The 138728-nt window shown below is 53.4% G+C and overlaps 4 protein-coding genes, 1 long non-coding RNA gene and 2 other non-coding genes across 11 annotated transcripts; 2 read left to right on the forward strand and 5 right to left on the reverse strand.

Annotated features, from left to right (window-relative positions):
- Positions 1-3433: 3433 nt before the first annotated feature.
- PPP1R15B (protein phosphatase 1 regulatory subunit 15B) lies at positions 3434-11115 on the reverse strand. The gene is made up of 2 exons (XM_027816454.2): positions 9371-11115; positions 3434-6451 (listed from the first exon to the last, which is right to left on the reverse strand). Exons 1-2 carry the CDS (start codon positions 10910-10912, stop codon positions 6239-6241), a joined length of 1755 nt encoding a protein of 584 aa, XP_027672255.2. The 5' UTR covers positions 10913-11115; the 3' UTR covers positions 3434-6238.
- A 525-nt stretch (positions 11116-11640) lies between these two features.
- Positions 11641-35889, reverse strand: PIK3C2B (phosphatidylinositol-4-phosphate 3-kinase catalytic subunit type 2 beta). Of its 3 annotated transcripts, none has more exons than XM_055728238.1 (33): positions 35773-35889; positions 26893-27876; positions 25067-25167; positions 24787-24941; positions 24526-24646; positions 22209-22320; positions 22023-22102; positions 21880-21943; positions 21296-21442; positions 20932-20965; positions 20403-20598; positions 19359-19481; positions 18306-18473; positions 18012-18123; positions 17791-17933; positions 16818-17006; positions 16545-16638; positions 16346-16440; positions 16087-16267; positions 15894-16001; positions 15714-15806; positions 15468-15597; positions 15040-15176; positions 14742-14911; positions 14442-14598; positions 14239-14348; positions 13913-14114; positions 13665-13789; positions 13471-13588; positions 13149-13230; positions 12941-13047; positions 12727-12855; positions 11641-12619 (listed from the first exon to the last, which is right to left on the reverse strand). In XM_055728238.1, exons 2-33 carry the CDS (start codon positions 27802-27804, stop codon positions 12431-12433), a joined length of 4884 nt encoding a protein of 1627 aa, XP_055584213.1. In that variant the 5' UTR covers positions 27805-27876; positions 35773-35889; the 3' UTR covers positions 11641-12430. The 3 variants fall into 3 exon arrangements, with proteins under 3 accessions (XP_055584213.1, XP_055584212.1, XP_055584214.1); XM_055728237.1 differs by lacking the exon at positions 35773-35889 and adding an exon at positions 34648-35387; XM_055728239.1 differs by lacking the exon at positions 35773-35889 and adding an exon at positions 33066-33086.
- A 1395-nt stretch (positions 35890-37284) lies between these two features.
- Positions 37285-37357, forward strand: TRNAK-UUU (transfer RNA lysine (anticodon UUU)). The gene has a single exon. It is a non-coding gene; the product is annotated as a tRNA-Lys (tRNA).
- Positions 37358-37543: 186 nt separating this feature from the next.
- TRNAK-UUU (transfer RNA lysine (anticodon UUU)) lies at positions 37544-37616 on the reverse strand. Its single transcript has one exon. It is a non-coding gene; the product is annotated as a tRNA-Lys (tRNA).
- A 306-nt stretch (positions 37617-37922) lies between these two features.
- MDM4 (MDM4 regulator of p53) lies at positions 37923-61679 on the forward strand. Of its 3 annotated transcripts, XM_055727877.1 has the most exons (12): positions 37923-38095; positions 42211-42584; positions 44520-44626; positions 47275-47349; positions 48772-48905; positions 49447-49496; positions 52381-52442; positions 53207-53303; positions 54690-54850; positions 55423-55557; positions 56272-56352; positions 58090-61679. In XM_055727877.1, the coding sequence occupies exons 3-12, from the start codon at positions 44552-44554 to the stop codon at positions 58642-58644; spliced, it is 1425 nt and encodes a 474-aa protein (XP_055583852.1). In that variant the 5' UTR covers positions 37923-38095; positions 42211-42584; positions 44520-44551; the 3' UTR covers positions 58645-61679. The 3 variants fall into 3 exon arrangements, with proteins under 3 accessions (XP_055583852.1, XP_055583851.1, XP_014142083.1); XM_055727876.1 differs by lacking the exon at positions 42211-42584; XM_014286608.3 differs by lacking the exon at positions 37923-38095 and having other exon boundaries at positions 38251-42584.
- Positions 59211-71594, reverse strand: LOC129737455 (uncharacterized). The gene is made up of 2 exons (XR_008735333.1): positions 66795-71594; positions 59211-64981 (listed from the first exon to the last, which is right to left on the reverse strand). It is a non-coding gene; the product is annotated as an uncharacterized LOC129737455 (long non-coding RNA).
- A 9-nt stretch (positions 71595-71603) lies between these two features.
- LRRN2 (leucine rich repeat neuronal 2) lies at positions 71604-106648 on the reverse strand. The gene is made up of 2 exons (XM_027816491.2): positions 106338-106648; positions 71604-76943 (listed from the first exon to the last, which is right to left on the reverse strand). Exon 2 carries the CDS (start codon positions 76643-76645, stop codon positions 74555-74557), a length of 2091 nt encoding a protein of 696 aa, XP_027672292.1. The 5' UTR covers positions 76646-76943; positions 106338-106648; the 3' UTR covers positions 71604-74554.
- Positions 106649-138728: the final 32080 nt, after the last annotated feature.

Below are 138728 nucleotides of genomic sequence, written 5' to 3' on the forward strand. Positions count from 1 at the left end.
GGGAGTGCTGGTGGGTGCTGCTCTGTGGATCCTACGGGATGGGTATGCTGGAGCCCAGACACCCAGATTGCAAGCAGATGTTTAACAGCCTTTTATCACATTTACCACCAGGCACAGCAACCCACCGCTCCCACATCCACCCCCGAGATCTCCAACCCCTTGTACAGCTTGTTACCATAGCTCCCAACAGCCGGCATGGGAGCAGGCAGGGAAAGGTGCCAGGAAAACATCCCTCCAGCTCTAGAAGTAAAATCTTTTTAACTTGCTCCTGCTTCCCCCTTTGCCAGAAGCCTCGCTTAACCTCAGATCTGGCCTGAATTATCTCAGCAACCTGAAACAGCAAGCCGAAAACAAGAAGCAGGGTGCGTGAGAAGGGAAGGGGGAAAGGTGCTGAGTCCAAACGTCCCTGCTGGGTCTTTCTTCTCTGCACAAAGTCCCTGCAAGAGACCTGGGACTGTATCCCAACCGCTCGCAGCCAAAGGTTGCTCTTTGCATGCAAAGGGCTGCACTCGGTAGGTATTTTCCATTTCTGACGAGGTGCCCCGTCTCCTGGCGTTTCCCACGGGGCGAGGAGCAGCTCCCGCTGGGCTGGCAGGCAGCGCTGGGGCAGGAACGGCGGCTCCGGAGCGATGCTGAACACGCTGCTTCCATTACCCAAACCTTCAGCAGCGAGGCCCCATTTTCCAAGCAGGACCTTTCCCTGCTCTGTACATAGCTAGCTTCCCCCAAGACAGGCGTTTAGATGCAGCCTGAGACGGTACCACCCAGCGCTGCCCAGGCTGCACCTGCGACGAACATAGCAGGAATTTATCTTCAGCGGCTTTGTTGCACGAGCTGCTGGGCTAGTGCAAACCAGGCTTGTCCCTGGAACGGGGGGGAACTGTGCTGAGAAAGACCTTTCCCCACAGCCGCTTCAAAGCTTTGAGTCCAGCCCACCGGAGCTGGATAACCCAAACTGTGCGGTTCTACAGGCAGGGGTTTTATTGGATTATTATTTTTTATTGCAGGAAGCAACGCAGGTAGTGATTGCAAGAGGAATAACGGACAAGACAGCTCATGCGGCTAGCAAAATGCCGCATACCATCCTGAAAACACGACAGGCAAGCAATGAATAGCCAATGTGCTCATACAGCTGGGGCGGCTGCAAAGCAGCCTGTATTTTTATTGCTAACAGTCTTATCGTGAGCATTAGCAGGAGGGGCAGATGGATGCCTGCTACTAATGGCCTCTAATACTTTATACCCTCAAGACTAATGGACAGCTTTTACAAGACTTCATTTCCCCCCTCCCACCGAAACGGACCTTGGATTATATCCGAGCTACAGCCCGTGGGGCCAAGGCCACGCAGCTGGAAAGCAGCGGAGTCTCCCCGGAATTGCAATCACCTCGTGATTCAGCGTTGCCGCCTTCTCCTGCCTGCCAGTTTCAGAAGAAACTTGCTTTTGTGGGACCAAACCAGCTCCGCGGCACTATTAATTTGCAAACGGCATTTTAGTGGGCACCGTGAGCAGTGACTACAAAAATAGCAGCTTATTTACTCCCCTTGTGCTTTGCTGACAAACAAGTTCTTAAGTCCCGTGGAGAAGATGCAGCTACCAGAGCAAGAACAATTCTACTCTAACACAGATAAATTGTCAACTGAATTCCAACTGCAGACCTCGGTGCTGATAGAATAAAGAAATCCCAGCAGGATTTCTACATTCCAGATGGCATCTGGATACACTGCCAAACACACAGAAGCTTTCATTTAGCACACTAACTATATTTCTTTAAGCTAGCTCACTGAATCAAGAGGAAATTACAATGTTCATTTTTAAGGCAGATTTTAGAGCCAGCAGAACAGGTAAATATGACTTAAAAAACAAAAACACTTTAAAAAGCCACCATAATTATAATGTTCACTATGTTCATCTTTGTTCAGTGTTCTCAACAGGGTACTGCAGGAAGTTCAGACAATGTTTTTCCTTGTCTCATCCAGCAGTTTTCTACCCATGCTACTCTTAGAGAAACAAACACTGCACAATGGTGTTGTAGAGATGCCCAGACAAGGCGCAAGCACAGGATGAAATGCAGCTTGTGCTGCAAGACAGGAGCAAACAGTACACAGTGCCATTCCAGCCCCGAGCTCCAAGCAACACTCTTCCTTAAGGCATCAACTAAACAATGAGTAACTTGAAAGTTCTCCCCCTAGAACGTTGCTGTAGAAGAGTGACCAACCCGTGGCCCTTGAACTCATTCCAGAGATTCCTGAGCCATGACCATGTCACACAGGGAGCAGAGCTACTGGTAATGCTTGCTCATCACCAGTATCGCTGCTCCGGAGGAAACTGGTCAGCAGGGTTTTGGTGGAGACCGAAATCGTGACTCACACCCACCCAGGCCAGCCTCCTTCCCCACAGTGTGCCCCTCGGAAAACCCTGGAAAAGCTGATTTGTGCCTGCAAACCACTGCGGGCACCTGTATCCTGTCACTCCGATACGTAAAGCTGACTTCTCGTTGCTGCCAGCAGCAGCACAACACTTCCAGCCTCCTCCTCCTCCTCCTCAGCCAAGAGCCACCACCCGAAGCAGCCCCAGGCAGGGGCACAACATCCGCAAAACACCCAGTTCCTGCGAGGATTTCTAGCTTCACGCTTCTGGAAGTCCGTGCCATAATTCTCTAGCCAAAAAAAAAACCCCACCCCATGGACTGACAGACGCAGCTTTACACAACACAACAAAAAAATAACCTTCATTAAAAATAATTACGCTGGATAACATTGCGCAGGATGAAGTGTTAACTGGGCAATGCCACCTCTTGCTGTATCCTGAGCTCCTTACCAAACATTTTACTCCAGTTCATTAAAATGTAAACAAGGGAACAAATACTACACCGCCTTGTAGGCCAACGCCACGTGGCAAAACACAGGGAAGTGTTCTGGCTCTTTTCCAGCTGAAGGAAGATCAGATGTTTGGCACCCTCGAGCCACTTCTACTCACAGGTGACACCTCAAATTTGTTTCAGAGCAAAACCTGAAAATACTCCAAAAAACCCCATAAAAAAAACCCTTCAAACCCATGCAGTATTCATATTTAAAGTTATGCTAACCAACGAGCAAACTAAAACCAGAGCTCAATACTGGCACCAAAACCTTAACATGCCTGCTCGCACCAAAACCTCGTTAGAATACAACTAATTGCATTTGCACACTTTGTATTTTAGCTTAAAAGCTTCACCAGTACAAGGAACCCTTACCATCACACATTTACTGGTTTGGAAGGAAATTCACAGGGGAGAGTGCCTGCTTCTAAATTGCTATAACCTCCTCCAAAACACTAAAGGTGATAAAAAAATATTTAATATTCTTGTAAAGCCACACGTACGTACACAAATCGTGCTCTTGCAGTTACCCAACGTCCCTTCTAAGTTCCTTCAGAGAAAAACAATTTGGCACTATCTTGCAAATATCTTTATTACAATTTACAGATTAGTTCTGAATAGTTTTATTATGTACAGAAATAGAACTTTAGATATAAAACCCCAACAAACTTGACACAAATCAATTAAAATCTGTATAAAGCCAATGTCGCAGGTTTTCTAACTTCCTCTAAATTATACAAAAATAAAATCTGATAGGTACAGTTTTGATTTAAAGTTCAACAAGTATTATTTTTTACTGTCTCACTCAAAGCACTCAACACATGTACACATCCTGCATGACCATTTTAAGATATGTTACAGGGAAAATGGTGACAACCAAGCTTAGCTTGCTTTTAAGATGAAGTTTATGGTGATGAATTTAGTGTTACCTATCCCCTTACACTGGATGCTTTGAAAACGTGAGGTTTGAAGAGTGGAAAAAGCTTACCCAAGCAGGTACGTCTCGGTGAGAATCAGCAGTGTTAAGAGCTGAGCGCTTGCTACACTGCAGGCTGGAAAAGAATAATTTCTCAAATATTAAAGCACTTTGTGAGTAGCCGGTTTTAATCTAGTTTATATCCAATTTGTCCATTCTGTTCATTTCCAGCTATAGCCTTTTCCAAGCCTCTGCACACAGTGGAGCAGTATTTGCAGGTGTTAACTGACACCACTCTGAAGCACCGATCGCTACCACTTACAAGCACCAGTAAATCAAGTGAGTTGTCCAGAGGAACTGAAGCACCACGTTCTCCAAGATCAAAGAAACCAGGAGAATCACAGAAAAATTACTATAGTATATTTTACTAAGAGCAATGAACAGCAGTTTTTAATTACCAGTCACACCTGGACCACAAATCAGCAGATTTTCTATTTTTGTTCTACATTTATCATCCCACATGCTTTTTCCTGAACTAAAAAGCAGAACACCTGTTGTCAAATATGACACAGGAAAACAAACTCTTAAAAATTCAGAGTTATTTCACAGGATCTGAGGGCACGATTAGAATTACAATTTCGCAACTAAAATTCTCTTTTGTAGGAAAGGAAAATCCCCCCCCCCCCTTTGTTTTTTCTAATGCCATGGGGATGAAAAATAATATTGCTGCATTGCTTTCAAGTAGCCAGTCTGCAAGGCTGCTTGACTTTCAGCTGTATTTTAAGTTTACAGGACAACTCACCTGTAGTCCAGTTAACCCTCTGAATTTCGTAATTGTAACACTTCTAACTTGGGAGCAGAGAAAGGCAATTTTTAAATTCAAAGAACATACTTCAGGCAATAAGAATAAACTATAAACCCAAACCCTCTGAAATTTGAGGCAGAATTAACAGATGGCCAAAAAAAATGGCACAATAAAGCAGAAAATGCAGCAAAGCGCTGTGGAGCATTCCTCTTCATGTATAATTTTCTTTCAAATTAAAAACTGTAATCATTAATGAGATGGCAAATCTGAAGTGGTTTTAGGTTTCTCCCTTACAAAAGGGAAACAATTCTAGTCAGCTGAACGAACCTAGTAGCAAATCATTTATTGACACAACTTTGTGCAAACAAATATGAATTCTTTGACGGTTGCTATTTATTCCATTGCATGAAATCTCATGCCTGCTTGCGTAACAGCCACACAACAGCCTTCAGGTCCGAACACATATCCCAGCGGTGCTGCTTTTTTATTTTGACTGAAACAGAACATTTTAAGTTAGGAACATAAATAAGGAGTGTTTTCCTCCCACTGAGGACCTCAACTTTCAGACCCCAAATGTGAAATGTTGTTTTGGTACCAGAGGAACAAAAGCGCAGACGCAGAGCGATATTAATACTGGCTTTTGGTAAAGAACACAGCGATTTGTAGCCTTAGATTTCCATCAGCCAAAGATAATTCCCCTTACCAGTATCAGAACGAGCATATTAGATACAAGAAAGATGAAGAAGCCTCCACTTCAATTCATCTTCACAAAGCAGAATCAATTCTGGCAAAGTTACCCCAAGGTTAACTGAAGAACTACGGGGTAGTTCCCTGTGCACGGCTACCTAAATTCAAACTATCAGCCATAGCCTCAACACATACCTTGAAGCTTTAATTATTTATCAGGATGAGGCCTTTTTCACTGCTCTGAAAGCAAAGAGGTTTGGTGCACATGCAGCCAACACCCTTTGGACCAGTACTGGGTAAAGGTACTATTTAAATAAAGACAAACCAAAGGGTCTGTAGTGTACCAGAGTTCCTCTGAATCCCCCAGTGTGCTAGACTGAAATATTAAGACATCAAAGCATTACATAAACACTCAAACACTAGATTACATGCAAAACTGGGATCTTAAACCAATAAATTATCTGCTTTGCACAGCAGAGTTACTAGCTAACAAAATTTGAGACTTTTGTACAAGTTAGAGAAAATGGATAACCACAAGAAAACAGCACATCCCCCTAGAAACTTTAAATCAAAACTGCAGTAACTAGGTTCTGAGCCTCATAAATATTTCCTTCAAAATAGGTTTTGTTTTTTCAAAGTGCAAAAATCCAACTTAATAGTCACCACTTCTCAACATATGGCAGACAAGGCATTTTTGGAATGGATTTAACCTAAAGCAGTCTGTTTCTCAAGTGTTACTTAAAAGGAATGCAATTATACTACCCTTACTCTTGATGATACTCAAAAGATTTTGTCAGGATATCAAAATGGGGGACACAGGTATATTTGATGGCTGAATATTGAACTGGGGAAAAAAGTGCTAAAATCCCACTTCTCCCCCCATTTCAAAATAGCGCGTGCAGCTGCCACCTCATGTTTTGAACATTTTCATGAGTGCTTAGGGTCAAACAACTACCAGATCTTTTAAGGTGCTAGAAGAGATCAACCCTCTTGTAGTAGGTTTCTTGGAGTCTATTAAATACTCTTTGTCTATGTTCTGTGGTGAAGCAGTATCCTATGGCTTCTTCTGTTTCTTGAATACGTTTCTGGAACCTGCATCCATCTCGTGCAATCTCTTCCCAGGGTCCTTTACGATCCTCTTCGCTGCTTACGTAATACTCCGTAACTTTCTCAAGGAAGGTTACCTGGAAAAGACAAGACATTTACTAAAGCATTAGCCAAGCACTCAAGCGAAAGGAGCTTAGTATTTATTTGCACGTACTATTATTTATTTTTCATCACAACTTATTAAATGCCTAATAGCAAGAAGTCTCAGATATGCTATCAGTCCACGCTACGTCTCTGCACCACCTAGGCCAGAGTACATTTCAACTCCCAGCTTTAAAAACAACCAGGTGTTGACCTCCCCCTCTACCAAGAGCAGAGCTCAAACTACTAGTTTCTAAACTGCAGCCCAAGAGGCCTCTTTAGGCTGAGGGCAGATCACACAACGTTCCCTGTGAAATAACACCAGCCCCTCCCTGACCTCAGTACTGGGTTATGAACTTAATAGAGAGATACAGTTCAAGCAGGTTCCTCAGTAGGACATGTCAGAACACTCAAGGCTAGAAATATGCTGTCGGCCCAAATCTGATTACTGAAGCTTACATAATAAAAAAAAGGCAGAGTTGTTGTCCTGTAGAGTAAGCAACCACGTGAGCCAGCTCCTCCTTCAGCACCAGGCAAAGAAATCACTATGCTACATGTAAGGAAGTGACACTCATCATGACGTGACTGGAACAAACCCGTGTACTTAGAGCTGGTATCAAATTCCAGTGTGTTTAAGTTCATGCAAGGAAATGAAGTCCTGACGCTCTAGAATACACACAAAAACTTTCACTCTTTGCTATTTTCAAGACCCATTAAGCTACTTTAACAAAGAAACCTTATAGGCTCAGGATCTAAACTTGACAGTATTTAGACTATTACTATAGTAACTGTTTAAGTTCTTCTGTTATCAAGTGACAGGCACAAGCCAGACTATTTCAGGCTTCTACTGAACTACGTATTGCTTCTCATTTAGCTCTACAAGAGGCACAAAACTGAAGAACAAACTAACTAGCTGTCAGCATCCATCAACTCTCACCCCAGGACTAATTCTCGAAGACAAGGCAAACTATTGTTACAGATTACTCCACTGAGTCGCTGCAGGACAACTGCTTCTGGAAGGTCAGGAAAAAAGGTGGGGACATTCCTACATTTTATTAATACAGAGTCCTACTTTCATGCCCAGTTCACGCTAACACCATGAGGAGTGTAGAGTGAGACTGTTTTTTGTGGTAGAGTCATCTTCTAACCTTCTCAAAAACCACAGTTACAAAAGAGAGGACCTACAGGAATAATCAGCAGCTGAGGATACAGAGCCACAAGAGACTGTAAGCAACTTCCAGAAGTCATCGAATTCTAGTGCAGTGATCCCAAATTACTGCTGAGTTACCTGCGAAAGCAAGGACACCAGACCCCACGTGTCCTCGCACAGTGTCAACACACTGCCAACTCCTAAGTGAAACAAAACACTCCCAGGTTTTATGACTTTTCAAATATGAATATAGCTGCTATTTGATTGCAGGATGCCCGATAGGAAATAGCCTTAACTTTTAGATTTTCTGGGGACACCTCAGTCACTGCTCAGCAATCTCTGCTGTTTGCACACAGGCATAATTAAGTATCTGTTTCCCAGCACACAGAGCTGTTACATCAGCCTATCCCTCTGCGATTTCCTACCTTGCATCCTTTTTACATCAGTCTACGGTACCCTCGGGCACAATTACTGGAATCTGTAACGTCATGCTAAATATTGCACCTAGATCATCGTTCTTTCACCATGTCAAGAGATTACACAGAATCAAACAACACATTAGTCAAAAAATTACTACCATTAACTCTACACCCCTGATCCTCAACAAGATTTTAGTTGCAGCAGTGTTACCTCGCAGCATTTCAGACAGGTGGTGTCAGTTACAAAGGACCTCTTGGAGGAACAGTCTGAGCATTTTCCACTTAGATTAAAACGCAACAGTTTGTCCTGTGTGAACCGTTAACTTTTGTAAACGCCACCTGCCCTAACACAGGTATGAATTTACCTCCAAGCCAGGCTCTCAGTTAAAGGCGCAAACACATCTCCTCCCTGTAAGAACACTAAAGCAAGCAGTTATACAAGCTTTCTATTTTGATAACTTGTTACACTAGTGTATCACCCTGGGACTTTGTATCACAAGCTATTTATTGCTCCTACAAAGGTCGGCAGTGTCAGGCAAGTCTCAGACATCACGCCTGAAAAGCCATCTCGTAGCATCACAACACTTACGAAGACAAATTTATTATTACTATTTACCTGAATCCTAGCACATACCAGAAATTTTTTAATGCACAAACTCCTCGTAAACACATTACACTTCCAGTTTGTGCTCAAAAGCCCAGTTCCAGATTACATCCTTTTTATAAACGACTGCTGAATTACAGTAGTCTCTTAAATGGAAGTGGGATTATTACTGCACTTCGTATTGAAACTTCAGTGGCTTACTGCAGCATGTCTTAACCCACAACAGAAGAGCTCTTTCTACAAGAGAAGACATTTATAACCCAAGCAGGCTTGTCCCAAGTCCTAACGTTCACAATGCTTGAGGTCTCGATCACACTACATGCATGACAAGTCCCTAAAATACATCATCAACATTATTCATAACAGAAACCCGTACTTTCCAAAGGAAAAACTTACACCACAGTTCTCATGTTTCTCCCATGACGAAAACTGCCTTACAACACAAATACAGAATGAAAACTACATCTTAAACGGAAAATTTAACTTCAAGTCTAGAAAAGAAATTTAAAGACATTATCTGCCCATTATCTGAATCACAAACTCTACCATCACGTGTAAAGGATGAGGCACACATAAATAATTAGACCAGAAGCTCACGCGGGCATGATCTGGCCGGAATCCTGGCACAAGTGACCTCATCCACTCACATACTACCTAGCACAATGTGGGTTTGTTGGTTGTTGGGTTTTGTTGGTTTTTTTTAGCATCCCCAAAACACAAAACCATAAACAAAAGTATATACCTTTTTCCGCTTGGTATTTCTACATTTCCCACCAGAAAGAATGCCATGCTGCACAGTGACCCCACAATTACGTTTTTCCAACTGCACCCGACAAACAGTTAAGTGACTACGTTCAGAAGTGACCAAAGTCGGCCTCTCTGCTCCTTTTAAACCAGGTGTCCCTTTCTTCTCCGCTGTTTGAAAGGCTGCCTTGAAATTTAAAGGATTATACGGATCATCTGAGGTACAGAACGAATTCCAAAGTTTCAAGTTTTCTGCCTCATCCACACTGCTACAGTCCCATTCGTCCTCCTCTTCAGAACTAGGGTGAGGAGACCCTGAGGACTCCTCTGCCCATGAAGAATCTTCCTCCTCCTCCTCCTCCTCCACCTCTTCCACATCTGACATATCTTTTCCTGGCTCACTGGAAGATGTCTGAATGGTGGCTGTGAAGTTCTGAGGGTTGTACGGATCCAAACTGTAAAAGGAATTCCAGAGATGGAGCCTTTCCCCGTCCTGGCTACCGGCCTCCGAATCTGAGGGGAGCCCTTCACTGTCAAACCCATCGTCATCATCATCATCCCAGTCTTCCTCGTCATCTGCGCTGTCCTCCCCACTGGAAACTCCCCCCATGATATAGTCTATTAATTTATTCGCACAGGCAGGTCTGGCTGAAACCGGCAGGTTTGGCTCTATTTCGGAGTCCTCCTCATCCTCCTCAGCTGAGGCTTCCCCCACAGGTGCCGCTTCCTCAGCTGAACCCCTCAACCCCTCCTGCTCCAAGCGACCACCTCCGGGCTGTCTCCCCGCGTCGCTCGGCTCCTCGGGCCGCTTCAGCTCCCCGGCATGGCACCGCTGCTCCCGCTGCCCCCCTACCTCTTCCTGACAAGCGCCCTTGTGCTGCTGCTCCTCCTCCAGGCTGTGGTAGCCGTGGTCCGGGTCCGGCACGGCCAAGTGCCACCGCTGGAGAAAGGCCAAGCGCTTGCTGCGGAGGAACTCGGCCTCCGGCAGGGCGGCCCGGGCGGGGCAGCCTCGCCAGGCGGCGGCGGGGACCTCGGCCCGCAGGGGCTGGGGCAGGTGGCTCTTGCCGGAGCAGCCGGCCTGGCCCTGCTCCGGGCCCAGCACGTACAAGTCCACACGCGGGCCGGGGAAGGACACCAGGCTGCTCCGCACCAGCCCGGCTCCCCAGAGGCCCGGTGGGGCCTCCTTCTCCCGCTCTCGCCCCTTCTCCAGGGGCTCCTCCGCCCACGGCAGCGTCTCCTCGGGCCAGTCCAGCGAGGCGGCCGGCTCGGGCAGCAGCAGCAGCGGGCCCTTGGGCGGCTGCCCGCTGGCGGGGCAGAGGGCACTGCTCAGCGTGGGGCCGGGCAGCAGCCGCTGCAGCAACGCGGGCAGCGGGGAGAGGAGCTGCGACATCAGCCGCAGCCAGGAGAAGGGCGGGCTCGCCTGGGGCGAGCCGCCGGCAGGGGCCGCGCTGGGCCCGGCCAGCTTAGGCCAGGCCGCGGCCAAGCCTAGCCAGGCCCGCCCCAGGCCGGGGCCGGCGCGATCTCGGCCGCTCGGCTCCATGAGCGCCGGCGAGGGGCAGAGGAGACTCTTCAGCGCTCCCAGCGGTGCGGTCGGGCCTGCGGAGCGGCGCTCCGTCCAGGGGCTGCGGGGCGGCGGACGGCGGGCGGCTGCTCTCGGGTACTCGGCTCCATCCTGCTGCGGGCGGCGGCACAAAATGGCGGCGCGGGGCCCAGCGCAGCGCCTCAACCCGCCCGCGGCCGGCGCCGGCCCAACGCGCAGGCGCCCGCCCGCCCCCGCCCCGTCACCGCGCGTCGCCGGCCCCCATTGGCCAGCGGCGCGGCGTCAGGGAAGCCACGCCCCCCGGGCGGCCGCCGGCGGGGCGGAGGCACCGCCCCTCCTTCCGCGTGGGGATTGCATCAGCCGGAGGGCGCCGCGCGGCAGCGCCCCCTCTGGCGGCGAGGGGAAACAGCGGGGGGGCAGCCACGTCCGGGGGGACGCCCGGGTCCGGGGGCAGGCAGAGGTGCAGGCAGATGTGCAAGTAAAGATGCGGGCAGATGTGCAGGCCGAGATGCAAGAAGATGTGTGGGCACAGGCGCAGGTAGATGTGCAGGCAGAGATGCAAGAAGATGTGCAGGTAGAGGTGGGGACAGATGTGCAGGCTGAGATGTAAGAAGATGTGCAGGTAGAGGTGGGGGCAGATGTGCAGGCTGAGATGTAAGAAGATGTGTGGGCACAGGCGCAGGCAGATGTGCGGGCAGATGTGCAGGCAGGGCCCACACAGCACCCCGTGCGTTTCATCTCCTTTATTTTCACGCCACCGTGTTACAGGCAGGAGGGTCCCGACGCAGGGGGGTGCCAGCTCCAGCAGCCCCAGCCGCTGGTGGGGCCAGGCTGCTCCCCCCTCCCCCTTCAACTCCCGCTAGATACAATATTTAAAACTTTTAATATAAAGGTTAAGTTCATTATTCTCGATCCTGAGAAACATTTCATCCGTTTACGGAGCTCTTGCTGTAAACAAAGCACCACAGGCACCAAGCCCGCACCCCAGCGCAGGCATCCCCGGCTCTGGCGCTGGACGGCAGATGAGGAGATGTCCCCACAACCATGGGGACAAGAAGGGTGGCCGGCTGTCCCCTTCCCATGGCATCAAGGGGGTCACCGGCACCACGCATGGCCCCGCCACACCGCTCTCCTTTGGGAGCGAATTCCCCGGGATGAGAATTGCCCGGCTCCAGGCAGGCAGCTCCTGGCTGGAGAAGCACCTGGAGCTCTGTGGGTCCACACGCCCCCAGCCCACTCACCTCCCTTCTCCTCTCTGTCCCGGTGCCCAGCCGCACGCTACTCGTTATTAAAAAAAATTAAAATACAAATATCCCAAAGGAAGAAATACCCTCCCCAAAGTGCCCCACCGGTCCTCCCTGCCCCTCCCTCCCCGTGTTGCTCCCTTGACACAAGGTAAACTTAAAAAAGAAGACGCCTGTGGCAGCGCCCATCGGTACCCGGTCCCTATGGGCACATCCCAGAGGGGGCAGAGCCACAGCAGCGGTGCCGTGGGTTCCCAGCCCTGGCGGGGGGACCTCAGAGGGTGCCATGGCCGCGGGATCCCAGGGCGAACCAGCCCATATTCTCCTGCGCCAGGTCGAGGTCCCGCAGGCGGATGCCGACCTCTCCGAGGAGGATGTTCTCCCAGAAGCCTTCCTCGCTCAGCACGCTCAGACGCAGCTCCCGCTGCTGTAGGTCCCCCCTGGGGATCCCGTCGTAGACCAGCTGCGGGGGCAGAACGGGGCAGACCCTCAGCTACAGCCTGCCCCTCCCCACCCCCCCAACCCCCCCCCCCCGCAAGACCCCCTGACCCCCATCCCCATCCCACGTACCATCTCATTGTAAGTGGGGTTGCAGGTTTTCCGGGCCACTTTGGTTTTCCTCTTGGTTGTTTTTTGGGGGTCAGGCAGCAGGTAGGTCTTGACGTAGGGGTCAGGGTCATTGCCATCCTGCAACGGTGGCTGTGGGGCAGAGCAGGGGGTGCCCTGTGAGTGCAGCGGTGGGGCAGACCCCCATCCCTGCTGCCACCAGGCACCGTGCACCTACCAGCCCCCTGATGTGCATCACCATGATGAAGAGCTTGTTGTTCTTGTAGGAGATGGAGAGCTTCACCTCCCCACCGACCTTCCCTAGGGGCCGGGCCCATGTGGCGTCTGGAAGAGAGGAGAGGAGGGGGCACAGGTGGGACAGGAGCCCCCCGCCATCACCCCTCACGGTGCCGAATGGCTGCCAGCGCTGCCACCAGCCCTGCTACCTGCTGGCTTTGGGGTCGGGTTTGTGCCAGCCGCCTTCTCGTCCCGTGGCAGGGGGTGGAAGAAGGTGTAGATGAGGTCACACTGCGGGGCGAGGAGGTGACGTTAGTGGTGATGGAGGTGACCACGTCCTCCACCTTTCGGGACCGGTGCACAGTGCACGTGGCAATGGCTTACGCACACGGTGCATGCGCCGATGCTTCACGTGGTGCATTGGCCACCAAGCACCTTCCCACCTCACCGGCAACCCTGGCATTGTCCCCATCTCTCAAGAGGCAGCAGCCCCCATCCCACCCTGCTGGGACGCCCCCCCCAGCTCCACACCTCTGCCACCTCGGGCGCAGCATGGATAAGGTGCCAGATGTAGCCGTTCAACTCCTCCTTGCGCCGTTCAGCCACCGCTTCGCCCCGTGACCGTCCGATGACAAACCTGCTGGGGAAGCTGTGGGGACGGATGCTCAGCAAAGCCCAGGGGGCGGTGGGGAGCCCCAGGGGTCTGTGAGGGTCTGCAGGGGTACCTGGGCAGCAGTGAGGAGGGGAAGAGGAGGCGCAGCTTGTTGTGCAGCTCCTGGAACTCCTCGAAGGTGCGCTGCACGAAGGTCACCTCTCCTGGGCTCTCCCGCTGCACCTTCACCACGTAGGTCTGCAGAGAGATGGGCTGTGGCATGGGGATGGGGACCCTGGGGTGCCCCGAGCACAGACGGGGCTGGGAACTTGAGAAATGCTTGAGCTGTCACTTTGCCTGTCCCCAACTGTCCCCACTCACGTAGCCCTTGCTGGGGTTGAAGACCCTCTCGTGGCGGCAGAGGAAGATGTCGCGGATCCGGCCGGACGTCTTGATGGTGTGCGTGCGGGGAGCGAAGGAGAGGGTCGGCCGCGTGTCGGAACCTGTGAACTTCATCTGCGCCAGGTTGTGGATGAAGAAGTTGAGCTTGGTGGCCACACTGCCCAGGCTGGACTCGATCAACCTGCAATGAGGCCACCACGTGCTCAGCACAGAGAAGCTCGTCAGTGTGCTGAGCTGGAGCTGGTGCCTCCATCCGGGGGCTCCCTCCATCCTCTCCTGCCCCACCAGACACCCGTGTCCTCTACCTGGTGAAGTAGGTGGTGGCATCAGCATCAGAGTCCTGTGGCCTCAGGGCATCGTAGACATACTTGAGGTCCTCCAGGTCAGAGAGCTCAGGGATGCCACAGGACAGCATCTGGGAGGCAAGGCAGGGGGTGAGGGCAGGTGGTGGCAGGAGGACCCCTCTGCCATGCCTGGGGGGGTGGGCGTGTGGCCCCCCGGCTCTCACCAGCCCTAGCAGGTTGAGGAAGAGGTGGGTGTGCTTGCGGATCAGGTTGTAGGCCTGGCAGCACAGGTCAACGAAGTCGTGGAAGCGGCTGGAGGGCTTGTCCCCCCCGTTGATGACGTACGCCATGTCCGAAGTGAAGACGAACGGTGCCCGGTCCCTGCATCGGGGAGGGAGGGACAGAAAGTGAGCGCAGCCAGGGGTCACCCACCCCTGGGATGAGAAGAGGGGCTTCACCCACAAAATCACCCCACAGGGATGAGCCCGAGCAAGGGGGAAGGAGATGCCGAGGGTATTTCTCACCTCTTGATGTTGCCAAACATCTGTGCGTGGCCCAGGAACCTGCCAAAGTCAATGTGGAACATGTGGCCGGTGGTCTTGAGCATGATGTTGTCATTGTGCCGGTCGCAGATCCCCAGCACGTAGGTGGCCACACAGCAGCCGGCGCACGAGTAGATGAAGTTTTCCACGGCCTGGGAGGAGGGAGGGAGGGAGGGAAGGAGCAACTGGGTGTGGAGAAAGGCTGGACACACTGCGAAGCGAAGGGTCTCATCCTTCGGGGGTGCATGAGGAGCGGGGACCCTGCCAGGCTCCTCCTCACCTTCTCATACTCATCCTCCTCGGGGTTGTGTTTCTGCAGCCAGTCTGCCAGCGGCCGGTCTTTGAAGGAGCCCGTCACACCATGTTCCACCTGGATTTTGCGTAGGGTCTCGGCGTTGGGGATCATCTCCACCATGCCTGGCAGCCGAGACAGCAGGGTGAGACCCATCCATCCCACCTGGGGGGCACCGAGACCCCAGCCCCCCCTTGCCACCAACCCAGCCGCTCCCCAGCCATCACCGTTGAGTGACAGCCTGCAAAGCCACGTTCCTACAGACGGGCTGGTGGGACCAGACCCGAAGGTGGATCACAGCTACCCACAGCAGCTCTTCTCTAGCAGAGCCTCAGGACCTCCCATGCCGTCACCAGCCTGAGAGCATCGTGACCTGGGCCTCGATGCCACCGGGGGACGGCCCGATACTGGGTTACCTCGTCCGCGGCCGGTGGAGAAGCAGCGGAAGATGACCATGCGCATGTCCAGCCCCTCCTGCACCCAGATCTTGTTCATGATCCGGATCATCTGCAGCGTCAGCATGTCCTGCCGCAGGTCGTCACCACACTGCGAGAAGGAAGAGCCATCAGAGCCGGGGGGCAGCGGGGGCAAAGCTGAGCCAGCCCCACAGGGGTCGGGGCAGCCGTGCTGGGGTTTAGACACTGCTGGGAGGACGAGCTCACCTTGAAGATGACTCGGATGTTTTCCCCAAGAGGATCAACATTCTGGAAGGAGAGCTTCAAGGGGACGGCGTTGGAGTTGAAATAGGAGCAGTCCTGCCATGGGGAGGAAGGGGCAGCCCATCAGGGTGAGCTGGCTGCGGGCAGAGGAGACCCCCCGACACCCCCAGCTCCGGCACTCACCCGGGGCACGATCCCCTTCACCAGCAGGCTGGGGCTTAGTGGCAGCCGGCATGACCCGTTTGCTTTGAAGAACTGCTTCACATCCTCCAGCCCCTCACGGAGGATGCCCTGTGGGGTGGGGAGGGGATGGGATGGGGGGCTCAGACACAGCCTGGCACCCCCTTGCACCCCCTCCCACCACTCCAGCACCCACCTGGCGTGCGGATGGGGCAGCATCCCGCACTTGCTGGGCCAGCCTGGCCAGCGTGTTGACGAGCAGGCACTGCCGGTCAAACTCCTCCCGCAGCCCCTTCCCGCAGCAGCAGAGCAAAGCTGCCAGCAGGTACTGGTAGCGGATGCTGAACTGGGAGTCCTTGAGGCCATCCTTCAGCAGCCTGCTTGGAGCAGGGACACACGGGGTCAGGCGAGCCCCAGGGTCCCCCCTGCCGCTCCCAGCCCCCCCTCAAACCCACCAGAAGAAGTAGTGGGTGATCTTCAGGTCGCAGATCGCTCGCTTCAAGAGGAAGCGCACCAGTGGGCTGTCCAGGTAGCACTCATACTTCAGGGCCTGGAGAGGGGACAGGTTTGGGGCACAGTAGGATGGGGATGCACCCCCTGCCACGTCCCGGTCCTGGTACGCACCCCATGCCACATCCCAGTCCCACCACACACCTGAACCAGCTGGGGCAGGTAGTCCAGCAGCTCGGTGTCGGAGATGGAGTCGATCCACTGCACGGCTGTCCTCCTCACCTCCTGGTCCGGGAACCTGCAGCCGGGACAGGCATCAGGGGGCCAGCATCCTCAGCATCCCCCCTGCCATTGCCACTGCTGCCTTCTCCCTGCCTGCGCGGGGAGGGCAGCAGTGCCAGAGCACACATTCCTGCGGCACCCGCAGCCCTGCGGCACCCGCTGCCCGCTGGCACCCGCAGCCCACCAGTGGCTTACGTGGCATGCAGGAGCCCCAGGGCATCCTGGTGACTCATGCAGGTCCACTGGCTGAGCAGGGCGTAGATGTCCGGCAGGCAGGCCCACTCCCAGCTGGGCGCACTGGCCAGCAGCATGGGCAGGGAGCCGGGTGCTGCATGGCAGTAGTAGCGCTTCTCCCACAGCTGCTTGCGGTCGGCATCCATCAGCCTACGGCACCAGGGGGACAGGGAGCACGGCTCAGGGGCAAGGGAGGGGATGGCATGGATGGGATGGGGCTGGCAGGCTGGGGACCGCGCATCCCTCCGCCCCTACCGCGCACGGTGCGTAGGACACTGATAAACCCCTCGAGTCCCCCCTGCTGCCCCACCACAGACCTGCCCATCGAAAAGAATGGATGGAGAGCAGGATCCTGCCTGCATCCCTGCCAGCAGACAGGTCTGCGTGGTGCTGCAGGATGCTGGGGGCTCCCTGCCATCCCCACACTGTACCCTGTCCCCCAGGGGACAGCCAGGACCCCAGCACCCATGCACAGGGGTGACTGAGCTGCTGCAGGGATGGCCCCCTGTCTGGGGACCCCCAAGCCAGCCAGGCTGGCTGTGCACCCCGGGCATTTTTTGCAAGGAGCGTCAGCACCGCCCTGCGCAGCAGATCCCGGCACAGCTGCCGACACTTGATCCTCCCGTTTATAGCCAGCGCTGGAGGACCACGGGTGCCAGGCTGGATGAGGGGCTGGGCAGTTTTCCCCGCTGAGGGGGACATGGCTGGAGAGACCCTCCCCAGAGAGGGGTCGCTGGGGAGGGCAGAGCGCAGGACTGGCGACAGGCAGCTGCAGCAGGCAGCTCTGTCAAATGCCAGGCTCCAGCCTCGTGCCCAGCCTCCAAGGCAGGGTTAGACCCTCAGATACCCGCTGTGCATGCCGGGGGCAGTGCTGGGGGTCTACCAGCAGACCCCCCCTGGCAGAGTGATGCCATTCCTGCCCCAGGTCGCTTACCAGTAGAGCGATTTCTTTTGCATCGCCTCCCGCAGCTTGCGCTGGTCCTCCTCCCCCAGGCTGCCGAACTCGTACCTGGGGCTGAACTCGGCTGCCGGTGGGCTGGTGAACTTCACCTCGAAGGTGGAGGTGGGGAAGTCGATCTGGGGCAGAGGCAGAGGGTGAGCAGGGGGGCTCGGTGCGAGTGTGTCCCCCTGGACCCCCCCACGGCCAGAACGTACCTGCAGGATGACACTGTCGGGCTGGTTGAAGTTAGGGGCACTTGACCTGGCTCTGGAGTTGTCCTGGGTCGCCGGCCACAAGCCCAGGAGCTTTCGCCCGCAGGTCAGGACCCTGGAGGAGAAGGAGGGGTGACAGCCTGACACCGGGTGCCACTCTGCTGGGGCAGGAGGGTGGCACCACTGCAGTGATGCTGTCCCCACGCTGAGCTGAGGTTGTGGGGACCCTCCTGCCCTACCCCGGGGGTGCCAGCACAGCCCCTCGCCATGCCTGTCGCCATGGGATGCCCCACGTACTGCCTGAAGTTGAAGAGAGGGGTGGTCACCCAGCCCAGGGCCTCAGGAACCCGCCGCTGCTTGTTGGCGTCGGAGGAGCTCCCTGGGGGTGGGATGGGCACGGCAAAGAGCGTGACACTGAGCAGCGTCTCCCGTGGCAGACGGTTCACCTGGACAGGGAAGCAGATCCTGCAAGAGAGCAGCCGGTGGCTCAGCCGTGTGGGGGACGGGCGCTGGCAGCACCCCGTGGCACCAGCCAGCCCTCTGCCTTGGGATACCAAGCGTGCCCCAGGAGAGCCCAGCCCAACAGACGCCTTTGCTGCTGGCACTGGGGGTGCCATGCGCCCCCCCGGCATGGGCTGGAGGTCCCATGGCACGGGCAGACACCCCGGAGGGGACAGCAGAGTTTGGGGAGAACCAGCTCGCATACCTCGGTCGTCTCCCGGCACCGGGGAGCCCCGCTGCTCTCTGTCCCAGGAAGGTGACCGCGGGGCAGGAGGGCCACCATGGAGGGCCCCCACCACACGCTGACCTCGTCCCACGGCCAGGGGAGGCTGCGTGGGACCCTGGGACTGAGGCTCCTCTCCGATACTCCCAGGGAGCCCAGGGTGGCAGCTACATCCCGCCCGTGGGTGGGCACGGGAAGGGGATTGCCCCACGGAGGGGACCGGCACCACTCTGCTCCCCGCTGTCCCGCTGGCTGCTCGGTGCCTGTCCTTGGGGGGCACCGGCACCTTCTAAAATTATCCTGTCCCTCCCCACCTCCCTGGGCTGCTGTGAATGCCAGGCGTGGTGAGGGCTCAGCACAGCCTCCCTGCCTGCTCCCAGGGCTATTTCTGGAGCAGATCCCCTTTCCCGGGTGTAAACACGCAGCTCCAGGGAGGGCAGAGCTGGCGCCGGTGCCGGTGCTATTCCCAGGGATGACACAAGAGCTTCCGACACCCCAAAACTGGGGAGAGGCGCCGAGAGGAGCTGCTGGAGCAGGGAAGGAGGAGGAGGAGGAGGAGGAAGGCACTGTGGCTGGGTACGGCACTGGGACCCCCCCCCTACCCCACGGCCAGGGTGCTGCCTTACTGCTGGTCCCATATGATGAGGTGGAAGAGGTATTTGTAGACGTGGGCCTTCCTGGTGAGCTGGGGGCTGCACAGCTCCTTGCCGCCATGGCTGAGGGAGCAGGAGAGGTAGAAATCTTCGTAGCTGCAAGGGGAACAGAGGGAGCTGCGAGTTGGGGGCAGGGGGCCGCTTTGCCTGGGGCAGGGGAGCCGGCACCCAGGGGTTCACCCCACCGTGGGGCAAATCCTGCACCAGCGGGGTGGGGAGGATGGAGGTGCTGACCCTCCCTCCGCGTTTTCCCCAGGCTGGGCTTGGGAAGGGGGCCCGGGAACCCCCATCCCCATATGCCACCGTGCATACCATCACACAGGGGGCTGCTGGGGGGGGCCCTGCCATGTGGCAGGTGCCGAGCGAGAATCCGGGGAGGGCTGCAGGGCGCTGGAGGTCAGGGGATGCCGGCATTTCCCAGGCTACCCGCTTTGTTCGGAGCCAGTCACCAAGGGGAATACATTAAGGACAGGACAAAGGCGAGGGGTCCCCGGCGGGGCGGCTGCTGCTGGCGCCACTGCCTCACACGCCCTCCCCGCGGTGGGCTCCTGCTGCCCGCCCGGACCCCCGCCATCCCCCCGCGTGGGGCTGAAAGCGGGTACGGGCACCAAGGCACCTAACAAAGGAGCACGCTGCTGATGTGGGGCGAGGGCAGCCCAGCCCTGCTGCACCGGGGCCATCTGTCACATCCCCCGGGTGGCGGCGAGCCCGTGAGTGATGCTGCAGCCCTGGGGATCCGTGGGGTTGGGATGGGAGCGCGTGGCAGAGCCCGTCCCACCCAGAAGCTCCAGCATCAGCTGGCTGCGAGCATCCCTCACCACCCCATGAGCGCCAGCAGCCCCATATCCCTGCCCTTGAGGTGGGTTTGCTTTTATTCCCTCCACACCTGCTGAATATTTGGGACAATGGGACACTCCTCAGCTGCCCAGGGAGGGACACCCCTGCTAACGGGGTGTTTAAGGCAAGTGTGAGCCCCAGGACAGGCACGCAGAGCCAGGTCCAGGCGGCTGCCCTTACCTGGCAGCCCAGGTGATGGGGATGCGGTGGGTGGCATAGACGGTGAAGGAGAGCGGGCAGGAGAGCAGGCGAGCCTCCTGCGCCACGCCGTGCTCCCGGCTCCCGTGCACGGCTGTCTGGAAGTCGGCGTTGAAGGTGCTGCAGTAGAGCTCAACCAGGTTGAGGATGGCAGCTGTCAGGCCCTCCACGATCCTCTCTGAAGGGGAGGTGGGAGAGAGGTGAGACGGGGCGGCTGCTGGCCCCGCTGCCCCCGCCATGGCATCCCTCTGGGCTGGGGTCGTGATGCTGGAGGGACCCTGGGGCCAGACCGTGGGCAGGTCCCCCCTGGGACAAAGAGGGTCAGAGGGAGAGTTTCAGGCTTCCCATTTTGCTGAGCTCGTGGGGAGGAACAACAGCCTCCAGAAACCCTCTTTTCTTAAGCAGAATAGTTTCAAACACATTTTTGGCCTTAATAATTAAGGGGGAAGGGTTTGAAGATTAAAAGCACCAAGAACTGGAGCCCAGAAGGGGAGGAGGAGAACAGAAATACCTCGATTTTCCCTCTTGGCCAGAACATTTGGATCCTGTTGAGGAAAAAAAAAAAAACAACAAAAAAACAGTAAAAAAAAGAAACCACCAGAGCAACATCAGAATCAGCCCCGCGGTGTCGGCGGGCAGCAGCTCGCCAAGCCAGCCGCTTTACGTAACCGGCCCGGGATGCTTGGCTGCCGGAGCAGGCAGCACGGCCAGGCAGCTGCCTGCTTCCCGCTATTGAGGAATTTTCCACGTGGTACGGTGGGAGGAAGGAGGGAAAGAAGTCAGATAGGAAAACCCGCTTCCCCTCTGCATCTCCCGGTCGAGCCGCCCAGCCCCAGCACCCCGCAGGGACCAGCCCCCCAGCGCCCATCGCTCACCTTCTGGATTTTGGGCTGCATGCGGGAAGGACAGGGCGGCATCTGGTTGAGGGCTGCCGTGATCTCCTGGGACTCGACAGCAGCCAGGGCGTTGCAGATGGCCATGACTGACTGGATCACCCGTTCTGCCTTCAGTGGGAAGTCTCCCTGGAAGGAAGAGGGGGGCTGATGCAGGACCCCCAGCCAACCGAGGAGGCAGGGGCTGCTCCCTGCAGCCCGCACGCCATGCACTGGGAGGTGCACCAGCCTGTGCCTCAGTTTCCCCTATTTTCATGGCCTTCTCCCTCCTCTGATGCACCCTTAGAGCCCCATAACGAAAGGGGGAAAGACCCTGCAGCAAATCATAGAATCATTTAGGTTGGAAAAGACCTTTGATATCATCAAGTCCAATTGTTAACCCAGGACTGCCAAGCTCACCACTAAACCACATCCCTAAGCACGACATCTACAAGTTTTTTGAACACTCATAGGGATGGTGATTCCACCACGCCCCTGGGCAGCCTGTTCCAATGCTTGACAACCCTTTCAGTGAAGAAATTTTTCCTAAAATGAGGCAAATGCCCCCTTCCATCCCTGGTGCTCACCTCGGCTGCTAGGAAAGCATCCACCTCGTTGTGGAAGGTGTCGAAGAGAAGACTCAGGGCCTGCCTAAGGGACAGACAGCAGAGCTCAGCCCTGGCCAGGAGGGCACCTGGCGCGGGGAGCAGTCCTGCCACGTCCCCCCTACCTGCTGATGGTCTGCTTGATGGGTCTTTCCTGCAGATGGATGTAGTGGTTGAGCGTAGAGGGGCTCTGGTCATCGTTTGCCTGGAGATGGAGAGATGTTGTGCCACAGCTTGGCCACACGCGGGTGATCCCACCACAGGGAGATGGCACGGACACCCCCGTGCTGTCCCCACACCCAGGCACCCACCGTCCGGGCCAGGTCGCTGCGCACCCCCTTCCTCTTCATCAGCTGCAGGCGGATATCGATGTCGAATTTCCTGCAGTGCTGGATGTACTCGTGGCTGCCCAGCGCGTGCTTGCTGCAGGGACAGAGACCACACGCTGAGCCCGCAGCCCCTCTCGATCACATATGACACCCCAAAATTCAACCCAGGATGCCCCATGCCAACGCCCTGCGGCCAGGCGGTGTCGGCTGGGGCTCTGCCATGGCTGCCTCGCCTGCAAATGGACCTTTGTGGCACCCGGGTGCTTGCACTGAAGAATAGGTTATTGTTTTCCCTCCCTCCCCTGTGCCCTCCAAAAAGCCGTGCCCGGCCCAGCCAGCGCCGACGGAGCCAGGAGCGGGTGTGGAGGAGCCCATTGTGCCAGGACCTGCCCAGCGGTGCGTGGGAAGCAGAGCTGGACCAGAGGAGCCAGAGGATGCTCCAGCTGGCAGCAGGACCGGGGCAAGCCCTGGAGCAGGGAGGGACTGCCTGGTCCCAGCACCCCCACCGGCACGGGACCCCCCCCAGAACGGGACCCGCTCAGCTTGCCATCCGCTTTCTTTGCCGGCTACGGGGGAGAATGAGCCAATTCAGCCCTTGCCAGCGCGGCAGAGCCACGGGCACAGTGCCCAGGGGGTGCGGGAGGCTGCAGGCAGGATGGAGCTGCAATGGCAGGATCCTGGGGGGGGGGGGGATGGGAGAGGCACCCCCGAGGGCTCACAGGGCTGCAGGGGACAAGGACATCGCCAGTGCCAGGTCCTGGCCAGGGAGGAGGCACATGGGGAAAGCATCACGGGAAGCCTTGCCCACAGCCAGTTGCACAGGCAGCAACGTGCCCTCGGGGCCAGCATCCTGCACCCCTGCCTGGTCCTGCCTCCCTCTGCGCCTTGCAAAAGCAAAGGGGCAGCAAGTGACAGCAGCTCAGGCTGGTTTGCCGAGCTCAAGGACCCAACCAGCTCTGCAGGGAGGGTTTTGGCACTTCCGGCATCTCCTCTGCCACAGGAAGATGTGGAAAGAAAAGATCAGCAACAAAAGGGCTTTATGTCCCAGGGCTTTCTCAAAGGTCCTTTGAGGGCCCTGGGAGATACAGCACCACCGGCCCACACCAGCTCCGGGAAATGCTTGTCAGGGACTGTCCCGCTCTGTGCCCAGGACACCATTCCCTACCAAAAAAGCTGGAGGTTCATCCCTTTGGGAAATGCCCTCCAAGCTGGCTGGATCCATCCTACAGCTGGGTGCTCCCTGGCAGCCCCCAGCCACCCACAGCAGAGGTTTGCCGCATGGAAATGCTGCGGTACCCACAGCTAGTTAACCAGCTCGCACCCCTGCTGTGTGCAAACACACATGTGCACACGTGTACACATGCACACACATGCACATACATGCACTGGGCTGCTTGGCAGCACAAGGGCTCAGCACCAATGGGAATAACCTCTTTGGGCAGCCACGCTGGGCAGCCAGGAGCGGAGGCTGGGCTCCACTCGCCCTCTGCTCGGGTGCTGCACAGGCTCTCCCAGGCTGAGCAATTCCCAGCTGCCCCTTTAGGGCCTAAACCAGCAGCTCCCGGAGGCTATGGCAAATTTCCCACCGATTTCCCATGGCAGGGCCAGGCCCAGGGCAGCTTTCCAGCAGCGGGAGCTGGCTTGCTGCGCCACGCCACTGGGAAGGACGGCGTGTGCCTGTGCGTGCATGGCTGCTGCATCTCCCTCTGCAGAGGGCTCTCCCCAGCCATCAGACCCCCAAACCCGTACGGAAATACAGCCTTCCTCCAGGGAAGGCGGCAAGGCAGGGAGAGCAGGAGGGATCTGTGCAGGTCTCAGTCCCCATCACCCATCCATGGCTCTGCAGCGAGGGAACCCACCGCAGCCCTGATGCTCCTGTGCCCCCAACATCCGCAGTCCCTCAACACATCCCTTTTCCACCTTCTCCTGGGATTTAAACAGCAGGCTGGGAGAAGCCGAGCTCTGCTGCTCTGCTCAGTGACATGGCTGTTATTAAGACTCCTCCAAAGAGCTTTTTTTGGCATCTCCCTGGTTTTCAGGCCTTTCTCCAGGCACACAGAGGTCAGCATGACGGATACTCTGCCACCAGGGAAGATGCTCCCAACATGCTGCTTTTGGCAAGAACATCGCCGCGGCTTGAGAGGCAGGAAACGGAGCGGGGAGGCTCCCGCTGTGCACATGGAGATCAGCCCTGGCCATCCATCACACCCGGCTGAGGCCATGCACGGGGCGAGCACAGCCAAAAGCGTGAACCCTGGCATGCCTGGGGTGTGTTGCGTGTCCCCCCCTTGACACTCACTTCTGCAGGAACTCCTCCAAGCCACAGATCTTGAGCACAAAGTCCTCGACGTCGACAGCATGCAGCTCATCGTGCGTGTAGCACAGTGCCTGGTAAATGAGCAAGTCCACAGTGGAGGAGCCTGCGGGAAGAAGGAACAGCACCATGAGCTCTGGGGATGGTGGGACCCCCCCTGAGCCTTCACCTCGGGGTTGCTGGGGTCCCCCCAACAACTGCTGCAAGGGGGGACGGGCAAGCGGCTGCACAGTGTGGGACACTTACAGTCGCAGGTGAAGGTGAGGGGCTCCCGCAGGCTGTCACACACCACCGTCACCTTCAGGCTGATGCCATGACCCAGCTGCTCGGGGCTGAGGTTGACGGCGCTCCACACCAAGCCAGTGAGGGAATAGTCCGTGGTGCTGTAGCCGGAACGCAGCCTGCAGAGGTAGGGACAGGTCAGAGATGCTGCTCTGCTTTGGGTTTTGGCCCACCCACCCCGCAAAAAATGCCTTGTTTTGGGGCATTTTGCAGTGGGATGCTCCTGCCCCGGCCAGGTACTCACACGTCCAGCATATGGCAGAAAGCAGCCACCTCCTCATCCCGCTCCTCGGAGACTTCGAAAAGCTCGTAGCCATTGGCAAAGGAGTGCGGCCGGGGGGCAACCTACAGGGTACAGCATGAGCCCATCAGCTGGCTGCGGTGTTCTGGGGGGCTCCAGCCCATCGCCCACCCAGGACAGGTTTGCCAGATCCCCCCTATAGAGCACCGGGCACCGAGAGCCTTTGCTCGCCCTGGTGTTGCTGTGGCCGGGGGAAAAGCAGCTCTGCAGCAGCACGGGGGGGCACGTGGTCCAGCACAGGAGGGGTTTGGGCCAGGTGGGCACCAGCCGCAGGATGCATCATCTACATCTGCACCAGCACCTTCCCCATAGCCGGGAGAAGGGAGACCCGAGATCTTGCTGCCCCCAGAGCCCCCTGCCCACAGAACTGGCCACTTCCAGCCTGTTCCCAAAAGCCCCATTGGGTGGATTCTCCAGTGGGTGGATTCTCCAGTGAGACAGGGAATGGGCAGAGACGGACCCAAGGATGCTGTGGGACAGGCAGGGACTGTCCCCAGGCCACCCAGGGGCCACAGCAGAGCCCTGCCCATGCCCGGCCCTGCATGCTGCTCTCCCACCGTGGTGCCGGGGCAGGCGGCACGGCCGTGCCAGGCTCCCCCGACACGTGGGGGTCCCTTGCCTCCATCGCTCTTTTGCAGCGAACAATGGCTCCACTGTCAGAGCAATTAACCCAGGCAACAGCTAAAGGGAGGCAGAGAAAGGCAGAGAACACAGCAGCCGCTAAAGACAATTTTAATGCTCTTTTATAATTAGTTTCTGGCACTAAGGAAGCTGAGAGTGACTTACGTAGCCCCTGCCAGCGGTCCCCAGCTGCATCCCTTGCTCCCCGGGGAGGGGGCATCCCGTGAGGAAGGCAGCTTCTCCCTTATTTATCTCCTCCTCTTGCGGGAGGCGGGATGAGCTGCGCCACAGCCAGGGCTCTGCCCCTGTGACGGGCACCCTGGTGGGGACAAGGGACCTGGCAGCCCCGGGGGAGAGATGGCAGCAGCACCAGCAGCCCCCAGCGCCTCGGTGCGTGGAGGGGAGATAGCCCACTCACTGCCCAACGGAGGGAAGAAGGGAGCTGGGATGGGAAAGGACGTTGCAAGCTGAACAGAAAAGCGATTGCCTAGCTCTCGGGAAGAATCTCCTGGCTCTTTCCAGAGGATCTTGTGACATTTTGCAAGCCAGCGGAACACGCGCCTGCTGCAAGTCACCTGCAGCGCAGGCTCCGGAGACAGCGGCGCTTGCATCCCTTGCACAGCAGCTCCTGGATGCCCGTGTGTTGCGGTGCTGGGCACTGCTCGCACCCTCCAGTGGGCACCGGGCTCTGCCTGCGGGGTCTGGCCAGTATCTGGGGTCCAGCAGAGTCTGGGCGTGAGGGTGAGGCGGGGAGGCAGTGCTCGGATGGCAGCACACGGAGCATCCCACCTGCTCGGTGGCAGCCGGGTGATGACCGGGTGGGACCTGCCCTTCTGCTTGGCTTCCTGGCCCTGCTTCACCCACCCCAGAGGGTTTTGGCCACGGTTGCACAATCCCGCACCCCTCGGGGAGCTGTGCAATCTGGAAAGGTCTTATTAACCCCCAGGGACAGCGTCTCAGCGTGCAGATGTCTCTGACCGTGATGCAAGCAAGTCTCTGAGGAGCCCCAGTGATGGGACAAATACCCGGAGCGAAGGAAACGCAGCAAAGCTGCAGATGCCCATGGCCCCATTTGCAACGTGGATGCTGGGTTTCCAGCTTTCCCCAGCACCGTGGCTCCATCCCAGCCCCACTTCCAAGGCTCTTACCGGATCGACGGAGATCCTGCGGTTCTTGTTCGGTGCCAGATTCTTCCGGTTGCCAAAGCGGGAGACGTATGTCCGCGGGGGGACCTGGGGGGGCATGGTCTTGCTCCGTGCCACCGGTTTGCCACTTGATTCCTTTTCGAAGATGCTCCTGCCCTCCTTCCAGCCACGGGAAGCTTCCCGCAGCACCTCTGACTCGTAGGTGGACTTCAGGTTGAGGCAGGTGATGGCGTCGTTGATGCCGCTGTAGTCGGCAATGCCGTAGGGGTCCTCCTCGGAGATGCGGCGGCCAAGCAGCTTGCCGTGAGCCCGCTCGTGGGCCGCCGAGAACATGTTGATGTCCCTGGGCTGGGGTCCTTTGGAGGATGGGGGGGACCCCTTCCCCGAGTGCTGGCTCCCCTCAGGGGAGCTCCAGAGAGGGTGCCGGGGGGGCAGCGGGGGTGGTGAGAGCTTCTTTGGGGAGCCACCCCCGCCGTCATGGGGTGAGGTGCCGTTGAGGGGCTCCCCAAGGAAGTCTCCCCCCGACCCCTCGAAGATGTACAGGTAGTCACCAGCCAGGGGTCCCTTCAGCCAGGGCTGGGGGTCCAGCCGGAGGGGGTTGGGGCCAGGGGGGCCACCGGGTGCAAGGGGACCCTCGGGTGCCACTGGGATGTTGTAGCTGAGCGTGGGGTCGGAGCCGGAGAGGCCACGTGCCGCTTTGATGCTGGCACAGCCGTTCCTCTCGGCGGGGTCATCCCAGGAGATGAGGGGCTGGTCCCCCCGCTGCTTGGCCCGGCTCTCCTCCTTGTCCTGCCGCAGGCGGGAGAGCGCGTCGTACTCCATCTGCAACGCCTCCGCCAGCGCCAGCTCCTTCCGACTGATGCCCACTGACTCCAGGGACTTCCAGTGCTCCCCATTGCCGCGCGTGGCGGACATCTCTCCGGGGACCAGGACCTCTTCCTCCTGGGCTCAGGGGTCAGGAGAAAGGCATGCTGCACCGCCGGCCACCTGGGCGAAGGGGAAAGGCAAGGGTTAATGGCTACGATTAAGGAAGGCTGGCTAATGAGGGTCAGGCTGGCAGCACTGGTGGTACAGCCCTTCCTCTCTGCGATGGAAAAAAGGAAACGTTTAGGGGCTAAATAAAGATTTTGCTGCTCACCCAGGAGCCTGTGGCCACCAGTCAGGCAGCGCAGGCAGGGCTGCTGGCCCCGCAGCAGCTGCTGGGGCTATTGCTGGAGCCCGATGTTATTTCCCCAAGGATAAAATAAGCTGCAGAGAGGGGAGGGCGGTGGGGTCACTGCCTGCAGCTGGGGCTGACTCAACCTGTAACCGGGCTGTGGGGTTTGCAGTGGTGCTGATGCCCTGGTGGCATGCCCAAGACACGGCTCTGAGCCCCCTCGCTGGCCTCGGGACCATCACAACTTTGAGAAAAAGACACTCCCCTCTAGCAAAACTAGGGCTTTTTGAAGCAGAAAGGAAAAGATGAGAGAGAAGGGTAAGGAAGGGACAAGGCTGGGTGCTGCGCGGCAGCACGCTGCTCTTTCCCCATCTGAGGACCACAGCATCCCATTCCCAAACCTGTGCATGGCCTGGGGGACCACCCGCTGCTCACCAGATCCCACCACTACTCCCAGCACCAAGCAGCGGGGCAGAGCGATGGGCACCACAGCATCAGGCTCAGCTCGAAGAAGCCACCAGCAGCCACTGCCCCCCAGAACGGACCCACGGGTCCCCCTGAGCCCCTCCACGGCGCCCGGCGCTGCGCAGCCTCCAAACCCAGCTCCTCTCCAGCATCCAGCTGCGCTCCCTGGCCCCCGACCAAAACCCGCAGAGGGCGGTGACCGCAGGGGGGGCTCCGCTCTGCCCAGCCAGCACCGCGCTCCCCAGGGAAGGATGTTTCACCTCCTCTTCCCTTCCTAGCAAAATAAATAACAAAGTCGATGTTAAACAGAAGAGTGGAGCGAGCCCGAAACCCCTGGAGATGGCCAGTACTTGAAACCTCTAGAGCTGAGAGGCGGCTGAGTGTTTTTGGGCTCCGGCCAGGGATGGCTCACGAGCCTCAGCACACGGGACCCACACTGGCACCCAGGGCTCTGCTCTGCCCCACACCACTCGCTCCGCACCATGCAGGGCTCTGGCTGATGCTCTGGTTTAGCGCAAAAGGGTGCAGCCATCCCAGTGATTGCAAGCGCTTTTTGTTGGAAAGCACAGCTGGGGGCTGCGAGCGTCGCTGAACCCAAGGACCTTCCTTCAGTGCCCGTGGCAGCGGGAGCCTGTGCTTGCAGAGCCCACCTGGCACGACATGTGCCCTCCACATCCCACCCCAGGGCATGGGGCAACCACCTCCAGCCCAGGCTAGTGACCACCCTCCTCCAGCACACAGCACCTGGTGCAGCATCCTCCTCCTCACCAGGCTGGTCCCCACCATCCTCACCCAGCCCCGCTGCTGATTATCTCCCAGGGCAGCCCCCCCAAACACATCACCCCCTCCCCACCCACAAACAGGCCCTCTTGACCCCGGGGCCGTGCAGGACCAGATGGCTGCTAATTAGCCTGGCCCAGGCTTTGCCTGCTGCAAACATCTCCTGCAAGTGAGGCAAGTTTGAACCCCCCACCAGCATGGGTCCCTCTTGGCCCCCCAACACCAGGCTGGCCCGGCACCTCACTCAACCAGCTTTTTTTGGTGGTTTCTAACTGGAAAAACGGCTTCAAGGGGGACAACAGGCTGGAAATGTTCCCTTCCTTGGCATTTTGGTCCCTGCCGGTAGCTGTGGGCTTTTCCTGGAAAAATAGAAATCCCAAAAGCTGGCAGTCCTGGGCTTCTGGGAAGCTGAACAAAGAAAATCTGCTTTTAACCCAAAAGCAATAAAATCAAACCGATTTTTGTGGCTGACAAAGCCACAAACCCATTCTCATTTCCAAGAGAAGCATCTGCATCTTGCTGACGTTTTGAGCAGAGAAACGCTCCCGTCTGGTCGTGCCGAGGCTCCCGTGTGTGCTGGCGGGATGCAGCTGGACCCGCATCGGGGCAGCCACAGCAAACCTGGTCTGGTCGGAGCATGGGACACAGGGATGGGGAGGGAGGCTCAGCCCACACCAGGCACAGCAACCCTATGGCGCCAGCACCATCTGGAGAAAAGCCACATCGGAGGGAGCTGTGTGCAACCCGGGGGACGTCACCTCGGCTGGGGACACCTCGAGCATCCCTGAGCAGGCGGCTCAGCCCCCACCCTCCCGAGCCGGTGCAGCAGCTGGACCGAGGTGGTGCAAACCCATGTGGAAAAGCCCCAGACTCTCCCGGTTGCCATCCAAGTCCTCAGCCGAGGCAGGCCCGATGCTCAGTCAGCACCTCCCACTGCAGGCTCCTGCTGCTGGGGGTTTGGTGAGCAGCCACTGGCATCGCCACCGAATGCCTCTTTCCCCGCAGCAGCCTGTTACAAAAATTACTCAGGACTGCAAGCCGTGAGTTAGGTCTCAAGCCCGGGAGCTCCCGAGGCGGGAGCTGAATTCCAGAGAAACAGAGAGAAGCAGGTTTTTTTTCCTCTTTAAAATACTACTACTAATAACGTAGGGATAATTTTCTGACTTTAAATTTCCTGGCATTTGTCACGGTCACGTCAGCCTCAGGAGACCCATCCAGCTTGGGATGCCACCTTTCAGAGAAAAGCTTTGCCATGCTGAGTTACCCGCTCGACAGGAGGCACACAGGAGGGAAAACCACTTGTCCACTGGAAACCCTTTGCCCTAAGCCTCAAATTATGGTTCAACAAAATTTTCTTTACAATTTGTACCAGCATGGGCCCGTAAGGGAGACTGCAGGCTTGCAGGAGCCACGCACAGCACCACAGCCTCCCGTGCTCTGCATGGCCACACCAGCAGAGCCGAGGGACGTTTCTCTATCCAGGTGCACAAAACCAACCTCCTTTCCAGAACAGCCCTTGAGAACATCAGTGCTGAGACCAAAGGGCTGCAAAACCAGCTCCAAATCCTCTCTCGGGAACCTCTTGCATTTTTAAATGCTATTCCAGAGCATCTGCTGGTGGCAGCCCCTTGTCCAGCTCCCAGAGTTGGCACCTGCTGCAGCTGTGGCTGGAGAAACCAAAGCCCTTGTCCCTGCAGGCTCCAAGCTCACCTGCCCTTCCAGGATATATTTGCTTCACCCTGGTCGCTGCCTGCACCCTGCCCACCCCCGGGCTCCGCACGCCCTGGGGCACCCTCCCAGGTTGGGAAGGAAAGGGAAGCTTGGGGTGAGGCTTTCACACCCCGATGCTGGCACATCCCACAGAGTTTATTTTTCAAATACCAGAGCAGTGGGATCCACCCAGGAGCAGCCCAGCCCGACAGCAGCCGGCAAGTCCTCCCCGCCAAGGGCTCAGGGGCTCGGTCAGCCCCCTCACTCCTCAAAACCCCTCCACACCAGCCGGTCCTGCTTTGTGGTGGCCCTTGGTGACAGCCTTTCTGCAGGGCTTTGGGGCAGAGGGCGCACGGGCACCCTGTAGGGCTCTGCCTGTCCCCACATCCAGCATCGGTGGGGCAGGGAGGGATGACCCCCTTGTGCAAAGAGCTGAGCATCTGGTTGGGGCAGGACCTGGGGGGCTCAGCACCACCTGCAGCCACCCCTGCTCCCGGCAGCTGGGCGGCACCTGCTCGGCGTGGGGAGGGATGAGGAAAGCCGAGCAGAAAATAGTCCTACGGGATCCCACGGCGGAGCAAACCCCACAGCCAGCCCTGCCTCCCCACGGCTGGCGATGGGAGCCTGGGGCAAGCTTGCTGTATACCCCTGGCTCTCCCCATCCCTCCCTCTCTCCCTTCCCCCGCTCAGGCAGCTGCGTTGGGAGCAGATAGAAAAGTCCGGAGCATCTGGGAAGACATCAAACATCTGAGGGCGAGGAAGCAAAGCGAGCCCCGGAGGGGCACCTCCCCGGGGTGTGGGAGCCGGGGATGGATGTTATGCCTATCAGAGGAGACAATTCACACCCATTTATAATCCGGTGGAGGGAGGAGCGGCCGTGAGAAGGATAAAGCACCAGCCTTCACCTCTGGGGCTGCGGGTCCATCCATCCATCCTGCCGCTCCCGCTGAACAGGGTGAGCTGCTGCGTTCCCAGCCGCCGGAGCAGCCCCTGCCCGGCCAGGAGGATGGCACGGGGGCTTCCCTGCCTGGGGGACATGGAGCCTGCTGCTGGCTGCATCCCCAGCTACATCCCATCGCTCCTGCTGCATGTCACAGCACGTGGCAGGGTGACAAAGCTCCCTGGATGCACTGGACTCTGCAACCATCCTCTGGCAGCGGGGATGCTCCTAGATCTGTGAGGCAGAGCCAGCTCCTCATCCCACGCAGCTCATGGCATGGCAGGGACAGGTTCCCAGGGCACCCCACCAGCTCCAGCACCCCCAGAGCAGGCAGGACCCAGCTCCCCCTGCTCCAGAAGACACTCTCTGGTTTCAATTCTCCTCTTCTCCAAAACGGGGCCTTTTGGGACCTCCCGGGCAACATCATGGCCGAGGAAAACTCTGGGTGGGTCTCCAGGTGGTGTTTCGGCACAGGTAAAACACAGGATTTTCATCCCAGTTTGGAATTGGAGGTCCCAAAAAGGAACCTGGTCTCAAAGATCATTGAAAAATGAAACCAAAATTCAGAGCATTTCATTCCTGGAGCCACACTCAGCCCTGCCAAAACACCACCTGCCACCCCAAAACCCAGCAAAACCAACACTCCAGAAGAGCTCACACTAAACCCCACACGATTCCCCCCAAAACTGATCGCAGCAGACATTGTATTGCCCAGTTTGCAGACAAAAAGCCAAAAAAAGCTGAGGTGCTGCACTCCCAGGAGCTTCTGGAGGGGGTCTGGAGCTGTCACCAGCATTTCTCGGCGGGGCGGTAGGGAGGGTCTGGTGCTCATCCCTGTACCCCAGGATCCAGCCCTGCAGCTGCAGCCCCTGTGCCAAGCTCCGGCCCCATGTCACTGCCCAGAAGCCACCCTCACCGTGGACTAGGCACAAAGGTCATGGCTCCTTCCACAGTCCCTAAAGCCTCCCATGGCCAGGGCAGAGCCACAGCACTCGCCACTGCAGCGCAGGGACCTGCAGGATCCGGCCAGTTTACGTACAGCAAAATAAAACCAGGCAGCTGCCGTCCCGCACACACCAAACTGAGCAAATGCCTTGGAAACAGCCAGCGCCGCTCGATTCCAACCTGTTGTCTTACAGCAGGAGGAGTTTCTTCCTCTTCAAGACGATATGACTCCTATTAATAGCAGAGCAAAGTCCAGTCCGGTCCAAGCTCTCCAGAGGAGGCAGGATGTGAAGCTGGCTGATGCCAAAGGTTCCTCCAACATTTTCCTACGTATTTCCACCCTTGGGAGGAAATCCTGCCCTGGGATGACGGGTCGGGTTTGGGACGGGAAAGCCCCCAGCTCAGGGCAGCTGAAGGAGGGAGCTCTGCAGAGGCACCCCCCAGAGCCCCACACAGCAGGAGTCGGGTCCGTGATGGGGACAATGGAGGGGACAAGGGGGTGTCCCAGCCAGGCGTGGGGCAGAAGGCAGCCTGGGGGTTGGGGGGGGATGTCAGAGCTCCCCATTGCAGCGAGGTATGACAGCCACGTGCTTGGCTCCACAGGAGATGCTGAACCTCACCCAGCACCTGCGAAGCAAGGGGGGCATGGGGAAAAGCGAGGGTGGGACCCTTCTGCAAAGCCACCCACTGCCGCACCCTCCCGGTGTCCCCACATGCCCCACAGTGGCTCCGAGGATGGGACCAAGACACCCTGGTGCTTCCTCCTGCTCCCTGGCCCCAGGGCACACCCACGGTCAGACTTTCCAAATTACTCAACCCTTGCTGCTCCAGCACCCAGCACCCGTGCCCAGGGCCAGGTTTTCTCAGTGCTCAGCCTCCCTGGGGGATACGCGTGGTCAGGCTCTCCCCGGCAAGCCAGCTCTGGCGCCCGGTTCCTATGCAAATGTTGGCTTCCTCCGCAGCCAGCACCCATCGTGGCGTGGCTGGGTGTACGTGCACCCAGCTGTACAGCAGCCTGCCGGCAGCGCTCCTGCATGCACGGCGTGCACGGGGGCTCAGCTAGGCAATAGGGGCTAGAGCCCTATACATGCCCAGGGCAGCAGTAATGTAAAGCATGGCACCTCCCCGGCCTCGGCGCTCCTCGCTGCAGCAGCATGCTGCCCGCATGGGCTGGGCTGCCCTCTGCCCTGCAGCCCGGCAGTCTGGGTGAGCCCCAGGGGACTGATCCTGCTGCTGTGATAGCAGCTGTATCCATGTCACACACTCCGCGGGGCTCTTCCCTGCTGCCACAGAGCTCTCCCTGACCCAGATGCTCCCGCAGCCGAACTGGCAGGGTGCACGGAGGATGGGCGGCAGCTGGGGCGCACCCCACTGCCCACAGCACCCTGTTGGGGTGCAGGGAGCCTGACCGGCCCCATGCTGCATGCCAGAGCCAGCCCAGTCTGCAGTGGGAACCGACTCCTCAGGCTTCTCAGCCCTGCTCTGCCTGCAGGATTTACACCCCACGGGAGAGAGCACAGCCCAAGGACACACCACAGACACAGGCCAGACACATGCAGCTCCTCCAGAGCACCCGCCATGCAGGGAAACCCCTCACTTGGGATGGGGCTGCGGATGCTGCTGCTGCTGCTGCTACAACCCCAGTGGTCCCTCCCCATAGCTCAGGACCACTCAGGACCACGGCAGCCCCAGCACTGCTGTGCACACACCCGCAGTGTGCTTCCAGGCAATGCTTGCACACACCCCCTGAGCGCCTACTTACACTGCAGCGTGCAAGGAGGGCTGGTGCCTGCCTGCATGGCTTCTGGGCTGGAGAGGCAGCTGCTTCGGCTCCCGGCCGCCGTGTGGATCCTCTCCCCAAGCTCGCTTCACGTGGTGCTCTCACGGCGAGGTGGGGCAAGCACCTCGCCGGGGCGGTTAGCCCAGGAGAGCTGGGTGCCCCATTAGCCAGGCAGGTTTCCCTTGCCCCACAGCTCCCTGCTACCCCATCCCTCCCGCTTAAAAAATGTATTTTTCTTGATCGCACTGGTGCTAGTTCACCCCGGCCCAGATCCTGTGAACAATTACATTTGTGCATGGCCTTACACACGTGAATAGCTACGGTTAAAGCAATATATCTCTTTTGCTTAGGGGTAATAGCTCACATATCTCTGGAGTTTACTGTTAAATACACTCCTGAGCATTTTGGCAAGTTGGGGACCCAGAGCCCTGTACCGCAGGAGCAGAGGGAGCATCGCAGCTCGCCCAGCATCCTCAGAAGTGCCTTCTGCCCCCACTCACCCTACCCAGAGCCCACCCCACGGCTTTGGTGGGACCAGCTTGATCCTTCCCGGCTGCCCAGGAGCGCTGGCTTGTCCCTGCCCCCATCCCTGTCCCGGAGGGGGGACCCTGACATGACGGGAGAGGACAGAACCCCCAGTCCTGCCTCTCTACTTTGCTGACGGGCAACTTTGCGATGTGCCGGGGACTGTCTCATTGTTCTGCTATAAAACCCACGAACTTTCCGCACCCCCCTCCCCAAGCCCGACGGTGCAGTTCCAGAGCGCAGACCCCGCAGCCTGCCTTGGGGGTGCAGCCCCCCAGGAACCCCCCACCGCCCCGGGGCTGCTGGCGTTTTCCATCCTGGAAAAACACAAGGCTGGGCTGGAGCTTTCGGGCAGCGCAGGGGGAACGACTCGCAGCAGCGCCGTGCGCGACCCCATGGAGCTCCCCCATCCCCTCCCAGAGGGTGAAATTATTTATATATACACATATATAGATATACATATAGGTATTGATTTTTTTTTTTTAAGGGGGGGGGAAGCCGGAACGAGCCGCTCATTGGAGGAGCCGGCCTGCCGCCCCCCCCCCCGCCGCTCCCCTCCCCCCCTCCCCGGGGCAGCCCTACCTGCTCCGAGCGGGCTGCGGCGGCGGCCGGGGCGGGCTGGGGCCGGGCGGCGGCGGGGCCGCGCCGCGGCGGCGGCGGGAGGAGGAGGAGGAGGAGGAGGAGGAGGAGGAGGAGGGGGAGGGGGAGGAGGGGAGAAGTGGGAGTAGGAGGAGGGAGCGCGGCGGCGGCGGACAATGGAGGGGCGCAGCGCGGCGCGGGGCCATCTCCCGGCGGCCCGCCGCATTGCACGGCGCCGGGGGCCGGGGGCGAGGCGGGGCTGGCCCCGGTGCCTCCCGGCTTATCCCGACGTAGCCGCGGGATGCTCCCAGCTCGCCCCCCCCTCCGCAATGTCCCGCGTCATGGCTGGGCGATGAGCCGCTATTGTAGCTTTGCCCTGGGCGCAGCGCTGGCCCCCTCCACCCCCCCCCAAAAACGCTGCAGCTTCATCCCTGGGGTCCCGCCAGCGCCCACCTCCCCCTGCTTCCCACTGGGCTGGTACCCCAGGGGTGTGGGTGCCTCTCTGTACCCCTCCAGGGAGCTTCAGGAGGGGGTTGAAGCACACCACAGCACCCCACTGGAGCCAGGGTGCTGATGCTGGTCCTCGGAGCCCCCCACGTTGGTGGGGACACGCTCCCACCCGCAGCAGCCAGCTCCCGGGCTTGGGGGGAAGAGCAGGGGCAGCAGCGGCTGCACAAGCACATTGCGGGCAACAGATGTGCTGGAGCCACGGCAGCAGCGGCTGTAATTTGTTTTTGCAGGCAGCTGGCCCTGCCAGGCTCTGGCAGACGGGGGTAATATCCACTCCGAAACCCCAACGCCATGCTGGAGAGCCACAAGCCGCTCTGGGAGGGCTGCAGGTCACAGCCTGTGATTTGGGTTTAGCGGTAACAGAGTATTATCCCAGGCTCCGGGCGTTCCTGAACATCCTCAGGAGATGGGAGGATGGATGGAGGTTGTTGCGGGATTCACCCTGCTGTGCAGGGGTAAGGTGGGATGTGGGGGTCTCCTGGCACAGCTGGGCACCCCCAGGCCCCATCTCCCACCAGGTCCTGGTGGAAAAATGGCCCCAGGTAGCATCATATCTGCCTGGCCCTAATGGAAACTGTCACCCCTGGGGCGGGGACAAGCCACAAGCGGGGATGTGGGTCAGCTGGAGAAATCCCACTAACCAAACATGCCCCAGGATGTCTTGGGACGGGTAACCCCCCATCCTCTTTGCACTTTCCCTAACCCCCTTTGAACCGCCCCCCCCCCAGGTTTCTCCAGCGCTGCCCTCCCAGCTGCATCCCGCTTTGCTGTGGGGGGGGAGAGGTGGTGGACCCCCGGGCCTGCGGTGGGGACCCCCCTCTGCCCCACAGCCTGCGCTGCACCTGTGGCAAGATTCAGGTGCCGGATCATCCTGCGCTGGTGCAGCTGCACCCTGAGCTGGGCCGTGTCTGCGGCACGTGTCCGTGGGGCCATGGGCTACAGTGAGGAGCAGGGGGGCAGGCCGCTGCAGCGTGATCTTCAGGCAGAGCAGAACAGAGTGCGAGAGCCCGGATAGCTCAGTCGGTAGAGCATCAGACTTTTAATCTGAGGGTCCAGGGTTCAAGTCCCTGTTCGGGCGGAAGCTCTTCCTTTTTGTCATTCCAATGCTCAGTTGCGGATATATTTTTTATTTTTCTGTCAGCGTCACCCCGGGAGAGCAGCCGGGCCCCCGCGGCAGAAAAATCCGCTCCTGCTGCGGGTGTAAAAGGCTTTTAAGGGGGAAAAAAATAGCCTAACAGGCCGGAAAAAACCCTCAAAACGTCAACGCCCGAACAGGGACTTGAACCCTGGACCCTCAGATTAAAAGTCTGATGCTCTACCGACTGAGCTATCCGGGCTCTGCCTGCAGTGTTCCCGGCCGCCACTATCACCGTACGGGTGCATGGCGGAGGGGTGGGGGGCCTTGCGCTGGGCCGGTGTGTGTGTGTGCGCGCACCGGGCCGGGGGACGTGTGTGCCCACCGGGCCGGGGGGGGTTGCACCGGGCCGGGTGTGCGTGTGTGCGGTCGCACCGGGCCGGGGGCACACGTGCTCCGTCCTACAGCTGGGTCCTCCACCGCGGGGGGCGGGCGCGCTGCCGCGCGGGGCTCCTAGGGTCCTCTCTAGGGGCAGCTTCCGGGGCGCTCTATGGCGCGGCCCCGCCGGGCCGGGCGCCCCGCGGAAACGGCCGCGCAGCCATGTTGCCTGCGAGGGGAAGTGGCGGCCCGGAGCCCCGCTAAGATGGTGGAGAGGAGCCCTCGGGGGGCGTAGGGGTCCCGTCCCCCCACCCCCCCGACCCCGACCCCGGGGCGGCCTGGGGCCCATGGAGCAGCGATAGGGTGAGCCCGCCGCGCGAGGCCGGGGCTCGGGGGCGCAGCGCCCCGGTGCCGAGCAGGCCCGGGGGAGGGCGGCGGGGCCGGGCCGGGCTGCAGGCGGCCGGGGAGCCAAGAGCCAGGCGCGGGGGCCAATCCAAGGGGGTCGGGGGGCGGTTGGAGGGCGGCAGAAAGCGGCTCCCCCCGCGGCTGGGCCCGGCGGGGAGGGCCTGGGGGAGCGGGAGCCTCGCACCTGGCGTCTGGCGCCGCCGGGCCTGGGCGTTTGCACCGGGCGAGCAGGTGCTGCGCTTGAAATCATTTCTGGTTGAAAATCACTTTCATGAGAAAAAACAAAAAAGTGTCAAGCCCAAGATCCAGACCTTCCCGTTGGAAGAAATCCGTGTTGCAGTAGCATCATCCCGCTGACCAGAGCAGTGCCGTGTTCGCGTAGCTGTGCTGGAAGCACTGCAAGGGCCCTGTCTTCGTGAAGTTCCACTCTGAGAGTGGTGCTACTGCCATTCAAAGCCACGCTTCCCACCTTTTTTAAGTATTATTCTAATTATATTTCCCGCTGGACGCTTTTAAGGACATCTTACTGTTGTTTGACAGCTTTTGCTTTCCAGTTAGCCGATGCTTATACCATCTGTTCCAGTAATAAAAGGAGATGCAACAAGTGTTTCTGCATTATTGCATCTTTTCCAGAGCGTGCTTTTTGCTTTCTGCTCTTTTCCACACCGAATGGTTATCTGCAGCATGGATAACTTTGGCAGCATTTAGAGTACAAGGTTCAGGGAAGTGTGGTATGACCTGACTGCAGCGGAGAAGTGGGACTCTTTGTCACCATGTGTCATCTTTCACACCTTGATTTTAACCTTAAATGCTGCCACAGGCTGTGCAGTTCAGTGGTTGGAAGTAGCTCTGCTGAGCGCCTGGTTAACAACAAGGAAGTTTTTTCAGGGAGGGAGGAATAACTCAAAAGATAAGATGTGTAATGTTTCACGGTTATTAAACAGATGGACTTTAAAAAGGTAATCCCTGCTTTCTAGGCTGATTGGTTCTGACACATCCTGTCTGCGCTAGTGCAGGATTTGGGGCTGTGTTGCTGACTGGGTTAAAAAGAGCTGAAATAAATATGCAGCTATCTAAGATTTAGATTTCACAGAAGCAGTGTTCAGTAGGGGAAAACTACAAACTCGTGGAGAAGATAATAACAAGTGAGATTGAAAGGACCACTGAAATGTGAATGCAGTACTGTTAGAAGAACTTGGGCTTGTTTCTGCTCTGGTATCTGTTCATTTAAGGCTCTCCAGCAGCTCCAAGTTATTGTGTTGCCAGCGTAGCTGGCGCTGCTCCAAGCAGGGCAGTGTCGACTCTTTCTGCCAGGTAGGTCAGGTGCCAGGCACCGCCTTGCATTGCATCTATTGCTAGGAGGTGACACGGGAAACCTGCTGATCAAAAAGGGTTAAAATTCATATCCCAAGTGCCTGCTTCTGCAGAAGTGTGCTGTGGGCTTGACGGCGGCAAACGTGTAATGTGATGTTTGAGTGAATGCCTGTGTATTTAGCAACTTTCTTAGGAGTAGAGCAAAAGCACCTAGATGTTCAGCAATACCCAGGCTCGTAAGTGCAACATCATGCAGCCAGTCTTGCTGAAGATGTGATTGAAATAAGGGCTTTTGTTGTTTTTCACTGCTGCAGAAAATAGGTGATTAGTAGCTTCAGTTTGACTCATGAGTTCTAAAGAGCTTGGCTCAACACTGAAGAGAAAGATGTTCCTGCGAGAGGAACAGTCAGCACAGTCACTTCAGGGTATTACATAGCTCTTGCCTGGTAAAGAAGCTTGTTTTCCTGACCTAACTACTTCTTGCTGCATGGTTGAATGCATTAAAATAGTTACATTGATTTGACATTCCCTTAAGGAAGTTATCTGCTATGGGGAAGAGTGACCCCGGTAAAAGCCCAATTTCATCTGTTAAAATAGAGGTAAATGCAGACAAGGGTGTGCGTGGTGGCGTGGAAGTGCTGTCCTGTTCCAGACATTACCAGCAACAAATAACTGTCAACAGCAGCTGATTTAGGGAGATTTGCGGAGCAATTTGCCAGCCTGCCTTTTTTAATTGAAAAGATCAGGTTTGTTTTTTTCCTCCTACTAAACATAATACAAATGTTATGCAACACTTTATTATTTGTTAACTGCTAATGTTTATCACAGGTTGGCTAATTTTGGCGTGTTGTTGGCTGACCTTTGGGAAGCAACACACAATTTGTGGCAGATGCATCATGTCAACAGCAAAACTCAGGTGAAGCTCAGAATGGTTTTTTTTGTGTGTTAGAAGATTTGGATTTTACTCAAGAGCAGTTGCCTGAGAGGAGCTTTTCAGCTAAATATTAAAAATAGTAGCCCTGGCTTTTGTTGCCATAAGTAATGCATTAAAGGACTTTTCTGTAGTGAAATTGGGCTTTTTCACTGGGTACTCTTCCTAGCAGAGGATATTTTTCCTGATGGAATGCCAACTCGATGTCAAAGCAACATATTAGAGCACTTAACTGAGCACAGAACAACAAAAATGGAAGTCAAGCAGTCTATAAAGTGTGAAATCTGTTAAATCATGTAATTCACAGCTCAGTTTTCTCTCCTGCTGCCACTTCCCGGCTGGAAGCCCCTAAGTAACCAGCCAAGATTTACAAGGTCTCATGGAGTAAAAATGGTGACAAGGTGGCAGTGAAAGGGCAGCTTTGATGTTGCCTTGGCTGGCATTGTGCAGCTCTCAAAGGACGCGTACAAACTTGTTGGCAACAGAGGGATGTGATCGGCTGAAATGCGTGGCCCAGAGAAAGATGGCACAGGAGGAGCTAAGGGCTTAGTAAGGTGTGGTTTACAGGGAGGAGTAGTGGTGGGTCTGTCACAAGCATGGTGAGATTGGTGGGCAGAAAGACTTGTCACACTGATGGGGGCAAACCTGATTAGCTCTGACTCAATTGTGAGATTAGTGCTTGTTTAAATCCTCCCCGCCAGGGCTGCTGTCTACGTGATACCATACGTGAGACTGCAACTTCGCTTTCAGTAGAAATTTTGCTTTATTTGAAAGCATGAGAAAGAATGATAGTAACTGAAGACAAGACTTAAATGTCAGAACTTAACCCGCTGTTGAAGCGAGCCATTAGAGCCTGCAGATCCACCGAATAGTAATGTCTAGTCCGTACTCCCTGCTGTGTTTTTACTTTGCACGGAAGTTAGAAATTGTGTTCTTTCCTTAAAAGAAGGAGACTTTAAAACAAAACCTGAACTTGAATTAGAAATTCAGCCTCCACTTTTCAGACAGTGCTGTCAAGAAGAGTCCGTGCACCCTGTGCTTGCACTCTTCTGGGCCTGGTAAGATCTTGTCTCAAGCCTTTCCTTCTGCAGGCATCAAAAGCTGTGGTCTAGTGGGGTTTTGATTTCTTCAGAGGAGGAACTTTTACTCACAGAACAGGCAGACAGCTTGTTCCTGTAGTGTGCATGACCATATAAAGTGTTCAAGTGGAAAAAATGGTTGGTTCGTGACTCCTTTGTGATTCATGGTTTCCTCTGCATGATTACTCTGGTCCGGTGGCATTTGCTTATATGCATTGCTCCAGAGCTATAGGGGGAACAGGGTACGTTCACTGGTGCTTTTTGCTCAGTTGGCTGCAAGTTGGTTTAGACGCTTTAAGGGTTGTGAGGTAAAATATTTGGCATAAAAAATATTTGGCATAAAGTAGGTGGGGAAATTAAAAGAGTTGCAGGGGGAAGTTAAACAGGGCTCGCTGAGCAAGAAGCTTCACAGTTCTCTAGGAATTTCCACCGTTTGTGTTTCTGGCCAGCCTGTGTACAGAGGGTGGTAACACAAGTGAGATTTTCTGTCTTGGCAGGACAGTGACTGGTGGCAGCCTCCATAAATCTTGCAGGTATCATGTTTTGGAGCTTGCATGCTTGGGAAGATAGCATTCAGTAATTCCAAGATTCATTTCTAATTAAAGTTAGTATTACTAATGGTCAGACTTACTAAAAATACAATTTATCAGTAAAGACTGGAGGCAAAGCACTGACTTGCTCACCTTTCTCTAATAAAACAAGTATTGAAATAGCTAAAGTGATCTCTAGTGTTGACTCTCCTAACCCAGGCGTAGCAGAGTGCCTTTCCAGGAATTCAGGGCGGGGAGGAAATCCACTGTTTTCTCCCATTTTGGCCGTTTTTCACACCGACTCAAGCTCTTATCAGAAGCTGATGTATTTAGTGACTCCCTCTCCTGACTAAATGAGCTGGAGGCAGGAGCGGTTTTTGAAAGAGCGACTCAGAGCCCAGAGCACCCGCAGGACTGGGAGCCCAGCCAGGCACGGCAGAGCTGCTGGGGAGGCATTGCTGAGCACCCTCCGGGGCCGCTGGAGTTGCTCTCCTGCACGGGGACCCGCAGGCTCTTGGCAGGAGCAAAGGGACTGCCTGGGAAACGGAGGCCCATCCTAGTGATACTCCTGATAGCAGAGAAGTTCAAGGCTGGTAAGTTTCTGCAGCTAGTACAAAGTACAGCTTAGCTTGTAAAGCGTGAGGGGTCCTGTGGGCAGTGTGTGCTGCAACGTGCTTGGCATTTTCAAGTAGAAACCTTAGTTAAAATTTAAGAGACTGATAACATGGACATGGTTTTAGCTTCCTAAATAGCTTCAAATACCAATTTATTTCAGTTAGTACCTAGGTCTGGTCACTATCAATGTTTTTTACCAAACTTGAACATTTGATGTATCAAGCTTTCCTAAATAGTGAGATATGTTTGATCTTTCAGAATGATTTTATTCCTGGTAGTGCCTTTGTTCTTAGAGTATTACATTTCTCTGAAGTATCAGAACTCTCTAACTCGTTATAAGTCTTTTTAAGTTATAAGCCATTATAAGTCATTTTAATAGATGGGGCAGGGGAGGGGTAGGGGTTGTGGTCAGCAACTTGAATTGGTGCTAAAGCTCAGATTTTTGTCTTTACTGAGGTTTCTGCACTGTGTGCTAAAATAGATGTTCAACCTGTTTTGTCTACGTCTAAAATGTTTGGTTACATTCCTCAGGCATAAGGCTGGTTATTTTGGTAGTGTTTGCTTTTTAATGTAGCTAATCATACTGTTTTGCATTCTTTATAACTGCTGTAGTAATAACAAATTCAGTTACTGAATCTGGAAAATTCTGTGAAAGGCCATTTAGATACTGCTTTAAAGTTTTTTAGCTTCACATTTTTCAAGTTTAAATTAAACTACTGCATAGATTAAAAGTTGATGCTTCTTCCAGATTCCACACAGTTAAAACTTTACCCAGAGTTGCATCTAAGTAGGCAAATTCAAGAGCCAGTATTTTTAGGTCATCTCATGCTCTAGCCTTAAGTTTTCCAAAAATTGCAGTTGCAGGGATTGTCTAGGTATTGCCTGCAGAAGTGCAGCCAGATTCACGTTGAGATGGAGATTTTATTGTAACTAGGTCCAGGGACACAAAACAGTTTTACAGATAACATTTTTTCTGATCTTTAGTGCTGTGTGATCAAGCCTTTAAGTTTCTCCAGCAGGTTAAAGTTACTTTATTTCCCACCCACCCCCCCCACCCCCCCCCGTGGCTCATTAATTTACACCATCCTTTCTCTTTAAATATAAAGAAGTTTTCAAACCTGTTCTGTGAGGTAGATTAAACTGGATTGTGCTGTGAACATGAGTCATTACAGATTGTTTTGCATATGAAGCTGTCCTCTTTGGGTAGATACTGAAACTGATAGTTCTCAACAAATTCAAATAGCTGCAGGACTTCCCCTTTTGTTCTTTTCCAGGAAGGATCGATTCACCTGCTAGCCCAGTAATGCTGTTAAAATTTAATTTATAGCCTGCATCTAGGTATTTGGGATGAAGGCTGCAGCAGCTTTAGCAGGTTTTCAGCTCTTGGAAAAAGCAGGTGGGGAACGTGTTAATCGTTGCCATCAGCGCCAGCTACTCTTTTTGGGCAGTCAGGGGGAGGTTGCTGCCTTGTGTAGATTTCCATTGTGGTTGATTGTGACTCAGCTTCTATTTCCCCAGCTCTGACTCGAGGATTTCACCCTGTTAAGAGTTTGCCAGTGACCTGATGGAGACTGGCAGTTCCCTTGAGCTGGCAGGTCCCCAAGTTCCTCACCATGCTGTACCACTCCGAGAGACTGGCAGAGTCAAAGCATCCTTCGGTGCCACAGCAGATCTGTCCCAGTTGGTCTCAAGTGGCTGTTTGTCAGGCAGCTGGGTGCAGCTTGGGTAGGACAGCAGATCAGTTTAGGCAGAGCAGGTGAGGAGCACAGTAACATCAGCGTGATACAGCAGTCATTTAAAATAGGCATGCAGGGCTAATTTTAAACCCCGATTTCCTGAGACTTCTAAGAAGTGAAAGTGGTTAAAGACCAGGTTTCTCAGCTTAACTGGTACATGAACCTTTTCATTTATAGGTTTGTGCTATAAACAGCTAATCACTGCCACAATGACATCTTCAAGCTCTCCCCAGCATCCAGCAGCTGAGAATGCCTGCAGAATCACACTTGGACAAGTTAACCAGGTAATTACCTCTCCTGCTTATCTTCACTGCTTTCTTCTCACTAAAGCAGTGATTTCTTGCATCAAATCAAAGCTCTCCAAGTACATTTAAGTAAGAAGAGTTTAGGCTAATGGAGTAGGGCTTTTATCCCAGAGTTATGTTAGCTTTCATTATTAGATCAATGATTTATGAACACTTTAAAGGGGGAGGAGGGGGAAAAGCAGTTAAAACTGGCCATGCAAGTAACTGTATAATGCATATTTTTGTGCTGGGCCTGTACTTGAAGTATTCCACATACAACATTCCTCCTAGTGCTGGACTCTGTGTCTTGGAGCTTTGTAACCCTGTATGCTGAACTTGGTTGAGTCAGTAATTAATCCCTATGCCTTTTTGTGGAGTCGGCTTAGGTAACATGCAGTACATCCGTTATCGACTATTCCTGGAGCATCCCTGGAAAAAAAGGTAGTTGTAGCTGCAAGCCAAGGCCAACATGTGTGTGTTTGAATATGGCTCGGTACCATGTTGACAGCCAGAGAGAGAAATTTGCAAACAACAGCAGTAGAAATACAGTATAAAAATCAGAAAAGCTTCTCCAAGACAGGCATCCAACCTTTCAGAGCCAATTCATTGTAAAAAGCATCTCCACAATATGAGAGGATGTGGCAGGAGTGGAAATAAGCTGATGGGAAGTTGAGAGCGCCTCCCATTCGAGGCTTAAATTAGAAGCTTTGAAATGTAGCCAAGTCCTGTGCAGAATTGATGTATGTGCTTATTTATTCAATTCACTTGGCATGAAAAAAAAAGTAAATAGGCTCTGATATTAGTAGCAAAATATTGATTGTCAACACTCAGTGTCCTAGGCAGTGTGGAATAAACACTTCCATTTTGGCTGCACTGTAGTAGCTAAGGGCCCATTTGAAAATGATCAAGCTAACTAGGTTTCTTCTTTAATCAGAAAGAGATGTATAAGTTGTTACTTCAAAAGCCATTTGAGAGTGGTCATTAGAGAAATGAATGAATGCAAACACATAGTTTCATCTTACTAAAAATCATGTGCTGATACAAGCACTTATTTGAGTTGTGCTGAGCTTTTCTTAGTGAAAAAGATGTTCTTGAGAAAGAGACTTGGGGCTGGACACAAGCTGTTCTGTTTGAGCTTGGAAATGCATTTAAGAAACAATAATGAGAAAATAGGCAGACCAGACACATTCACAGAGGAGACAAATTTTTTACAATTTTAGAAAACAGCAGAACAAATACCTTGCCAAGATAGTGCCTGATAGCTGAGTGACGAATTGCATTCATGATAAGCAACCAAAATCTGCTCTCCTTACTTTGGGCAGGAAAATGGTGCTGCAGCTCGGGCTGTCTCTTGAGGAGATGTTGCAGGGCTGCAAGCAGGCTCTGCACCGTGGGAAGGGAAGCAGGGATTGCAGTTGCATTTGTATAGGCAGAAAGGAGGGGTGAGTGTGAGACAGAGGTGAGTCCACCTAACATTGTGAAGGGCTTTACTAGCTAGCAGGAGTTACATGCCTCGAGAGGATAAGCCTTGTTAAAGTGTAGAGGAAACAGCAATGAACTTGGTGTGCTGAGGGCTGGACTTTCTGTCCTGTGACAGATTGAAGTTGCTGTATTAGCATCTGATAGACAAGGAGGACAGAGGGAGAGATTCAGTGTGGGAAGCATGCTTCGTGTGCAATATTGTACACAACTGTAGCATTCAGAGAACAGAGAGGGCTTTCAGACATGTGGTGGCACTCTCCTAGGAATTGTTAAAATTCTTGTGGAATAGATGAAATAGTAACGTAGGGGGGAAGTAGCTATTTAAAGCTCGCTGCTGTTTTATGTAGCGTTATCTGTCCTGCTACTCAAAGCTGCTTGGGTGTGTGGGTGAAACCTAAAGGTGGTGTGGAGTAGTTGCATTGTTCCCAGGGTACTTTATATTTTGTATACTAAATATTTGGTTGATGACTGAGATCCACAGAAAACACAGGTTCTGATCCTTGGTGTCAATTAACCACACCTTGTGTTTAATACAGTCTTATTATTACGTGCCTGTTCATGGATCCTAATAAATACTTAGGTCTGTACAGAGCAGGCTGGATTTATCCAGTGTGCTAATTAAGAACGTTCTGGCATGCTGCTTTTGGAGGGGCAGTCTGAATGCACCATCATCGCTGCTGAAGATGTGACTCAGTACATTTGGTTAGTCACTGCCTAGGGCTCCATACCGAGGGTCTGAGTTTCCAGTCTTCCCTCACAGGGTGAATGACATCAAAGTTAATGGGACAGTGTAAGTGATTAAAGTCTTTAGAGCTGGCTGCCCAAATTCCTCGGCTTTTTTTGTCTTGCGCTTGAGTCAGAATGATTGTGCTGATTTTCAGTCCTTCTAACTTCTTTTTAAGCATTTGTCCAGGCAGATTACTTGTAAAAAAAGAATACCAGCCTTCAGCAGGTTAGCCTGAGGCCAGCAGTGTTTCCCCACTACCTCCAACTCATCCCGTGGTTGTCAGCTCTCTGCTTGGCGTGTGAGTCTTATACACAGGTTGACTTGGGCAACTTGGGTTTGCTCTCTGTGATATGCAGGCTCACGTGCCAGGGTGACCGGCTTTCTCTCAGCAGGGCACTGCTTCGTGTCGTTCAGACAAACTCTGTGCTTTGTATTTTAGGTGCGACCCAAACTGCCACTTCTGAAGATTCTGCAGGCTGCAGGCGCCCAAGGTGAAACCTTCACATTGAAGGAGGTGGGCTCAGCTCCTAGGCACCGAAACCGTGCCTGTCCTGATGGCTCTTTGTGGGGAAGGGACGGGACTGGCTATTAATTTTTCCATACTTTTAAGCCCTGCCTGCAAAATAAGGATACCTGATCCATAGGGCTATTGTGATTTGATCGATCGTAACTGGTTTTGAGAGCCCCCGGAGGAAATGGAATAGGAGCGTGAAATTTTAAAGAATATTATTTATCCTGGAAAATCAGAAGCCTCCGTAAGAGAAAGGAGAGACAGGATAGCCACGTTCCTGAGAGAGTGTAGGAGATTCTGTTCAATTGTCTTGCTCTCTGCTCAGTGCCTGAAAGCCTTAAAAATTGGATTCCAGTTGGTATTTTTCGTTTAACTTTTCTTTGAAATGGCTTGTCAGCTAAACCTAAGAGACCCTGTGAATTCATTTATTTTAAGATTAAAATGCAATATGTGTACGAGATTAAAAAAATGACACTGTGATTTACAAGAGTGTCCTGTCTGCAAAGAATTAAATGCAGTGGTTTTTCATTATGAACGTGTCAAATATTCCTGCAGAGCCCCGTGACTTATTTTAAACACTTATGCATTTAAATAACTTATTTAGCTTCTAAAAATTTTTGCAAAAAACAAATTGAATGGTTTAAATGGGGAGAGCTGAGTATTAAATGCAGGTTACATGTATAGATTAACATTTTAACTCAGTTAAGTCAGTTTTTTCTGCAGAGAACGGAGTACTGTTGGCAACTTTTTGGTGACTCTTGTCATTCAGGAGGGTCACTTTAGTGGGTAATGGGGGTTGGGACCTGCCTGTATTGTGCTTAATGTGCTTTGCTTTCTCCCCTTGTGTTCTGGATTCCTCACTGGAGCTGGCAGTGTTCCCTAGCTCTCAAAAGATGTTTCCTCTCCATCCTTTGTGATACTAATGCAGTTGCCATTGCATCTTGCAGTCTGTGTCCCGAGGGACAGCACTGTAAACGTGGTCATCCTTTAGCCAAAGCCATTTCCTTCTCTTCTTTAACCTGAGTTGAACAGCTGCCAGTCTCCCATCTCCTCCTCTCGCTGAGCAACACTGCCCACGTGAAAGTGTTATCACCCATGTCACGTTTCATATTAACGTGTGGTAGCAGAGGGACTGCTATTTGTCCATCTTCGACTCGATTTTCCTTGTCTGGGATTAATACTTCCAAACCTTACAGCAATACGGTAAAGCACAGCTCTCACTTGGTTGGGAGACACCAAAAAATAGCAGATGTGCATAAAAAAGCAGGGTTTTTATGTTGAAAAAAAAAAAAAAAAGTAAAAAAATAGATTTGACTCACGCTGTAAAGAGTAGCAGGAGGCAAGTATCATAAACTAAATTTCCAAAGTCTTTGGTGGTTTGGTTTTGCCTGCATAACTGGCTGATGGTATGTTATGTATCTGCAGGTTATGCATTACCTAGGACAGTATATAATGGTGAGGCAGCTCTACGACAAAAGACAGCAACACATGGTCTATTGTGGAGGAGATCAGCTGGGAGAACTGCTGGGACTGGAGAGCTTCTCTGTAAAAGATCCAAGGTATGAAAAATTCACCTTTAACGTACGTTGTATTATAGGGGTTGCCAGGACAGGCAGCTCTTGGTGTCACTGTGTCTAGTCACTGTCACGTAAACCTCCATGAATACCAACCAAGTGGCTCAGTGGCTTATTGGTAATGTGTTCAACAAGTTTAAGTTGAGCTCCTTTGTTCTGAAGAGCCAGTTCTGAATGGTTAAATAAAACATAGCCACCCCACAAAAATCGGAGCGAACAATCGCTAACAAACTAGGCGGAGTGCTAGTGCTGGCAGGCAGTGAGCTGCTTGAGGTGACATCTTTTCCCCATTTCATTTCTGCATCTTCACAGGCCCTTGGTCTCACACCTAAGTGAAAATCTACATCCTTCAGTAAAGTTTTAACCTAGACTTCTCTGTAGCAAGCATTTAGGAGTGGCAAAAAAACCTCTCTGCAGTTTCCAGTGTCTTTCTGGATAATAAAACAGAATTTCTGTCCCTGGTTTATAAAAGGCAATGCGGCTTGGCTTTGTGAGGGTGACTCAACTATCATTTTCTTTCCCACAGCCCAGTCTATGACATGTTGAAACGGAACCTGACTTCTGCTGCAATGACAGGTAGGTTTGTCACAGTATGGGCAAGTATATTGAATATAGTGTTGATGTAACTTGGGTAAGTAATGATATTCGGAAAAGAGGAATGTTTCTGAAGCTGGAACAAACTGCTAATGAAGGCTTTGACTAGACAATCTCTTTGAGTATGTGTCTTTTCTGTGTGTCCACCATCAGTAGCTGTGGTATGAAATCAGTTAGCTGTTTGAGTAACGTGGCTGCCTCTAACCAGTGGCCAAACCTTGGAGCAGCAGGCACACTCTCTCTGGAAGCATGATGACAGAGCTAAATACTGTGGATGTACAACTGAACATGGCTGAAGTGTCCCATCCAAGTCATTATTGGTGTCTCGGTCTTTTCTCAGTTTCATAGCATGCTGCGACTTCTGGCTCTCACCTTGTTTTATACTTTCATAATCTTGAGACTGAATGTAAGGGTGCTGGGGGAGCCCAGCCTAGTTCTGCAAACCAAAGAGGTCTGGACTTTAATTGAACGCTTGAACCTTTAAAGGTCACTGTTGCTTTCCTGGCTTATAAGGGAAATCAGATCTTAGCTACATCAAAAGTCCTTCAGTCATAAATTAAAATTTATTCTCTAAATTAATCTCAGATGATGGCTTCCTTGCAGCCAGTTCCCATTGTACGGCTGGTAATCTTAATATGAAGAAAAGCTTTTAATGAAACTACAAGTATACAAATCATGAGGGAGCTGCACCGGGAGAGTTTTGGAGTCTTGTGCCGTACTTCTTGGGGTCTCTAAGCAGAGAATATGGACTTTGTTCTTCGTAAGGGCTTAGTCTATTTTTGCACAGGTACGTAAAAGCCTGTGCAAATTTAGAAACTGAGAAAACGTGGCCCTAAACTGCTTAGTCCTCTGCTTTGAGCCGTGTATTGGTGCCTCTGAGGTCCCCCTCCTTTCTGTATTGGTATAGAAGAATCTTCCTAAGTGGACTCTCGTCTAAACACGTTACCTACAGAATAACTGTGTGAGTGCCGTTCCCCTCGCTGGTGATGCCCTGGCCTCTTCCCTGTAGGCGATGTATGTGGAGAGCAAAGGATCCCAGTGAAACAGCTCTCTCCTCTGCTGCCCTGTCCCCTTTCTGCTTGGTGTGTGCGCGTGGCTGGGTGTGCGTGTACGGTCCAGTCATGGTGTAACTATTTTTAAACCTGCCAAAGGAAATACTGTTCCTTTAGGGAGATGATCACTGAGTTATACCACCGTGCCTGCTTGTGTATGTGTGTGACTAAAACGAAACAAGCTTGGCAGACCAGACCTTTGACAAATGCACAGGAAGGGTGACTCGAGGTATTGTTTTTCCTTCATGGCAACGTAGGAATAACTGGAAGTGCCGCAGGGCTTAGAGAGGTCTTCATGTTTCGAGTTTTGTAATAGCTGCTTGTATTCGTTAGCCAAATCAGTGCTTATCAACACATCTTTTTGCAGATTGTCTCGGCCACTTCTTTTAAGTACACTTGTGGAAAGGTGACTGCAGTGCATGTTGATAATAAAGGTTAAGCTCGTACATAATGCTCTTCGTGAGGTGGTGTCCTTGGCTAGCTTTCGCTCTTAAGTGCGACTCAAATGAGGTGCATTTAGGAATACCTGACTTTAAGGGCATTTTGTATATTATACGTTGGCTTCAAAAAAGGAAGCCTTCCAAGAAGTGGAGTGTCTTTTGACACAGTGTTTAAGGCTAGTTTGCATTATTTATAAAGTGTTAGAAGCGTAAGGCTTCACTTTTTCTAATGTGCCTGCACAGCCAAAGCAATTAGGGATGAGCCAATTGACTTTGTTTTCCTTCAGGATGAGATAACCAGTGACTGCAGAAGCTGTAGGGTGATGGAAGGGGAAGAAAGGAAAGCTGAAATAATGCATGGAGGGCAAAGAATACGGGACAGAGCCATGTTATTTTGTGGTCCCTTGTTTTGGTCCATTTTATGGACCACTTTGTGGTCCACCTTTCTGCCTATAGCAGCAGTTTTCAGCGTCTTCATCCATGATTCATGGTGTGAATCAGACTGTTCGTGTCTGCCTGGCACCAAGCAGGGAATTTCTCTGCTAAATTGAAAGGGGAGCAAGCAGGAGCCATCCTTGCATCTTTTTTTCTCTAGCAAGTAATTCTGTGTGAAGGGTAGACTTCCTAAGTGCAGCTCCCCTATTATGTAGAAAGATATCTGTTAATATGATTGTTCTTGCTATTTAGGTTGGCCTTTTAATTAACTCTGGGGGCCAGTGTAATCGTCTGGATTAAATTGTGTTACGGATCTGCACAGTTACCCAGGAAGGAGCTTGCTGTGCATGGAATTTTCCCTTCTTTAGTCTAGTCAATGTTCTTCATGCCCGCAACCTTTAAGAAAGGCATTTTTCCTGTCTCAGCCTAGGCTGAAAGGGATGGTGTCCACAGGTATTTATAAAAATCTTACTCGTCTCCGTTCACCTTCTTCAGCACGGATCTGATCCAGCCTTCAGGTGAGAGTCCCCACACTCTGCTATTGCTCTGGGTTTCTGTCTCCGTGCAGACCTCTTGTGTAAAGGACCTAGAGCTTGCGATGGCAGGACAGCCTGTAGGAAAAAAGAATAGTTTTTCGCATTAGGAAGATGGTTCTTACATGCTGTGGGGTTTTATCAAGCTTCATCTCCAAGGAGACATAGACTCTGTATTCCATAGGCTCATGCCTCCATACGTACCTAGCAAAGTCTAGGGAATACTGGAGTAATGCCTCTCTAGGAAATGGCTAGTTCTCGAAGGAAGAAAGGGCACCGTTTCTGTTGAAGGGCTACTTAGAGGTCTGCCAAGCCTGGCTCGTTGGTTGCTTGCTGAAGTCCCTCTGTGTTGTGAGAATGGTTATTACCAGGGAAGGTTTTTTCTTTTGTTTTACCTGCCATCTAGATGCTGCACAGAATCTCGCAAAGGAACAGAGCGTCGATAAGCCAAGCCAAGACCAGCTGAAGGTAAACCCACTGCCTGGTGGTTTCTTTTGTTGTACAGAGTGCCCCTTCTCTGTACCTGTGCATGGTGGACTGCCAGAACTTTGTGCTGCTTGGCTGCCAGGTCCTCACCTTCCTGAAAAGTTCTTGGAGTCCACAGGGCAGGGACAGAGTGACCCTTCTCTGTTCTCTTCATAACAGAGTACCAGTCTCTGAGCGCGTTTCTCTGGGGTGTAGCACTTCTAGTCCTCAGTTCCTCCAGCGTGCTCTGTACTTTCCTGTCTTTCCTCCCTCTTTCCCATCCCCTCTCTGAGTAGGAATTGCCAAATAATTAAGCTTTCTAAAACGTGTGAACAAGTTTTGTGTTTAGTAGGATTGTTTTCAGAAGCTTTCAGGCAGAATCTGAAACCTAGGAAAAATCTTTGCACATTCAAACTTGTTTCCAGGTGTATTTTGGGGTTAAGGTAGTCTGATCTGGGAGGTGTCTGTTCACGCTGGGGGCCAGAGAGTCACAAAGCTCACAGTATTACTGCATTAAAGATGGCAACTTTTGGACTTTTGCCAATCTTAAGATTTTTCCTAGGTGGCAAGTATATTGTTTGTGCGGATTACAGATGCGTTAGCCTTCTGAAAGGGTTAATAGCGTGTAGGTTTTGTTCAGAAACTTATTTCTCTTCCGAACTTCTTGGTCTTGTACTGCAGCTGGTGACTCGGAATGGAAGTGCTACATCCCCTTGTCCCTATAAGCTCTGGTGGACTAACATGTGTTTTTTCCTTCCTTCATGCAGTTTAGCCGGCAAGAAGGTTCTGACACTGGCGTCATGGAGGGTGAAAGCAATGCTTCTGCTTTGTCTACCTCGGAGCAAAAATGTGAGAATTGTGAAGGTGAGTGCCAGCTCTTCTGCAGTAACTCGATGTGTACAAGCTCTTCTGCTCCTTCTCCAGTGTGACATGTTGAGCTCTGCATCAACAAAGTGTTGGAGAAGGTTGTTGGGAGACTAATAAAAACCTGTTGTGGAATATAATCTTTAGAAATCATGAGGTTATGCTAAAGATTGAGAGACCTGCAAATGTTCACCAAAGGTGTTTTATGATAGACGTGTTTTCTAGCTTGGATATTTGGTCTCATAAATAAACCAACACTTTGAATAAAATGGCAGGTTAAGCCCCAAAAGCACATCTATCACTAAACAATGCCATGAAAAATCTTACAGACCTTGCTGAAGGGTATTTTAAATGCTGAAATTATACTTGTATCTATTTATCTTCCCAAGGGACTCTCTCCTCTGATTACACAGAACACAGCCTGAGCCGTCTGCAGTCATTACCTGCAAACCAATTAGGGAACTGAATAACAATGGATTTTTTTTTCTATCCAGCTTAAGTGTAATACAGCTCCTTCATATTTAGACATTTCCTTTGTTTTAATGTCTGGGGATTTCTTGCTTGTTCACTCATGGATTTCTGATGTTACGGAAACAATTTTCCTGTTTTTCTACTTTCTATTCTCATGTTATTTTCATATCAAGGAACCTGTTTGTAAAATCAAATCTCCTTTGCAAGTGTGGGTATTTCCAGATCAAATGAGATTGGTAGATGTTGTCCTGGCTGCATGTACAAAAAGAGGTAGGAACAGTCCTTGTCTGTGCCTTTGAAACTCGTGGCACTGGAGAGAGAGATATTCAAGGTTATCTTCAAATTCAGACTGCTGAGTTGAGGACCATAGACTAAACTGCATGGGCTAAAAAAGAGGCTGAAGCATGGGGTGATGGAGGATGGATTCTTACCTTCCTGCTTCCTACTTTGAGCCTGGTTTGGGTATTCAGGAGCTCCATTCCCTGGAAATTTGAACTAAACTCAAACCAGTTCTTTCTGCATCTTAAGTCACTCAAGAAATCCGCTCTGCATTGACTTGGTTAGAGCTCTGAAAGAAGTGTTTGCATTTCTGTATTGAGTCTTAAAAGTAAGGTAAAGCTAAAGAGAACCAGGACTGTTACATGGACGCTGGGAACACTGGCATGCTTCTCTGACCTCTGGTGATGGCTGTGCAGTGACTGTTTTGCCAGGTTCACTTGGGTAGATCCACAGGTACAGATGTGCGGCGGATCTGACGTCCCAGTACACTCATACAAACCCCAAAGCTCTTAGCAGTAACTGGCTGTAAGAAGGAGCAAGAAAGAATTCTAAAATCGGACGGGGCCAATTTTTTCTCTGCTAGTCTCTGAAATAATATAGGTGTGGCATGACTTAGATTCTACTTGGCTCTTACAGACAAAGACTTAATAGAAAACCTCTCTAAAAGCAAGAAGCCTAAGCTGGACCTAGTGTTTGAGGAATGGGATGTAGCTGGTCTTCCATGGTGGTTTTTAGGCAACCTCAGAAGCAATTACAAGTCCAGAAGTAATGGATCAACAGATATTCAGACTAACCAGGTGTGTAGACATTTTAAATAGGTGCACTGTATTCTCTTCCTCTCCTCTTTTGGGTTCCAAGTAAATAAAATATTCTTGTTCTTTCTTTCCCCTTCCCACTCCAGGATTTTCAGCCTCTCCCTTGTGTGTTGCTGTCCCACCCTTTCACATCAGGTGGTTGGTTACCTGTCGTGTTCTTAAATAAACTAGGCGCTCTCTGAAGGCTGTGCTCAGCTGCTCAGCCGTTGGAGGTCCTTTTGCACTCCAGAGCATTCGTTGTATTTCAGGAGTTGCCCCTCTTCTGGGTTGAAAGTTGCAATGCGGTGTGGATGGCTGCAGCGTGGCGGCCAGCTGCTGTACGGCCGGCTAGCAAGGGGAGTGAGCGTAGCGCTGCTTGAAAAAGGGGTGTCTTTGTGAGAGTGGTCAGCTGCCCCTTTCTCTCCCAGGGGTGACTGGAGGAGCTGCCCAGGGCTGAGAAGGCTGTTAGTGAGGCAAAGGGGAGAGGCATTCGCTGTGGTGATGGCTGAGGTGCTGGTACTCCTGCTGCTGCTAACCTGAGCTCTAAGTAGTCTCTCCTGGTTCTTTTCCAACAGGACATAGACACTGCCGTTGTTTCAGATACTACTGATGACTTGTGGTTTCTCAACGAGTGCCCGTCGGAGCCCAGCAGTGCTGCAGTCAAGGTGGAAACAGTTGACTGCGAGGAAGTGAAAGAAGGTGACAAAAAGGTACCTCTTCAAACAGCCACAGTGCACGTGTCCCGCAGGTTGGCCTTGCTTAATTGATCTCGTGATGCTGTGCTGATTTTGGAGGAGCTAGATGTGTAACCATTCAGAGTTTAAACTGTGTTTAGGAAAGGCTGTCGCTGTTCTGTACGATAGCTTTCCTGTGTAGTTGGTCTGCTTGGTTTTGGCTTAAAAGCGTGTGTTTTCAAGGCACAAAATTAATTTAACATTAATTAAATCTCTAGCAGCAACTTTACTGTGCTTCTAGCTAATATCTACAAGGCTAAGAAATGAAAAGACTTGAAGAGGAAGATCTCAGTTTACATGATACGCTTGCCTGAGTCTGCTGGCTGAGGTGGCAGTGAGATTGGTTACGGGTAATTGATCAAATGTGTGTTAAAGGGATTGAGTTCATGATTTCTTCCATGGAAATTAGTAGGACCACTCAGGTGTGTATGTGTTTGTATTTGTATGATTCTTGTGTGGATCAGAGAGAGGTATGCGTTGACCACAGGCAAATACAACTGTAAACAAGCCCAGCAACAGTTATCAATATTCTGGAATAGAATAGTACATGAAGTGGCTTTTCATTCACTGATGGGAATGACTTAAATTATCATGGTGACTATATAGTCATTTTAGTTTTGGTGTACAATGCCAGACACATCGTAAACAGAGATTATTGCGCCTCTCTAACGACATTTCCATTCTTTCCAGGTGACTGAGGATGCATGTTTGCATGACTTGGAAGATTCTCAGTGCTTAAGCGATGACACAGATACAGAAGCTGCTTCTGAGGTAGGCGTCCTTTAGGTCAGCGTTCCTTGCTTGGAGTGTGCTTCATCCTAGATGTAGTTGGAAGAACTTGTCCAACCACTACTACTGGTTGTGGTAGGAGAAGCTAATTCTTGTATGGGTTTCAAAGGCCAAAAGAAGCAAAAAATTAGGCCTTTGAAAAGCTTTTTTGTAACCTATGTGAAGGAGCGTAGAGAAAGTGGCTTGACCTGCACTGGTTTGTTTTGGATAGGGCTCTGTTAAATTCTAAACTGGATGGACACGAGACCTGGCACCCAGTCCAAAACCACCAAGTGTCTCTCTCAGCCACAGAGCAACCCTGGAACTTACGTGATTTGGCCACTTTTTGTGGCGGTGTGAGAGAATTTATACACGGTCTAGCTAGGTGGTTTTGTTTTGCCTAAGAGATTAGGCTCCTCGTTTCTACATTGTTGGTCCCTTTTGTGCCAGGGTAATGTAGTGTCAGCATGGGCAGCCACTGGCTTTTTGCTCATGATTTCACTTGTCCCTTCACACACCCAGGAAGTGAATGAAGATTAAACCCTCAGTTTCCAGCATGGTCAGTCTAATGCTGTATGGGGTTAGTATTAACGGTATCCATGGGTGTTTTAATAAGGTCAGTTCTGTATTGTCCTCTGAAAGGGAATCTGGGATATAGTCCTTGGCACAGATTTGGAAATCTGAAGCAGGCCCTTTGTAATCACTGAAACGAGGTATTCATACTTCTAAAAAACCCTTTCTAGTGGAAATTTCTGTGTTGGGATCAGGGTTCCACGGGGTCCTGGGTGCCCAGGCTAGTTCTGATGCTGTCACTTGTTTTGTGGCAGTCTCTGGGATGAGAAGAGAATCCACTTCTCGCCTCACCCCATTTTTCTAAGATACTTACGTGGCCTTTTGTCAGTAGGAGAGCCTGCATACCTGCCGGTGTAATGTCTTTGCCCTTGCAGTGCCTTTCTAAGGACAGAACACAGCTTTTTTCCCTGTTTAAATGAAAAAAACAAGGTGGAAAGAGAGAATAATCCGTAATTACTGGGTTGTCACCCCTCCCCACTACCTCATTCCTCTTCTGAATTCCCTCATGATGGATATTGAGGGACATCAAATTTGTGTTCTTTGATCTGTCGTTTTTTACTCCCAGTCCTGCAGGCTGCCTTTTGAGGTTTTGTTGTAAGTCAGCAAAAGTGTATCGTGATACTCTTTGCATAATTTTCTAGACTGTGCTTGCTTGACAAATTAGGACATCCCTGGCATTGGACAGCCGAATCATAGCTCTGAACTTGGGCAGCTCTTGCCCTTGCTATGTGGGGTAATTAAGTAAGCCGCTCTTAGTTGTGCAGATTCAACAGATGCTAAGTGATTAGCGAGTGGGGGAAATATATTCCTGACTGATTCCAGGAGCTCTACCCTTGAATTTAGAGTGAGATACTGAAAATGCAATAAACTGCACAGCTTGAGAACGTTGTATTCTTCCAGAGTGCTGAAGACTGGGAAGAGGGGAGAACAGATTTTAATGCTTAAGAGATCTGCATCTGTAGATGCACAGGGGTAGTCAAATTCTCTTTAGGCTTTCTGTGGTGCTGGTAATCAAACCAGCAATCGTGCGTTTGCAGGCTTAAACTTTGTAATAAATGTCCTTTTTTGATGAAGCTTCTTTGCTGCTTTTCCTATGTAGAGGAAATGAGCCGTATGCAAGAATACGCTAACTTGCTGCTGTTTTTGTCTGCCTCGATCATTCCTCAGGACTGCTGGCAATGCACCAAATGCAAGAAATTTAACTCTCCGGGCAAACGGTACTGTTACCGCTGCTGGGCCTTACGGAAAGACTGGTACTCAGATTGTCCCAAACCAACTTACTCTCTTTCTCTGTCCAACATTGATGCTATGCAAAACAAAAATGATGATGAAGGGATAGATGTCCCGGACTGCCGAAGGACTATTTCTGCTCCAGTTGGCCAACCCAAAGACTTGTACATGGTAGAAAACAAATCACGTGTAGATCCCTGCAGCTCTATTGAGTCTTTGGATTTGGCACGAAAATGTGAAAGCAAGGAGTCTCTGTTGCACTGCACTGAGCATAAAAAAGAGGAAGAAATACAGTCTTTAGAGAGTATTAAAAAAATACTGAATCCTTGCTTCTTATGCCATCACAGACCACGAGATGGGAATATTGTCCATGGAAGGACTGCTCACCTTGTGGCCTGTTTCAAGTGTGCAAAGATGCTGAAGAAAAAGAGATCGCCTTGCCCAGTGTGCGGGAAAGAGATCGAGATGGTGATCAGGATCTTTATGGGGTAGTTGTGCCAGTTCAGGCCTTCACCATAAGATAGCACACAGGTTTTCTTGCACTCACACAAACCCTACCGTCAGAGCTCTGCCAGTGAATACCAAAGAGAATTAAGATTCAAATCTGACCAAGAACACTGAGGAATCCTCTGCATTAAATGAAGCAGCACCCACTTTTTGATGTCCGTTTAAATTAAAGCCCGTAGGGAGCAGGGAGTGACCGACGTGGTGTCAATGCCTCAGCTTTGAAATTGGCTAAATCTTTGAATTTCAGCTCAGTCGTGTCACTAGGATTCTCTGTTCTAACAACTGGTCCTTGAAGAAAACAAGTTTTGGAAAGGATTATAACTTTGGCTGTTGGAGTGTTGTTCTCCTGTAAGTCAAACCCTGTGCAATGCCTTCTAAGGATGGAAAGTGCGGGGGAGTCTGCATCTGGGATACATATATATATATATATTTAGGGGTAGGAAAGAGGGTGGGGGGGAAGGGTAGACCAAGGTGTTTGCGATTTAGATAAGCCATTTCTCCAAGGATCAGTTCTCCTGAGGGCAGTGAGAAATAAATAACTTGGTTTCTGATTTTTTTTTTTGTTGTTGTTCGTTTAATGTGCGTTTGTTAGACAAGGTGAAGGTCCTTTTGTTCCCAGACTTGAAATAAGTCCTCTGAAACTTTTAATCTGTAGCTATCTCAGGTCACATATCAGACAGCAAAGGAATAGGGTGTTTTAGTTTGTTTTGTTATTGGATCTTCTAATTTCTGTTGATTCTTTTTTTCATTTTAAGTACAGTTCTGTGTCATCTTGCGTAGCTTTGTTGAAGCCTGTCCAGTGTTAGCTCAGAATCTGCTCTGCCCGCTGGATTAAATCGTAATGGCTCTGCATATGTGGGGATATCCTCACAGCTCTGTGCTTACAGCACCATTTCAACTTCTGCCTGCCTCATCTCATCAGGCCAGCCTAGACAGAAGGTGCTGACTCTAGGGTGCAAAGTGGCTTTAAAGACAGGATTGAGGGGGAAAAAAAATAGTTTCTGTAAAGCACCAATTGCAGCTGGTTAGTCTATGGGCTGTGCTTGGTGTGATTTTTTTAAAAATTTTCTCCACCGATTTTCTTTCCCTGCGATTTTAACGCTTCAGAGCTGTTTGGAGCATTTATGCTGTCCTTCAGAGCTCTGCACGGCTGCTCTACTGGCTCTTAAAACCCAGCTGGAACTTAATAGTTTAAAAACATCTTAACACTTTTCTGAGGTCATATCCTAGAGTGTGCTCAGGTCTTCCGCAGCCTTCCCGTTCTCCAGGGCTGTGGAAGCCCCGCAGCATGCAGAGTAGCAATAGTGCCTTCACCAGCTCTACGGGCATTTGAATTCAGCGCAGCGTGTAGAATAAACCCTGTTCTGTCATCCTCTCTTACCATTCCCTCTCTAATCTAGGAAGTATACCTGAAGACAGAAAAAGAGAAGGTCGTGCTCGTACCTTGGTGCTTCTCTAAGCTGTTGTCCCCTTCTTGTCCACACTCCTTGTCCTGGTCCAGCCCTAGCAGGCCAGGCATGCAGTGGAAGGCGCTAGAACCTGCCCAGCAAACTGCGATATCAAAATTGTTTCTCTGCAAAGATGTCGGAGTAGGTGTTACATGCCATTGCTGCCTGTCGTCGCCAAAGGCCAGATCCAATGTGCGTTTTGTATAGTATTGTGATTATTTCTACCTTGGCTATAATTTAGACTATTGTTGTTGGCTGTTATTTACAGTTGTGTTTTAAAAAGCGGAGGGTAACCGTGTGGCGTTTTGGTGCACTGTAAGTCCATGGGAATCGGTCCACATGGAAAAGCTGACTTACTGCTCCCTTAATTAAAGGGCTGTTAAGTTGCTGGTGATGCACTTTAATAATGCTAAGATCAGCGGTGTTACCTCCTGGAATCGTCGAGGGGAGTTCCTGCCAGGTGGTTTTTTTCCCTTTTCAGGTAGTTTCTCTCCTTTTAAGGGTTTTGGGCTCAGCAGGGTGTGTTGTGGCACTTTGTGGCACTTCTGAATACTGTGAATTCCCCCTTGCCCCGATTGCTCCTAAGAATTAAATGTTTTGCTAAAAGCAGTTTTATTGAATTGTTCAGATCTGGCCGCACTGAAAAAAAAAGCATGTAATTTGTGTTGGGGGTGAAAAATCGAGAAGTCAGGAGAGTTTTAAGTTGCAGTAATGCGGTTGAATATCCCTACCAAAATCCTACTGAGATCTGTGTGCAGCTTCCATTACTAAATGAAACTTGTTGTCAGTGCAGCAGTTTGTGATAACAAGCAGATCTGCAGGATAACTTTCAGTGTAATGATCTTTGCATCTGTGACTTCTTGCTCAGTGTAACCACGGTGTTTACAACGTGCAGTTATCAAGTTCTTAATTCTTTTTAACTGAAATAGTTAGTGGACGTAAGATACTACAATGTTACACTTGATTTTCCTTCCTATAGAAGAATAAGCTATTGCAGTGCGAGCTCGTTGTGTGCAGCTTTAACTGCCCAGGTTGTGGTTGGGGCTTGGAGGGGGGTGGGTGGGGGTGGGAGTTTTAGTACAGGAGAAGGGGAGAAGGATGTTTTATTGCTTTAAGTCTAAATAAGTAGCATTTTACCAAGAACTGCTCTTCTGAGGCTTCTTGGGAAGAGTGGACTTGAGGTATGGGTTGAAGAACTAGCTCAAAGCACTCGGCTATGATACTTTGCAGCGCGGATGAGATCCTGGCCAGGCAGGGGTATTCCTTTCCTTTTCTACAGACATGGCAGTTAATGTGGAGTCCTAGTTCAGAAACTCGTTTTTTTAGAGGAGCTGAGCATTTACCCGACGTAGGTGTGAACTCAGGTCCTCTGAATCCATCATTGGTGTGTCGTGGTGGGTGACAGTGGGCGACAGTTCTCTCTTACAGTGGTTTTACTATGAAGTGCAATATGAGAGAAGAGTTCCTTCGTGATCTTTAGCAGTCATTGCTGCATGTCTGTTAGAAGTGTTGAGTGCAAGTGTCTCTTGATGCCCAGACTGAAAAGGTTTATGTTTCACTGCTTTTGTTTTTTTTTAAAATGACATTTTTTTAACGACGTTGGTTGCTGTTCCTCGGGAACCTGCTGAAGTCTTACTGGCACAAGTGTATCTATAGGTCAGGTTTCATTTACTAGATCCCTCTGCTTTTCAGCCAGAGGAGTTATGCCCAGAAACAGCAGATTTCTTAGTCTGGTGGGTATTTAAATACAGTATGGGAGCCGTGGGGCTCGCAGCTGTATAGTGCTGTTCAGCACATTATAGTGCTCTGCAGCGTGAAACCACGTGAACTCTCCGTATTGGCAGCCAGAGGTACACGCGTTGCATTTACTCCAGAAAGTCTTTCCAGTTCAAGTGCCTCTTCTCCGTTACTCTCAGTGACTTGTTTACTGACATGCCCAGCACATCAGCCTTTTCTTCAGCGCTCTCCAAAAACCTCTCAGCGTCCCTCGTCAGCTGAGACGTGTTATCGAGCCAGTTTAGCCTGAACAAAGCCGCTACGTGAATTACAAAGATCCTTTGCAGCAAGCCCCCAGAGTGCTTATTTCTTCTGAACGGGGGGTGTTTCCACCAAGACACCTATGACCTTTCTGCCTTGTTATGTATTTATTATGGGGTGTGACTGTGATGGAAACCATAATGTAGCTTGCGAGGGTCTGCTCCATCCTGCGTCCAGCACAGATTGTATCTGCTGCTGAGAAGCTGTCCTTGCAGAGAAAAAGCAGCTGTTGGACAAATGGAAGTGGAAATGGAGCGGAAACTTCTCAAAAGCCATCAGGATCGCTTGCTTTTGCCTGCTCACACTCTACCTGTTCTGAGTTTAATCTTCCAGTCCTGGAAGAAAAACCAAAATGCTCTCACTTAGAGGCCTTCAGTGAAGGCTGACTGTTTTGGAAGATGCCATGATTAAGTGATTGAAGAAAGAGCCAGGGCACTGGTCTCCGTTCTGTCTTTGTCCATAAGCCGAGCGAAGTACATGTGCGTGCTCTTTGGCCACCTGGACACCAGCAAGCAGCATCAGGAACCTTGAAAAGGCGATACTGCAAGGCTGTGCTATCAAGAGCGAGACCCACAAATCATATGGGGATGATAAACTGCGTTTGGAACAGCTCCAGAAGCACAGATGACCTTCTGACGCCAGCTTTTCTGCTCTGGAAGTCCTTTGGTTGTCTGTCCACAAGGACTGGATTTTTCCTTGCTCCTTTGGAAACGGGGGAGACCTTGCTGCTTGTGACTACATGGTAGTGTCTGGCCGGCAGAAGAGCTGGCTGCCACAAGCTGGGTTACACATCCCATCGACTTGTTCTCTGCACCTTATTATCCAGGCAGCCGTTGTGATTGCAGTCTTTTTCTGTGCTGTTTTGCCCTGGTGACGTGCACTTGCTGCCCACAGCTGTGGGGACGAAGCCATGCCTGCCACGCTGAGCGGGCGCTTCAAGTAGCTGCAACCCCCTGAACACTGCAGGGTCTTACCTTCAGAGTCTCTGCCTGCCAAAAGCCATAACCACAGCTGAGGATCAGTCTGAGAAGATGGATGAAGAAGGCAGGAACATGTTGTACCTCTGGCAAAGATAAAGACTTGCTGTTCCGGAAAGAGTGATCTACTGCTGGATCTCCCCAGCACCGTTCCCTGCATCCCGTTTGTTCCCCAGATACGTTTTTCTTGTTTAGAAAGACTCCGTGGTTTGATGTATACCCGCACAGTCACTGCGGTAGCAAGCAGGGGCGCTTGCTAAACAACATCTGTGTGTTTGCACTATTTAAAAAAAGGCATGTATCACGACATTGATGATAAGTTTTTGTGTCCTGAGTGTAATAAATTGTAATTAAATTCAGCGCATTCTATGATAACATAGGTTTATTTTTTCATTTGTACGGCATTTTGGGGAAAACCTTTCAAGTAAAGGCCTGTTAACTGTTAAGCAGCCTGTCACCTTCTGTGTGTCCGTTTTCCGGGTGGGAGAGACCTCCCGTCCCTCCCGGGATATGTCTGCCTTGTAGCTGGGAGGGGAGGCTGGAGCCACGTACGTGTTTGCAAACAGCAGGGGAAGTGCTTAGGCTTCATCTTCTGAGCCAGCTTAAAAAAAGCACTTGCAGGGTTTGGTTTTAAGCTGGTTCCCCAGTCCCACCGCCACCAACAGCTGTAGCCACTCCAGGTTCCCAGGAGGGGCAACCGCTGCATCATTTACTTGCGGTAGCGCCAGGAGGTTAATTCGCCCTTCTCCAACTGGTTTTAAGGCTGTTTGCTTTGCCTGCAGGATGGAAGCGGCCCTGGCGAAGGCAGCAGGCAGCCGCTGCACCCCGGCATTCAGAGCTCCCCGGGCAGACACCTCACTAGAGGGCACCCAGCGGCCGTGCATGGCGTGGAGCGGGGTGCTGGCGTTCCTTTGCAGCTCTCCCCTTGCCTCCAAGCTGTACAGACCCAGCCGGTGCTGGTGGCACAAATAGGTTGTGCTGAGGGACACGGGGGTTTGGCTTTCACTGATTTGCCTCCTGGTTTACAGCGCTGGTGTAGACCGGCAGGCTGCACATGAGCAGGAGGAAGACAGATGAGCACAGTCTCCTCTTTTGTGTTGTAAACTAGCCCCACGTATGCCCAGCGGTGATTTGTCACTAGTTGCTTGCCAAGGAGGAGATGCTGCTTCATAACGAGGAGCATCTCAGTCGTTTTGTAGGAAAACAGTAAAACTCCACCTGCGGCGTTGGAACGGAACTGGAGCTGGTTCCCCCATCCCCGACACGACGATACCTGCTGCCAGAGGGCAGAGTTGGTTGTATTTATGGTCCTGCCCCAGCTTGTCCCCTGCCTGTGTTTCTGTGAGCAGCTTTAGGTAGGGCTGATGGCCAGGATCACCTGTTGGCAGGCAGCTGGGTTGCACCCAGCAGCCGTTTCCATTCTGTCCTGCAGCAGCTGTAAGAGCAGCAATTAGACTTGTTGGTAACCTCTGCCAATCTTAAGCCTGCAGGGAAGTTTCTGGGTCTGCCCCGACAGTCCTTTGTCTGTCTAACCTTTCCTTGCACCCTGCCCACAAAACCAGCCTGGCTCAAACTGCTCCAAAGCACAGCATGAAGTAGAACATCTGCGTCCGTCCTGTTTGCCAGGGGCTGTGTTGTGCTGGTGAGATCTGCCACCCTCCCTCTGCCCACCCTGGGCCAGCAGCAGGCAAAAATCAATCCTCCCCAGCTGTAACAGCAGCAAAGTGGAGTTGTTCACCTCTGGGTTTGACTTCTTAGCAGGAGAGGCTGGCCAGATGCATGCTGAAAGGAGATGGTTCTTCATCTCTATGGGAAGCGACAGCATTTCATCTTCCTCAGAGGTGCAACCACGTTGTATTTCTGGGAGGAAAGAAATACGGTTCCGTATCTTTTTTTGCTGTAGCCTGTCGAGTAGTCAGAGCTTGGTATTCCAACCCTGTTCAGCTTCTGCCCTCTGAAGTCTCTCTACCTCACCATGCCTCTTTTTCCTCATCTTTTGTAGGAAAGTGACTATTTTGGGGCAGGGTTTGCAGCACTCCCAGACTCCCTTAAGCAGTTGCAGGTCTGTGCAGGAGCAGCCTCTCAAACCTGTGCTCTTCAGTCTGTTGCCTGGGAGCCGGCAGCGCTTCTTCCTCCTCTGCCTTGGGGTAACAGGCTGAAAATAAACAGCCTCGCTTCATCCAGACACCTTCCCCAGAACTGTCAGTGATGCAGACATCAACATCAGGAAAAACAAGAGCTCTCTGAAACTCAGTCTGGTGTGAGCCACGCTGCTGCTGTCCCAGCCACCAGCACAGGCTGGGAGACCCCCCCTCAGGGGTCTGTCTGGGGTCTCCAGCTGGAGCTTGCTGGGGTGAGGAGGCAGGTGGTGCAAAACCTCGCCAGCAAAGCAGGCTCAGCACCGCAGGCGTGAGCTGCCAGTGCACAAAACCCAGGCTGGTTTTAAGAAAAAATGCAGCTTTTTCTTCTAGCAGCTAAAGGCTCGTTAATTTGAGGATTGAAATGTCTGCACAAGTGGCAACTGGCATCGCTGTCCCAGCGGCTGGTCCGAACGGGGATTAAAAGGAACCAGCGAGAGACCCCGGGGTCTGGGGAAGCAGAGGGAAGCGCTGCAGGGGCTGAGCCATCTCCTGCACAAGGGATGGGGCTCTTGGATCTGCACGTACCTTTTCTTTCTGGAAAGCCGGACCAGCCTCTCTGCGCTTTGCCTTTACAGCCAGTTAATGAGATAGTGGTGCTGTGCCTCCGAGAGGAGCAGAGCCCCGGTGCCCACCGAGGACTTGCACTTTCCCTACACAGCACCGGAGACACCCCTGTACTGCAGCATCCTCTAGTTTAACCGGTGGCAAATCAGGCTTATTTACTGGTGTGATTTAGTGGGTTGCTTTAAATGGCATGTAAATGTTTGCATACCGCTTTGAGCGTGGGAGCAGCTTTACAAGTGCTAGCTATTGTTATTTTGCTTTAGAAACCATGTTCTTAAAATCAATACCAGAAAGAAGAATGCCTGAGCGAGCTAGTTGACTTGCTACGATACTCTTATTATTGCCATTAGCAAAAAAGATCGTAACCCACGCTGACACAGCCCTTCCAGCGCTGGGTGTTGCTCCCCTTCAGTATAAAGCAACGCTTGCTTCGTCATGGGAGAGCACCCTTAACTCTGACCCTTGCTTGAAAAACTCTTTTCTGCTTATACTCGGAAAATACAACATGTTGCAGTCAGGCCTTTAGACTGTAAAATAAGAGGGGAAAAAAAAAAAAAACCAAAACAACGGAATGCACAGAGAATACATTGCTTCTGAATGCAGAAGTCTGTGAATATTTTGGCGCCGATCAGCCGTGCTACGAGCGCGGGCTGTGCGTCGTGTGGGCAGAGCAGGCTCTCCGTCACCCCTGTGCAATTCGAATTCTCTGGGCTTGATAGTGGAAACGTGTAGGTATCCTCCCTGGACCCGATTCTGTCCTGCTGGCTCTCCAGATGCTTTGGGGTTTATCCCGAAGCGGGGCCGGCACTGGGTACCCGCTGTCCTTGGAGGGATGGGCACAGCCTTGCTCACCCGCTCCTGCCTCCAGCCCACCGAGCTCCACCAGCCGCTGCAAGGGGTGTTTCTCCCGCACGGTGCTGAGCTGAGGGCAGACTCTCATTTTTGGGTTTCCCTTTCTTTTTTCTTACCACCTGCCCTTGCTGGAGTCCAGGTGCAGCCCTCGGCGGTCCACGGGTGCCAGGGTGGAAAGCTGGTGCCTGCCCCGGCTGCTCGCAGTGCTCCCCGCAAGCCGTGCTCAGCCGCCTGGAGGAACCGGTATTCCTGCCTTTGCTGGAAGGGGATCTTTTATTTATCTCCTTGGTGACTTTATGTGGATTTAATGTTCTATAGGTGCCACCTTCATCTGTCTTCTCCCCCCTTTTCTTTAACCTTGTTTGTGTAATTACTGTGCCCAAATTAAATATTTACTGTTTTCTCTGTACTGGTGAGCCTCCCAGTTCCCTTCCACTTTCAATTAAACATTTACTAGGTGGGCATCAGCGCTTCTGCAAGGCCAACAAACCAGCCCCCCTCGTTAGGTTTTTTAAGTGCTTGTTATTATCGTTCAGCAGAGCACACCGTAAGTTAAACCTAAACCCCGGCGGCACACGCACGCTCACCCCGCAGCGCCGGGCTGCGGCTGGATGGGCGAACACGTGTGTTTGGGGGGCTCTGGCTGCCCCCAGGGTGCTGGATGGGGTGGGCTGGGGACAGTCCTGCGACAGGGACACGGTGATGCTGGGCTGGGCATCGCTCCCACCGCAGCTGGGAGAGATGGAGGGCAGCAGCCTGCCCAGGCAGACCCGGTGTCCATCCTCAGGCCGTGCTGGCACAGGGCGCCTTCCTGCAAAACAGGCAGAAATGGGAATTTCTCATCACTCTGCTGTAATATTTATAATTAACTAACTTTTTAGATCAATATTTTATCGGGAAGGTTGCTGGGGTAATTCACGCTTCGAGCATCTTCCAAGTGAGGGAAGGCAAGGCTGTTCGGAATAATGAACTTTTTGCTAGTTACCTTTCATGAACCAATAAATCTTTAATGCTAGCTGGAAATTTAATAATGGAAATTTAGTCTGTGACCTCAAAACTTACAGAAAAAGGTGAGGGAAGCGGAGGGGGCTGAGCAGGAGGAGCAGCAGAGTGGCAGGCAGGAGCTCGGTGGCACAGCTGGCGAGGGAAGCCCAGCCCAGGTGGCTGTGGCAGTAGCGATGCTGGGGAAGGAGCTGGAGGACCTACAGCCCCACGCACGCACCGTGCTCAGCACCACCACGGTCACGCAGCTGCTGGGCAAGAGAGCCAGAGAACAGCGGGGTTTCCAGGCAAGCTGTTGAGCCCAGGGGTCGAGAGACACCATCAGCTCCTGGCCCTTCCTCAGCGGCAGGGCACTCTGCACTGCACGCTGCATTTTATTTCCGAGCAGGAGAGAAAATGCTTGTACCCCCACAAGACTTTTACCCCCCACCACCCTGGGCTTTTGGGGAAGAGCATCGCCAGCCTCCTCCACCCCAAAGCAGCCGGTTTTTTCCCCCCTGTTTGTCAGCAGCCGAGCGCGGCTGTCGGGGACCTGCATTATTTATCTGCTCAGTAACATTTACTGGGATCTAGTGTTTAATAACTGTCACTCCAATATATCTTTTCTTAATCCCCTCAGATCTGTTGCTGTGGCAATTTTAAATATTTATCAACGCCGTTTGTGTGTTCACTGTTAAGGTTGCAATTTTCTTGTAATTAAAGATTTACAAGACACTGCTCAAGATTTAGAAAGGATTGGCAAAGATCAAAGCTGTTTGGTATTCACACCAGACACCACCAGCTTGCAGGAGGTTTTCCCAGGACCCCAGTACACAGGTGATGCTGCAGACCTCCCCTTTCCATTTTGTTAGTTCTGCTGTTGCTTTTAGCAGTTTTTGCTGACTCTCCTTGCGGAGGTGGGAGCTTTTGCCCCCCCTCCACGTCTCCCCATATCTTGCTGACACAGCTGAGTCCCTGCCACAAAACCTGTATTCCTCAGGGCCTCATCCAGCCCTGGGGAGAGCCCCCCACCATCAGCTGCTTCAACTGGTTCCTGCACTTGCTGCCTGCTGCTGCCACCGCCGAGCTGGGCTCTGGCTCGTTATTCCCTATTAATATTCATTCCCCGTCACCGCGAGCCCTGCCTGCCTTTCCCCGCTCCCTTCCCATTTAGCCACATGCAAATCCCAAATCCATTCCCCTTCCCCCACCTAATCAAGATTTAACACGGTTCCAGGAGTGCTCGGGAGCAGCGAGGGTAGCGGGGTGCCCCACGCATCCCACTGGGAGCAGACCCTGCGATGGGAGCAGGGTGAGCTGCTGCTTGCCCTGGGGTGGCCACAGCCTCCCACGCTGTCACTCGCTGTGGGGTCAGCCCCCCCCAGACACCCTAAAGTCCCACCCAGGTGTGCATCGCTTTCTTAATGAATTAGTTAAGCCTGTCTGGCACCAGCAGCACAAGCAGAGGCTGTGGCCAGCAGCAAGCACCCGTCTCACCAGCACACGAAGCATCTGTGGCCCATCGGCACTGCTGGTGTCTCCTGCGATGCTGCTGCGCATCCTCGAGTCCTTGCTCCTCCAGACCCCCTGCACCACGGAACAAATTCAAGCCACAGCAGCATCCCCTGCAGACGGCTCAGCCATCAGAAGAGCCAGTGCTGGGAAGGGAGCTGGGCTTCCCAAAATCCTGCCTGATGGAGAGGGAAGGCGAGAGGCTGCGAACAGCCAGGCTGTGCAAGCCGGCAGAGGAGCTAACTGCAAACCACCCCCCAGAGAGGCCAGCGCTCCTCTGGCTTCAGACAGCTCTAAACTAACCTCATGCCACCTCTCCTGCCCCGCTACTTTCCCATCAGCCTGATTTTAGCCTCAATTTCCCACTTGAACACAGCTGAATCCATTTACTGGGGCTGGCTGGGCTGCTCTAGCAGGGGGCAGGAGCTGCTTCAGCTCGGAAAGGCCGGAAAAGGCAACGGGAAGTAAATGAGCTGCAATCATTTCTCCTCTGTGACTCCTGCCTTTGCCTTTTCTTCCTTTTTTCAGTGACTCCTGGTTGTAAAGGCCAACGAAGTGCTTGTCTCCTGACCGCAGTGCGTGCTTGGAAGGGGAAAAGGGGCTGAAGTCCTTAAGTCACTGGGTGGCTCTGTGCCTCAGTTTCCCCACCTGTAGATCAATGATAAAGGCGGGAGGGGGAGAAGTGGCGAAGCATTTGGAAGGAGAGCTGCTTGCCAGGGAGATTGACAGGTAGATTTTCCTAAAGGTTTTGAAAGCTGCACCTGCTTCATCATAATGGCATCATGCATATGGATAACACCGCTGACATTTCCCAAGGAGGCTGGGTGTTTTAATTTAAATCATTCTTGAGGAAGTGCTGGGGAGAGGAGGAGAGGTCTGCTTTGATTCTGTAACGAACTAATAAATACATGCCTGTCATGCTCCTCCCGGAGCCAGAAAGCCTTTGGTGCAGGCAGGCAGGCCGCCAGCCCAGCGAGAGGTGCCGAGGACGGGGCATCTCCACCGTGGGGCCCTCGGCAGGTGCAAGGGCTCTGCGAAAGAAGGACACGATGATGGAGCCGCTCCAAAAATCAGTTTTATTAGGTGCTTAAAATAGAGCTTGGCACGCAATGTTCTCGGTTGGTTTTGTCGAGAGAAGCTCAGTTGCATATGAGATCCACGATGCTGTTCGGACCGAGGAAGAGGAGGAGGGGTAGAGGGCAGAAGGAGCAGAAATGAGGACTTTTACTGCTATCCTCAAAGTGAAGGTAATAAATTTAAAAAAAAAAAACCAACAAAAAAACCCCAACAAACCCCAAATGAGAAATTAAACCTGACGAACAGCTAAAGGAGAGTGGTTTATGAGAGAGAAACCAGTGCCTGGGGGTGAGACCTGCTGGGACAGGCTGGAGGAGAAGCATTTCCCAAATGATCCTTTGACATCCCAGATGGATGGAGGGGGAGGACCAGGAGGTGATGGAGGCACCCCTGCTCGCCTCCCCCACCCGTTGGGACCCCCAGGGCTCAGCTGGCAGCAGCCAGGAGGGTTGGTGGGTGTTGGTGACGGTCTCTTGGGCTTGAGAAATTTGGAAGCCTCTTCACTAGAGCATCTCCTTGAGAGCTGCATCCCTGCCTGGCACTCGGAAATGGAGATTGCTATCCCCTGGTACCAGCAGAGAATCGTTTCGGTTGAAAAAGACCTTTGAGATCATCAGGTCCAACCGTTAACCCAGCACTGCCAAGTCCATCACTAAAACATGTTGCTCAGCACCACATCTACGTGTTTTTTAAACACCTCCAGGGATGGTGATTCCACCACCTCCCTGGGCAGCCTGTTCCAACGCTTGACTACCCTTTCAGTGATGAAATTTTTCCTAATATCCAACCTAAACCTCCCCTGGTGCAACTGGAGGTTATTTCTTCCTGTCCTGAAAGCTGCTTCAGTGGTTAATTCCTTCTGCTGCTTAAAAAAACCCTCCACATCTTGTTTTTGAGTTGCCCTGACTCTCGCCATGATTAAAGATTAAAGAGCTCTCTGGTCGAGAGCGTCCTGGGTCAGATGCTTTCCCCCTTTCTGAAGCATCTCTACCTCCTGCCACATCCTTGCTTTCTGAGTAGGGAGGCGAGACCCTGCAGGATGAGCCTGCTTTGGCACCTGGGGAGCTGCTGCCCGTTGAAGGGAACTTTAAGATGCAAGTAGATTTCGCCGCGCCTAAAAAGCCCCATTCCCGCTGCCTGGCACCCCAAAATAACCCTGGTGCGCGCTAGCAAATCCTCCCCAGGTGCCGAATTCAGCTGCCAGGCAGAGGACAAGCTGCAAGTCCCAATCACCAGCCCTGTAAAACCTTGTAGCTGCTGTAATTCACCCAGTGAGGTTCATTTTTGGCTGGATCCCTGCTGATGAGGAGCGTGAGCATCGCTTCCCTGTGCGGGGGGCTCGGTGCTGCGGGAGCTGCAGGGCACCCAGGGTGGAAGGGTGCTGTGGGGGGGATGTGAGGTGCTTGGCTCTGTCCTGCCTCCTCCAGCGAGGGCTGGCGTTAATTCAGGGTCTCTGAGCAGATGGGACCTTGTCCCCCCGGGTGACAGGGGACGGTGCTGGTGAGGCTCTGCCCGCAGCTGCTCCAGCTCCACCTGCCCCATCCAGGCTTGGGCACAGGGGGACAGGGAACAGTTTACGGAGCATTTCTGCCCATGAAAAGCTGGTTGGTGCTTTAATAATAAATAACAACAACAATAAATAGTGTATGAGGCATCTATGGTGCTCTCAGCTGATGTCCTCGGAGGAAGGGAGGGAATAGTTCACAGCAAAGCTCCTGTTTTGGGGCACTGGGGGGGTGATTCAGCCACCCCCGTTCCCGTGGGGACCCTGGGCTGGAGCACCCACCCGGGGACACTCCATGCTGGGGACCCACTGGAACACAAGTCCTGCAGCGGTGGGTGCCTCCCTCTGAACGCACTGCAGAGAGCTCCTCGGGTCGCTCCTGGTTTCAAAGGAGATCGAATTAATTGGATGTATCTTGCATTTTAATCCCTGGTTTGCCGGCATTGCTTTTAGATGAGAGCCGGCAATTCAGGCAGCGGCTGAACCTTCACCTCCCGTCCCAGCGTGGCGGCAGCAGCCGCGATAACCGTGATCAAAGAGGCTTTTTCTCTACACCTAGAAAATTACAGCCTTAAGGGGCTCGGTCCTTGCTTTCTTCGGGAACCGAGGATGGTTTTCGCAGGGAGCGGGATGGGAGAGGGGATGGGAGAAGCAGGTGCTGCCCAGGGCTCAGCCCGCACGTTGCAGGGACGAGCAGGATTAAATCAGGGATGCATTTACACCTGGGAAATTTCTCAGCAACTATTTCCATATGTTCCAGCACCAATTTAGCTGAACCACAGGGAATATATTTTGCATTTACGTTTCCCTGCTGTACAAAAGGCAGAGGAGAAAGGCTGTCTCTGGCCCTGAGTCTGCAAACACTGACGGCTGCACACCTGAGCACAGCTCTGCAGCCAAATATTTAAAGCAGATCATGCCTCTAATTCAGCAAAGTATTTAAGCCTGCACTTAACTTTCAGCTTGTGCTTAGGGCCTCTGGAGAGCTCGCCGGGTCCTGAACACATGCTGAAGCGCTTTGGTGAGTGGTGGTGGTGTGCTGAGCGGGGACCGGGGAGAGCCATTACCCTCCGAAATAATTACCCGGTGAAGGCGCAGAAGCCGTTTCGCGTGCCTGGCTGAGCACGGAGCTTATCCAGCGGGGAACCATCTCGCTTTGGCTGGAAGATGAATGAGAAGTTCAAACAGCTTTTTACTGTGTCAAGGTTTTCTGGTCCCTTCAAAGCCCCATGCATGCAGCAATTGCGCTGGCACAAGCGGCTTTGCCCAGGCGGGTACCACATCGGCACGGAGATGCTACCTCCTGGGGTACCAGCACCCCATCACTCCCAGCAACCCACCAGGTCTGGCTGGGATGGGTTTTTTTCTTGGTTTTTCCCATGGAAGGACCCCCAAGCGAGGGGCCAGCCAGGCTCTGCGTGCACCCGTGCCCACAGCACCGGCTGCGCTGGGCTCTCTCAGGGCCACGTGTGGGTTGGTAAAGGCACGTTTCATTTAGGGTTGCAGTTAAACCGACCCCAAAGTCCTTACCTTTGATAAGCAGGGATTAGGTTTAGGCCCAAGCAAAGGGATGGCTTGTTCACGTTTACCAGGGAGGGGAACATCACCGGCAGCATCGGTGCCCATGGAATGGGAGGGGAAGGGCTCCTTCAGGCTCACTGACTTGGGGTCGCTCGGTCTGGCACAGCTCAGGCGGCACTGGGGCTGCCCACTGGTCCCTTTCATTTGCAATTTTAATTGCTTATCAGGAAAGGAAGCAGCAACAGCCCAGGAGAGCAGGTTTTGCATCCCCCCCTTTGCATAGACAGCAATGCACAGGGTGTGGGCAGGGCCCCCCCAGTCCCTCCTGCATCTGGAGCAAGGGGATCCTACCACGAAGCCCTCCAGCTGCACACCAGTATACAAGGATGTCTTTTTTTTTTTCCTCTTTTTTTTTTCCTTTTTTTGTACAAAACCAGAAAAGCAAGAACTTCTTCCCCCCCCCCCTTTTCTTCCCATTTTTTCCTCTATTTTTTCCCCCTTTTTTAACATTATCCACAAAAGTTTACAAAATAGCCTTGAGATTACACCTGCGGGATACAGGATCCAATCAACTCTGGCAGAAGCTGGCCAGCCCTGCAGGGATGCCAATTAGGGGATGCATCACCATCGTCATTTCTGTTTCTTTTGCCCAAAGTCCCCTCCTTTCCCCTCTGCTTCCCTCTGTCTGATGGCAGCGAGCAAACGACAGGGCAGCGGGAAGGTGCTGGGGCTGGATTTGTGGCTCATTATCTGAATGCTCAAAAAAAAAAAACCAAACCCAACAAAAACCCAAACAACAAAAAAGAACATGTATCCCAAAGGAAAAGGCTTTTTTTTTGTATTTCCCAAACAGGGACTGTCCAGCAAAGGAGCTGACACTGTTGGGGTGTCTCGTGGTGCCAGGGGGATGCGGGGAAGAGGTGATCATCTGTATGGCTCTTCAACCGTTCTGGGCATCGTCCCCCTCGGGCTCGGGCTCCTCTGAGCCCTCCCGGCTGCCCAGCGGGTGCTTTCGGGAGCCATGCACAGATCCGGACCCTATCCATGGATCCAGACCCTGCCAGGACCACGACGGCGCTCTGCAAGCCCCGTGGCCACATCTGCTCCTCTCCATCTGCCACGCTGCTTCGACTCTCGGTCAAGTCCATGAAATTCTTTTTCTTCTTTGTTTGTTTTTTGTTCAGTTTTGTAGTTTAGTTATTTTTTTGGTAAAAAATAGTTTCTCCCTCCCCACCCCCAAACCACTGCACCCCACAGTCAGCCCTACCACTGCATCAGCCTTCAGCAGTCCAGGGGGGCTGCTTGCACCTCCACAGCCAGGAGCTGCCCCCCACGTTGTCCCCGAGCCCAGGGCTGGGCGAGGGGGGGATAGACCACACGCACGGCCGTGGCACCCCGGAGCAGCTCCCCGGCCCTCCTGGGCTCTGCCCCAGCACCGTAGCGAGCTACGAGGCTGGCAGCAAGGAGCAGGAGGCAGAGGACCAGCATGGTCAGGAGGCTCTGCCTGCCCTCCAGGAGCCAGTAGCGGTGAGCAGCCTCTTTAGTCCTGGTGTTCACACAAGCCACCTTGGCCTGCAAGTCTACAAAGGCCACGTGGAGGCAAGCCCAGTAGTCCGTGTCCTGGTGGAGCCGGGTGATGTTGTACGTGTGGGTCCCCATGGGGATCCGGGCCATGTTGGTCATGTCCAGGTTGGAGCTGAGCAAGAAGCTGGACCAGGTGAGGTTGGAGGAGATGGTGTTGAGATGTGGCTTCCAGGCAACCAGGATGTGGTAAGCCTGGACATCCACCACCACCAGCTCCAGGCTGTCCTCGCTGAGTGGGAAGGAGTGGTTGACCGTCACGCTGACACTCTTGGTGTCTGCCCCGAGGAGGTTGTGAGCCACGCAGGTGTACAGCCCGGCCTCCTGAGCCGAGATCCCATGAATCTCCAGCGTCCCTTCAGGGTGCACCTTGTACCACCCATCTTCCGCGTAGGGGATCAGCTTCACCCCCGCAGGGGTCACCCAGTAGATCTCCGGGTCTGGCTCCGCCAGAGCTCGGCAATGCAAGGAGACATTGTCACCATCTGCCACCTCTAAGTGGGAGGGGAAGCTCTTGGTGGAGATGAGGGGCAGGCACTGGTCCGTCATCTCCCGGAAGGGGACATCCCGAATGTGCCTCCTCTTGAGGTCAGGGGGCTCGGCGCACAGCGTGGACTGGGGTTCGATGAAGCGAATGTGGTTTTCCGTGCTGTTGACCCAGCGGATGACGCAGTCGCAGCGGATGGGGTTGCTGTGGATGCTGATCTCCTGCAGGTTGGGCAGGGACTCGACCGTCTGCTTATGCAAGGCACTTAGGGCGTTGTTGTTGAGCATGAGGGTTTCCAGTTGGGGAAGGTGGTGGAATGCGTTGGGGTGGATGAAGGACAGCTTGGGGTTGTTGGTCACGTCTAGCTTGGTCAGCTCAGGGAGGTTGATCAAGGCAAACTGGTCTATGGACACCAGCTCCTCCATGTTGTTGAGCCCCAGCTCTTTGAGGTGCAGCATGTTCGTGAAGTCGCTTTGCTTGACCCTCTGCAATGGGTTTTTGTTCAGATCCAGGAATTTGAGGCCAGGAACTTGCTGCAGTGCCCGCTTGGGGACATTCACAAGCTTGTTGTCATAGAAAGAGAGACTCTCCAGGCTCCGCAGCCCTTCCAGTGCATAGTCCGAGATCTCCCTCAGGTTCATCCCAGCCAAAACCAAACTCCGCAGGTTCGACAGGGGCCTGAAATTCATATCCAGGATCGCATCCACTCTGTTGCCTCCAATCATGAGGATCTCCAGGCTGGGGAGCATCTGGAACCAGCGGCTGTCGACCGTCCTCAGCAGGTTGGAGTTGAGGTGGAGGCGCAGCAGGCTGCTGAGGCCGGAGAAGGCGTGGGGAGCGATGCGGCGGAGCTGGTTGTGGTTCAGGTAGAGCTCCTGCAGGTTGCCCAGCCCAGGGAAGCTGCCATCGGGCAGCTCCGAAAGCTGGTTCTCCTCCAGGTGCAGGCTGAGCAGCTGGGGCATGCTCCTCAGGCCAAAGTCCCAGACATCGGAGAAGCTGTTCTGTGACAGGTCCAGCTCCGAGAGGTTTCTGAGATAGTCCAGCTCGCTCTGCTCAAGCCGGGCGATATTGTTGCTTTGCAAGAGCAGAGTCTGAGTCCCCTCCGGCAGGTCTTCGGGCACGGTGGAGATGAACAAGTCATTGCAGTCCACGGTGGCAGCCTCCCGGTACACGGAGCGGGGGGTGTACCACGGCCGGATCTGGCAGACACACTGCGGTGGGCATTTGACCTTCCAGGGCACGATGGGGATGGCGGTGGCGGCCACCACGCAGAGCAGAAGTGAGCTGGTTTGGAAGCGTCTCATTTTTGGCTGGTGGGACCAGCTTCTTGCCAGGCAGGAAAGGTTCACAGGGTGAATCCGGAGCAGGGCATGGGGTGACAGCCAGGTGGGGACAGCATCTGTGGGAGAAGATGCTCCATGCGAGCCCCTGGCACCGATCAGCCCCTGCTGCCGGCTGCCCTGCCTGGTCCCCCCTGCCGAGAGCACATAACACCCGTGACCAGGGCTGGCACCTTCAGTCAGAGCTTCGCCTTTTCTTCCTCCCCAAGTGGTTCATTTTTGTACTTGGCCGAGTCTTTCAGGTTCCTCCTCAAGGTCATTCCTGAAAGAGGCCAGACAACAGGTTGTGTCAGAGGAGACCTCATGCACGTGGTGAACAAGCATCGGTGAGAATAAGCAGGCTGGAGAGGGAAAGCCCCATGCTGAGGACCTCCAGCACCCTGCCCAGCCTCATGACAGACGAACACGTCCATTTAACCTGGTTTTACATCGATAGCATTAACTGTGCCCTCCCACCCCAAAGGTTTTGAGTGTAATTAGCTCACAGATGCTCTGCCCAGGATAACGAGCAAGCCCACGGACCAAAGGCTTTCCCCTGAGTGGAGCTCAACAGATGCTGGGAAGAAAAAGTCTCCATGGGGGCAACGTTCCCCCAGACTCTCAGGACTCTGCCTGCTGCCCATCACCCTCCCAGCACAAGCACCCCTCACCCCGGAGCTCCCAGCCCTATTTGCAGACCCCTAATGTGGTTTTCCTTGGTGGGCTTCTGGAAGAAACACGTCCCCAAGCCCAAACCTCTTCCCTAGCACCTCTAGCAGAAGCCCTGGAGGAGCGTGCGTGGGGACCGCAGGCTCCAAGCTCAGTTTGCTTCACACTGGGATGGAGTCTCAGACCCATCTTCCCCCTTTCATTTCTCTGCCAGGAAAGCAGTAAGGACACCCACCTCTGCACAAAACTTGGACCTTGAGGCCTGAAGTAGCCAAAAGGGGAGGGGCTGGTGGCCCAGAGGGCTGATGCTGGGCAGAAAGCCAAGCTTTTAGGGCAAGAGCAGTACACAAGCAAGCAGACACCCCCCCCCCCCCCCAAACTTCTCCTCCAGCATAAAGCCCCCTCCCCCCCCCCAGCTGCTTTTAAAGCACTGGCCCAAGGTGGGGGCAATTTCCTGGGGGCAGGAAACCCTGACTGGGCTCATTAGAAGCTCCTGGGGGGGTGCAGAAGCCCCTTAAGCCCCTCCATGCCGCATCTGACCCTGGCTTTGCCCCTTTGCCTTGCAGCTTTTCCAGGGAAGGGGGGTTGGGGGTCCTCAGCGGGGTGTTCAGCGAGGGGCTGAGTGAGCCCCCCAGCACCTCCCTGCCCCTCTCTCGATCTGGCCACGGGGTTTGGAGGAACCAGAGCTGGCTACCGCCCCACCCTTGATTTTTTTTAATTTGCTACAGCTCTCCTGACCCACACTGACACAAACCAAACCGAGCCCCAAAGCTTCTCCCCATTTTAAAAGCCTCTCACACAGCAGGAAAACCATTTAAAAACAGCCAGAGTGGGAAAAGAAAGCTTTTCTCCAAGCAGCTTTTACTTTATCACCCTCTTGTCCTCCCTGTAAAGGGCTTCCAAGCAAAGTTTATTCAGCACCGACTCATCCAAGCCTTGCGCCAGAATTGATCCCGCATGCTTCCCTTCTTGCCTGCTGTGAGGGCACTGGCTTTTAAACCATCTCCCGGAGAAACAGCATTAAAGAAGGGGCAGGCTGTATTGATTTCTGCATCCTTCTGATGGACCCACATCTTTCTTTTTAAGTGCACAGGCATTTCTGTGACTATAAATCTCTCCAGCCATTAAAATATTATAGAACCTTTTCTCCTTAAAAAAATAATATGGAGGAAGGTGGGTTTTGATTTTTTTATTTTATTTATTTCCTTAAGGCTGTGAAGAAGAGCCCAGATGAAGCACCTTGTTCCAAACCTCATTTTACAGGGAAAGTTCCCGGCTCTGCTCTTGGGTGGTGTCTCACAGGGTTTGTGGCTGTAACCAGGTTTTATTACTTTTGCCCAGCGTGGGATGGGGTCGCAGCACTGGTGGCTGTGGAAAGTCTTGCAGGTAGCACGATGCCGTAACAGTCCAAGTGTTTGTATAAGTAATAGGATCAAAGCTTGTAGAAAAATGTCATTTTTTGCAAACTCTGGGTACTAAACTTCATCCCTCATGGTTTCAAATGGCACGGAGCAAACCCAACGGGGAGTGCATCGGTCGCGTGTGGTCCTGGCTGTGGGGTGTGAACCCCGGGGAGGACAGTCCTTGTGAGGGACCCCCCCTCTGCGGTGACAGCCCTGCTCCCTGGTGACAGCAGTGACACCCTGGGGGTCCTGCACTCTGAATTCCTGCAGGTCATCCAAGGGGGAGTGGGGAGATGGGGAAGGAGAGGTGCTGGTTTCTTTTTATCCATTACCAGAGTGAAGTCAGGCTCATTATTTCTTAATTAGGCACTGAAGCAGCCTGCAGGTAGCATGCAAACTCATTTAGCCTTTTATTGCGCTGCACCAGAGATGGATGGTGGGATGGACCAGGCAGTCCTGCAGCACCCATGACTATGGTTTTAATTCTATCCGTTTCAAAAGCCTCCCCCCGCAGAGCTGCATCCCGGCCAGCCTGGGGGGTGGGTGCAGGAGCCCAGGCTGCTGAGAGTTAGGGATGGGGGTCCCAGAACACCTGGACCTCGAGGGGCTCACCCAGGGGAACGGTGGGGTTGATCCCCCATGTGCAGCTTTGCAGCGATTCACGTGCACACCGAATCTCCCCGTATTCCCGAACTCCCACCCGCCCCATCCATCCACAACTCCCCAGCAGCAGCAAAGCACCAACTGTGCCCCAAAAGCCCTTGTTTTCCCCCCAGACAGACTCAGGGCACAGAGCATGGCAGGAAAGCAGAGGGACCCAGGATTTGAGGCTAACAAATAGAGAGATGAGGCTCGAGACGCAGCCGAGGTTGTGAAGCTAAGTGGTGTCTCCCAGGGAGCCCAGATTTCATCTGCTCTCCCAGACAGACTGATCTGCTGCCTTGCGGGCGGTGGGAGGATGCTGCCCGGGATAACGGGAGCCTCGCTGAAGCCAGGATGGGAAAGGGGCACAGCAAGGAGGAGCAGGGATGTGGCTTGCTGGAATCTGCCAGGGCCAGGTGGGGACCAGGACCCCCTCCATGGCCAGGCTGGGCTCCAGCGAGGGCACAGGTCCCACCTCCCCACCAGCTCCAGCAGCCCCTGGCTGCTATTTTAGGCTCTTCTTCGGCGTGGGCTGCGGTGCGGCGAGAGTGACAGCAGGGAGCTGGGTGACGTTTCTGCTCGGGGTTTGTTTTTTTTCTGAAAATGTAGAGCCACGGGGCTGAAACATTTGCTGCAGTGCCCTGGCACGCTGGGAAATGGAAAATACCCCCAGTTTCCTTTTCTGCCCCTGCAGGCCCCAAGCACGGTCCCCACACCGGGGATGCTACTGGTCTCTTCCATACTCTCCCAGCATTTACCCAGTTCCCTTGTCTCCGTAAGGCATTTCTGTGACTTCTGCCTTCAAGCCTGGATTTCTCCCAGGTACAAATGTCCATCTCCCCTGCCACACAGCTCTCTGCAAAGCGTGATTGCGAAGAAGCTGGAACCCCAGTCTGCCTTTGGTAAGGATTTTATCCAGAAATGGTCCCCGAGGAAAGGAAAGTGCCAGGGCCAGGCAGAGTGTCTGTGGCACTGCCCCATGTCATACGGACCTGAATTTGTCACAAGCCCACAACACTGTTGACAGTGTCACTTGCTGATGGGGGGGCTCAAGGAGTATCTTTCCATCCCAGCCAGGTGTGCTCAGGAATGGAGAGGGGGATACAATGGAGAAATATGGAAGGAAAAGGAATAAGAGGGAATGAAAGCACTACAAGGAGATAAAGAAGGAGGATCAGAGGTGAAAAGCAGAAGGAAAGGAACAAAGACCATCAGATGTGAGGCTGGAGGGGGAGGAAAGACAGGGAGCGCAAGAGAGATGGGGTGCGCAGTGCTGGGAGAGGGGAGCGCAGCTGCAGGAACAGGCAGCAGAAGCCCAAGGAAAGAGAAAAAAAAAATAGAAAAGCAATGAGAATGAGAATTGATGAGGCACAGAGAAGGGAAGAGTCTTTTCATCAGCAAGTTTGCTGGATGAAGCCAGGAGATAAATCACCCAGTGGAAGGAGCCTTGGTCTCAGTGCTTGCACCGGCTGCCTCTCTCCCTCTGTCATCTGTCTAATAGCCTGGCTTCGGGAGATAAATGGCTGCAGCTGAGCCCTGGGCTCTCCTGCCCTTCCCTCTCCTCTCCCTCACCACATCCAGAGGAGCCCGATGCTTCCCCCGGCGAGCTGCTGGGTGGGGAGGTGATGGACAGCCCCCACACCCCGAGGGGGACAGGGAGCACCCCGCAGGCTCCTGGGGTCCCTTGGGTGGGGAGAGCCAGGAGCGGGGCCACGCTCAGCTCCTCTCCACAGGCAGCAGCTGTCCCTCAGCGATGTCCCCAAGGGGTAGCAGGCTCCCTGCATCTTCCTGTGAGCTCCTGCCAGCCCCTGTCTTTTTTGGGTGATGGCTCTAAGCAAGCAGTGTGCTCAGCAGCCTGCAACATGGCCATCAGTCTCGAGGCTTTCCAGCGATGCTGCACTTCAGCAGCTGCTAAGCCTTCACGTCCCTGCCACCGGCCCTGCCAGCTCCCGGCGGAGGCAGATGAGAAGCGGCAGTCGGATGCTGTGGGAAAATCCTCCCCCCGCCTGCCCCCGCTGCCTTTTGCTCTTTTTGACGGCGTGATTCAGATCTGCAGCCAGCCCTCGGGAGAAGACGCCCAACCTTCATCCTGCCCAGGGTGGGAGGCTGGGAACGACCCCGGCATCGCGCCCTCCAGCCTTGCTGGGTTTGCAGCCGGAGACACGCACGTGCTGCTGGTCCTGCCTCTCTGCACGCTGACGCACCAGCACACCGAGCTGCACGGCCCTGCCGTACCCCCAGAAAAGGAATTTTTTGGCAGGTCACCTCGCCCAGCTCTCATCCCTGGCTCCTCTGGGCTCAGGACTTTCCATGGTGACACCCAACAAAGTTTGTCCCCTCAGACTGAGGTCACATCTCCCCTGCTTAAACCTTTGTGTAAAAGCTTCACTTTTATTTGTGATAAAACCAACAAGAATTAAATAGGGTTCTGTATCAATTACTCGTAAAACTTAGAAATAGGGTACTCTGCTGTTATCAGAAACACTCCTATATCACTTTTTTTATCTGGAAGGAGATGCTATCTTCAATCCTGCAGGGCTTTGCTGTAACAGCCAGTTTTACAAGGCTGGCTCTGGGGTCTTGCTGCCTTCAGGGCTGTCACCACCCCTCGCCCCAGAGCAGCCCTCCAACCCCCGCCCCCCCTCCCCCCCCCAGATAACAACTCCTCAGGACCTCCTGTTTTCGGCAGTGCTGAGCACCCACAGTGTGTCATATGTAATATGAAATAAAGGAGATATATATAATAGGAATTAAAGGCAGCTGGAGGCAGCTGCGTGCGGTTCCACACACCTAAATCCAGGCTGGGGGGAGAGAGGAGAGGGTCCGCGTGGACTCTGGGGTCCCAGCAGACCAGCCCTGCTCCTGCCGCCGTCACGATGCCAACTGGGAGCGTGGCTTATTTATGATATTTTTATAGCAGTAAAAGCCTTAGTGCAAATGCAAAACAAACCCTTTCCTCCCCCTGGGTATCTCGTGCCTTCTGGGAAGTGAGCACAGACGATGACACCGCAGGCACTTTGTGGATGCATCCAGCCTGGGCCAGCCGCTTGCTCTTCCCATGGACCTTGTACGCTGCCCGGGGTCCCCATCGCTGCCTGCCCCCACCACGCAGCGCAGGATCAGGCCAGCCTGAGCTAGATCTAAAAGTACAGTTACAGTATGGCAAAGACATCCCAAGGGATCATTAAATCGCACGCATTCTGGATTAGCCACTTATACAACTGTGATACTAATGGTATCTATTAGATAGCTGTTAATCTTGAATAAAAGTTTTTAATGATCCACTATTTAACATACAATAACTGACGTATTAAATCTCAGTTAAGCTGCGGAGGTCAAGTCATTATCTGGGGGCTAATGGTGGCAGGGATGATGCGAAGACGTAACTCTGGATGTCGGGAAAAGGAAATATATATTCAAGTGTTATATAGGCTCTTGAAAGGTTTTTGTGGTGTAGGGACCAGCTGGTTCCCTTGGGCACTACAGGGGATGAAGCAGCGATGGGGCGGCTCCGGGATGTGGGCTGAGCATCCCCACGTGCCTGGGGGCAGGGGGAGCCCCAGGACCCCCCATCCCCACAGTCTCTTCCCTGTTGCTTATGGGTTCCGAGGGCTTTTCTCCATTTACACCAGCAAGGGGAGGAAGCGGTAGGTGAGAACCAGCCCGGCAGCCGGACAGGTGCCTCTGCAGGCATCTTGAGTTTGCTGCAGCTGATACCGGGACAGAAAATGGCAGAAATCGCTGTGTGAAGTACCTGATGCTTGAGTGAAGAAACCCGTTCAAGCACCACTGCCCGGCATCTGCCCAAAGCTTTGTCAAAGACCTTGGCTGGCAGGTCTCCTCGCCTCACCCACAAAGCCCAAAACCCCCTGGCTAGGTCTGACTTCCCTTCCAGCACCTCCAACGTGTCTCAGAGGTTGCACCAGCTGATACTGGTGAGAGGGACAATGTGAGAAGGAAAACTTCACACACTGGGAACAGAGCACCAGGCTGGAGACCTCAGGGGAACCTCGGCTGAGCTCAGCTCTCCCATGTCCTGGGCTTTAATTTGCTCCTGTTGCTGATGGGAAACTCCTTCGTGCAAAGATTTGTGCAGGGTAACCCCCCAGCGGTGTGGGTCAGGATTTCTGGGCTCAGTCCCCATCTCAGACCTGTGCTGGGACTGTGGCAAAGCAGTTCAGGCTTGCTTTTCCCAAGCACTGCGTCCTTACAAACCCGGCACGCAAGGCAACGGCAGAGCAAGTGCTCGGTGTGTGTGGAAGCCAAATACATCCCCTCCCTCTTGCTGGTGAAAGGGGGTTGGGTTGTTTCAGCGATGCTGCTGGGGGATGCTCACCTCTCCTAGCAAGCATTTTCAAAGCCCTAGGGTGGCAAAGCAACTGCTCCGTTCGGAGCAAAGATCCCAGCGCAAACCTCGGCAGGGAGTTTACCACCGCGTCAGAAAACAAACAAATAAATAAATAAAGGCACCGAATCTCCCCCTGTAACGTGGCAACCGCTCCCCCTGCATCCCCAGCAGCCTCCCTCATCTGTATGCTCCATCACAGCCCCGCACCATCCGCCGGGTGAGCACCATGGCAACACCGTGGTCTTTAAACACAGGAGTTTGTGCTGCGATCGCAAACAGCATTAGGCAATTTAATTAAGCAGCTGGCAAAAGGAAAAACTTTGTCTGTTTGAGGCATTTTATTAAATTTGGGCGTATTATGCAGCTCCGCATCTTCCCTGTCTGGTTTGAGGGATGGGAGGATGGTCCCACCCCGGCTTTTCTGCAGCTTCACCCCTGGTTAAAGCAAACAAATCCAAGGGGAGTGGGGTGGCGGGGGGCACCCCACCGTCCCTGCAGCCCACCGCTCTTCTGCCTGCACCCACACACAGGGCCACAGCAGCAAAGCTGCGCTCCAGCCCTCAGCTGTTATTTTAGGTCTTTATCCCCCAAAAAATATTGACACGAGAGAGGGAACAGACCCCTCCAAACCCTGCAGCACTGGGCTGCTGCTCTGCCGCTTTTTCTGGTGGTTTCTTTCCTCCGTGAAGCCTTATTTTGTGCAGAGAGACCCAGGGATGGTGGGTGCGGGCCTTCTCCTGCATCTCTCGTGGTGGGGAGGGTGTTTTGTGCTTGTCTAGGAGGAAGGCAGGAGATAAAAAGCTGCCGGGAGCATGCAAAGCAAACCGCTCGGCTGCCTGCACCTCGCTATCGCACCGATCTGCTAGAAGCCAGTGCGCAGGAGCGGTGCCCGCTTCTTATCTGGATGCTTCTCTCCCTCACTTTGGATGTTTTTTAATGAGCAGGGCTGGGAAATAAGCTTGTTGTTCTTCTTCTTTTGCTTTCAGGCTCTGGAAGGGTTGCAGTGGCTCTGCCTGCCTCCAAAATGCTCCCACAGGTTTCTGTGGCTTCCTGGAGATGCTGCTGCCAGCTTCAGGCACAGCCTCCAGCCTGGAGCGTGCAGGATTTGGCCCTGCTCAGCCACACACTGCCCAGGCAGCGCTGAACACATCCCAGAGCTGCTTTTGATCCCACATTCATCACCTAGGGACAAGCACGGTCCCATCCTGTTGGGACACTGAGAGGTGGGGGGCCTCGGCAGCTGGGGAGATGCTCGTGGAGGAGCTGGGGTGCCTGGGCTGGGGGTCCCTGCAGAGCAGCTTCTCTAAAACCCAGCTCAGCACCACCAGCGAGGTTCAGGCTTTCTGAAGGTTTGTTCCTCTTAGGGCTAATTCCCACGGCCCTTCCCTGCCCCTCCTCTCCCTCCTCCTCTTTGATGGCAAAAGTTGAGCCCACGAGCCCTCATTGGGGAGCAGCACTGGGGCCAGGTGGCCACGCACAGCGGCAGGGATGGGCGCTGAGGCGGTCAGGCTCTTTAGCAGGACCAGGAGTGAAATCCATTTGCCCTGCCCTGCCTGCTTTGTGAGGTGGCTTCGGAGGTGCTGAGCCAGTGGCACAAGCTCTGAAGGTGCCACTTTTGCCCGCTGCATGCGGCATGCTCGTGTCTGTCGGAAGCCTCAAATCCATTGCTTTTTGGCTGGGCAGCCCCGGGGCCATCTCATTTTATCCCCGGGACTCTGAGAATTGCAGGGCTGGTCTCCAGGCCATGGGGTTAACCGGGGCATTTGTAAACGTCTTGCAAAAGCCAACTGGAAAAGCTGGCTGATCTCTGCTTGGGTTGCCTGAAGGAATAAGAGGCTGGGAAGATGGAGCCTCAGTCCTGGCTCGTAGCTGAATTGTTCTTTACTCTGTAAAATTTGTGTCATGTAACAAAACCCGTGCTGCATTGGACTGCAGCTCCCTGCATTTTTGGAAGCATCTCTAATGACTGGCACCGTCTCCAGGCTGCAGCACTCCAGCTGCACACGGCCAGGCTCTGCGCCTGCAGATCCCCCTCCCCAGCACCCTTACGGCCTTTTTTTTGACACCTTTCAGTGTCAAAGTCAAGAATATCCCAGGCAGAAAGGGGATGGGGAAGCAGGGGAGAGGGGTCAGGCAGGGCCAGCACCGGTGAGCTCGGTGAAAGCAGGAGGTTTGGTTTTGGAGGCACCTATTCATCGCCCTGCCACTGTCTCTTCTGCAATCTGCAGAGCCCTAAGCCCATTTTGCTTTTCATACAGGGCCTGTTTCACAGCTCTGGCCATCGCTGTTTCCCTGCCCAGACCCTTCCCACCCGGGCAGGAGAGCCTGCAGGCGCTGCTCAGATTGCAGGCATATCAGTGGCTTTGGTCTGCTGCTTTATTTATTCCCTAATAATCCCCTGCCTGCCATGTGCCCTTTCCGACTGTTGCTGCACTGTGTCACTGTTTCCAGACCTATCTCCAAGATCTTCTTCCTGAGTGGCAATAGCTAATTTAGAGCCCTTCAGCCTGTAAAAGCCATCGCTGAGGCTCTGAGAGCCTAGCGCAGGGTTTCAAATGGCATTTGCCTCCTTAATCATCCAGAGGCTTTAGAAAATGCTGTGATCAACAAAGCTCCCAGTGCCCGGAATGTGGGGAGCTGCACGAGCTGCGTGCCCCAACCTCAGCACCCATGGAGGGGTCCTAGCCTGCCAGGATGCCCCTGGCATCCCTCACCCTTCCCTTCTGCTGGGCTCGATGCCCACCCGCCAGCTCCGCAGTGACCCCCCGCTCGCAGGCACCATGTCCTTGCCCCAGGACCTTCCTGCAAGGCTCAGCTCCAACCTGCCCGTGTCAGAGGTAGAAAGCACAGCTCCCATTCCCAAACTGGTGTGCAAGGCAGCGGGGAGCACTGTCTGGCAGCGGGGAGCCGTGCCACAGGCACAGCCTGTCCCTGGCACCGCCGTGTTGTGGCTGAGAGACAAACAGCCCCGGCTTGGTAATGAGCTCCCTCAGTTCCTCCCCGCCGTGCTGTGGAGCGGCATGTTAAATAATTCAGGCGAGCTCCTGAACTGCCTGGAAAACACCTCCAGGTTTTTCCTAATGAGCTCGCTATGGACCTGCCGCCAAGGCTGGGGGAGCAGGGAGAGCCAATCCCTCCGCCAAGACACCGACACTGGGCAAGCACAGGCCACCACCGTGTCCTCAGGTGCTGCGGTGTGGCTGGTTGGTGGGTCCCCAAACTCCTGAGCCATGCACACAAAACCACGAGCATCTCCTGGCAGGATGGAGGTGGCTGGTGCAAAGCAGACCAGGAGGTGCATAGGCGTACGCAGCAGGGCCAGGAAGCACAAGCAGCAGTGCCATAGCCAGGCAGATTCAAACCAGGCAGAAACGGTCAATGCAACAGAGAACAAAACCTGGCACGAAGTCCCCCGCGGTGAGATGGGCTGTGCTTGCTGGCGCTTCCAAAGCCAAATCCTTCCAGCGCAGCTCCAGCACGGGTACTGGGCTATGGCAGAGAGCTCGCGGGTGGAGCAGGGCACAGCATCCCTCCGGCATCCCTTCCACCCCAAAGCCTTGCTCCATGGGACAGTGGCATGGCCCCACCCCGGACCCTGCAGGCAGCCACAGCAGTGCCAGGAATCCTCCCAGCCAGCCCTGCACCGCTGGCGTTGCCCTGTATCCCCTTGTTTTCCCCCTCCAGCTGCCCCTTTTCCTTGTGCCAAGCCCCGCTGGTCCCTGGGCAGAGTCTGGACTCGTCACCAGGCTGGGTGGGGTGCTGTGGGCATAGCCCCACCGTGCACCAAGGGCACTGTGCACCAACGTCACTCATGCCATTAGCAGGGCCCTCGTCCTCTTGCTGGTTCTCAGTGGCAGGCTCCGATGAGAGATGCTGCTGCTGTGACACGATACCCCAGGGGTCTCGGGAGCACTGGGAGAGGAGGAGGAGGAGGAGGAAGGGGGAGCAGGGTGGGTGAGTGGGGGCACGGGCCAGCACATGGATCCTCCTGGGAGGGAGGGTTTGGTCTCAATGAGGCTGGCTGCAAACCCAAAGTTTAATGTTTGCTTGGCAACCTTCTGCCGAGGGGTTAAACCCTGCTGCTTGTCCGCGGTGCTCTGTGCTGCTGCTTTGGGGCTGCGGGAGGGACACAGGGTGAAAACACGTGGGAAGAAGATGGGGGGGGGAAAGAGGGAGATGGAGAGATCCCCTGTGGGCTGCAGCGCTGCGGCAGGCTGCGAGTCCTCCGCACTCTGGGGAAAGTCCCGACAGTTCAAAGGGGCTGTAGGAAAACCAGATTCATCCATGAAAGCAGGAGAATCCAGGGGATCCCCAACTCTGGAGGCACCAGCCCCAGCCCTGCTCTAGCAGACCACTCTGCCTGCTTTGCTCAGCAGGACCTGAGGGGTGGGTGCACCCATGGGTGACACCGTGGTGTGTCCCAGTCGTGGTTTCTGGGTGGAGGAGTGTGCTTGCGAGCTGAGCCCAAGCTCTTTGCCCACCACAAGCCAGAAACTGAGCAAGACCAACACAGGCTTTTCTGGAGAGTCCTGGCCTTGAAAGTGGAGCAGACGCAAGTCCCAGACGGCCCTGCCAATTCCAGCTAATAAAAAGGATATTTCACACATCAAGCACTTTGCAGACACATTAATGAGAGCAAACAAAGGCTCTGCGATGCAGATTAGGGGACGCAGGAAGGCAGCTCCCAGGACGGGCTCTGCTGGCCGCAGCCAGCCCAGCCACCCAGCTTTGCCATCTTGCTCCTGGGGGACACCCCGGGAGCATCCCAGGGAACACAGCCAGACTCTGCCCTCCGGCAGCTCCACGAGGCTGAAATGCTGCTTTAGAAGGTAGTACCCCTGGGGTCAGCCCTTCCCCATCCCCCCCCACCCCCCCCCACCCCCAGCAGCTCTGCCCAGGTGCTGAGGAGGGGGTCGGGCAGGCTGGAACTCCCAGAACCAGCCCCGGGGCTGGGGAAGGGATCGGCGTGGTGCTGTGGCTGCTCCCCACAGAGCAAGAGGAGGCAGGACGCCAAGGAGCCATATTTTTCATGCAGCCGAGCATCACATAAATACAAGGGAAGGTGAAGGGGTGAAAGGGGAGCCTAAATCACCGCCCCTGCTCCTGCCATATATTTCAAGTGCAGAGGGAGGGCAACAGAGCTGCCTGGGATGCTCGCTGCCAGTCAGGGGGATGACGCACGTGGGTGTCCCACTCAGGTACAGCCACAAGCCAGGGGGGATATGGCTGCTCCCGTCATCACCGTGGTGGAGCAAACGGCAGCACTTGGATCGCTGTGTCCTGGCCCTCCCTGTGGGCGGGGGGGGGGGGGGGGGAGAAGGGTGCTGTGCGTCCCGAGGGGCTGCACCCACACAGGACACGTGTCACAGTGCTGTGACGTGCAGTGTTGGCTCTCTTGGGGTCAGCGCTACTGGAAGAGGACTGCGATCCAGGGTCTTGCAGTTGTTTCAACTCCAGTGACATTAAACACCGCGAATGCCACATTCAAGCCTGATTTCTGCTACTTCCCACGTGGAGTATCCAGAAATGGAAGCATCACTAGGAGAGTTAATCCCCCCGCCCCTCCCCTTCCTTTTTCCTAAAGGAGAGATTTCATGCCATGCTGAATAAATAAAATAATGTGATATTACAAAAGACTGCAGCACTGTTGCAGGGCATCTGTCAGCACCAATCATGATGACTGATGACTTATCAAGAATGGACCTGACATGTCCCAATGAGCTGTTTTGATAGAGTTGTCATTCAAAGGGGATCTAAAATAAAATAAATTTAATAATAGTAATAGTATTAGTATTAATAATAATAATAATAATAATAATAATAATAATAATAATAATAATAATAACAACAACAACAACAACAACTACCACCCAGATAGGAACAGAAAGAAAAATGGAAAACATTTGCCACCTCCGTCCAACCTATTTAAGGGTTCCCAGCTCGGCAGCAGGACCATTCGGCAGGCGGGATGCCCACAGGGATGGGTGGGTTGTATGGTTGGGGGGAGGGGGGGGGGGGGGCGCGGAAAGCGGCTGTGTCCTCTCTCCAGGAGCAAAGCTTTGCTAAGGCACAGCTACAGCCCAGATCTCCTCTCTGGATCCAACCCACAGCCAGGGTGCAGAAGAACAGACCACCCCAGCACCATCGTCTATGTGCCAGGGCAGGATGTGGCCGCCTTGCTAATGGAGAGGGGCCACGCAGCCAGTGCGTGGGGGCATGTGCACCCGTGTCCTTTCCCTCAAATGGCTTTTAAATTCTACGATTTTGAAGATAATGAGGCGGCTACAAGTTTTGGGAAAATAGGCACCTGGGGAAGGCTTTGGCGGGTGTTTAACCCCACCAGGCACCGGAGGCATCGGGGAGAGCAGCCCTGCCTGGCCACAGCCAGCAATTTCAGGGTGCAGGAGCCGCTCAGCATCCAAACACGCGTGGGTGCGACACCCAGCTCCAACTACCCTGATACTCATGGCACGGTGTTGTCCACCTGAACACCGGAGAGCTCCATGCAGATGTTGCACATCAGACCTCTGCACTGGGGCAGCTCCTGGGGCAGAGCCTGCAGCACGGGGGCATGGAACAGGCAGAGCTGTTTGCACTTTGTGGAGTGGCCTTGGGGGAGCGTGTTGCTGTGTCTCCTTGCCTGTTCCTCTAGGCACTGTGCATACACTTGAATGACTAAAATAAAACAATATCGCAGTGCATTATTGCTCTCCTGGAGAGGAAAATTTTGCAATGGATATGAAGTCCCTCTTGAAAACCTGGGGCTGTGTTGAGCTGCCGGCAGCAATATCGCGCTGGCCCTCATGCCCAGGAGCCCACAGAGGCAATCCTGCACCCACGCTTCCTTGGAGCTGTGCAGGGGGTGAAGGCAAGAGCTGCCCAGGGCTGGATGCAGTGCCTTGCCATGGGGACACCCCACAGGCAATGGGGCAGCTCACAGCCCTGGCTCGGAGAGCCTGGATACGCAGCATCCCCCACGCCAGAGCCAGCTGAGCACAGGGCAGGGCTGTGAGCCCACTCCCAGCCAGCCCCTTCCCCTTCCCGCTGGCAAAGGCAGGGCCACAGGGTCCCCAGGGCACTTCACAGCCGGTGGGTGCATCCCCTGGGAGCTGTGTGGGGAGGCGAGGGGGGGTGGGGTGGGGAGACAGCCCGCCATCAACTTGTCTTAGGAAGAACTGACAAAATATTGTTTTGCAAAAGCCACCAAAGCTACTCTCCGCCTGACTGAGCTCTGAGCTGATCCTTATCCCTTCGTGTCACAGAAGGAAGGAGAGGGGCTGGTTTTGGAAGAACTTTCAGATGTGTCATTATGGGTTTAAAAAGACTGAAAAAAAAAAAACAAAACCTGACACAGGACGTAGGCATGGCTGTGCATATGTGTGTGTGGTAAGAGCAAAGAGAAATGAAAGAGCCGTTTCCAAGCAAAACCTACAGTGGCAGCGACATGCCAGGTTGTTCTTCTCCATAATGCGGAACAACATACAGGACTTTACCTTTCCAACCCCTCCTCTGCAGCCACCTCCAGGGTATTTACACCACCCATGGTAGGGAGGGGAGGGAAAGCTCCAACCCGCACCATTGAGGGGCCAAGTTTGGGGCCAGGCTCCTCTGAGGGTGCGCAGGGTGCAGATCTACAGCCCCCAGGCTCTCAGAAATCAAACCACCCCAGGGAATTGCTCTAGGAATACCATGGGAAAGACACACCACTCATTCACAGCCACCAAAATCCTCCCACTGGCTGCAAAATATCTGTGATGAGCCCCTTAAGACCAGGTGTTAATGAGCCAGAGTCCAGCTTCTACAATTCCAACCTCCCCAGCAAATCAGCATCACTCAGCACCACCCAGCACCTGCCCAATTAAAAAGGCAGCTCTGGGATGGCTCTAACAGGGTCCTCCTGGCCCTGATGAAGCTCTATCGTTATGTGACTGCTGCCAACCCCAGCTGGAGGCTCCTGTGCTTGGACTGGCAGTGAGTGACAGCTCTGCGAGCTGCCAGTCATCATTCCGGTGACAGTGGGAGCCAGCGCTAGTGATGCTGAGATGGCTGCAGCAGGTGAGCATCACTGCAACGCTGGTTTGGTCAGATTAGGGGAAACTTTGGGACCCCTGGGGTCAGGCTGGTTCAGCTGGGCATGCAAGGAGGGCCAGATCCTGCACGCACTGCTGGTGTGATGTGGGCAGCTGTGATGGAGCTCGCTGGGACAAGGCGGGGGCAGATGCTCAGGGCTGAGCGGGTGGATGAGTGCCCTGTAAATTACAACCTGCCTGCTGGCAAGGTGCACTGAGTGGGGCAAGGAGGGAGGAGGGAGCTGCCAGCTGCAGCCGGAGGGATGCTGGCTGCTGGGTCCATGCTTAGGTCCTTCCAGGAGTGATTTTAATTGTTTTCAGCTTCAGACAAGATGGGCTTTGACCTCAATTGTGCAAACAGCTAACCAAATCAGCCCTAACTGAGCCCAAGAAGCCTGCAGATTAGTTGTAACTCCGGGTGAGGGTTGTGGAGCAAGTCAGGGGCACGGCTGGGGCAGGATCACCTCCGGATCCTTCCCAGGTAGCACAAAAAAACAGGGAAACAAATGGAGCTGGTAGCAATGCCAGGCAGAGCAAGCTTGTAAGTCGGCCAGGGTGCAGGGTGCTGCTGCCGGTGGGGTGCTGGGCTGCAGAAAGGGGGTGTGCAGGGAACCATTGCACTGAGTTGTAACTGGCCCTGAAGGCCATTTCATCTCCACCACAAGTTCCCTGCAACCCCCCCCTGCCCCACCCCAAACTGGAGATGACATTTTTCCCTGAAAGATCAGATCTCGTAGCTGTCACTGAAGCTTCACCTTGCTGATATACTTATTCCTCCTCTTCCCTTTACCCTGCTCCTTCTCACAACTGGCTGCCTGCTGCTTTTTAATAGGGCAAGGCAGCAGGGCTGTTGGCTGCAGCGGAGCAGCGTGTCCCGGTGTGGGGCTGATACTCAACCTCGCAGGCTTTGGATAAGCTCTGAAACCAGGTTTCTGTTCATCCAAGGGTCATGGAAAGTACATTTTCCCTTTAAAGTGAAGCTGTTAAAACTCATGCTCAAGCCCTATTCCAGTCTGGGTGATTACTGCCTGCCAGCGTCTTATTCCCTCTGCAGTTTTAATTGGTGCTATTAAAGAGCTGCAATGCTTCAACCCAGAAGAGGCTCAGTCTCTCTATCAGGATGAAGGAGCCCTCTCCTTACTGCTTGTGTTAAAATTATCAGGCACTCAGGGTTGGGGAGGAGGGAAAGCTGCGCAGACTTGGCGTGTGGCAAAGCACCTGCTCCCTGGCTCAGGAGCATCTTGCTCTCACTTTGCCCTGTGTTAAACGACACACAGAAGCTGCAGAGCAGGAGGGAGCCAGGACTGGGCTTCTCGGGGGCGGATGATGTGATGTGCAGACAGAACCAGCGCCTAGGGCTGCCATATCCCAGTGACAACTCGTGCATCCAGCTTCATGCTGAGGATGGAGGATAAGGGAGGCTGCCAGGCTTGGAGAGTAGCAGGGTGGTTATGCCAAGTTCACCAAACTTGGATGGCTTCGCTCAGCCTGACCCCACCAGGCATCGTGCAACTTCCAGCCAAAGCTACACCAGAGTCTCACTTGGTATTCGAGGCCCAGCAACCACCTTCTTCAATCTAAATTAAGTATTAAAGTGAAAGGCAATTCAGTGAGACCATGAATTCATTAGAAAACATAGTTGGATCCAAGAGGTGCTGCAGATGATAATGCATCGGGGATGTGGGGACGGGGTGGAGGGAGCAGGGTGCAGACAGAGACGTACAAGCAGCAGTGAGTTAAAATCAGAAAGGGGAAAAAATCAGTGCGTTATTCTAGATGAAGATTAAATGATAGCCCCTGCTTCAAAGGGCAAGCGTGAGAGGCTAACAGGCTGTGACAAACCAGAATGCATGGACACAGGCAGCCAATTCCCTTAAATAAAACTTTTATTGGCCATGATATCTGAAACCAAGCAGCCCGCAATAGGGATTAATGGTTTTCCCTGGCCACCCCCAGCACTCTCCATCCCGGGGAGGGCCACGGCCGCGGGCTGGGTGCTGCCTCCCCGCGTGTCCTCGCTGCAGCCGGGGATGCCAGAGGACTGTGGGGCCGGGGGAGAAAGAGCGAGACGGAATCACTTAGCCTTCATTAGGCCAAATTAAAATCAGAAGTGAGATGACAATTACAATTTGTGACCGGCTAATTGTTCGCCTCAGAAGCTGATTGTTGTGCAGATTGGGAAAATTAATTGTTCACGGTCCCAGGTGGGTTGGCTTTGAACTCTGCTGAAGAAGTGGAGCTCCTGCCAGGGATGCTGCCTGCTCTCCACCCAGCCCTGGGGATGATGTCCTGCAGGCTGCATTGCTGGGGGTCTCCAGCCAGGCTGTGGAGACCCAGGGGGCTGGCAGACCCCCAAAGACCCTCACGACCTCCAGCTTTAGCACCTGGAGCAGAGCAGAGCACCCAGGGGAGCAGAACACCCCTGTGTTGGGGACCTGAGCGCCTGGCTGTATGGGATGGCAGTGCTGGGACATGCTGCCCCCACAACAGGAGCACCCACCATCCTCACCCTGCACGGTGAGCTCAGGTCTCGTCTGCAAACCTCCCCCCTTGCCCTCCCAGCGGGGGACTGAGCTCCCTTTGTGCCGGGGCTTGTGAGTGCTGCCGCCGTCACTGCTCCGTCATCCATCTGGTGCTGAGCATGGTGTGTCAAGCCCAGCTCCCATCAATCAAGCCTACCCCTTCAGAGCATCCTTCTTGATTTTTATCCCCAGGGTGCTCGGGAAAGGGTGTTGTGAACACTCAGATATATTTATAGCTTCTAACGGGGCTGCCAGAGAGGGGGAAGGTGCCAGATTTCAGTGGAAATGGAGACCTCCAGCTCCTGCCTTCACTCCAGCTCTCACCCCCCAGGTTTCTGGCAGGCTCCCCGGCTGCAACACTGACTGCACAGGAGCCCTCTCTGCTCATACCAGCCCTGTGTCCTGTGGGATGCAGGCTGGAAGGTGGCATGTGCTCTCCTGTGGGAAGGCATCGCTTGCAATGTGAAGCTGGGTCCCTTGCAATCCCCTCTCCAGTGTCCCAGCAGAGGGACCTTTTCCCTGTCCATCTCCCCAGGTTGCCAATTAGTGGTGAGGTTCACGCTGTCTCCAGCAGCAGGGGACAGACAGCTCAGCCTGTTTTCCCTCCCGTGTTACCACCATCGCAGCCCTGCTGCTGCCCATGCCCTCGGCCGCAGGCAGGCTGAAGGGGCAGGCAGGGTGGGCAGCAGCAGCAGCAGCCTGGCATTGCTGCGAGCCCCGCACCACAGCGGCATGACCAGCAGTGCAAGTCTAAAGCATCTCCCGCTGCCTGCAGCTCCTCTCCCTGCAAAAAGGCTCCGTTCTGGGTCCCCGTGAGCTGTGGGGCTCCTTGCCCCCAGGCAGCTTCCAGACACAAACAGCTCCTGCAGCTCCCACAGCCCAGGGGAGGCTGTCGACATGGAACGAGGAGCGCGGTGGCTGCCAGGGGCTGACAGCAGCCGGGCACGGCGATGTGATAACTCCTGTGGTTGTACATGCCTGTTGAGCTACGACAACATGACAGCAATAGTAGCTCATAATCCGCACAAGTGTGTGTTTGTGTCTTGCAGCAGTGTGTGTGCTGGAAGAGACAGGTGCATGCCAGGAAATTATGATATGTATTTCCGTGACATACCATTTCCTTCTGTTGTATGTTGCAGATACAGGGAAAGACCCCACAGAGCGGGAGGAAACGCTGCCAGCCTCCGGGGAAGAACAGCTCCTTGTTAACCATTTGGGACACAATTTTCAAAGGGCTCATCTCCCATGCGCCTGTCTAAATGATGCAGACAGCTCTGAAGCTCTGGACATTGAGTCCTTTTGAAAAATCAAGCCAGTACCACATAGGAGCTGGGAGTGAAGAGGGATGCTCATATCTCTTCCATTTATTTCTTCATCTCTCTAATCAAACAAACAAGTAGCATGCCTAGAGCTGCAGCAGGCAGGCAGAGGCTGTTTGAACCTTCCTCTCCAGAGACATTAAAGCCCAGAGGAAAGTGTCCATGTCTCTGTGTTGCTCGGAAACCCCAGGGTCCCCATCCCATCCAGCATCCAGCTTGGTCCCCGTCCCAGCCCATGGACATCTGGGGCCCTAAAGCCAGCGGACCGATGGCCAGGGTAACCGGTGTCCTGGATCACGGCTGCAGACGCTGCCTGTGCTGCATCAGCCTGAGTGACCTTCCCCAGCAGCTCGGCCTGCCAACAGCAACGATCGATACCCCTCGGCGCAGCCTGGGGGCTGGGCTGGGCTGGGGGGTGGCCACTAAGCCTGGCTCATTTGCAGAGCAGCCCCCCCCAAACCTCTCCCCTTCCTCTACCCACACCAAAGCCAAGGGCAGCATCCTTTGATAGAGGAAGCTCCGGGCAATGTCAAAGGCTTTTGAGCTCTGCTACCCATGTGGCTACACAAACCAGCCGTGAAGCAATTTGGCTACAGGCTCTAAAGGGGACAGAGACCAGGGGCATCGCTTGGGGAAGGCACATCCATGCCCTTCTGTCGGACCAAAAAACCCAGGTCCTTGGAATAAGGTGTCGACTCTCAGTGAGACAGTAAAAACACTCTTGGAGGTGGCTCCTGGCTGCCCAGGGTGCTGGATCGGTGCAGACCGAGGGGCTGCCCAGCACCTGCACAGCCCCCAGCCACCATGGTCCTGTCCCAGTCAGAGCCTGAGAACAGCCAGGGGCTGCTCCAGCATGTCCCCCTGGGATATTTTAGGAAGAAATACTCTGCCACTGCAGTGTTTTGTTGTTAGTCCCTTCAGAAGGATAAATCGAGGCTCTTTAAACTTTCTTCAGCAGAGGAGGGCTGTGTGGGAAGGAACAGGTTATTAAACAAAGCTTAAAAAAAGGAAAGAATTCCTGAGTGTAATTAAAATCAAAACCATGATGGGATCTCTCCTGTTATTTCTCTAGAGGGGTCTGTTGTTGGAAGCAATATTTCTTCAGCTAAGCAATATTGCTGCAGGTGGGGAACGTTGCACAGACGGTGCCAAGAGAAGAGGCGAGGGCCAGGGAGCCGCGGACCTCGCTCGAGCATCGTTGCCCTGGGGGCTCAGCTGGTCCCTTGCCACCTCCATCTTATTTCTCTCTTCATTCACGGGTTAAACTGCTCTTGCAGGAGCGAAGGGAGCCAGCAGCCTGCAGGGACAGCTGGCCACCCACGCCGTGGTGGCTGGCTCGGGCAGGGGCATGGGCAGGGTTCAGTGCCAGCGAGCGGAGGGGCAGATGACTCCAGCATCAGCGGACGGGCAGCAGAATGGGGTCGCATCATGCATGCAAAGCAGGGCGAGAGCAGCCGCGGCTGGAGCCCAGCCCTGCTCCCTTTGATCTTCAGCAGAAGAAAGGTCAGGATGGCAACGCGGCTGCTTGTAAGTGCCGTGAAATCAGGGCTAATTTCTAATTACGAGGAAGTCTCTCCCTGTTATCTTGCTGGCACATTCTGGCCTCCTTGGGCCATGCGGCTGTGATAAAAGGCTGGAGTTACAGAGCACCTCCTGAAGGCTTGATGACCCCACAGAGTGACACAAAAGAACATCTCAGCAGGATTTGCAGGGATGTAAGATGCTCCTGGGGGAGCTGAGCCAGCCCTGCAGGGGCTTGGACCCCCCTGCTCCTGCCCACCATAGACCATATCCTGATGAAGTGCTGCTCTATTGCCACGATGCCCTGGAGCTGCTGTAAGGACATGAGGTCCTACCAAACCTCTCGGGGCTGGCAGATGCCCAGGACCAGCGAGAGGTAGCTCTGCTGCATTCGACAGTCACGCTCGGTGGCCACAGGACAGGGCAAAGAGGAGGGAAGCTGGTGGAGACCCGTTAAAAAAGGGGTACAAACCCCTGCCACTGTGCTGCAAGAGCTTGTCACTGACCCTAAAAGCCCCCCAAGTCTTCCCATGATTTTATCTGAGCTACAGTGCACACAGATTTAGTGCTCAGGGTTGAAAGTTTCAGCCGGTAATTGCAAACCCCATGTCTCGGGAGCTCATTAGGACATGACAACCAGAAAGAGCACATCAGTGCTCTAACGTTGGGAGCACCCAGTGTTACAGAGTTGGACGTGAAGCTGTTCCTGTCCATGCCGGTAACTTTGTCTCCCTGGTCTTTGTTTGCTCTCCACACTGTTTCCCATGTGCAAGACACACAGCAGCCCGTCTGCAGGAAAAAAACCAAAGCAGGTGGGTTGTATGGCTTGTGCCTCTGAAGGAATTAGGCAGGAGAGCTCAGAGCCACACACTCACCTGCTGAGAACCCTGCACAGCTCTCAGGGTGCAAGTACAGGTTCAGCAGCCACAAACTGGCCCCCCTGGTCTCCAATTCTCTGAAAAAAATTCCAAATATTTGCAAAGCTGGCCCTGGCCATGCACGGATGCAAGCCCTGCTTTCAGCCCGAAGGAGCCGGGCAGCCCTGCCTGGGGCATTGCTCCAGCGCTGCAAACTGCTCCGTGATGTTGAGCAGCTAAGAAGTATCTAATCCACCCGAATAAATCTGGGCGAGGTATGACGTTTGATATTAAGCATGGATTTAAAAAAAGAGTGCATTGATTTTCCTCTCTGTGCCGAATTTCACAGAGGAAAAACTGGGATATCCTACCAGCGTAGCTGGGAATATGATGCTGAAGTCGCATCTCAGACCCCATCAGCACCAGTTTGGGATTTGCACAGCCCAGGACCCCTCTTGCTTCTTGCAGGGCTGTTGTTCTCTGCTCTGGCTGGCTCCTGCCCTGTAAGAGCCTTTTTTTCTCCAAATCCTGTAGCCCTCCTATCCTCTGAGCCTCACCCGGGGAAAAACAAGCTGTGATTGAGCACTTGCCTCTTGCAGGGAGCTGGCTGGTGGCTCCTGTCTGTGCTGCTCCCCACGAAGCATCAGGGATGCTGTGCCCAGAGCCAGGGGCAGCACTGGGGCAGCCCCCCCAGCCCAACCTGGACTCCGGCCCTGCATGCAATGCTCCTGTTCTTTAGGGGCTGAGGAGAGACAAGTCAACCTCCGTCAGCCAAAAAAGCTGTATATTAGTGCAAATGCCAATAAGTCATTAGGAATCATAAGAAAAATGTCCGGTTGCCATAGCAACTGCCAGGCACGGCTTTGGGGCTGCTTCACCCCCTCCTCAGGCGCAGAGCAGCTTGGTGGGCATGGAGGCAAAGCCCTGCACCGTGCCCCGGGAAGCCACCACAGCTGGGAGGGGCTCAGCGAGTTGGGGGTGGCTGTGCCACCCCCCCCCCCCCCTTATGGGGTTTGGGGTTGCTGACCCCCAGCTTTGCAGGACTTTGCCACCAGCAGAGACCACAGAGGTGGTTTCCAATGGGATGGGGACCATGGTCTTGGTGGGTCTTCATGGACCACTTGGCTGCCTCTGCCATCACAAGCCAAGGGGCTTCCACGGCCCCTGCTGCACCCACCCACCAGGGGGGAAACACCACCCAGCCCCCAAACCTCCACGTTTCGTGCACTGGGGTCCGTGCCCCTCACACTGGTGGGCACTGCCCCGCCCATGGCCAGACCCTGGGGCTCTTGGCAGCTGATAAAGGTCCCTCCCCAAACTGAAGGGGATGAAATAACCCTTCATGGGTGAGGAATTGGGCTTATTCTTGACAAAATCCACTTCCAGTTTATTTTAAATAACATCTTCTAACTGGCTGACGGCTGGGAGCCTGGCGGCAGAGGAGGGGAGAAAAGAATTGCTAGCCGAGAGGGAATTAGCCTGAAGGAGCAAGACTGCGATGAGCCGGGGTGACCCAGCTGCTGGCATTACTGAGTCTGGAGGATGCTGGGCTGGAGCTGGAGGCTCTGAGCTGAGAAGTGACCCTGAAGTCCTGTGTGCCCTGCAGCAGCTGCAGGAAGGAAGAGCGCTAAGGATCCTTAAGGATCCAAGGTGCATCCCAGCTGCCCATATTGCAAAGCCCTCAGTTCCCAGGGCTGCTGTGCAACAGGAAAACCTGGTTCCTGCCCTCGTCACATGCCATGAGGGCTGGCTGTCACCTGATGAAACAAGGCTCCCCATGATCACTGAGACACCACATCACCCGGTGTGAGTCCACCGAGCATGGGCAGAGTGGGAGAAGTTGCTGCTTTCCCATCATCTCCAGGAATTACAGCCCTCGGTGGCCCCATGTGTGCCCCCCCCCCCCGGCGCTGCAGCTGCATATGGCTGGCAGAAATGTCACCCACTTTTGTCTTTAATTCACAAACATCGTCTCCCCCCCAGGGATCTTTTTTATTTTTGTAGTTTATTCACAGAATTAGATCTCTTCTGAGTTTCCAGGAGTGGTTCATCGCCTCTTAGTCATCCCAGGCTGCTGGGGGGGTCGGGGAGCTGCAGTGTGGGGCCATCCTGCAGTGGCATGGGGGGGGTGGGGGGGCATTGCTGGGCTGCAGGCAGCCCCGAGGGCAGGAGCGGGGGGCTGCCTGTGCCCCAGCACAGCGGGATGACCCCCCGCCTTCACCCCTTCCTCAGCCGGTGCCCTCGGAGGCAGGAGCCACATCAGCTCTCTCCATTGCCTCTGCCTGCAAACTGCTCCCCCCTCCCCAGCCCCGCTGTGGTTTTTAAACCCACTCAGCTCTGCAACTGTATTATTTACAGGCGCTGCCCAAGGAGACTGTCTGCAGCAAGGACACCGGGAAAAATAAGATGGCACCAAGCCTTATGCAGGGCTGATGGAGCTGCACCCAGCTCTGCCTGGCAGCAACACCTCCCCCCCCCCGCCCCGAAAGGGGCTGGGATCCAGCTGCCCCGGCTGCGTGGGAGTGGGATGCCACGCACCGGGAGCGGCTGCTCCGCAAGGCCATAGTGCATCGCCCCTTCCCCTTCCCAGTGCGTTCCCGATTTCCCAGGAGAAAACAACTTTGCCAGCATGCTGCTCTCCCCGCTTCTCCCCGCTCCACAGCTTATAAAATAGATAAAGATATAAAACTTATAAATACAAACCACAGCAAAATGCAACATCAGGCTGCCTGGCTGCTCGGTGCGAGCCCCCAGCCCCCCGTGGCCCCCGCGCTGCAGAGCTGCAGCGCTCCTGCTGCTGCCAGCCCGCGAGCAGAGATTTCGGCATGAGAAGTGATGGCTTTCAGATGTAAACAGCCCTGTTTGTTTAACTTCCCTTAAAATCGGAGAAAACCAAGGAAAATGCATGTGCCTGCCAAGCCGGGGAGGACAACCGTGGCCAAGAAAAGGGGGAGATGAGGGGGTATGTCTGTGGCTTCCCAGGAGGGTTTAACCAGCATAGAAGGAGTCAACAAAATACTGAGAAGCCATAAAGCTGGCTGGGGAATGTCACTGAAATCCCATTTGTCTTATTTACCAAGAGCTTCATGCAAAAGAAAGACCACCAGGTGATTTCAGCACTGAGGCATTGGGTGCAAGCGATGGACAGGCGTCAGGGCAGCCCCGAAACCCAGCAGCACTGTGATGGAGCCGACCCTGGCTCTGCTCCTTGGTCCTTTCAAACAGCTGGATGCAGGGATGAGTCCCGCTGCCCGTTGGGAGCTGGAGGATCCATCGGCTGCATGAGCTGCATCTTGCTGCTGGAGAGCTGGAGCTGCACGGAGCCAGCACCCATCAGCACGGGCGTTGGGACAGCCCGCCCGGCTCCATCGCCAGCTTTGAGCAGCAGCAGCGGCATGTAGGAGTTAGGAAAAGTGACTCAGAAATAGGACTGGGCAGAATTTTCCATGGGAATAAAAGCCTTCACTGAAAAATGCGGCTTCCGATCAACCGCAGCAATTTGCAAATTCGGATCAAACGCTGCAGACCCTTTTTGAGCCAAGGGGTCTAAAAGTCCAAATGGGCTTTTCAAGTCAAACGAGCAGCTTTGATAATGCGTTGCTGAACAGTGCTTTGAACAACCAAACAATTGAATTAAATTTAATAATCATCCTATGAACTAGTGACAGACACCCAATCGAAATGCTTATTCCAGCACAAACTAAATCAGTTCATTTCACAAAGAGGAAAAAACCAGTTTTTCCTTTTCAGGTGGCTGGATACTTGTACTTTTTTTTTTTCCCCTCCCTCCCTCTATATTTCCAGGCTTTTGATTTCTAGCCACATGGTCCTGCTGGGACACAGGACAGAGCAGGGAGAGGAGCTTCCCTGGGCTTTGGGGCGAGGATGCTTTCTTCCCCTAAACAAGAGAGCTGGAGTTAGTTCATCTCTGCCTTTGGGAAAAGCTGGTTAAAATGCAAAACCCCTTTTATGCTGATTACAAATTCCTCACTGATGAAGGCTTTTAAATTCAAAGCAAGCGTTATTAAGTCTCACAGAAGCACAGTGGCCTGTCTTCATGCAAAACAATTTTCTCAGCTTGAACCTGAGAACAGACTCGGCTCAGCTTTGGTCAACAGGAAGGACAAAGCTGGTCACGCTCTGACCTCACATGCCAAATTTAATCTTGGTGTTATTTTTTTTATTACTGGTTATAAATGCCACAAAATATGATTTTCTAATAGTGCCTGGGATAGGCTTTTAAAGCTGATGGGTAGCTTTGGAGCCTGGACAGGGTCAGGAGATATCAGAGCATTTATAAGCTGCTGGAGGGGGAAGCTGGCATTAATTCCAAGTACAGTTGGTGAATAATTTATCGCAAGTAATTTATTGACTAAGTTTGTCTCTTTCCCCTGTCTGGGTGAAAAGCACCCCAGTGCAGAGAGCCAGCGCAAGACTTAGGCACCACTTAAGTTCCAATTAGGCCCTTTGTGAATTGTCTGGGAACGGATCCCAATTTTCCTATATTTATTTGTTATTCAGAATTACACACCAAACAGAGCCGACACATAATTCCTGCTCCGCTGCGTGTTTGCAAACAGATCCTGGGGAGCACCCATTGCAAGGACTCCAGCCGTTTTGAGGGGGCACGGGGGTTACTCAGACCCCCGTCCCTCCCCGACTGGGATGCTGTAATCTGTGGGCCCCCATTTCCCACATCCAGGACCCCCAAACGCTCACTCCTGCCAGGGGTACGGAGGCAGGGGGGGAGGGGGGGAAGGCAAGGGGTGCTGGGGCTGCCGTCCCTCTGCTCCAAGGTACAACCAGAACCATTTTCTCAGCCGTTTATTGCCTTCCTAAAAACCACCCATTGGAACAGCCTTTTACAAACCCCACTACAAATATATTTATCACAAAATACTCTCTGCCGTCAACAACCACTAAACCTGCACATATATTTCACCGCCTATGAGCTGGCTGATGTCCTGGAACGATGTCGGGCATTTCAGCAGCTGCCTCGGTCCAGCACAGAAGGGATGCTGGAAGGGATGCGCATGGGGACCAGTGTGCAAGGGTCTGGGGTGGCCAGGGCATGGCTGTGGGCTGGCAGGGCAGGAGGGATGCCCTGGGCTCTGGGAGGAGCTCACAACTCAAGAGCAAACAACCAAACTCTAAACTCAACCCCAAAGTCCCAGTGCGGAGCCTTATTGATGGAGACCATCCCCTTCTTAAAGAGAAGTTTTAAGCTCATCTAATTTTAATGTTTTTCCTGATTCACTCTCAGCAAGCAGCAGGCAGCACTCTGCTCGGCAGCAGCTGTAATTCTTCTTCTCGTGGCTTTCCCTGGCCAGGGCAGAGCTGCAGCTTTTGATGCAGAGCACAGGGGAGAGCATTTCCCCTGAGAACAACAATTTCATTTCCAAGAGGAGAACCAAAGGCACAGGTACCTCCCACACATGCCAAGCAGAAAAGCAACAATCAGTCAGTGCCGGGGCCTCACACCTCATCTTTGGCAGAGGGCACTGAAACAGCCCCTCGACGTGTTTTCTGGCAAAAAAAAAGGATGCGAGATCAAGGAGGGAGGGAGGTGGCGAGTTTGCGTGCAAGGAGGGGAATCACACAGCCCTGGGCTGGCATCTCTGCTCTTCAGGAATCGGCCACATACCAACAGGAATGCTATCCCACGGGTAGCTTTTAGGACAGAAGGGAAGAGGCATTAGTGACCAGGGTCTACCCTGAAGGTGGTTTAGGAAATACATCGTCTGCTGGGAATAAAGAAAGGGAGAGCGCCCTGTAGCTGGGCTTCCCTGCATGTGGAGAGGTGCTGGTAGCATGGTGAAGTTCCCAGCCTGCCAGGTGCCCAACTGCAACAAGCTGTGGACCTTCCTAGCATCCTCCATCCCTGTCCTAGCCAGGAAATTTAGGATCACATCCTGGAATGGCAGTGATCAGCTACAGCGAGGAGCGAGAACGAACCCTCTCCTGCCGTGAGGCAGCACGGCTCTTCAAAGCAGAAGGAGCCGCGGCTGGTTAGAGCAGCTGAAGCTCTGCTCCGCGTTGGGAATCGGAGCCTCCACGGCATCTCCTTTGAAGCACTGAGCAGAGGGGCTGCCCTGGCTCCCTGGGGAAGCAATTATGCAGCTTAATATACAGTGCTGTGGGGAAAGTGGTTTCCTGATGCTCCCACACCCCGAGGGAGGTGGGATGGATTTAGGTTGGGGTCCTGCCTAACTCACCACCCCCTTCCCCTGCACCAGAGGGATTTTGCAGGCTCTGTGATGGGTGTTGGCACAGCTCAGCCCCGGCAACTGATGCTGAGCTCCTCGTTCTACACTGCAGAAGAATAAAAGAGGTCCCACCCAAAGGAAGGGGTTTAAAATGGCTGAGGAGCAGAGACTCATCCCCACATTTGGCCCTCAGCCCTGCTCTGCACAGCCACTTACCCAGTGCCAAACCAGTGCCCACTGCCCACAGAGAGGGCCCAGGGTGCTGGGGTAGCAGCGCTCAGCAGTGGCTCTGCCCTGGGGAAAGGAGAGCCAGGAGCGCCGGGAAGAGCCATGTCCCCAAAGAGGCTGGGTCAGCAGAACCGGGGTCTCCTGCCACGGGGAGCCAGGACTGGAGCTGGGTGATGGTGCCCCATGCTCCAGGCGTGAGCACCACGGACCCCCATGAGAGGAGAAGCCCCATGGCAGGGAGCAGTCAGCGCTCCGGGAAACTTGTGCTGAGCCACATCCCCGTCACCCCACGGCTGCACCGCACTCGGGCTTTGAGACAGAAACGAGATGTTTGCTTCCCAGCCTTGCTATGAGCTCTGCCTGCATCCAGGCTGTGGCATCAGGGCTCCTCGTCCTCAAAGCAGCAGCAGGGGCTGGGTCCTGGCTCAGCACCGGCACAGCACCCAGAGGATGGTGAGGCAGGCAGCATCTGTGCGTAGCTTCTGACCTCCCAACCTTGTTAGATCACGGCCTGAGGACCCAGATCCTCATGCCCAGCGGTGACAGCAGCAACTTCCAGCAAAAGCCTCCCTGGAAACACTGCTCCAAGGGTCCTTCTCCCACCCCGCAATGCCCAACCCTGAGCATCCCCTCCTGTCCTCCAAGGTCCCACTGCCAGGTGAAGGGCTTTGCCCTCTCACTCTTGGGAGAGGAGGACAGTGCTGAGATCTCCCAAATCCCTTTTTTCAGGCTCTGGCAGGAAGCAAAAGGAGGTGAAGAGGGCTCGGCACCTGTCTGGGCATCAGGGAGAGGCGAGGATAGGTGATGCCTCAGCCACAGGCTGAGCTATGAGGTCCCTTCCCACTCTTGAGCACCCTTCCCAGGCTGGGTCAGCACAGGTGGGTGCAAGGGTCCCTGCAGCGGGTGCCTCTTTGCAAAGAGCCCCCCAGGTCCCCATTGCTGCCCAGGCTGGCAGGGCACAGCCATGCACCCGACAGCTGCGGGCTGCTTTGCACAGAGGTACAAGCACAGAGGTTGCGGGTGGGTGCACGTCTCTGGTGTAGCTGCGTTGGGGAGGCGCATGCATAGAGGAGCAGGGATAGGAAGGGTTGAGCTAAACACAGAACCAGCACAGAAATCATTAAAATGACACCATTGACCCAGGGCTGCTGCTCCCAGGGTTTGCTTTGCCATCACCTTTTGCCTGTCACCCCCCAGGCAGTCTGTCCTCTCCCTTAGGTGAGCTTCACCTGGCACGGGCAGGCAAAGCTGGGTTGCAAAAGAAGGAGGGACTCCAAAAGACCAGGCTGGTTTATTTAACACAGCCTCTTTTCTACACTTGACTCCTTCAACATTTTCCACAGAGCTCAGGCACAGAGGGGTTAATGCATTGAAAGCGCTGCTCCTGGCTGGATCGCATCCTGCCGGCATATCCCTGTGCAAGGCTGGATTTCAGTCTCAGCAGCACCATCCCCAGCGCATCACCGTGGGGTTCACCACGGTTGCCCCACATTCCCATCGGTGCCTGGGTGGGGAAAGACTCAATCCCAGAGGAGTTTCCAGGATTGGGAATCTAGATCCCACCGTTAGTGCCCAGGGAAAAATCTCCTTTCCCTAGGCTGCCCCACCGCCCCTTGCCCCCTCCTGGACCACGAACTGGCGAGACACCGATGCTGTGTGCATTTCCCATTTTCACCTGGTTTTCATTCATTTATTTTCAAACACACCGTTTATCCTCTGTGTCAGAGATCAGCGAAAGCAAAGCTCTGGAAGGAAAAGGGGCAAAAACCCCCAAACCCCCAACAAACTGCCAAGCAGCCAGCTCTGTGTTGCAGAGCCCCCAGGCACAGGAGACCCCCCCCAAAAGTCACAACTGACCGACAATACTGTTAACAGGGCTGGAGCCCAACTTACCCTTGGACTCTCCTCCCGTCTCCCAGCGTTGCTGTCATCCGCCTGCCTGCTCCCCGCCACAGCTGCCTGCACATCTGGCTCGGGCAGAGCCCCTGTCAGCAGACAAAGGACTGGGTTGCGTTGGACCTGCCAAAGCTGGGGGGTCTGTCCTAGTCCCTTTGGGGGGGCGGGGGGGGATAGGGACGGCAGGCCACCCCCTGCCACGCCGCCCCCACCCTCAGCACCCGGTCTGGAGGCAATGGGGAGAGACCTTCATCCTTCCCTCGCACGGCTCCTTTGCAGCCGCACACTCGCTGCTCCCCGCTGCCTGCAAACGCTCCCCCCCTCCTCCTCTCTTCTCCCTCCCTTTCCCAGTCCTCCTCCTCCTCACTCGAGTCTTGTCACCACGACATGCCACCCACCTGAATCAGCTCTTGCCGGCTGCGTGCTTAACTCCTGCGGCTCTGGCGAGCACCCCAGGGGCAGCCCCGGCACCCCCAACCCCCTGGGGTGATGCTCCCAAGGACCGGATAAAAAAAAGCTCCTGCAAAGGCTGATCCGGCTGCTTGGACCCCTCAGCATCCAAAGTGCATGCTGGTCCCGCTACAGTCCCCTCCCCATGGGCAGGGGTCACCAAGCCTGGGAGGGGGTCTCCCACAGTGCTGCATGGCCCCACGTTAGGAGGGAAGTGGGAGGCTGGACAGGGTGGACTTGTGGCCCAAATCCCTTCCTGCCCACCAGCACCCAAAGGGATTTTTTTGCCTTTGGGAAGATCTGGCTGTGTGCAGTCCCAGGAGTCCCCGGGGCACCTACCCCATCCCCAGGGCAGCCGGGGTGACAGCACAACATCCCATGGGGTTCTGCAGCACCGCGGGGTGGCTGGATCCCTGATCAAGACATGCTGCTGGCGGCTCACCTCTCCTGGAAAGGGATGCTCAGAGACTCTTAACCCTGAAAAACACTGGGGAAAAGCTGCCTTCTGCTTTGCTGTGTCTCAGATTGAGAGATCTGGGGTTCCGGTTGCCTGTCACCCATCTTAAGAGGTGAGGGATGGAGATCCCATCCTCCTGCGCACCCAGTTCGATGCAGGGAGAAACACCCCAGCCAGGCACAGCCGTGGGGCTCAGACAAAGGCAGGATTTGGGGTGGGTGCAGCAAAGGAGCTCCAGCTTTTGTTTGCTTTCCAGCAGTCGCACCCCCGAAATGCTTTTCCCAGCCCCATCCAGCAGCTGCCAGAGCCCTGCGGATGCCACACACCCCGGGAGTGACGGTGGCTATTGAATCCCCATTTCATGCTCAGGAGCATGAGCCGAGCTGGGGGTCTGGCTCATTCCCAGAGCATTTGCCTGGGGCGGTGGGCTGGACCGCGGGGATGGAGAACAGACGCACACAGAGGCGTGAGAGCCAGAGAGGCAGAAGAGGAGAGATTGGAGTGACCTGATTTAATTGGCAGGACTTCAATAACATAAAATCCCTGCCCGTGTGCCCAAACCAAATGGGTGATGTTCTGGCATGTTGGCCCCCATTCAGCAAAGCATTTATGCAGATACTTAATGGGAACACATGCTTAATGTTAGCCTCACTTAAATGCTTTGCGGCACAAACTGAGAGTCAAAGAGGGGTCTCAGCTGGAAGGTCCCCTCACGGCTTTTCAGATAGCAAGGGGTGAAACGTGAGGCTTTATCCAAGTACCGGGGCATGCAGGGCCATGCCCCTTCGTTTTGCAAAAGCCCCATAAGCATGCTAGGAAAACCAGTTCTCTCATGAGACTACGGAGCTGCCAGTCAGCTGGAGAAGCCCTTCCAGATGGTCTTTGTGGCAATGCCCATGTCCTGCTGCTGCTGCTGCCAGGACCATGGGTACTTAGAGAGAACAGGGGCTGGGATGGCTTCTAGTCTGCAACCTCCTCACGCCATGGGGCTGGCAGGACGAGCCCCTCGTGCCCTTCCCGCCCATGGAACTCAGGGCACAGGGGCTGAGCAAGCAGCCAGCCACACGCAGACCATTCCATGCCCATCCCCAGTGCTGCATCCTTGTGCGCCTGCAACACGGCATGCACAAATAGCTGTGGGCAAGAGCTGCCTTGCTCTTTCCATGGTACAGGAAGCATCCCAAGCCCACCCCAGGCTGCTGCACGGAGCAGTCCACCGCTCCCAAGGCCATAGGTGATCACTCTGTGTTTAACCCATCCTCCCCAGAGCTCAACCTCATGGCTCAGCCATGGGGCTTGCCCAAGGGTTGGCTTCAGCTCGGGGAGGAACAGGGAAAGCTTTGCCTGTGGCTGTGGATGGGTGCTCCTGCGCTTGGCTAGCTCCCCCTGCAACACCCTGCAGCTCCTGGGGACTGTTTTCAGGGCACCCCTTGCCCCCAAACATGGGCCTGGAGGAGATGGGGCAGCAGCAGTTCCCTCTCCAGCTGCCAGAGCACCATCGATCAGAGCAGCTGGTGCTGCAGAGACCTTGCTCGGGGCTGGACCAACAAGCCAATGCCATAGAAACAGCTGAAGAGCACAGGGCTTTCATCCAAGGCTGGGTGGAAGCTTGTACAGCACCGTTAAGCCCAGGTCATTTAATCACTTCTCATTCCAACTACAGGGGGTTCAAAGGTGCTCGTTTGGTCTTAAGACTAATTGAGTTTCTTCTCCTCTGGTGCAGACTCCCTGCACAGCCTCAGATAGGTCCCTTCTCAGTGACCTCCTTCCCATTTGCAGGCTGGGGACACTAGTGTCACCTCACTCCTAGTGACATGGGACATTCGCTGCCTCACAGATGGCAGAAATGCTGGCCCATGTTGGCAGCGTTCCCCCACGTGCTTTGGGTGCAGGAGAAGCGCTTCTGCAAACACGTTTACTGTCAGCCTGAGCTGCCTCCACTGCAAGCCAGGGAAAGAGATGGAGACAGGCATTTCCCCCAGCTCCAGGCACAGGTGGCACAGCGCCGGGGAGGGAGAAGCTGGTCCCAGGGGGTCTGGAGCCTTCTCTAACACCTTGCTCGTAAACAGGCTCCTCCTGTGCACTAAGCTAGCTTGCTGCAGATGATGACTAATGCATGTCACTCTAAAGATGCTATCTTCAGGCAGATGAGCACAGCCTGATCCAGGTTTTAATTGTGTGGGATTTTAGCCGAGATGGCACTAATTTATTTTCTCTGCTGCTTCAGCAGTTCTCATGCCTCCTGCACTTGAAGTCACCTGGAACTTATTCCCCTGGTACAAGGGGTTAAAAACTTTTCTTGCTGGAGAAGCAGCTTGCAGTCTCAGGATGATTTTTTACCTACAGCCAGTTACACATGTAGGGTTGTAAGGAGCTTCACATCCGCCTTCTTATCCCTTAAGACACAACATTAGCTCCTTGGGGAGCAGCACTAAGGCAGTCTTGCAGAGAAGGAGATTTCGAGGGCTAAGCTTGGGCAAGCCATACGCAGCCAAGCTTTAGCTGCAACAGACCTGGATGAACAAGGGCCCTGGAGCCTCTGCTTCCCCTCTGGATCAGCATGAGCTCAGCAAGCTTTGTTCATGGAGGGCACGCCTTGCAAAGACTCTGCAAGCATTTGGGAGCACAAAGCATATGGCACTGCTTCTCCATACCTACCATTCCAGCAAGAAACCACCAGAAACCCACATAAGAACACCACACGCTAGGGGCCTTTTCTTGCCACTTATGCTGTCAGGGTCTAACACTGCACCACCAGACTTCAATTTTCCATCCATAGGGGACAGAGAGCACACAAGACTTGATCAGAAACTCACCAGCATAAAGGACAGCTAAAATGAAGCAAGAAGCATCCCAGTGACCATAGGTCCTTGTGTAACAACGCTCCTCTGCTATGGGACCCCTGGCTGTTGCTGCAGCTCTGCCCACACCAGCTCATGCAGCAGCATCCCAGCAGCAGCTCCCTGAGGAGTTCCCTCCCTCCTTGGAGCCCAGCCTGCTCCTGTACAGCCAGGCACCAAAGCGTCTCCCCCACTGCCACTCCAGCACCTTTAAAGCCAGGGAACATTACCTGTTCTTTCCCCCAGCTGAAGCCCACCTGGCTGGGCTGCTCCCATGAGCTGAGCTAAGGAGGGATGAGGTTTCCCGTCTGCAGCATCTCCTGGGGCCAAGGGCAGCACCCCAGCTTCTACATGGCTCACTGTGCCGGGGTCAGGCAGGTCCTACACTCACTCGGGAATGCTTGGAGGGCGGGAGGTGATGCTCCCAGTCTCTGGTGCACGATGGCAGGGTTGCTTTAGGCAGGATCCATTCCCAGCAGCAGTTTTCCCCTCTCCTTCTTCCCAGGCATCAGCCGAGCCAAGCCTGACTCTGGTACCTCCCAGCAGGGACGGGAGCTGCTGGACAAGAAGTACCGACACTTCCCAGAGACCTGCATTGGCATCATTCATATATGGGAATTGGTTTTGGTGTCACGGTTGTTATTATCCTTTAATGATTTAAGGACATAACAACAGCTCCCTCAGGCAGCATGATGGAGTCATAAAGCCCTGAGGTGTTCGGAAAAGCCACCTGCAGCCCTTTCTCCGGAGCCAAAGAGGAGACACCCTTCCCCTCCCGCATCTCCCCTGTGCAGAATAAACCAAATCACATCCTAGCAGCAGGCAGTAAGTTATTGCAAGCCTATCGCTGGTGCAGGACAGAGCCGTAACTCAGGCGGGCTCCAGCTGCTCCTGAGTTATGGCATCTCTGCTGCCCATGGCAGGGCAGCTGTACGTTACCCTCGGCACCCAGGGCTCTCCCATGGTGTGTTGCTGGAAGCAGGGATCTGTAAGCCTTCTTCCTTCAGCAGCAACACCGGGAAAAAAACAGCTTACAAACTGGCTAGCACAGCCCGAGCCCCAAGGCTTCCCTGATCTGCCTCAGAATAAGAGATTTTCAAGGATCCTACTATGTGTTTTCCTCCTGCTCCCTCTTTCTCTCTCTCTGCTGCAAAGGTAAACATGCTTACCCCGCGCTTCCTCCAGCCTTGATCCCAATCCGTGCCTCCTCCACGGAGCAGCGCAGAGCCCGGGGGCTGCAGCTGCAAACCCAGGGGAGGTTTTGCGCTCTGACACGGGCTTTGCACCTAGGACGAATGTTTGAGTAATTGCCATTTTGGAGGAGTAACATATATTTGAGTTTAGGAGGCAGGAGCCTGGGGGAGGCTTTGTATCGTCTGAAGCCATCGTGTACAGACACCAAGCTTTTCCAGGTTTATCAGTAAATCCTCACTTCCACTGTAGGTATCAGGCACTATTAACACGCTATTATTATTATGTTCATCGTCATATTTTTATGTATTTTTATAGTGCCTTTCAGTACTTGTTTTGGGATAATTTCCAAATCCCTCAAGATCAGTCCATGCATGTTAAATGCTGCCCAAACACTCCCCGTCCCCTCCCGAAAGTGTGTGTGGGGGGGGGGGGGGGCAAAGCTACAGCCAGGCGAGGTGACAAGCCCAAGGCCATGGAAGCAGTCAGCGTCGGGGTGCTGGCTCTGGGGTTCGGCAAAACCTCGCACTGCTCAGCCATGGACACGAGTCCCAGCTTGCACTAGAGCTAGGGAAATGAGGCACAGCGAGGCTAAGGGCCAGATCAATAAAGACATTTAAGCATCCACCTCCAAGCCCCCATTGATTTCAGTATCTAAATGCATTTGGAGCACTGGGTCTATATGGCCAAGCCAAGGTCACAGCAGGAGTCTGTAGCAGCGAAGGGAATTGGACTCAGGACTCCTTCCCGAGTCAGAGGCGAGTGTCCTGAATTATGGGGCTGTCCTTCTCCCTACCCACAGGAGCTAATTTCAAGCTGATTAAAGAACGCTCGCCCCCAGCCTCACACCACCTCCAAGAGATCAATACCAAACCCCACCTTCTCACACAGACAGGAGCACGGAGCCCTGATTAACCCCGCTCATGCCACTTCACATCAAAGCAACCTCCCCAACTTGTCATCTCTTGGTTGCTCGCTTGGCTGCTGGGCAGCGATGGAGGGACCATGGGCTGCAAACTGGGATGCTCCTGGGGGATGCTCATCCCAGCATCCACCACCTCTCTGGCACTGCTGCACAGCCCGCATCGGGTGGGAAGGGGAAACGTTCTTCTGGTTACTTTATTTCTCTGCTTTGGGGCTGGTTTACAGCTACTATAAAAGCTGATAGTAAATCAGGGGCAATACTATAAAATGCAGGAACAACCATAGTTAGAACCCAAAAGAGACCGACTCCCCCTGCCAGCCCCACAAATGCAGGAGGAGCAGCTTGGTTTATCTTTCCCCCTCCCTGTCATCTTTACAGCCACCCTGGGAAGCAAGTTAGAGGGGTGAAGCGAACCTGATGGAGTCCCCCATTATAGGAACACGCCAGCAAGGTGTGCTGACTAATGTGGCCTTTTTTTTTATGGAATGCGCTTTGCATTGCAGAAATTTTATATTACTCTCTCTTCCTCTCTCTCTTGCTGTCTTCGCCCCCACCCACTCTCAAATTTACAGGCAGGAGATTGGTCCGGGGGGGAAATAAACTTCCTAAAGAGCACAGCGTTGGCTGATAAAGAAAGGAAAAATCAGTGAAGAAAACGGTAATGGTGCCTCATGTGTTATGTGCTGCTTTAAGAGTCAAATTTGTTTCTTTTATTGCCAGACAAAAATGTAATTAAAAGGCTGCAGCGTCAGCCAGTTGCAACTGAACCTGTTGCATTTGTTACCAGACAGGACCATTTACACCTTTTGTGCCTGGGTCTTTTAATCCCCCAGGGCCAGTTATCTCTTCCACTGCCTCCTCCCAGATGTACAACTAGTCTTGCGAGGTAGCAGGGATGTACGGGGGAAATGGTGCCATGTACGCTTCAGGGCACTGCTTCCCTCCTGTCCTCTGGACTGAAAAATTAACTGTGTGCTTTTATTTGGTTTTCCCAAGATTCTCTGAGGATATAAATCGGTGATCCAGAGGGGGGACTGCCTGCCCCTTCCACATCCCTGGGCTCTTGCCCCATGTAGGCTCATGCTGCAACCTCCTTGGGGACCCTGCTTGGGGACATCAGCCTGACCTGGTGAAAAATCATGAAGAGAGGACAGAAACCCTGTAGAAATGTGAGGGCATGAGCAAGAGGGAAGAAAACCAGTGATAGCCGGGGAGGGAGGGCCTGTGCCAAGCTGGCGTGTCAGTGTCCCCAGCCGGAGCTTGCACTGCTGGCAGTGGGGCAGCTGGTGAGGCTGTGTCCCACTGCCTGCCCCAGGCTGGGGTCCTCTAGCACCCTCCACCCCAGCTCGGCTCTGTGGTGAGCAGGAGGGGTGAGAAAGCTATCTGGGCATCCAGGCCAGGCAGGGGACCGCGGGATGTCACCATCACCCTGCTGCCCCTGGGTGCGTTTTGATGCTTTTTGCCTCAGAGCTGCTGCTCAGAGAGAATTTTGGTGCGAGGCAGAGCGAGTGGTGTGTACTGGCGTATTTGTATTTGTCAGTGTTTCCATGACAATGTGAGCCACCTTCTCTCCCCTTGTGCGCGCACACGCACATGCGCAGGCACGCTGCCACTGCAGGCACACGCACAGCCTTGCACGCCAGCGCACACACATGCACACGCGCGCTTGCCTGCACGCACGTGTGCTCGTGCACTCCTATGCCTGCCTACCTGCATGCTCTTGTGCACGCTCACGTGCACGTGCACACATGCACACTTGGCTGCACGCACACGAGCGCACAGGCACAGAGCATTTCTCCCTCTCCCTTTGCCTCCCCTTCCATTTGAGGGCAGGTTCTCCAGGCTTTGCTTGCTCCTAACAAGCATAACAGCAGGCTGCTGCTGCTAGCGCCTGCACTGCCAGCTGAACGCTGCTAAAATAAAACTACAGAGGTGAAGACTGCGGTTACGAGATGTAGTGTTTATTTGTTTCTCTGCTGTCAGACTGTTCGCACATGCACTCTCCATCACTTGCTGTTCGGATGCTCACCTGGGTTGTCACCGCCCCAGGTCGCCAGAGCATGGCTTGCTATTGGCATGTAAAAATAAAAATTTTTTAAAAATCATCTTTTTACTTTCCCCAGTGCAGGTTCCGGCGAAGGAACTATTTATTTGGGCTAGTGCTGGGACTGGTGTCCCACTGGAGCGGGTGGCACATGGTGGGAGATGAGTATTTGGCCCCCAGGGTTTGCTGCTGTAAGAGCCGAGGCAGGAGACAGAAGCAGGGCAGCGATGCTGAGCCGAGGGGCATGGGGGGAGCTGGGACTGCCCCCCAACAACCTGGCATGGGTGGGGATGTTAAAGCCAGGTGATGCTGAGTGCTGGGGCTGGAATTCCCATCATGAGCCCTCGCAGGCGGGATGCCCAGCAGACCTGGTGCTGGCCACCTTGCAGTGCTCGCCGCGTTGCCCTGGCCTCGCTGTGTTGTGACCCCGCAGCGCTGCCTCCTCCACTGAAACAGATCCCTCATTAGCTGTCACCCCCGGCTCCAGCCAGGGCTCACCAGCCTCCCTAATCCCATCAGCTTCTCCCTCCCAGCTCCTCCAGGGCCTCTTATCGAGGCTTGCCAGGAGCCTGGCACAGGGATGCCGTTCCCCTCCACACCGCCTCGTCCCCAGAAGAGCCAGGAGGAGAGCACGGGGCTTTCTTCCCATCTTGTTTTTGGTTTTTGTTGGGTTTTTTTTTTTTAATTGGAATCTCTGCTGAATCTCCTAATTAAGTTCTTTGCCTGCAACTAATATTGTGCTGCTAATTCCTCCCCAGAATGATTCCTCCAGCAGTCACAGAGGTTATGTTCACTGGCATCCTTCCACAGCTCCTTTATAAAAAAAGAAGAGCCCTTTTTAATCACTGCGAATGACTCATCTATGAGCAGCCCTCGTCCTTGTCCTCTGCCTCGCCGCGGCTGCAGCCCCGGCGTGCGAGGGAGCAGCTCCCGCAGCACCCTGGGGGCTGAGTCCTCGCAGGATGGGGCCACCCAGCCCTGCCAAGGCCACGCTGGCAGGCACCCAGCAGCGCAGCCAGAAGCATCCACGTTGTCCGCTCTCCCTGCTGTGGCAGCCAGGGCTCAGCCCCTTTCCCCCCAGTCTGCTGGCTGCAGCCTGGCCGTGCGAGGACTCGGGGTGAAGTTTAAGCCTCAGCTGCTTCACAAAGTGCAATGAGTCCTGCTTGAGAGCCTGGGCTGCTTCACGTGCAGGATTTAGCCCGCAGGTGCCTGTTTGTGTGGTGCTGATGGGGCTGGGGTCCCTGCACCAGTGCTCTGCATCCTCCCAGGGGCACCAGGCTGTGATCTGATCCAAAAGGCTGCTTGCTCACACGCAGCATGAAAATTCAAGGTCCTTTGATATTTTCCCTCTCTCCCTGTTTCTCCCACTTTCTATTTTTATAAGTAATACCTGGGCTTGAACCAAACAGAATACGAAGCGTGCAATTAAATCCCCGAGCACCAGCGCTGCCTTTGAGGAGGGCTTCGAAGCATCTCTTTCCCGGAGGCGGCGATGCCACAGCAAAGCCACAGCTGGCTCAGACCCTCGTGGAGGAGCAGGAGCACTTAGCAGGGTCTAGCCCTGCTGCCTCCAGAGCCCAGGCACAGCCCTGGGTATCCTCACTGGAGACAGGATTGGACTCATGCATCACCTCGGAGCTGCACCCCAGCTCCCCCAGGACCAGGGCTCACCCCCCTCATTTCTTTGATCTCACTTCCCATTAGGGCCAGCAAGCCGGGGTGGGAGCAATCCCTCTCCCACCTGTTGGGAGCTGGCTTAAGTGCTGCGTCGCTGGAAGGCAAAACCCATCAGAATGAAGAGGACTGAGTAGGGAGAATAATGCACATTCTACATGTGCAAAGGCTGGGAGAGAAAACCTGAGACCTCATTTTTTGGTGCACTAAAACACACGCGTGCTGCTTGGACATGTCTCGGGGGGCTGCTACCTATCCGGGTCGGGCAGGATGAGCCCTTTGCCCCCACTCTGCCCCCAGCTCCTGGTGATGGAGGCAGCTGGGCTGAGCACGGGGCAGAGTGCAGGGTGCTGGTGATGGTCACAGCTGCCTTAGAGCCACCACAGGGTTGCTCTAGTGCCATCAGCCTTGGGCATGGCAGTGCCCAGCACTAGGGAACAGGGACAAAACCCAGTGGTGGTGTGAGCCGGACATAAAGGCAGGGCTGATCCAGGGAAAAAGGTGGGATTGCAGCCCTGTAGAGCAGATGGGAGCTGGGGAAAATGCTCCCCACCGGAGCTGCAGCCAGCTCCATGACGCTGGCAGGCAGCTCAGGAGGAGGAGGAGGAGGAGGACTGCGGGGTTGCCATGACAATCAAGCATCTACAAATTCTCGGATTATTTATCTTCAGTTTTGTTTTGGCTGAGTGAAAGTAAGTCTTGCTTCTGGGCGAAGGGCTATTGGCGAGCTGCGGGCACCAGGGGAACGAGCGTGGGAGCTCAGCCCATCACTCTGTAGCACAGGAATGCACATGGTAGGAGATAAGATGTAAAATTCAAGGCATGTCTGCAGCTCCAAAAAGGACACCTTTGCTAAAAAGAAGAGTTCACAAGGATGAACTCTAACAAAAAATGTTGAGTTTGGGCTGGTTTATTTGCCATTTGCCTTCTCAGATACCCTGTAGCTCCAAATCTCCCAGCGATCTACGATTATCTGGCACCACGGAGCCATTGTTAAATCTGGCACTTGCAATACAGGTTTGGGCTTCTTTAGCTGGTTAATTTTGCTGTCCAGATAAATTTGGATTGGGCCCTAGATTGGCCTGCAGAGCCTGAATTGCTGCTGGATGGCTGTCTGCTAGGAATGCTTTCCAAAGCACTTTCCCCCGTTCAAGAGAGGTGGTTGAATGATACTCTGATTTATGGTATTTCACGCCACCCCCTTTGCTTCCTTGCTAGAGCACCAGAGCATCACACATGCTTTGAGCTGCTGCCAGCTGCAAGTTCCTTTGCAAAGAGTCAGTCTGCGTCCTCTGTCTCTGGGGCTCAGCCCACCACGGCCGGGCTGATGGCGCTTGCAGAAATTAAAGATGCTGGATGCGGTGCCTGAGCCGTTTCCAGATGTCTCGTTGCAAATCTGCTGTCACTCAGGCTATGGAAAACAAGGGAATCATGGGGAGGTTTGGAGTTGCCGGTAGCCAGGAACTTCTCGGCGAGGTGTAAAACAGAACAAGTGTCACTTCTACAGCTGGGAGAGACTCAAGCGTTTACCAGCCCGTGTCACCTGCTGTCAGCTTCCAGCCTCCTCTCCCTTTATAGGAACCATTGCCATAATTGCTCCTAAGTCTAATAACCGATTCTTTTTGATGCCTTCAGTGTCACTGTTATGTAAATCCCAGTGTGAGAATGCTGTATATTTTATGGATCATGTCTTCGCTGACGTCCCCTTCTTTTATTGCTTCGAGCAGCTTTTGTTTTCCTGGGTATTCCCGGGCGAGCCGTGCTGCTCCAGATGGTGACCCGCTCGGCTATTTCAGGCCATCAGCTTGACTGGATATCCCCTGCCCCCGGCTGACAGCCCACCAGGGTCCCTGCATGACATGAAAGCAGCTGCACTCAGTGCCCATCGACAAAAGGTGCTGGGGTGGGGGCGGCTCGTGGACGGGCACCTCGGTTTATTTTCTGCTGGTGTGGCTCTGACAGTGGATCCTCTGTAAAAGTGCAATGCAGAGGAATAAATCAAACTGACAGAGCTTCCCCCCAAGCAGCAACCCCGTCCCTTATCCACAGATGCCTTGAGATGGCCAAGGAGCATCTGCAGGCTCTGGGGTGCCTGGTGTCGGGGCATGCAAGGGGCAGGGGTCCCAGCTGGAGCTCACCCATGGGTGGGAGGAGGAATGAGGACCTTCCCTTGCTAAGGATGGGTCTGGGCTGGTGATGCTGAAGGGGATGAGGAGTACCTTCATAGAATCGTAGAATGGCTTGGGTCAGACGGGACTTTTAAAGGTCATCTTGTCTAACCCACACTGCAATTAGCAGGGACATCGTCAACCAGACCTTGCCCAGGAGTTTCACAGGCAGCTCAGCTCTCCCTGCTGCCACACAGCAGTGTCAATGCTCCCACTGCTTAAAAAATACAGGAGAATCGTGGGATTTGGCTAAATGACTGGAAGATGGAGACAACCTTTAGAAAGAACTTCTTGGGAGTGGAGGAGGGGAGGGAAGGTTTTCCAAGAAACGCCACCCCCCGTGTGGGGAGGACAATGACAAACGAGGTGAATTTGGAGGCTGCGGAGAAAAATTGGCAGAGTGTTGAAAATTTGCTGCCAGGTTTGGGGGAGCTTTAAATGGCATTTAATTAGCAGTATTCAGGTGGTCACAATACTGTTGAGGCACAGTGGCAGCAACAAGACAGTACCGCAGTTCCTGGCATTTGTTAATTAAAGCCACTCCTGACAGAGACTAATGACTTTTTAATGAATCTGTTGTCTTAATGTCTTATTAAGTTTTGACTTTCCCTTTCTATCCCCTTTGAGAGCCTCTGCCCAATCTCCCCCCTGCTGCCAGCCGTTTTCCTTGGAGCACAGACATCCAAACAGAGGGATGGAGGCTTCGCTGGGAGGCATGAGGACATCTCCCCTCCTTTCTGCCAAGGGCCAGATCCAGATGAGAGGAGAAGGATGACACAGCTCCTGCCTGCAGGTGACAGAGCCCCAGTCTCCTAAAAAAAGGGAACACCTGGATTACGGTGGAGAAATGCTGGGGCTCGACTGCAGCCCCACATTTTGGTGAGGTGCTGCTGCTGGTGCCATGCTTGCTCCTCGTCCCTGCTTCCCAGCCTCACGGGAGCCTCTCTGCCTCTTCCTCTCCTGCTTTGCTGGTGGAGATGGCAGGATGAAGACAACACTGGAGAAAGGCACCTTTCCCCAGTGCCTGGGACTGAGAAGGATGCAGAGCAGAGGAACCAAACCCAAGAGAATCCATTAATCCGTACCACAAAAAGCAGAAGGTATCCCCCTAGAACGGGTAGCTGCCCTTTGGAGACGGGCTGCAAGGGCACGCACTGTCCCAGCCCTGCTGCAGCGACCTGTGAGTGGAATGGCTGCTCCTATGGGAGGACCTGAAACTCATCCACGACCCCTGGACAGAGGAGCAGGGGGGACAAAGGTGGTCCCACGGTGTCAGAGATGGGTGCTGGACTTCAGCCCCAGCCTCCGCTGCTGAAGCTCAGTCTGGATGTCTGCAGGGGAGTCACGTTCAGCCATCTCTCCTCATTGTACCCGTCCCATGGACCAGAAGAAAGGCAGCTAATTAAGCCCCTAATGCTCCTTTATTTGGCCACATGCATCCATGAAGACATGGCATTGCAGAGGGGAACTGCACGGACATCTAACATAACAGCATGCCCCAGGAAAACACTGCGAGCAGTCTCCAGTGCGCACACCCGCACCGGGGAGATGCTCTCCACTGCACACGCATGAACACGGGCAGCAGGCACACAGGGGCACTGTGCCCAGGTGTGCAGACATGCACACACAACCTGCCTGCGCTCTCAGCCCCAGCCCACAATTAAGCTCAGTGCAACTGAATTTTTAGTGACGAGGCGCTGTATAAGTGTTGCCAGAGAGCAGAAAAGCCACTAAGCCCAAGGATCTGTCAACAGGCCAGCAGGTTCAATACATCAGGCATTAGCCCTCAGCAGAGCTCTGCAGAGCACTTGGCATTTAATCCTCCTTCCCCAAGCCTCCGCTCAAGGACATGCCTGCCTGGACCTGCTCAAACACCCCCCAACGATCGCAACATTTGTGCCCATCCAAACGCTCTCGCTCATCAGCGTGCTTGCACAGGGACAGAGCACACGCGTCCCCTGGCTCCAGCTATGCCACGGTGTGGTCGTGGCTCGTGTCACCCGCTGTGACACCACGCACACAGTGCCACATGGACAGACATCGGTGATGTGTGTTTTATAACCTGGATGAGCACATGGATTCCAACACCAACGGGGACACGCTAGGATGCTCAGGGACTCATCCACCCACCCTGGGCTCTAAGGACCCCGCAGAGGGTCCCACCCAAGGATGGGCATGTCCCCTAACTCCTGCCCTGTCCCACTCCCTTATGCTGAAACACAGGCAGTGCTCGCGTCTCTGTCCCAGCTCTGTCCCCAAACGTAGCCAAACACCAAAGCATCCAAGGCTCAGAGCCAAGCAGGATGGCATGGGAAGGGTAATGCTGCCATCTCTATGGCAATGAGACGCAGGGAGCCTGGCACCCACCTCCCTGCCAGCCATGGGAAAAAGCATTAAGGGGGGCTTTATCTCTCAGAGCCACCATCCCTGCTGCTGGTACTGCCAAGGGATTTAGCTGCGGTAGCCCCCGCTAATCTGGGCAGCCGGGGGGAGGCACGGGTCTCTGCTCTCCCCTGCTTTGCTCCTGGGCTTTAGCAAGAGCATCTTGCTCCATCCTCAGCGCTGCTGCAAAGCCCCCTGCAAAGGAGGAGTTAACCGCAAAGCGTTTTTACAAGTGCGGGACTGGAGAAATCTCTGGACAGGTAATTGAGGACAGAGCCACTCTGTGCGTTTCAAACCCTCCCTGCTCCATGGCCAGCTGCTCTTCATGGGTGCCGCTACCCTAATCGAGAAGAAAATGCTTAGTGGAGTGGACTGAATGGGAGGAAGGCAGGAGGGAGAGAGAAAACGCAGAGAGGACACAGAACAAATGTACACGCAGGAGAGAAAAAAGGGCTTTGGAAATGGGGAGCGTGCAATTAGGAGAGCAAGGACTTCTGCTAGTCTAAGGTCCAAGAAATAGATGCAAGTGGTTCCTTGTGTGGAGGAAACCAACTGCCTCATGGTTGCAGCATTTGGCAGGATTCAGCCGGTCTCGACTCAGCTCCTGGCTCTGCCACCGGTTTTCTGACGTGACTTTGGACAAGGCACTGTTGGAACCAGGTATTTAACAGGTTTTCCCCAAAAGCCAAGTGCAAAATATAGCAGGATCCTAATTGCTTTCATTTGTCAGGCATTGCTGTAGCTAAACAGATTCCCAAATGCTCTGGGTAGGAGCCCACGTCCCACCGACTGCGAGGCTGACGCTCTTCTGACAGTCCCTGGGTGTTGACATCCTTAGGAAGAGCAGCAGGCAGAATCCATTTCAAAGAGAGCACAAAATCACAAAAATAGATCCAACTTCTACATCTATATTTAACACTCTGTGTTCTCCTTGGAATGGACTCAGGCTACGGCAATTAACTAATGATGAGGATGATTAAGGATTGCTCTCGCGCTTTACATTTATAGCATCTCTCCCACTTCTTTTCTGAATAATAATTCCTTTCCTTTGCAATACCAGCAGAGCATTCCCAGGAAACCAAGAGGCAAAAGGCAGGGTAAATTAGAAAGGTGACCCACTAAATCAATCAGGGAAATGAATAAATCTGATGTTTACCTATCCCCAAACCAGGACAAGAAGATCAGTCCTGGCCAGGATTTCCCCACAGCTCTCAGGTGAGAGCAAAGAGCTCCAGCACGGGTAGTGCAAACGCAGAAGTGTATCTAGCTGCTAATGGAGCTTGAATAATAAACAAATGGGACACACTCCATCCTCAAGAGTGTGGGGCTTGCTCTGTGCTGTGCGGGCTTTACATGATCTCTTTTCTGGTACGGGCAGAAAGCACTCATTTCCCATGCGAACATGCCATTTGATTGCTGTAAGGGTGGCGCGGAAGAAAGAAGGAGAAAAATATTAAAAAAAACATCACCAGAATAAAAATAGATGTGAGATAAACAGGGGGAAGGAATCAGGATAGATATCAAAGCCGTGCTTCTGCTACCCCGCTTGAAGGGCCGGGGAGTGAGCAGCCACTGCTGGCGGGTTGGCTGGGAAGCATATGAGTGACCATCATTTCTGCGCTCTGCTATTCTGCCAGACCTTCGCCCACCCCAGCCTATTCAGTGTCACTTCAGCTGTGAGAAATATTGTTCGTCTCCCTAAGAGCGAAAACAAATGGAGCATGAAATAAAATAAATAAATAAATAAATAAATAAATAAATAAATAAATAAATAAATAAAAAGCAACTAAAATAATTACAGGTTACCACGAATCAATTGGAACTGTGTAAATAGCCTTCAGGCGGGCGTAAGACAGAATGTTTGTTGCTTAACATGCTCAGTGCTCGCTTCCCCGGATGCCTCGCTAGCTGCCACGGCTCGGTGATGGGATGGACTGGCATTGAGAGCTCCCTGGGCACCGCAAACCATCATCCCACCAGTGCTCTGCCCTCCCGTGCTGGCGTGGTGAGCGGGAGCTGGGACAAAAGGACCCAGCGGATCAGCCCTGGGTTGTGCAGGCTGGAGGGCATCAGCCCATGGCCAGCCGGGGCTGCCTGCGGTGGGGAGCGCTCCTTGCACGGGATCCCCACCGCCTTCGCACTGCTCCTGCTAAAGCCCCAGTGCAAATCCTCCCGGAAAGCAAACGGCGCAACCTGCCATCACTAGAAGCCAAAGCTGCGGCTTCAGGTTGCATCATGAAGCTGGGGGAGGTTGGAGGGAAGGGTCTGATGTTTGCTGCCGTATAATCCTGGGAAGCAGAGGAGGGCCCTGGGTGCAGGCTTTGGGCAGCAGCCTGCAGGAGCCCAGCGCGCTTGAAGGATGCCCTACCATGCATTCATAAGCCTCTTGTAGCACAGGCTGTCTTTAGGTATTCAGGCAGCTAATTCTTAGAGACACACTGCTGGAAATAAGAGGGCAAAACCATCACAGTAGTGAAAATTTAATGGCTTGTAAGCCTCATTACAAAACATTTTGAGGAAAAAGGACAGGATTTGCTAGAGCGTTTCTTTTGCAACCAGAAACCCCGATGAATATCAGTGCTGCTCATTAGCTGTCACTAACATCCAGGTGTCCCCCTGCCAGGCAGTGCTGCAGCAGCTGTGGAGGTGGATCTGATGGGGCTTCTGGTAGAATTTGTGGTGCTGTGGGTCCATCCAGGGCAGGTTTGTTGAGCAGGAGTGTGGACAAGAGCACAGTCTGGTCTTCCCCTTGCACCTACTGCTGCCTGGGCTAGTACATTGCTATGGGTCATCCATGGCTTGATCCCTCCTAAAGATCCTGGCAGATGACATGCATAGGGCTTATCAGGACCATCTCAGGTCCATCCCACTCTGCCTTTCATAGGAACGTCCCACCTCCAGTGGCTTCTGGCTGTCATCACCCTGGAAACCCACCCCATGAGATGTGGGGTGGCAGCTCCTCCTTGAACCCTGTGTCTCCAGTGGGACCGAGCTGCTCAATTCCCCTCAACCCTCTGGGAAACTTGGGTACATGACTGTTGGGTGCTTGTGAGGTCCCACCAGCACTGGGACCCCTTGTTACCATCCTGCATGTCCCCTGTGGAGGGGCAGCTGGGCACTGTCCTGTGGATAACCTTGCTGTAGCGGTGGGACCTCCCTGCTCACCCGGTGTCCCCAACGCTGCAGCTGATCTGTGGCCACCGGAGACTCATTCCTACTGACTGATCTCCTGCAGCTCCTGTGCATGCTTAACCAGATGCTAATTTAATGCTGCAGTCAACCGGCAGTGTGTAAGGATTAATGAGAACTAACTCTGCAGAGCACTGCTTGCAAGGAGACAACCCCACACACGCAACACTGCTCTGGGGTGTCGGGGACGCTCAGGACTCGTGCATGGGGCTCCGTTCCTCTCCGTGCAGGAGGTGTGGGGAGATGCTCCGGTTCAGTCACAAACCAGCAGTGTAAGATGCAGGAATGTCATGGCTGGTGGCTGGAGTGCAGGGTGGGTGACCCGCGACAGCCTCTTCGGGCTGGTGTGTCCAGGCACCATATCGGATTTGTTAGGGCAAGGCTGGAATTGAGTAAATGCCTCCCAGAAAATAATTTTCTGGACAAATCTTGGCTTGAAACTTGCTTGTGAGCAGCTTATAAGTTTCCTGGCCAAATCTTCTTTTAAAAATAAATTGTGGCATAACTTCTGCACCAGCTGCTCAGACAGTGGCTAATGCACAAGCAGCAGACAGGAGATTTTTGGTATGAACTGCCTTGGTGAGCTCTGGATCAGTAATTCCTCCTGTGACTCTGCTCCCCAGCAGGATGGCTCTTTGAATGCTTGTGGTAGTGAGCTCTGAACGTGCTTTCTGGAAACATCTCTAAAAGTTGCTTTGAATTTGGCTGTTTTGCTCAAACGCACGTGCCAAGAAATTAATTAGTAAACTATTAATGGAAAAGAACACAAAGTCTGAGCACTCATCAATGAGCTCACAAAGGAGACACTTGGCAGTCGGCTGCTTTCATCAAGATTGACGTCCAACACCTGAAAATTGTTGGAAATTCAAGACGCCGAGCACCTGTGTGAAAGCTGCTCTGCAAATAAAACTGCTCAATGGGAGGGGCTGCTTCTCTTTGTGCTGCTGCCACCCCTTTGGTGCCTTGGTGTGGCACTGGTGAGGGGTTGGGGTGCCATGTCCCTTGGCCTGGGTGTGCCACAGCTGGTGGGAAAGCCTTGGTGCTGGCTGAGGTGGCCGCGGCTGCAACCAGGAACTCTTGGCGTTGCTTGCTCCCAGTTCTGCAGAAGACTGAGGATGGGAGCTGTGGTGGTGATCCAGGGCTGGAGGTAAGGAAGGAAACCCTCTGGGTGGGAGAAAGGGGTGCAGTGCCATTGCATGTGCCCAGGTAGGAATTTCTGGGTAGGAGTCAAAGGGTTCCTCTCACTAGTAAACAGGTTGTGGCAACTGGTTGGATTTGGGAGGGCACAACAGGCATCAGGTGCTGCTGAAATGCTTGAATCTGCTGAACCCTCCCCAAAATGGGAGATGCTGACTGGCAGGGCTTGGTGGCACCAGGTTGGGCTTTGAGAGACTCCCAAGAAAAGTGAGGCAATGAGCAGTTTCTCGCCACGGTGGGTAAAACCAGCCGGTAAATCCCTGCCTGCCTGGAAATCTGTCGGTGCAGCTGGGGTTTGGTGTGTGTGTGTCTGTAGTAGGTGGCCCTGGTTTCCTCAGCTATCTCTGATCACTGGGTTTGAGCTGGTGGCTGACTGCGTGGGATGTCCTTGGTGGAGAAGGAAAGGATTGTACAGTCAGTTCTAACTGGGAAATGTCACCCCCAGTGCCTGGAGATGTATCTCCTTCCTTTCCTGGAAGGAATAACGCAGAGTGGGGAGGGAGGCACTCAACGGGTGACACACAAGTGTTGCTGAAGAAGTTGTAAATAACATTCCACGCTTGAATCCCTTCACAGTGCAAGGTGTCGGCTCCGTTGTCTGTGTTCATGCTATATAAATATTTATGGCTCCTAATGCAGAGGTTTGTCACATGTAATGACGTGAAGCTAACGTGATGTTGTCTATAGGTGACATGCCGCACCAAAGGAAAGCGACTAATGTCCCCCTCTGCTCCTGGGGAAAGTGCGTTAGCCATGCTTTACATGTAGCCTGAGGACCAGGGGATGGAGTGTGGAAGAGTGATTCCCTCCCCAATGTGATACTTTAACATAAAGGAGGGGAAGCTCAGAAAAATCAGTCCAGCCTTTCTGATGGCTCTAAAGTGGGAGCTGGTGGGAAATCCCACCCCCCAAGAGCATCCCTCGCTGCAGGACCAGGGCAGCAGCAGGGAGTGGGAGGCAGACACCCCCATGCGCTGCTTGGAGGCTCTCCAGGCTGGTCCCCCACCAGCGGCTCTGCGGTGCTGTTGGGTGGGAGCAGAAAGGTCTCCTGCCCAGGACTGTTACCATCCAAGCCTGGATAGGTACAGGGGGAGCTGGGGCTGTTGCACCCTGCTCCATGCTGGCATCTCGGAGGCTGAGGGGGAAGGTGAGAGGGACCGAGGTGACCCTCCAGCTCTCCTCATGCACATCCCCTGTCATTAGTGCTTGGAAGCCTGACTGGGGGTGGTGGCGGAGGGTTAGGGTGACCTCTGGTCAGTGACATCCTCCATAGGAAGCACTGGGCTGCAGGTGCCCCTCTGTAGCCCCTGGACCACACCAACACGTGAGCCATCAGGGGTGTAACTGTGCTGTGCAACGGGGTGCAGCCCCTCTCCCACACAATCCCCCTCACACGTCACTTATAACCTGCTAATAATATCCCTGCGCCTGTTCCTCAACCACACAATTTTTTTTTTTTCCCTTTTCTATTGTTCTGTGTATTTCAGCTGCTGGAGGCTTTGAAACAGTCTCCCAGCCTCTCTGATAACATCACCATTGTTCTCCTCACCTACCGCCACTCCTCTGAGTCATTCTGCTATCTCGCAGGGCAAGCACAAAGGTCTCCAAGATATCAGATGCAGCTCAGCCAGTATCTGGCTGTTTGCTTCGGTTTTTTGCATCTACGATTCATCTTCAGAGAAGTTAAGGGGCTCGGGGAAGGGAGGAAGACTAATAGGATTAATCCTTCGAATTCATTATGCAAAAACTTGGTTCCCCGCCAGTCTTTCTCTTGAACAAATGGTCAATGCTTTTCTTTAATAGCATTAAGCAAAATTACAAATCACAACGTTGGTTAATCAATCTCAATAGGTTTCTCTGTATAAGGTCCTTTCCAGGAGACCACTAAAAAAAACTATAGCAGCTGATGCTTTTCTCCCAATTTTTGGCATTAACTGGAATTGCTAGAGAGATCCTGGTTATTTTTGTCTCTTCTGAAGTCCTGGGCTGAATGGCTGAAGGTCTGCATGCAAACCAAAAAGAAAGAAATAAAAGGGACTCTGTAATGTGCTCATCTTCGCACCAAGCCTCGTGCAAGCAGGGTGCATCAGGGCTCGGTTCAGTCCTGTCTCAGAGCCCTCGTGCTGGGGAAGGCTGTGCACCACAGCCAAAGTCCCCCAGCACCCTTGGGCTGAGCTGGGTGCCGTGGCCGCAGTGGGCAAGGGGTGTTGCAGGAAACTGGTGGAGCTGCACCAAGTAAATATAAAACGTCATATGTAAATATGTTTTAAACACAGGCAGGCATATTTTTTTGCTAGGTAAGTTTGGAGCCAAAGCAAGGCATGCTTTGGTCTGCTTTTTATTTCGGTATTGCTTTCCTATATGAGCATATGTATATATGTATTAATAGTCAGTGATGGTTTGTATACAGTGTATGGCACGGAGTACACAGACATAGAAAAATGCTAACACGGGACTATACATATGCACGAATCATATGTATAGCTATATACCGCACACCAGTAGGTTGATGCAGACCTGTTGGCCCACCTGTGGATTTGCAATGTGCCTGCCAGGAGAGTTAACTTGCTCTTTATCAGTGAGCCAGGCTGTGGAGCAGGTGCTGTTCGGTGCACCAGCAGCAAGCGCCTGTGTGTTGGGTGGCAGATGAGCGCCGAGCTTGCTGTTGTGCTGGGATTGAACGTAGTCTGGTGCCTGTAGTAGCTGCCCTTCCTTCAGGTTATGTGTAAAAGGTGGTTAAGCTTCAGCTGGGGTAAAATAGCTGAAATGATGAAAGGAGCAGCCCAGGCTGGCAGGGATGAGATGTGTATGCAACAGGGCCCTGGGGCTGCTTGGGTGGCGCGGGGAGCCAGAACCACCACAGGAGCAGGCAGAAAACCTGAAAGAGCAAAGGAAATCCTGCTAACCTGGTCTGAGAGCAATTTTCAGGGTGGGTGTTGGTGAGAATAAGACTTGGGAAGCTAGGCTCCAAAGTGCCTTGCGCTGCTTGCTTCCTGCAGTCCTGGAGGAAGGACTTAAGTAAGAAGCAGGTTTGCTTCAAAGAAATGCCCATTTACCATCTACTTCACGTTCTTATGAGAACAACCATAATATACCTCTTAGGTCCAAAGTACTAATCATGTTTAAGGCCACTTCTAGCTTATTTATGGGCTTTTCTGGCTAAGGTATGAATATTCACATCAATTAATGGCTGGACTTGATTTTAAAGGTCTTTTCCAATCTAAATGATTCTATAATATATATAGATGAGTGTATTGAGTTGGGACATGACTATCCCCAGGCCTGGGTTTTTAAAGACATTTTTGACACTTTTGTAATATACCAAGAGGAAATAAATCTCAGTGGTACATGCAGTGCTGCAAGGGAGAGGGAAAGCCAGCCCACCCGGGTTAGAGACCCACCCCAGGATGTGAGAAACAGCACTATCTGCTTTTCTCCACTGAGTACATACAAAGCTGAGCAGAGAAGCTCTGAAAAGGGCTGGCTGCAGGAGAGGGATCCCACCAGCAGGGTCTAAGTGGACGTGCTGGTGGCTTGGAGGGCATATGGCTGACAAATGAACTTGCATGGGGTTGGTGTGGTGCAGGGGTGCCTGAAGCCTGGTATCCCCAAGCAGGGATGTGCAAGCATTGGGAGCATGGTGGGTGACCACAAGGGTATGGCCAACTGCAAAGGACCTGGCAGGCAGAGCCATTTCCATCGGAGAGGTTGAGAAGAGAAATCTAGCCCTGAGCTTCCCTTGGTGCACCAGCTTCCTCCTCACCTAATCTGAAATTAACTTCACTGTTCAGCTGCATTTAAGCAAAACCAGTTGCCATGGCCACGCCAGTGGCTCCTAGATATAGCAAACGAGGTAATCAGTTAAAATGAATAGCCACAGAGCTGATGCTTGCTGTAGGTTACATGTGAAGTTCATTCACTTGTTAAACCTAATGGACTGTATTGCCTATGAATTGGAAATGTAAATTCTCTCTTTTGGTGACTGGAGTTTGAATCAGGCTGGGAAAGCTGGAGGAAAATGTAAAATTAAAAAGAGTTAGTGCTGTGGATAATATGAGCCCATAACTGATCAGAGGGGATTTCTGGGTACGTTCAAGCCTTAGGTTTGCTGCAAGGCATAGAACTGAAAGCTGAGCCCCCCTCGCTGCTTCTGAGAGGGACACTGATATTTATAGTACCTTATTAATGCTTGCTTTGCTAGTGCTTATTAGCTCTGCTATCCTGTTCTGAATAAAACAAGCTATCTGGTCCTGTTGGTGGTTCATATGGCTTTAGAAGAGGCAGAAAAAGAGCCTTGTTTCCACGGCATAGCCTGCGAGCCATGAAGAACCTCAAGACACAACGCAATGGGATAAACCGGCTGTAACGGGCACCTCCCTGCCCGTTACCCCCATGCAGCCGGACCTGGGGTGAGCACAAATGCTCCCGAGGCTGAGGAGGAGCTGGAGGAGGATGCTGAGCAGAGCCCACCATGAGCATGTCGGGAGCGCAGAGTGCATGGCAAGGCTGCCAGCAAAGTGGGTGGGCTGTTACTATTTTAATAAGCTCACTCCTATAGGAAGAGCAATGCTCAGGAATGGTCTGCACTTCCATTTTGTATCTCTGCTGAAGTCTGGCAAGTGTACCGCTCCAGAAGCCGTGAGCCAGGTCCTGCCCCTAAGGGTGCAGGGAACGATCTCTGGCATAGCTTTCTGCAGCCTCGGCACAACCCTGGGGGCTGCCAGCCCCTTCCTGAGCCTAAAGCAAGGGACAGGATGACCTTTGTGATCCTCCTACGGTTGCCCAGAACAGTCACTGACTCCAGAAGGCTGCTTCAGGGGCTGCCTTTTTGGCTAAAGCAAGTAGCCCTTGGCTTGGGATTAAAATTCCTGCCATATAAATCTGTCGGTGATACAAAGCAGTGATGCTCTGCTCCCCGGATGGGTGGGAGATAACCAGGTCTTGCAAAGCCCTGTGAGCAGCAGGGATGGGAGCATCACCGCTGACTTTTAATGGGATCCCTGAGTAGATCAAGCTCGGCACAGGTCCTTTCCTTGCTAATCTGTACTAATTGCAGTACAGACAGAAGTGCCCTGGACCTAGCTTGCTCTCTGTGCTTAGTTTGCTGTAAACCTGCCTTGAACCTACTCCGTGTAGTCTGAGCCCTGGGAATTCTGGAGGTTTACACTTGAGTCGGCGTGTGCTCATTCTTAGCATCCTGCGCTCCCCAGGATTCCCTCTGAGGAGGCTGCAAAAAACATGCAGGTAGGCACAACATCCTCTGCTTGCTCATGCTGCGTCTCTCCTCAAGTATGGAGGAGGCTGAGTCATCTCCTGCCATCCTCCCCCTCGCTCCTATGCCCCCTCCCACCTCCTGGAGATGAGTGGTTTGCAGCACTGGTGAAAAGCTGGTGCAGGCACTGGAGTGGCTTTGGGGAAGTCTGGGTTTGGGTCTGTGCCAGGAGGGATGCTCTGCCACGCATTTCCCGTTCCCCTAAAGCCACACTTTGCAATGCCTGTTCTAACCCTAAAGTGTCCTTATCTGCTCTCAGGATGTGACACTTCCAGTGTTGGAGTGTTGTATTTATTAAGTTAATCTCTCTCACTAATTCAGCTTCAACCAACCTACAAAACAAAATGGACATTATTTTGTCTGCTTAAGGCCTGTAACAATTGGAAAATTTTACTCTCCTACTAGCTTGGGACTTTTTGATGGGCATATAACACATCATTAGCCTTTTTTTATTATCTTGAGTCATAACTGTAACAGACACAGTAGTAGTTTTCTGCAGGATGTCTGTATCTGTGTCCATATGGATAATTACAGACCCATATGGATATTATGGACTAGTTCATCACCTGGCATAAATCAAGGCCACCCCATTCTCCAACATAGTTATACTGATTTACATCAAGCCAGAATCTACTCCTAAGTAAGCTTATGACATTGAGTAATAAGCCTCATTGCAAATCTAGGAGAAATTAGCTTTGCGGTGACATATGGCACAACCTTCAGGTCCTAATTGTGCTGGCTCATGCATTCATAATACTACCAATTATTTATATGATGAGGCAAGATAGTGTGTTTATCAGTAATTTTCCTTCACCGACAGTTTATGATCAGCCGAGTAGCACCCATTGGAATACTCCAGGCAATTAGCCACTCTGATGTGTGTGGTGTCATCAGATGTCGCATAATAAACAAAGAGAAAGATTTTTATGCGTTCAAAGGGGGCCCTGCTAGAGCTGCCAGGTCAAAAATACATCCTACATGTTGTGACCATAATTGCAGGAGGGTGTGTAATTTGTCATTTCTATGCCTTTGTCTGAGCCATTCTTGCACGCAGGGAAGCACATTAACTACAGCCACAAAACTCTACAGCCTGAGAGTCTCAGATTTGTCTTGTGGGCCACAGGTTTAGGATTTGCTGCTGCAGCCGAAGCCATGGATCAGTCAAGCTCCATATCTCCCTGCAGTACAAATGAATCAGCACATGGCACCAGGTGCTGAGGCTTACCCCCTCCGGAGGGGGCTTCATCCAGCACTGGGTGTTTGGTGCTGTATGTACCAGGTCTACCGGGCACATACAGGGATGTCCCCATGGTCACTCAGCTTTTGGGGGTGCCAGCAGGTCCCACCACGCTCAGCATGCAAAATCCAGTTGCTTCTGGTAGGTCTGACGCGGGGCTCCGAGGTGGGTGATCACCTCTGATGCAGCGAAGGGTCTCACCTAGGTTGCCTCCTGGGGAGTTGCAAGAGGTAGTATTTATAGACTTGCCTGTCTCCTGTAATTTGTGGAGAAGAAAGCACTGCTGACTGACATTGCTTCTTCCACTGAATCTAACGTATTCATCTGTCAGGATAAATATGCATCTTCAGGTTCTGGCGAACATGTTGATGTTCCCACGCGAGGGTGTCCGTGCTCACATCTCTGCTACCTAGGCAGGGCTGAGTGCAGTAAAACACAGACCTGCATTATCTTGGTGTACCCAGGGTCTTTGCTTATCTCTTGCGTTCCTTGTAATTTCCCTGGTAAGGTGTCAGTGCTCTCCTGTTAGTGCAAATCAGCTGTTCCTGACTGCCCCAGCAAACTTATCAGATAACAGGGGCTGATAGGAGAAGGCAAGGTGGGAAATGAGTAAATGTGGGATTTGGGAAGATGTTGTAAACCTGAGGCAAGGAGACATGTGGAGGGACTTGCTACGCAGCCTGTGCTCGGGTCTTCTGGTGACGAAGATGCTCTGTATAACTGTGCTGCTGCCTGCCATGGCAGAGCATCGCTGCTGAAGGGTGTAAGAGCTCAGCTCTGCCAGCAGCCAGCCACTAGTTAGCTAAGTCTCTGCTGCTGCCTCTGTCCCAACACTCACCCTCGTAGTCTTTTCCTTCAGGGCACGGCTCTGAGACACCCTCTCTGATCCCCCTGTCTCCTACAGCTGCCTTCCCAGCTGGGGGGGCTTGGCTTGTTGACCACCTCCAAGCTTGGTGAGATAGCGGAGTCTTTAGTAGGGCAAGCAGATGAATGATCACTGAAGGCAAGGGGAGTCTGTGTAACTGCTCAAGCTGCTGAGAGCAGCTAGGTTTAGCCAGAATAATGCATAATGCAAGATGTGCTGTTTCGCTCCATCTTCAGCAACCGCTTGCCCTTACAACGCAGTAGCAAGGGGAGAGGTACCGGCTGATCTCCTGTCCAGATGGCAGGGCCCATTTCTTGGCAGCTTGTGCACTTAGAGGGGAGATCAGACCCACCAGGAATACCTCTTCTGCCCCACATTTCCTTTGGCAAATTTCCCCTTGCAGTTTTCTTCAGTAAGTGGAAGGGAAGGCAGTAAAACGCTGGCCGCATGCAGCTGTATCACGCATCGCTGCTTGGACGTCTGCTAGGAGGCATGTACGGGCGGCAAACAAAGCTCTCCTTACCCAGGTTTATACATTATAGTGACACTGTGGATTGTAAAACACAAATGCTTTGCACACAGGAGTTTAATGGTCAGCCTATGTTCAGTGTAGTACTTGGAGGGCAAGACAGGCTGCTCTTTGTACTGAGGAACTGGATGCTGGAGTATTAAGGGAGAAACAGCAAAAATAAACGCTTTCAGGTCCTGGCTTTTATGTAAATCTTTAGGATCCAGAATCGTTAATACAAGGAAGGAGGAATGGTTTTGTTTCTGACTCTCTGTGGACCTGGGTAAGTCGGTTCATGGGGGTTATCCACTGAAGCCCCTCGTGGTGTCAGGGCCATGCCTGGTGTGGGTAGGTGCTGAGTGCTGGGCTTGGTTCACCCAACCCATCCACACCTCACTTGCACCACTGCTACCCCGAACTGCCGCCTTTTGAGTAGTCATGGCTCCGATCCTCTCCCACACAAGACTGAAAATTAATTAGCGCCTGGAAGGTGCTTCAGAGGCTGGGTAAAGCGCTCAGCATTCGTGTTTATCCTTTTTGAGTAGGATGGGGTCCAAATGGAGTTTGCTTTCAATGAACTGAGCTTGCTGGCAGGCTCTCCTTCTCTGCAGCCGTCCCCCTTCCGAGAGCTCTGTCTTCCTCAAGCACAGCTCCTGCTTGCAAAGGATGGATCCGCTCCCATGCCAACACCTGCCAGTGAAAATTGAGTATTTAATAACCTTGTTCACCTAAGGAGCTCCTCCACTGGGCCAGGCAGTTCAGCTGGGCAGGACAGGGCATGCCTGCTGAGATGATAGAAGGCTGATGTACTGGCTCCAGCTGAGCAGTGTTTACAGCTTCCCAAACACTCCAGACCAGGGAGAGATTAAACCAGCTACCTGGGTACCAGCCTGCTGGTGATAACAGCCATCTTCCCTGGAGATCTCTCCTGCCAGGAGCACCCAACACCAGAGCTAATTAGGCTCGGTCAGGAGGCTCTGGGTCGGGGTGCTGGGTCCCCAGTTTGATGTGCTGCTTTCCCCCATGCAGGCTCCAAGCAGCACAGGCATCCACAGCTGTATTTTCAGATGGAAGCCCAGCACAATGATGTGCTGAAATATCACACAGGCACTCAGTTAAAACAGCTCACAGAGCTTACCTGGAGTAAAGTAGCTGCACTGTGCCGTCCCTACAACAGGCAAGAATTTACCCAGCATCTATGTGTAGTCCCAGCTGTATGACTTGTTTCCAGGCTGTGTTATTAAGGAAGACTTTCAAACACAATTGGTTTTTTGGTTGGTCTTTTCTTTTTGTGGCTGTGATGCTGAAGCTTACCAGATTGCTCTGGTCAGCTTTATTTTTTCCGAGTGAATTTGTGCTGATGTGTGGTGTAACCCAGGGCAGGCTCCTTGAGTTCTTTGTAGCTCAGACCTGGTGAGCTCTGGGAGCTTTGTGCCTGGTGCTTCTGGCACTCGTGAGCATCCTTTTGTGGGCTGGACCTGTGGGGACTCTGGTTTCAACTGGGGATCATTCTGCTCTGTTCTTATAGCTCGATCTGTGTATGATATACCATTTTTTTTTTTTCTTCTTTCCCATGAAAAGTCATTGCAAAGTTTGCCAAGCCCTGTGGCTGGGCTTGGGAATGCAGGCTGTTATTCACGGGGAGGTGGAAGCTGTAGCCCAGGTACTCGGCAGCAAGCAAGAACAAAAAGCAGTCAGATGTGATTCTGTGGGCAGGCAGCACAGCAGGAGTGAGGGCTGACTCTCCCTGGGCTCCTCCGCTTCCATCAGCAGCCCTTCAGCTAATCAATGGGGCTGGGCACCAGAAGGAATTTTAATTAAAGATTTACTGAAAAAGGGGGTCTGGGAGGGATGTGTGGAAGTTGTTGTTATTGTTCCAGGAGAGGCCTTTTTTCCTGCACAGGATAGATAACATTTAAAACACATCAGCGTCAGGTTTAGCAGAGTGGGACTGACAACAGACGGCTTTACGCCCTAACAGCAGACACCAGCGGTGCAATAGTCAGGGGATATCTATCTATAGCTCAGCTTTCCTAAAACCTATGTGTGTCTCTGCTGATACCGCTGCCTGCCAGCGGGCAGGGGAGAGCAGAGCTCCCTCCCGCGCTGCCCAAGCTGGGGCTGGCAGGCGGCATCTCCTCCAGCATCGCTGCGCTGCTGTTGCAGCCCTGGGTTTGCTGCCTGTGAAGGGAGGTGGGCATGAGCCCTGCTCCCCCCTGCCTGACCAGCACTGAGACAGGAGAGGGGACTTCAGCTCCTTGCCTCTGCCCCAAGCTGCTGGCATCACCCAGGGTCTTCATCTCTTCCCGTATAAATTGAGCTGGATCTATGTGCAGGTCACCACGTTAATTTCAGCTTAGGCTAAAAGCTTGAGATACAGGCGGTTGGGTCTGGACCACGCTAAGGGACAGCAGCCAGAGCATCCTGACACTGCAGCCACCATGCTGTCTGTGGCAGCTCCCTGGCTCCGAGCACCAGGTTCCTCATTACCCCCAAGGTCTCTTTTACTTTTATATATATTTTTTTTACCCTGCCTTGTTGAGACACGCAGGGATGAGCTGGTTTTAAAATGTCATTGTGTTTCAGGTTGGGGCGGGGGGGGGGGGGGTAATGGGTGGGTGAGTTACTTGTAATTAAAGGGGTGTCTGCAAGCTGGCTGCCTGAGGCACTGAGAGCAGATCTCCTAAATCCAGCCTCAGCTCGCCACTGCCTTTAAACCCCATCAAATGCTGCTTATCAGGGGACATTTAAGGGAACCTTTTAGTCAATATTGCCTTGAGAAATTCGCTAGTTGAGAGCCTTAATGCCTTATCATCCGCGGTGTGTGGTATAGGCCAACACAGACCGGGAGGCAGAGAGAAATCCTCAAACTCTTTCATCTTCTGGATGAGTAGTGGGGAGGATGAAAACCCAAACTGTGCTGCCAGTTGGAAAAGTAAATGACTTCTCCCTGGGGGAAAGAAGTAAGATTTTAAGTGCTGCTATTCTCTTCAACGTGCTCTGCTTTCCCAGTGAGAAGTGGATTGGCACTGAGAAGGACCAGGGACCCCGAGTGCTTTGTAACTAAACTTTGGATGGCGAGGAGCTGTGCTTGAGTGGTGGATGGATGTGCATGTCGGCACGTTCACACTGTGGAAGCTTTTATACATGTCTTAATGCACATCCAATGTACACAAGCACATATTCCTACTCTGTGGCTGAGAGTGCCTGAAGCGCTGCCTGAGAATGGTCTTAAACCCGAGTTGCTGCAAGAGGTGATGGTGGGGCTCCTGTGCTGCCTAGCACATCATTTTTGCCTTGCAATATTTTTAGCCCCATATGCTTTTCAAATCTCCTGTGAGCAGCTCAGTCCTTCAGCCTGTTTCCAGCCAAACTGTTCTGCCAGAAACATGGGGGGCTGGGGTGAACGGGCCAAAAGCCCACAGCCGGCAGAAGCGCTGTCCAGAGGGTGGAGGTACAATTCTGGGGACATGCACCTCTTTTATGGAGTAGGAGGGAGAGGAAGGGTTTGTCTGTCACTCCTTCCTGGCGATGGATGTTCCCCTGGAGGGCTGCCTTGGAGCCCTGGGTGGGAATCCTTTCTTTAGCTGTTGATGCGCAGAGCCATGCTGTGCATAAATAAGGGAAAACAAGTTGGCTTCTAATTTTGTATAGACTTATCTATCTTTCTCAACTGTCTCAGTCTTTTGTATTCCCTTTTTCCTCCCTGTCCCCCCTGCTCTGTTCTGGCTCTTCTATGTCTCTCCTTTTTTTCTTCCTTTGCAGCGCCACACTATTTCTGCTAATTAGTTCACATTTGTGCATACAGCAAATGAATACACCATGCTATGAGTGCTAAATATTAGACATTATGTTGTCATTTAAGTCTTGGCCATGAGAAGCTCTCTGTATGAGTAGGTGCGAGTGTGATGTGTAGCGTTGGGTGTGCAGCATTGCAACAGCGTGTAGGACCCCCAGTGACCATCAGCCCCTGTCTGGGTGGGCAGTGGGTTGTGGCTCTGCTCTGGACGACATAAGCGAGCTCACTACATGTGGGAGCTTGTCAACTGGGTGTATTTTATAAATACCATTAAGTTCAAGCTCAAAGCTTGTGTCTGAGCGCTGGCCAGGCGTGGGTTTGGAGGTATGTGTGCAGGCACCTGTAGACAGGTCCTGGGAGATCTGGGATGGGTGGGTTGGTGGTTGCTACCTTGGAAAGCAGCAAAAGATTCAATGTGGGCATTTCCATAATGTGATCAAAATACCTGGGTCAGATGTATGTTCAGGAACAGGAGGTTTCTAACAGGGCTTGCTTCCTGATTCAGTGCAAGAACTTGCTCTTAATCCTCATCTGACAACTGCCTCAGAAATCATTTTGTATATGGGACTTAGTATAGAATAAACTGGGTTATTATAAATAATGAGGCAGTTAGTTATGTATGTACATTCAGTACAACTTGCTCAGCGTCTTTGCCATTGACATGGGAATAAAGTATCCTCTCCTGCATGAATAGTAATTACCACTAGCCTGGTCCCTCTCCCTGAGACCCCGTGTGCTCTGCAGCTCCCTGCACCTGGCCGGGGGAGGTGTGAATTAATGCTGTGCATAGTGCCAGTGGCCGTGACTGCTGCGCAATTTATTAGCAGAGGCTGGGTTAGTCCCTCCCTGGTGTAAATCAGCAGCTCTCCATCAGCTGGGGAAGAGCAAAGCCCTCCTCCTGATCAGAGATGTGCCCGTGGGTGCTGCTGCTTCCCCCAAACCTTTGAAAGCAAAACCTTCAGTGTTGAGCTGTGGGTTAAGCCTCTGTTTGATGCTGCGGAAGGACCATGAACCCTTCTTAGGTTTCCTTCTGCCATTTGTTCACCGTGCAAGGCTTTTCTGTCTGAAACTCTAAGCAAAGGGAGAAGCTGCCACTAAATCGTGTGGCGGTGGCTAAACCAAAGTGCCGATGCCTTTCCCTTTGCCAGTGTGGATCAGCTGGCTGCAGGCTGCCACCCAGCACCAACACCAAGGTGTCAGCATTGCTCCGTGCCCAAGGCAAACTGTCCGCAGGGCCCTGCTCTGCCCTCATCCCAGTTGTTTCTCCAACTGTGGAAACCCAATAATTTGCCTAGCTGCCAGGGTCAGAAGAGGGAGGTAGGGTGATAAAACTTCTGTTACCGCATCCTCCAGTCTTTGCTGTGTTTTCTGCTGTGCAGCACTGTCAGAACCTGTTGCTTGAGCAGGCGTGTGGCCTGATCATCCCAAATGGTCCCTGTGGGATTAAGGCAGATTAATGCTTGGTGAACATGAGGGCATGTGTAGGGCTTGTTTGGGATGATTGTTTTGGTGGGTCCATCCAGAAACATCAGCCCAGCTGTTTCTCCATCTCCTCAGTACTACAGCTTTCTCTGCTGAGCATCCTAGGATGGTGAGGGCAAGGGCTGGGCTTTGGGGGCATCCTGTGCTCCCCTTTCCAGAGCTCAGAAGCTCAGCTGCCCATGTGGCTTCTGTTGAAGGCAGCAGAAGAAACATGGACAACAGGGAGCTGGATACTGAAAATTCTGATCTGCGGTTAAATCCTGGACAAAAGTTGCCTCCCTGCACAAACTACCTGGGCAGCCCTACACCAGCACTGGCACCGAGCCCCTTGGGGGTCCTTATTTTTGGCTGGTGCAAATTGGCATGGGTATACTGGAGGCAGAGCGGTGTGGTAAGGATCTGGCCTGTCAGTCCCAGGAACGTGCATCATCCTGCCCTTCGGGGCAGAGGGCAAACAGAGCGAAATTCAGCAAAGTGAGTTAATTTAAAAACCCGGCTGAAGGAGGTTGTTTACATTCCCCAACCTGCTATCTAGCTACCACTGTCCTGATCAAAAATAAGCTGGAGCAGCCTCTCTGGGAGTGTGTTCAAGACGAGATCACATCTGTCCCCTGAATTTCTTCTTCGTCTCTCACCAGATTTCTCCAGATGGCTTCCCCCGAGGAAGGGAGGGAGCCCAGCTTTCCAATTAAGAACCAGGAGAACAGA

This window comes from Falco cherrug, chromosome 16 (genome assembly GCF_023634085.1).
Source record: "Falco cherrug isolate bFalChe1 chromosome 16, bFalChe1.pri, whole genome shotgun sequence".
Classification (NCBI taxonomy): domain Eukaryota; kingdom Metazoa; phylum Chordata; class Aves; order Falconiformes; family Falconidae; genus Falco; species Falco cherrug.

What these genes read in the sequence shown, in the direction of transcription:
- PPP1R15B (XM_027816454.2), bottom strand. Translation starts at nt 10,912, where the DNA reads ATGGAGCCGAGCGGCCGAGATCGCGCCGGCCCCGGCCTGGGGCGGGCC. An exon ending in GAAATACCAAGCGGAAAAAG is followed by an intron (nt 6,452 to 9,370) that starts GTATATACTTTT and finishes TGTCTTTTCCAG; the next exon opens with GTAACCTTCCTTGAGAAAGT.
- PIK3C2B (XM_055728238.1), bottom strand. Translation starts at nt 27,804, where the DNA reads ATGTCCGCCACGCGCGGCAATGGGGAGCACTGGAAGTCCCTGGAGTCA. An exon ending in ATCAAGCAGACCATCAGCAG is followed by an intron (nt 21,944 to 22,022) that starts GTAGGGGGGACG and finishes TCTGTCCCTTAG; the next exon opens with GCAGGCCCTGAGTCTTCTCT. An exon ending in CTCATCATATGGGACCAGCA is followed by an intron (nt 18,474 to 19,358) that starts GTAAGGCAGCAC and finishes GCTCTCTTGCAG; the next exon opens with GATCTGCTTCCCTGTCCAGG.
- MDM4 (XM_055727877.1), top strand. Translation starts at nt 44,552, where the DNA reads ATGACATCTTCAAGCTCTCCCCAGCATCCAGCAGCTGAGAATGCCTGC. An exon ending in CACTTGGACAAGTTAACCAG is followed by an intron (nt 44,627 to 47,274) that starts GTAATTACCTCT and finishes TTTGTATTTTAG; the next exon opens with GTGCGACCCAAACTGCCACT. An exon ending in AAACCTTCACATTGAAGGAG is followed by an intron (nt 47,350 to 48,771) that starts GTGGGCTCAGCT and finishes ATGTATCTGCAG; the next exon opens with GTTATGCATTACCTAGGACA.
- LRRN2 (XM_027816491.2), bottom strand. Translation starts at nt 76,645, where the DNA reads ATGAGACGCTTCCAAACCAGCTCACTTCTGCTCTGCGTGGTGGCCGCC.